Source organism: Pagrus pagrus, assembly GCF_965226575.1.
Source record: "Pagrus pagrus genome assembly, chromosome: 20".
Taxonomy (NCBI): domain Eukaryota; kingdom Metazoa; phylum Chordata; class Actinopteri; order Spariformes; family Sparidae; genus Pagrus; species Pagrus pagrus.
Genome location: NC_140207.1, coordinates 23,307,250 through 23,451,428, shown reverse-complemented (window position 1 = coordinate 23,451,428; position 144,179 = coordinate 23,307,250). Strand labels below are relative to the sequence as shown.

At 43.5% G+C, this 144,179-nt stretch overlaps 2 protein-coding genes across 3 annotated transcripts; one reads left to right on the top strand and one right to left on the bottom strand.

The window, feature by feature from the left end:
- Positions 1-2,282: 2,282 nt before the first annotated feature.
- Positions 2,283-54,348, bottom strand: znf438 (zinc finger protein 438). 2 transcript variants are annotated; one of them, XM_084340508.1, is made up of 4 exons: positions 54,040-54,348; positions 21,654-21,750; positions 5,537-7,318; positions 2,283-5,341 (listed from the first exon to the last, which is right to left on the bottom strand). In XM_084340508.1, exons 3-4 carry the CDS (start codon positions 7,288-7,290, stop codon positions 4,744-4,746), a joined length of 2,352 nt encoding a protein of 783 aa, XP_084196634.1. In that variant the 5' UTR covers positions 7,291-7,318; positions 21,654-21,750; positions 54,040-54,348; the 3' UTR covers positions 2,283-4,743. The 2 variants fall into 2 exon arrangements, with proteins under 2 accessions (XP_084196634.1, XP_084196635.1); XM_084340509.1 differs by having other exon boundaries at positions 54,105-54,348.
- A 19,076-nt stretch (positions 54,349-73,424) lies between these two features.
- On the top strand, positions 73,425-127,861 carry zeb1b (zinc finger E-box binding homeobox 1b). The gene is made up of 8 exons (XM_084340837.1): positions 73,425-73,530; positions 107,657-107,812; positions 114,214-114,372; positions 116,157-116,359; positions 118,456-118,561; positions 119,000-120,705; positions 123,153-123,327; positions 124,033-127,861. The coding sequence occupies exons 1-8, from the start codon at positions 73,473-73,475 to the stop codon at positions 124,713-124,715; spliced, it is 3,246 nt and encodes a 1,081-aa protein (XP_084196963.1). The 5' UTR covers positions 73,425-73,472; the 3' UTR covers positions 124,716-127,861.
- The last annotated feature ends 16,318 nt before the right edge of the window (positions 127,862-144,179 follow it).

Here is a 144,179-nt window from a genome sequence, read left to right as displayed (position 1 = left end):
TGTAAATTTGAAAAGAGTAGTTAAGCGCTTCTTTTTACTTTAAATGCATCTTGCAAAGCAGAAAAAGACACGCACAGGGCAAAAATGGAGTTCAGTACATCTCCATTCATTAAATATGAAGCCATCACAAAGCATACAGCTATTGGTTTTATGCTCTTCTCAGAACATACAAACCTTACCTTTCTCTGAACTTCCACTCTTCTCCGTCTTTCAAATATTCAAAAAGTCTCCCACTATCATGTTACATTTTCAAGCTAGTTTTTGTTACGTGGATCATGTGTGGTCTTTTTAGTGAAAGACACAATGATTTGCATGAAAACCAAAAGGTAGAAACATTTCTACACATATCTGTAGGTTTGATTATGCTAAAGCAGACAGATGGAAGGTCTGTTTGGTGGGGGGAGCGCAGAGGTAAAGCATATGTAGGCTCTTAAAAGCCCTTTGGCTAACCCACTTTGCTTGACCCTTACATATGACACACATGTACAGACTGAAATATCAATTAATCCCATTCTCTGAATCTCATCTGATGAATACACAGTGACCCTGACCTCTGTCGTTTGTGCTTCAGGAGATGAAAAGTTCACATCTGCAGGGTATTAAGTGTGAATGGGAATGGCTAGAATGTTTTTTGTGTGTGTTTTTTTCCCCTCAAGCTGAAAAGGTTTAAAAGCAGTTTTTTGTTTATCAAGCCAACATGTTTTGGTTCCAGCTTCTAAAAGTGAGGATTTGCTTCTTCAAGATTAATTATTGTTGTCATTATGCAATACACGGTTGTATGATGACATTTTTGTTTGCAATTTACTAAGCTACATGCACACACCCCTCCTCAAACTATACAGACTAATAAAGAAAGAATAATAAAGCCATGAACATAATTTATTCATGGTGGAGTGTTGAGGCTCAGTTCAGGAGTCTCACAGTCTGTGGAATGAAGCTGCTCTGTAGTCTGGTGGTATGGCAGGGGATACTTCTATATCTTATGTCCGATAGCAGCAGGGTGAACAGACTGTGGCTGGGGTGGCTTGTCTTTTAGTATCCTTTGGCCTCTGTCACTTGATTCCAAAACAAATGCACCGCCGGCATGTGCTATCGAAGATTTTTACAACAGCAGGTGCTGGTGTCGTACTGCTTTTGTCAAAAGGGGCTGCTAGAATCAACAAAAACTGAAAATTCCTCGTAGTCACTTTAATAATGACATCAACGTCAGCCTCAGCCGTACTGTGAACTGCTAATTAGCAGATGTTGGCATGCTAACGCTTTCAGCTAAGATGGTGATCATGATAATACTCACTTCCATCAAGCAAAAGCATTGGTGCATCTAATGCTGTGTTCCAGCAACTCCAAACTCATAAATTTCTGACCCCTACTCAAAAAAGTACAATGGGAGGCCACTTTAAGTCAGAATTCCAGAAATCCAGGAAAATCCATCAACCCCACCTTCAAGAGGAGCAGTTGTCTGGTGTTACACAATGGCAGCACCCATGGAGCGGGGTAGGGTGTTTTTATAGACTACAGTATTAGTATAAAGGCTACTGAGATAGCTTTTCAAGTATAAAAGTGCCATAAAATAAAATGTATAATAGTGTCTGTTACCTCATGTGTTGTTTTTCCTCCTCCATTTTGTTTATACATGCAAGAAGGCTGATCTGCTGAGGTTTAAACTGTTCTTAAAAAATCACCATTTTCTTATGCTCAGCCAAGATTTTCGTTGAGTTTTGGCAGGTCAGAAGTTGGAAATTCGCACTTTGTTTGGAACACAGCTTAAGTAAAGCTCCACAGCACCACTCACAGGGTGGCAAACTTGTAGTCTGTTCATCATTGTAAACTGTTCATCTTTAGGTTTTGAAGAAGCAATTTAAAGACGTGTTAATGGGTTTTGGAAAATAATGACAGGCAATATCCCCTTTTTATGACATTTTATTGACCAAACAAGTAATGAAAAAAAAAATTGACAATTAATCAGAAAAATATTACAAGTAATTGTAAGGGTTATTCTCCCTAATTTCCATTTTAAGGTGTTTTTCGATTTCTGAGGCCCACATACAGGTGGACTATGATCATACTATGGTATGATCCAGACCAGGAAAAAAGTTTAAATACAACCATGTCAACAATCAGAGCAGCATGGCAAAACTTAATGACACCAAAAAAGTCCATTTAGAAAATGTATCACAGATCTGATCTCAATTATCCACCTGTCCTTGACCCATAACCTGGAAAAATATAGTAAAGACTTCTAAGAAGTATATCTGTTTTAAGAAAGCACAACAGTCACAGAGTCCTCAACAAAGCATATCTTTATTGTCATGAACATCAGGTTCTTCAGGTACACAAACAGTAACAAGCACGAACACTTTCAGTCTTTTTTTTGGACACAGTCAACATATTAAGTGAGCCAAACACATTATATCACCAAATGTGTGATTTTTCACTTTCCGACTTGTGCTGACAGTCATGTATGTTTGTCACCTAACTGAGGAAAGAAGAGTCTGACCCATAATTCTGTCACTTCCTGGTTTGTGTTGAGGGCTTGAAAACAAAGGACAGCTCACTGATGAACACCCCAACATGGCATTCAATGAACAGTAATACTGTTAACCCTAGTTTACCTCTCGATATGCAAGTGCGATATGTAAACATCAGTGCTTTGCCCTTCATTCAAAGTCCTACGTTTTGTGTCAGAAACATAAGGACAGCTCGACATGGCTTTTGTTTTTTTGTGTTGCCAGTTTTGGCAATGATATATATTCATCTCTTGTTTCCCTCCTCCACTATGACAGAACAAAGCAGCTGATTCACTAGTTACTCTATGTAAATATATATTTTTTTTCTCAATATATCTATATATTCTATCTATAGAATTAGTCTATATAGCATACATATACTTTTGGTAGGGTTTTTAAAACATTCAGGTACATTCACTTGACCCTGTGATGTTTTTTTTTCTTCATGTGAAAGATAACCACAGACAAATGTTAGCAGAGCTACTTGCCATGTACAGTAGTAATGGCCTCTCAATCAATAAACAAGACATTAAGCATCCCCCAAATTAGAAGAAGCATACATAACAAATGTCCCAGTGCTGGTTCTTCAAGGACCAACAACAAGCATAAATATACTAAAAGACCTCTGTATTAATCTAGAGTATAAAATAGCATATTTTCTGGACTTGACAACAGTTTACATTAACTCTAATAATAGAGTCTGGGTGCACACAATTCCACAGGTGCGTACATGAGCTGGCAACCACAGGTAGGCAATTCAATGGTTTCCTTTGCGTATTTACTAAGTCAACAAAAGGTATTCTGTCAGTGGTTAAAACGCTTAAATGCTAAACTCACTTTTACAATCACTAGTGTGAAAAGACCCTTGGCATATCACAGAATACACATATAGGCATTTATCAACAAGTCAAGGAGATAGAACTTGGCCTAGAGGACCATACTGACAATAAGCCACATTACACATGAACACTGATTTTTTTTTTTTTTTTTTTCAAAAGGCCACAAGGATGTCACTTGGGTGCTGGTTAAAGTGTTCCTTCATGGGTCCAGCTTGGCAAAGGACCCTAATGCTGCCCTTATCAGACTGTGAAAGTTCAAGTCATGACTGAAAATATCGATTTTCCGTTACAGGAGCAATATCAAATCACAGGATTGTGTACACATACTGATTACTTTTATCCTGTAAGAATCCAAGGCCAATGGATCAATTGACAGCCAGTGTGATAGTAGACAGTGTGCCCTTTTAGGAGATTTACATTTCTCAGTATTTGGAAGGGTCAATACCCCCCCTCAAAAAAAAAATAAATACATTTTTTCACTTTCCCATAGTGGTATCTAGCTATGCAGATTTGATAGTTTTAGACCAGATGTCATCTTCAAGAGTTCTGCCTTCACCCCTAGAAGATGGAGATGACAGGATATTTTCTGGGGCCCTCAAAATATTTAAAAGGTGTAATTTGTAAAAAATCTACAAACGATACCTGCTGCTCACTTTATTCTTTAGCTATTATGTTTGGCTGTAGCGACTAGCTGCCGTTAGCAAGTAGCTCAGTTGTGGAGCTAAGTTGCCCTATAAGCTGACGAGAGTCTTCCTGGACTGCAGCCTTGGATCACCACGGCTTTCTTGCAACTTGTCCTTTAGATGATCCTCAGTGTAACACGGGTACTATTTGAATTTTTAAGATGTAATTTTCTATTGTGGGGAAGGCAGAAATCTCAGCATAGATATCTCAAAAACTGAGCACATAAAACCAAATAATCTGCATGGCTAGATATTCACAAGAGGTGTTTGGGTGAAATGACCTTTTAACAGTTTTATTGTGTCAGCTAGGTTATAAATGACCCTTTTAATAACATTTAAATAAGCAGTACAAAAAAATAATTCAACAGGATATTAAATACATACCTCCAAACAAAATGAAGTCCAAAAACAGAACAGTGCAATCAAAATAACATGAAAATAATATTGTCTATAAAATTGGATTCTCTGACCTAGAGAGAATATCCCATATGAGTTCTAACACGATTTTTCATTTCCATTTTCACCATTAACTTGATATTCTTTTTCTGTTCTTTTTTGTTTCTTGTTTGGACCATGACAAATGCCTCAACTGGTGAAAGATGAAACTAGTGTTAAAAGACATAAGAGAAACCCTCTATCCCTGCGCTGCTGATTGTTAGGACTGAGTGTGTATGATGTGGAGCCACAGTGAAGAGCTCCATGCCCATCTAAGGGCTAGGCTGGATAGTGTGGGCTTGGAGCAGGAGTGTCCAGATCCCCATCCACCTCACCCTCTTCCTGGCCAGAGTATGAGCTCAGGGCATCCCACAGCAGGTTGGGCTGCTCACAGTGGTGGCGACTCCTCCAGTGCTCCATAACTCCCTCTTTAGTGTCCAAGACCTCGCTGCAAAGCACACAGTTAAAGGCTGCACCTGCTGCAAGAACCCCAAGACCACTGCCAGCATCTGGTGATGAGAGGGTCCCGCTGTCCTCCCCTTCCCCTACGCGGTGATGGGACATGATGTGCCTCTTAAGCTTGGAGAAGGAGAAGAACTCTTCATCACAGCTGCCACACTTCACTAGGTTACGCTTCTCGTTGAGCTGCCGCCAGTAGTGGGCAGCATGTTTTACAAGCTCCATCTCAGCCTCACGGCCACTTCGCTGGTGTTGGCCATCGTGAGGTCGGACTTGGACCTCCTCCCCATGCACATACAGCAAATGCATCTTCATGTCGGCAAAGGTAGGAGTGATGGCCTGGCAGCGGCCGCATTTAATCTGCAGCTCCACTGGGTCTTCACGATCCTGCTCATCTGATGGCTCTGGGGAGTTGGCCCTGGTGAGGAAAAGAAATACTAAAGCTTATTTCTAACTTTTTAAAATTTTTATAAATGTTTTAAAAGTTGTCTAGTAAGGCAATTGATATCTTAAGCCACTTAATCTATATGTTGACATCTTTGCATAAAACCTGCTACAGGGTTATGGCCACAATGAAGTAGGTGCACAATTGATAATGACTAAAATTTCTCACCCCTCCACAGACACATCATCCTCATGATGGGTGATGGACGGCTCCACGGTCAGCACCACTTTGTGGACCTCTCTCAGATGACTGAAGTAAACCCCCACATATCCAAAGGCCTTCTCGCAGAACTCACAGCCTAGGGACCGACGTGGACGTACCTCAGAGTGGTGAAGCTTCATGTGGGTGCTCAGGCTGCCAGAGTGAGCATATGCTTTGCGGCAAACTGGGCAGACGTAGGGCCGACTATTGGTGTGACTGTTCATATGGCTCTGGAGGTGATGCTTGAACTGGAAACAGCGGCTGCAGGTTGGGCAACGGTGGAGTGGACGGCTGCCTATGAACACTCTTGGATGGGAGGCACCTCTCAGGTGGAGGGTTACTGGGGCTGATTGAGGGGGACAGTCCAGGGCTTTGGATGTGGTAGTGGTAGGAAGCTGATGACCAAGTACAAGCTCCTGTTCTTGACCATCTGGGGTAATGGCAGGCAAACTAACCAGTTGAGGAACTGTCTCCATGACCAACATGGGTTTGGGTCGGATGCTGCGGTACTTCTTTGAAATATCAACTTCCTTTTGTTTAGAGCCTGGAATGACAGCTGGTGGTTTTTCTGGGACCCTTCTACGGAAGAAAGACAAGGACCTCTTCTTTTTGGCCTCAAATGCCAAGATGTCTTCCACTGTCTTTCTCTTCCTCCCTCTCTTCTTGCCAGGTGGTTTCTGGAGCGTTCCCAACCCAGGCATGAGTGTGGTCTTGGCCTGGGACTGTAGAGTGGAGTTTGGCACCTGGTTGTGACCCAAGGCTTCAGCTGTCTCAAGGGTCTTGGATGTAGGATCTAATGGGCTGGTGAGTCCTGTTTGGCGAGAGAAACCCTTCTTCTCTGGGGACAAATGGCCGAGCTTGGTGGCTGGGATGAGGGTGCTCTTCATTTTAGAGTACGGCAGGATGGGCAGTTTACCCTTAGGTGGGGATGGGATAATCTGGACTGCTTTGCTGAAGATGGCTGGGGACAGGACAGTGATACTGCCCTGGGGCTGGGCTGCAGCGGGCTTAGATTGGCACAGCCTTACTGTAGTCTTACTTTCCTCTGGGGGTTTGCCTGAGGAGCTATTTCCAGCAGCAGGGGCGTACTGGAGGTTCTGAATAAGGCTAGCAGGTCGTTCAGATCCGTCTGGTGCTCGCTCTAACTGAGAACCCGGGTACTGGACAGCATTGTCGGGTAGTAAAGCAGTAACAGAGATGTCAGAGGAGGCTGGGTCAATCAGAATTACCTGCTCTGAAGACTCCTCTTTGGGCACTAGAGTTTTCTTTGTGTGCTTGGATTCATGTTTTTTCTTCAACCCTGTTGATGCCCCACTCACCACTGACTTGGTCTGTGCTGTCACATCAATCTTGGAGGCTGTTTTCACCCTAGCTAGTGGTGGAGATTTTACCTTATCTGTCATCCCCTTGCTTCTCACTGGCTGGTATCTGGGAATGGGCAGCTTGAGATTCTTTTGAATGGACTGGGTTTGTGGCTGTTGTTGCTGTGGTGTCTGAGAGGAGACAGAAGGGGGCAGTGCCACCAGAGAGAAAGTGCCATCCTGACCAGCTATTTGCATCAATGCATAGTTTTGGGTGGGCACAATAATGGACTTGGGGCTGGAGGCAGTGGAAGCCTCAGGGAGGGCAGAGGGAGGCTGGCAGGACAGGACCGCAGGGGAGGGGGAAGGCACCACGGCTGGGGCCTTAGGGGCGATGCTCCGGAACTGAAGACTCTTCATCTGAAGGGCTGGACTCAGTGGCTACCAACTGAAAGAGAAAGAGGAAACAGTTTTATTAGTTATTGCACTGAGACTTGAACCTTTCCAGACTTTACTTACCATTTTAGCCCTAACCCTCTGACCTGAAGTTTCCATATCAACAGTGAGTATATGATTGCTTAAATCTGTTTGATCTAACATACTTAATAGGAATATTTTAGATGGACACACAACTTTTGGCCTGGTCAATGGCCTCAATTTTTTATGGTGTCATTACTGTGCAACCCAAGCAAACATACACTGTCAAAAATACAGGCATCTGCACAAGTGTGACGAGCTGTCCTATAACCCATGTCTCTCTGGTCACACACAGAAGACTACATCTCCCCCAGGCTAAGGACAGACTGCCCCCTTTGATTTGGGATCAGCATGCAGCCATGGTAGATGCTAGGGCTCTGCGGGGGGTGTAGGGGGTGGTGGTCCTTATACCCCCCTACTTCCTGGAAGGATCAGCCGGTGGAGCGTGAAAGCTGCCCAACGGCAGGATCTTTACCAGATGAAGAGGGGCTCCTCTCTCATCTCCCCCTCCACTGACCAGCACTGCAAACTGGCCGAGGGCAATGAGGATGCCCCTGAAAAAAGCACTGGATTTACTTTATCATCCCTTGTTCACAAACAACGTTTCATGGTTATCCAGCAGGGATAAGGCTGTTCCACTCAGTGGATCGGCATTCTGACTGTGTTGATACAAAATACAGCTGAAGTCTAGGGGGAAACTATAACCTCAGAGTGAGGTTTTAAACAACTCTATATTATCTAAATCTACCATAGAGTTTCCATCCATCAATCAAAAGCCACAGGTATGGCTTCAAAAACAAAGGCAAATTCCCTTCATTTATATCAATACTGTATCTTTATATCAAAAGGAGGGAGAGATTACAGTGGAATGCTTCAAAGGGCCTAATTGTAAACAGACTCAGAGGTTTGAATTTCACATTATGACCTGACTTTCAATAGCAGCATTTGATACCGGCAGAGTTCCAACTCTACTCTGTATTACTAATCAGCTTAAAGTGCAACAATCTGGTGTCACAAAAGGCAAATATTCAAAAACAGCTTCTCACAAAAAACCCTCAGTATTCATTTTCAAAGCAATCTGGGCACGAAGCTTTATACAGTCAAAAAGAAAGGAGAAAAGAAAAGCTGCAAAAGGGCATATTGTTTAACAGCTGGAAGTGTTTCTGCGCAGAGAGATTATTTATACAGTACCCCTACCGCATTACGACTCCATAAAACTGGAGATATTCCTTCTCTGTGTGGATAGTTGACTCCAGTTTGACTGTGACTTTGGCTGAACACCGAGTGAAATAAAACCGTGGGATGCGTGTTCCTCTGGGCATTTTATGTGGCTATAGAAAGTGGGAGAATAGGATGGAGGCAACGCTTGGCGATTAAGTCTACCATGTGAAAGTTCACAGCTGGACATGAGGAAGAAAAAAGTGGTGTGTATCAACAGCTGGAGAAGCAGCCAGTAGGCCTGTAATCCTTTTGTCACAGATGACTCAGCAGACATCACCTGACACCAAGTAACTCCGCACAAGAACAAATTCAGCTTTGCCATATTTGTGTGTCTCCTTCCACCTGTAAAAGTAGGAATAAAACTAGAGCAGGATGGTCATTGTATGGGATCCCCCATACAATGACCATCCTGCTCTAGTTTTATTTTATACCTTGTTTGATCTTAATTTTTAATTTAAATTTTTTTTAGACTCAACTTTAAAGAAAAGAAACTCAACAGAAGAAGATTGCACTTACCAAACACAAAGCCTGTCCCAACAATTGTGCTGATTCATATGCAAATTTGTTGAGTGTGATGTTACAAACATGTAATGTTCTTGAGTTGCAGTGCATATTGCAGGAGGAATTGGGGACAGGAAGAAACCAGAGGAACTACACAGACAATATCAAAATAATTTCTCTGTAACTGATCGTAACAAACTCTTTAATGAATGTATCCTTAGGCACATGCAACTACACACAAATTACAAGGTTTGAGTTTGAGTAATCTACACACTTATTATCATAATTCACATCTGCAAAGACATCTTTTCTTAGTAATCCATTTTGTTGCAATAAAACATGTTTACTGTCCACTTTTGGTCTGATCACTCAGGATTCATACCAGGTCTGAACAGTCTCTGTGAGGCTGTACTTAGTGGGGAAATCGGTCTGAATGCAACCTTTGGCAAAACAGTGCTTGAAGGTAAATGCTATCGTCAGCGTGCTAATGTGCTCACAAAAACAATGTAGACATGCTGATCTTTCGCAGGTAACGATTGCCATATTCATCATCTTACTTTGGCATGTAAGCATGCTAACATTCACTAAACAGCACTAAATATAAAGTATCAGTGAGGCTGATTTGTCATTAGTTTTGTAGGTATTTAGTCATTAATGTAAGTGTTGGACAGTCAATAACATTTTGACCTGATGATGATGCTAGATAGAAAGTTGAATCAAATTTCAATAGTCAAATAGTGTCCAAGAACCATGAGTGTATATCAGATTTCGTGACTTTACATGTTGTAGATGTTGAGATACTACAGATAGGTGAAATATTTTATCTGCTGGTGGCACTGGAGGAAAAGTCACGGGATCAGGGCAATTTCATGGCAATCCATACGATAGTTGCTGCTGTATTTAATCTGGACAAAAGTGGTGGACCAAGTGATCTTGCCATTCCTTAAGCCACTCCACTAATGTGGTTAAAAATAATGAGAGAAGATACTGACTAATCCTCAAACTAGTACATCAACACGACAGTCCAAAACAGGCCTAGAGTGCCTTATAATGAAGAATTCAAACCTTTTCAAAACCATGGCAATGACATTCAGTGCATTTACTACAAAACAGTGTTTTCATTGTCAGGCTAGATTTTCTAATTTGTATGGGAGAGAGTTGGACAGCGGTAAGTAGGAGCTTACCAATTGTATGTATAACTGCTCTGAGAACAGCTGGTATTTTTGCAGTGCACTGATGTCTAGAGGCCCTGAAGCTACTGGTTTAACACACACTCACACTCTCTGAGCTCTACTACAGAAGTACACTAATACAACAGGTGAGTGTCTGTGATGATGATACAGCCTCAGGCCACATCTAGTTATTCAATAGACAGAATGGAGCAGTCTCTTTTAAAGATGTAGGCCGACCAATTTTACCATGTGAAATGGGCTGAAGGCTGCCCATTTCCACCCTCTCGCTCTATTTTTCCTCTCTACAGCATGTGAGCCCTCTACTTTCACACTTTGCTTTACATTTTGGGATTCTCCTCTCAGTGTGTGCTTCCATCAGCATAATCGGCATGTTAACAACTCTGCCTGCAGTTCAGCCATGTGGGAGAGGGTAGAGGACAACGGATGAGAAGAGGAGGAAGGCTTTATTCACTTGTTGATGTATCAGGGACAGTCAACTTGCCCTGTCATCATTAGTCTCTTCAACCACTCTTCTCTTCTTTAACCTGGACCACTTTAATAGTGTTTCAAAAATGCTACAAGATTTGTTATTGAAGGCTTTGTAGATCTCGTGGATCTAAGTATTTTGGTCATTAAAGTTATTTTTAATCAGACGAGGGAATCCTTTTCCTCTTGCTGTCAGAGTCCTTTAAATGCAAAACTCGATGCATGTTGTACAGGACTGCTGAAACACTGTCCTAGAGGTGAGAGTTGTTCTTCACCTTTGTGATTACGCTTTCTTCTCTGGAACTTCTTGGTAGTTTCACACTTATGTGCTCTAAGGAACATTGAAAGCTTACCCATGCCAATGTTGGTAAATGTTTCAACACAATTTGATGGCAGAGGTCTATGGAGAGTTCATAAGACTTCATGGCTTGGATTTTGGTCCAAAGCACTGTGAATTGTGGGCCACAGTTGTGTGCCTTAGGAAGTCATGTCCCATCAACTGAATTTGCCTCTAATGAAGATCTAGGCAGGGTATCTAGGGCAGGGTTGCCTGCCATAACGTTTAATTTGATCCATCAGATGTTTTCAGTGAATGAAAAATACAAAAAATGAATTACACAAACCGATCTGTGCAGTTTTATTTTTTGGAAGATAAACATGTTCTTTAAATCCTGTAGGTCCTAATGGATATTTGGTCTTAAGTGGTCTTAAAGGATACGTTTAGCCAAAAATAGTTATCTCCTTCCCCCTATGCTGATGGAAAGTCAGGTGACATTTCGTAGACCACAAAACATTTCTGGAGCGGAGGAGATGATGACTGAATTTTTCATTTTTGGTTGAACTTTTCCTTTAATACTTTTAAAAGCCACAGCAACCCACCTAATATTGGCCCACAGTGCTCAGCTGAATTTGCCCATTAACCAAGGTACTGTCTCAGGGCTTGAAAATGCCCTCACCTGCAAACCTGTGTCCAATTGTTAGTGAGATCTGACTGGCTTTGTCTCAGGTGGTGTCACACGGCTGCACAGATGGAGAAATGTACAGGGGGCTCACAGATGCTACTCAAATCTGCTGCTGGATTTGAAACAGCAACCACTCTAATCTGACTGAGGTCAGAGGTCGCGGCTAGTTGATGCAAAAACCTGGTTTCTGGAGAGAATGTGAGAGAGTGAGGGGGAAAAAGAAGAAAAAAAGGGTGGGGGGTTATCCACAGAGACAGATTATCAGGTAAAGCCAGCGGGGTGAGAGGTGAGGATCTGCTGTTTATGCTGGAAGCAGGTCAGGGTTGAGCAGGAGGGCAGTGTGGGGACGGGCCAGGCATCCACCTGGAATGGAATGAAATGGTATGATGTGGACTGCACAAGCTACACACGCAACTCACACTCTCGAGCCCGGACCTGGGTCACATGTAGAGGTGGTCCAGCCAAGGCCGATTGACTAACCAGCCAAAACAACCTGCTTATTGTTCGCCCGTAATGCAATTTAGTGCGAGGTGAAAGCACTGCTCTGTGAAATGTCAAAACAGGCAGAGTGCTGTGTTTTGGTAGCATCCCTGATGCATTCTCTGATTCCATTTTGTCTCGCTTTTGGCCAACTACTGTTCAAACTGCAGAGTCCAGCATTTTGCTCTCAGTCCAGTCTGCAGACCTTGGCCAGGGTCCAAACACAAGACAACCTCCCCTGTTTACAAGAAAAAGGTAAGCTTTTAAAAAACCTTCACATATGAAAATGACAGTCTGTGGATGGTGTTTGTTGACAGAATAGAAAGCGGAATGGGAGGTAGATTCTTTTTCTCTTTTGGTGAGTTCTAAAAAAAAAAATCATATCTGAGGTGTTTTGAGGGGAGCAGAGCAGGGAGCAGAGGAGTGTGAGCTCTGTTATCTCCCTTGTAGGTGAGAGCAATGCTCATCTGGGACACAAAGATAGAGCCCGGAGATGGAGGGGGTCTGGAATGAAGTGTGTGTGTGCATGTGTGAGTGTGCGTGTGGGAGGGAGGGATAAAAACCCAGCAGAGGCCAAGCTCCCCCAGGTTTTAGCCCAGATGAAAGGCCAGGATCTGGGCTAGATAAGAGGACAGATCACGGGGGGTCGGGGCCAGCCGGCTGTGAGAAGCCATGTCCAGCGGCCATCTTTCTCCAACCTCCTCCCTCTCTCTCTCACATATACACACATACAAACACATGTACACAGCATGTGGGATTAGTGACCCTGAGAGAGTTAGACAGGTCCAATAAAGGACCATTCTGTGACTCATCCAGTCCAAGAGGAAATCAGATCATTCCATTTGTTTTTTACTCCTGAGTGAACTTAAGCTTTATCTGTGCTCGATTGCTTCTTCCTGCATGCATGCTAACTGCTCATCTTTGCTCTCAAGGCTAAGGTGTACATGTGTGTATGTGTGTGTGTGGGGGGGAGCTAGGGTCTGGAGCGAAGGCGGTCATGTGGAAAATGAAATCAGTGTTTGCAGTGCTCCTTGTTTCATCTCAGAGCTCCTCTGAACGAGAGAGCCAAGGAGTGGGAGGAGAAGGTGCATGTGTGCGCACACACACACACACACACACACACACACACACACACACACACACACACACACACACACACACACACACACACACACACACACGGTAACATCCAGCTGCTCCTTTTACCTTTTCACCGGACAAAAAACAGTTAAAGGTGTTGCAAGTGAGAACATTACGGCACCATATGGTATTCATGGCAAGCGCACAAACACACAACCGTATGTCATCCACTGTCACCTGAGCAAATCAATGCAAGGGAGAAATCCATTCCAATTAGGATCCCGCTGCTCTGCCCTGCATGTGGATATAGATGAATCGATACAGAAATCCCACTGCTAACCTGTCGTTCCTCTTAGAGAATACGCTGAACTGAGACTCGTTCATTTACTTACTCTTACAAACGAGAAAACTCACTTATCACTTTCATTTGCAGCTGTTTCTAAGTATAAATATTCCAAGGAAAGGCCCTAATTGGTTTAAGGAATTCCAGTTTGGTGCTCACTATAGACAAGCTGGAACCTCAATAAAAAATGAGGCAGTACTCTTTGAAGGCAGGATGCTGTAAACCTCTGACAACCAATGACCTTTGACCCGATGTCCTACAAGGCCATGTGTCATCTCTGAGAAGCCGTAACATCTTCAATCATCCATGCTCACAGATGAAGCAAATGAGCATATGACTGCACGCACAAACACACAGTCACATGCTCATGGACAACATGGCTGCTGGCTCAGAGCTGAGTGGCACTGACGTGAACTGGAGGTGACAGCAGTGTGCCCCAGCGTGTGTGTGTGTTCAAGGTCTCAAGTGTTAGGCAGCCAGCGCTGTGTTAGCCATCCAGACTTTGCTCGACACTAAACCTTTACCTGACCTTTCCCTCTGCCGTGACATTTGGACCCTTGTGAATAGGTCAAACAGCACTAAAGAGTGGTGGAAAAATGGAAGAGAGATGGAGGAGCAAAAGACTCTGAGAGGGGGGTGAGGGCTGTCAAAGCAGGGAGGTGACAACAGATGTGTGTTTGAGAATGTGTCAGAAACAAATGTCAATTGAAAGTTGCAATATTCCTCAAATTCCCATCATCAGAACTGTTGCAGACCAAATTCAGTGATGAGTTAGTTCTTTGGTTTGTAAACAGCAGAAGGCCATCACTCGGTGTGACAGCACATAAGGATGAGCAATTTTAAATGCCACTCTGCTAAATTCAAGTCTGTGAAAAAGCACTGGCAGTGTCAGATATTTTGTTTCAGAAATGTGCAGGGTCACTGAAGTCAGGATGTTGCTGCAAGTAGATTTTGCTGGGTGACCAACAGGAACAAGACGGGGATGACAACATGCTGGTAAAATAGTTACAGAAGTAGATAACACACATGAAAAAAGGGATACTGGTGGATGAATGACATAATAGGACATACAATGTATCCCTGTCTACCAGTGAGGAAGCATTTAAACTCTCATCGCCAAGTTGTAAACCACAGACACTTCTCCAAATTACCAAATAGTGAGGCTTCGGGTAATTAGGTTAGGCTAGCTACCAACCCAAAGCATCAGTATCTGACCTGGGAAAGACACTCAACAATCAGCTATCTTCAGAACTGCACCTCAACCAGCAGACTTCCAGAGTGTGAGGGGCCCAGACACACCACACCATCATCAAAGAACCAGCGGCAACTGTTGCGTTGTCTCACATCGCCTGTGTTTTGGCCAAAAAGCTGCACTTGAACATATCGAACAGACTACAGCTGACAGCCAACTGACTCGTCTGCCTACTATTTTCACAGCACTCTCACAAATAGAGCCACTTCTAATCAAGGCAAAAAACAAATAAACTGCACTACATGGGTGAAATCATGGATACAGTGTTGTCTAAAAAGCAGATGACAAGGGACGACTAGTGCCTACAAACACACCACAACAACTAGGGCCACAGACGTTCACCAACATTTGCCAAAGGCCTACCTTCAGCCAGGTGTGTCGGGGCCCCGGCAGGCATAACCCTAATATCAAGACCATGTTCCCATTACAGCTGGACAAGAAATGCAGAATACAAATTCTGCGTGGCCACCAGCTGATTATATCTGTCAATCATCAACAAGGAGCCACAAGCATGGAGCTTGGTTAGACCGTGGACCACAGTGCTTGAAATGTCGAAGGGCACGTAAAGATCTGTGGCACCTAACAATAAAAAAAGAAACAAGAAAAGAACGTGTAAACTAGCACAAAAGCCGTCCGAATGACCTAAAGGCCTCGGTATGCTTTGAACAGATTATGTTCCATTTGGAAAGTGACATAACAAGTCTTGTGACTTTCCATTACAGACAATCCATCAATAATGAGGAGGTATGAAAGTAGACATTAGGAGATATTTGTATCAGGGATCATGGCCACGACATAACAGGCTGAACATTGCATACAGGATTTGTACATTCAGACATACATTACTTTTTTTAATCAGGTAATCTCTGAGGAACACAAAGATGCTGAAACCTGCTCAGCCTGCAGAGGCAAACAACAGGTCCGTTTTAAACCAGCTCTGTCCTCCTGCCCTCTCTCCATCCCTACTGACAGATGTGCAGTGCACGCTGTAATGCACTGATACACAAATACAAGTAGAAAACCTGTTCAGACACACAAACACTCCCACAGATAAGCATTGCAAAGAACTTGGCCCTTCCTAGGAAAAGTGATGCCACTGCAACCTCGACTGGGACACTAAGAAAACACCTGCGTTCCTAGTCCCACCTTAATGATCACTCGTCGCAATGGGAGAACTTTAATGGGGGCCCTGGAAGGAAGGAAGCTGCCAGCTTGCTAATTTTAGGCACTCGGCATCTCAGATGAAACGCAGGAAAAGGCAGAGAGGAGGCGTGGAGAGGCGGGAAAGTTCTCTGTCTCTCACTTTCTTGACTTTTCTGCATCATGTCTTTTTCTAACTATCATTACCCCCTGCATCCGCTACCAGAGAGTCTCATAGCTCTTTGATTCTCTGAATCACTTCTCCCTCTCTTCCTGTTCCCAGCCCTCCCTCTCTCTCTTCCTCTTCCCAGCTTTCTCTGTCTCTTTCTCACTTTTTCAGACTCTCTCTTTCATTCTCACCTCCCTCCCCTTCTGTCGGTACCTGAGTAAATAAACAGTGTTGTGTGGGATGCTAATTAGAGCAGGTTCAGGGACGTGACGAGCCCAGAGACAGATAAACAGCAAGGTGGGGAGGAGAAGAGATGAGATAGAGGGGGTGGGGGTGGAGGTAACCCACCCCAAGGGCAACACAACACAGACACAAACATGTCAGCTTAGCGGTGAAGGACAGACAAGAGTGGTTTTGGCTTTCAACCCAACTAAGGGCGTCTTTGAAGCGAAGGGCGCTAGCAGGGTAGAGGACTTTGAAGGAGCTGCCATGGAGTGAAGGGCAATAGCAAAGAAGGGGGCACGTGGTGGAGTTTCAGCCATGATGAGAAGAAGAAGTTACGTCGTGCAAACTTCCTTAATGACGTGCTACTAGAGACCCGGTGCAAGATCAAAAGAATATGCAGATGATTCCAACAGTTCTCCTGTTGAGGTGAGCCTGGGCTTCTGAAAGCAGGTCAGAGTGGGACGGCTTGTTCTTATTTAACATAAGATGGCCTGTCTGGGGGGAATAACCTGCTCGAAATGCAGGTCAAAAGGTAATGTTACAAAGGAGAGGTGAACACAAACAAGTACGCTTACACTGTCCAAGCAAAAATATGATGTCATCAGACAGCAGGCTGACTTGAAACTTATTGTATTATCTTTTAAATCACTTATCACTTAAGCTCAATTTAATGTGACGTGGCAACAGAACAGCAGTCATAAATATTAGGACTTAAAACTTATTGTCCTTTTCCACTACAAGAACTTAACAATCTGCACTTCTAATTTAAACTGGAAAAAAGTTTTTTTTTGCTTATTATCGTAACTAAGTAAATATTGATGTTACAGTGTAATGGCTATAGAAAAATGACACCATCCACATTTAGATTGGTTCCCTATAACCCTCCCTTTTACTATGATATAATAATATGATTTTTATGCAAAAATGAAGGTCGATTACAGCACGAAGCAAGTGCGTCTGCCACTGGGCAAACAAAACCGGAAGAGGCATTGTTTCCCCGGTCACTAACCCCAGGTAATGGTGGAACAAGTGAAATAACTGTGGAAACTGGATAAAGAACCCCCACTGATCGAGGAGGCAAAGAAGATGGAGAGGGACAGTGATAGAATATGAGGCAAAGCAAGAGTGAGCGGACGGGCACAAAAACAGCTTTTCTTTTATTTATTTAGAAAGAGTACACTGTTTGCAGCCCAGGGTAGGGCTGGGGTATTTTAGACTATATCACGATACACAATATATATCTGGATATTTTGAATGCTTAATACCTCGATATCAATGCTTCCAAAATATTGTAGGGATGACTATTGGTACTTTCTGAAAATATTAACACCATGACATTTTTGATGACAATGCATCATCAAAGGCATCACTTTACTGTAATGCACTCTTTATAACCAGGAAAAAGCAACACATGCCATATCAAAATATAACCCTATCCAAAAGCTAAGGCCATATCTCATATCACACTAATTGTATAATATTGATACTGTATATCACCCAGCCCTAGTATAGAGACATTGTTTTGATCCCTAACCTTTTTTTTGACACTGAGCATTCTACAGTGTGGAGAGTCCTTGTGGAAGAGAAAGTATCTATCTTTCAGACTCAGCACCTCAGACAGAAAAGATGTGCGTGTGACGTTTTGGATACTCTACGCTTTTGTGGGAAAAACAACAAAGGAAGAATTGGCGCCGACATTGTTACTGCAAACATTACATACAAGTTAATACTGTATGCTGATGGAGAACCCGGGCCACTGCTGGGGCTAGAACAAGCTGCTCAAACAGTGCGTCAAACCAATTTAATGATATGGAATAATTTTTCAGTGTGCTGCATTGCATGCAATGTGATCCATTATTAATTTGACAATGAATGAGGCATTCATTTTACCAACCACAATCTGCAAATCTGCTGGCACCCCCAAAGTACCTGGCATTTAGAATCACCTACTGAGTAAAGCTAAAATATGGTTCCTTTAAGCCTATTACTGGGTCTCAGCTGTGTACCAAAACATAACAGTAGTAATACAGATTTGAAAGGAAAATGTTAAATACTGTGACATTTACATGTGTCAGGTAACAATGAGAGCTGAAATAGAATCCAGGAATGCCATATAATACTGACAGACAGGATTTTACGGATCGGAAAATTTTCAAAGCTTTAACTATTTTACATTTCGTCATGACAATCATGAAGTAAAGTAGAACTAAAGCATTCACATCTAAAAGTAATGTACGTGGAATGTACACTTGCATGTATCATACTGGCCAATGCAGCGCTTTACCACATAATGTTGTGCTGCGGTGCGGCAGAGGTTCAGGCTGATTCAACTTTTTTGCTGCAGTTTAGCAGTACAGTACTGGTCCATTCACATGGACATGTTGGGCTATATTTCTTTATGCAGGACCGAAGACAATCTGAACACAACTTGCCTCTAAATTAATTTGAGTGAGTGAATTATGAATACAGTAATTTTATCACACTATCAGATGATCCTGAATCCGTGTATCATTTGTTTTTTAAATATTCAATTGGGAATCCAAAATTGGTTTGTTTTTTCTTTTATGCTCAGATCAAAAAAAGGGAAATGAAAAACCGGGCCACGGGCCGAACTTGATTTTGATATTTAGTTTGTCTGATTTGTGTGACCACCAACAGTTCAAGTCAATGAATCTACACTATGGCCGCACTGGAACCATACACTAATATAATAGAAGACTTGGCAAGACGCAGCAGAGATTTCCACCAGACTGCAACAGATGAAGTTAACCCCCGATTCACAGCTTCTTATTGGAATTTTCCAGTCTACCTTAAAAGTGACATACCGCCTAAAGATGGCATTGTTCAGTCATTTTCAAGCCAGTTCATGGACTGAAAAACGTAACAAATATGGGGAAGATGAAATGACAATGAATTACAGGTTCAGGGGCGTGACAATGACACAGTCTGTAATTGGTTTACAATCCTTTTTTTTTTTTTTTACAAAAATGCTAGAATCATTTTGAGTCTAGCATTTTTTTCTTATTGTCCTCGCTCATGGTAAACTGATTTTCAGTCCTACCTATTTGCTTTGGTTCTACCTGCTCAGTATTAAAAAGTCTCAAGAAACCAATACTCCAATATGACAGGGGACATCACAGGGTTTGAATCCTGACTTTTATTTATTTTTACTGTAGCATTCATCTCCTGTTGACCTAAAAGCCTTTATTATCTATCTTATTCTCATTACTATCTGAATATTTTACATTCATAACCGTGGGCTACTTAACTTTCTCAAAAGAATACAAGTGCAACAGATTGATCTAACAACACACCTTATCATTTACCGAAGTCATATCCCTGTCTCTGCTCTGCTCTATGTCTGTAAAACACACAGACAAGAAGCAGAGGGGAGGGAGAGGGGTTAGAAAACGCAATCGCAAAACGCAGTAAAGACTCTCAAACTGAGCTGAAATGCAACAAGGGCACATAAATCAGGTAAATAACAGAAACGGTCCTGTTGGACAAGCAGGCTACATGTGTGAATTTGACCAAAAAAGAACTGGATATATCTAACACTGATTGGCCGATTATCAGATCATACTGAAAACCATCTGCTTTCTGATGTCTGGCCAATCGACCGGCGCATCTCTACTTTTTTATTCTGTTCTCTAGATTACAAAGATTCTGTGAAAAATAAATTAAGTTTCTTGGTATTTCATGCCCCCCAAAATCACATTCAATACACTCCTCCAGCCGTCTGATTACTGTGATTGCATATTGCATACTTTGAAAACTGTGAAACATAATCATTAGAATTTTTATTATAATTTCTGCCGGTCATCAGTACCCTGAGCTGCTCCAGTGGAGTGGCTCAGCAGCCAACAGTGCAGCGCCTGTATAAACAGCTCCCAGGGGTGACTATGTGTATTACTGTGAATGTAAAACAGTGCTTTACTGAATAAAAACCACCATGAGCTCAGTCACATTTTTCTGCCTAATTAAAGTCTTAAGAAATTAGTTTTTTTTCTCATTCCTAAAGATTTGGTGGATCCTTCCCTCCTGTCTGTCTGTCTGTCTTTGTCTTTGTCCATAAATTCAACATCTGCTAAGGTGTCTTTGTTGGGTTATTAAAACTGTAGGAAACACTGTCTGGCAGGATCAAAGCCAGCCTTGGACCGTAATGATCACTGATGCTGTTGTTAAATTAAACAGACGTGAGTGCTGTTCAGTCTAATGGGGGGATTTCGCTCCACTAGCAGAAGAGGTGAAGAGAGGCAGTGGACCAGGTACAAGACAGGAGAGAACAATGGTGGAACAACCGCCACAGCATGCAAACACCGTCTTTAATGTTACTCAGAGACGTTTCATGATTAAAAGACATCTTATGATCCCAGATTACGGGCAGATTGGTAATGACAGGTGCAGGGGAAACCTTGGCATTACAAGGACTTGCGTAAGCTTTTAATCTCACGTTAAGTCCAGCACAACACTGATGAGGAGCCAGAGAGGGGAAAGTGGAAGGTGGAGAGGACCACGGTATATCGAAGAGATTGCGGAGGAGAGGGGAAATGGAGGGAAGTGTAATGGCTGGATAGATGAGCTATTTTTATAATGAGGTCACTGTGAGCTGTGGGATTTCATTCTCCTGGGAGACACACACACTCACACACACAAACACAAGGGAACTGTGGCGATGTATCGTTCCTGCTGAGTGGGGCTGCCTCTGTCCACAGCAAGGAGAAGATGAACAAGAGGAGGAGGAGGAGGCAGACAAACCCAGATGTCAGAGAGAGGATCTGGAGGTTTTTGGTTATAACCCGATTGGTCGGAGCAGTCGTTTTTCCCCTCTCTAGCACTAGAGCACGAGGACTGATGCTTAATTATTGAAAAGGAGTGACATTCACTCATCTTGCCTTTGTTTCAGGACAAACAAACACATTCCTCCACTCTCATGACTGCTGCTGTCTCTAATCCAGTAAATCTTGTGAACATAATGACAGAAAACACTGCTACCAAAGAACTTGACCCACTTCCAAATTCATCCATCAAAGAGCAACTTTTGAAACAAGTACAATTTTAAAAAATATATGTTTGCATATTTAGTACATTTTTTTCATTTTGCTCATGCTTCACTTGAATATAGCTGGTGTTCATTATGCATGTATGACTCCTAGTTTTTTTTAGGTATCTGTTCTTGTAGTTCTGCTGCTGGGACACTTTAATTTACCAGCGTAGGATCCATTAGTGTATCTCATCTTAAAAGTAACTGATGTCCAACCAAAGAAGTGTTTACCGATTGGATGATCCTTCCTCCTCAGCTGCTCCCTCGCTCCTCCTTCTTCTGGATGGTGCCCGGGATGTGGTCCTGTCCCCGCCTCTCCACACAACCCCTGTAAAGACATCAAACAACAAACCTTAAAATACAATTGTTAAAAAAATAGAGAAAAACAACAATCTCAAGGCAAACTGTATAACTGATTAGCTATGCAAATGATATGGAGTCCTAAAGTGTCAAAATACCTAAAAGACAAAAAGATAAACAAGACATCATTAGTAATCATATGAATAATCAGAATAAAGTTAATTAATATTTAAACATACATATAACTTTATTAATGATTCAAAACTCAAATCATTATTACAAAAGCTAAAGACATTATAAAATCAGCTAGCTGGCTGGGAGGATAAGAACAGATATGATTAGCTGAAATGTGGAAAGTGGACGGTCCCTGGTGACAACTCCACTGTCATGACACTTGATATTATGACGTAATATCATTGTGAAAAAAGCAATTATGAAATAAAAATACACTAGAAAAAAAGGCATTTTAAAAATAAAGGACCATTGTCATTGTGTACTATTTGAATTATTGTATAATAATAATAATAATAATAATTATTATTATTATTATCATTATTAATAATAATACTATATTGACACACTTAATAATAACCATCATTAATAAATGGTACATTTATAGTTAAACAGTTAACTGTTAAATTATAATGAAATGCTTTATACACATTTATTAAACAACGGTTTCTAAACATCAGCTGCAACTTTATGATGGCCATTCAAAGAAATGATAAAGTATTATAAACAATAAACAACTGCTTATTAAATGGTTTATAAAGCATTTCATTGCTTGTTAAGAGTGAAATAACCATAAACTAATGTTAAATTGACATTTATTTTACCCTTTATTAATCACGGTTGTCATTGAGTGCTACCTTTATTTCTTAATGCCTTATTTATTTAACAGTGACACATTTGGGGCTCCATAAATGTCCATAGTATTTTTTCCACGCGTTCGTCAGAGTGTGTGCTGTTCTATAAATTCCTGGAAGCATCATGTGAAGGGTCTCAAATGATCTGTCTGCATCAAGGTAAAAAATGTAACATGGTGTGACGACAAAGTACATTTAGCCGCGGCTCTGCATGGCCCGTTTCAGAAGCATACATATACACACTAGCTACAAACTCTCTCTTATGCACCCCCTTGCTCGCTCTAAATGCCTGTCGCTTTGGACCTCCATTAAGCGAAGCGAGCTCGTTTAGCCAGTGTTTCGGCAGTTGGGGACGCAGGCTGCCCACTCAGTCAGATCCAGCCGTATTAAATAAATAAGGAGCGCTCTTCTGTGTAAATTATTCATTTAACACGCCTTATCCTCTTCCAACAACCTTGTTAGAGCAACTCAGGAGTGGAGAGGGGGCGAGCGCGGGGGCCAAGGGGGGGAAGCAGAGGGGAAGAGGCAGACACCGCAGCTCATGTGCGACTCAGCAGAACCTGTGGTGCATCTCTAAGCTCTCTGGGCGTTCAGTCGTAGGGGGGCTAATTCGCCCTGACACCTCCTTTGTTTCAGGGGGGAAAACTGACGCGTACACACAGCATTTGCTCACATGCACACACACTTGAGCACACACCAACATGCACAAACTTAGAGAGAAAGAGCACAAGAGAGGAAATTTTAGTGCATATTCATAGAATAATCATTCTAGTTGTCTGGATAAATTATTGAGAAATAGGAGTCCAAGACACGCGATGCTGGAATGCGGGAGCTGTTTTTGGTGCTGCCTGAACTCCAGTCAGACAACACAGCAAGTCATCCACCCTTAACAAGCTGATTCTGATAAGCCGAGATGGGGACGGAGAGGAAGATGCTTTGTGAAGGAAGAAAACAACTGTTCTATATATGCATATACAGTGGGGTCCAACATTTCTAGACCACTAGTCAAGATACTTGCACTTTGATCAGGGTTAGAGTTTTCTTTCATCACTAATGATATTTGCTTAAAAATTTGAGTGAAAGTTGAATCTTTGAAAAATGTCCATGAATTTCAGAATATCTATTTTTGGTTCATCCCCCTTTTGCTTTAATGACAGCATGCACTCGAGCTGCATGGACTCCACAAGTTAGTGTAAAACCTGCTGACTCATGTAATCGCAGCTTGATCTGACAGTGCTCCACAAAGCTTCTTGTGATGTCACAGAGGATGTTTGGCTTTCTCAGTCGTCCCAGTGTCCCCATAAATATTGAATGGGGTTGAGGTCGGGTGACTGTGGAGGAAAGTCCATGACAGTCATGACTCCCTGGTCTTCTTTGGTCTTCAGTGGTTGTGTCAAAGCTTTGAGGTGTTTGGGCTCATTGTCCTGCTGCAGTATGAAGATCGAAGATCAAACCAGAGGGAGGAGCACGTCTCTGATGAATGGAGTGGTGCTTCTCCTCGGTCAGGGTGGAGTCAGTTCTGTGCAGGAGTCTGAAAACAGCCCCAGACATGAATCTTGATGCTTCACTGTGGCTTTGAAACACTGAGGTATCATTCTCTCTCCTGTCCGCCTCCTTACATACACCCTTCTGTTACTGACATACATCTATAACTTCGATTCCTTTGGTCTTGTGTCCCCTCCTGAAAAGTGGTTTAAAAACTGCTCCTTGTCTACTGAGACACTACAAGACAGCCTTCTTTTGACATAACGACTGCTGATCTGAGTCTTGTGTTGTTTATTCAATAAATGATGTATCTGTGATGAAGTTGCTTTTCTATCTTTTAGTGAACTGAGCTTGAGTGTTTTGGAGTTCCATGCACTGCCCCCTGAGAAACCTTGAGTCTACCCATGATTTGATGCTGAGAGAAGAAAAGAAAAGAAAAGAAATGCCCTCTTGGTTTAGAATAACAATTTGACTTCTGACACTTTCACTTACTTTCTGAATCTTCAAACTTTCTGATTATTCCCAGGGTTATGCGACAATATTAGAGATTTTCAATGTGGTCTCTCTCAATATGACCCTTTATTTCTAACTCTGCAAAGTTATGAGTCAGAGACCAGACTCCATTCAAACTAGACTTAATCCCTAACACTTGAAAACTCCAGTGATGCTTAAGTTTTAAGCCCCAGTGTTAATTCATTCCAGGTATGAGGGGAATTAAACGCAGTCACTGTAAGTTAACATGATTTACCTGGAGCTCCAACCTCTCCTGCGACCACAAATCACAGCGATGGCAGTTTGAAGAAAAGGGCATTTAAATGTATTTAAAGAAACGGAGATACTTTTTCTCTAATACCATACAAATATAAGGCTATTGGCTCAAACACAGCTAAAACTGACAGGGAATTTGAATGGTTAATTTGCAGACAGTCCCAGGATCACGGCAGCACAGACAGAACCTGCTCTCTCTCTCTCTCTGTCTCTCTGTGTCCGACTCCAGTGTTCAGCCCCAGAGCGGGAGGTTGTTATGTCAACTCTGACAGTGCTCATTACCAGCCTCTACGCTCTGAATTGGAGTTAACAGGCTTTGGCCCAGGCAGAGGCCAGCGAGACCCGACTGCTACAATGGGATCAGTGTGTGTGTGTGTATGTGTGTGTGCATGTGCTGAGAGTTAATCACAAAACGCTCTTTCATTTCTAAATCACACCCCGAGGCCACTGTACATTACAGAGGCACTGATACACAATGTACCATGACATCTACTGCTTATTTTCATTTTCCTCTGATCGCAGCGTCGTGCTACCAAAACGCTTCAGCTGGAGTTTGTACATGAACCAATGGGCAATGGGCATCAGTTAATCGATTAATTGTCAACTATTTACATAATTGGGTACATTTTTAAGACAAAATAAGTAAAAGTTCTCTGACTCCAGCTTCTTTAAATATGTATATGTTCTGGTTTCTTTCCTCCTCTGTGACAGTAAACTGAGTATCTTTGGGTTGTGGACAAAACAAGGCATTCGAGGACGTCATCTTGGGCTTTGGGAAACACCAATCAACAGCCCAAACAATTAATCGATTAATCAAGAAAAATGATAAACAACTTAATCGACATTGAAAATAATCATGAGTTGCAGCGCTAATTGAGATTATCTCTGAGATCACACAGTAGACTCTTCTATGGTTAAATCGATAGAACAAAAATACTTTTACTACCAGTAAGATGTTCTTCATGGTAATGAGCATCTTTTTTCTATAATGGAATATGATTTTGCACATTTGTGTAGAAATAATGTGTTGTTTTATAATGGGAAGTATCTTATGGAACTGGCATGTAACTTTTTTGCAAAACTTACAAACTCACATATTTACATTTACAGGTTGCAGATTCACCACAAGGGTTTTACTTAAAGCCACCTGTGGGAAAGGAAAGTCAGTAGTCCAGACCTGTAAAATTAGACATGATGACATTCATGTGTGAATCACACCAAAACCAGCACTGCATTAAAGGATCAATGTGAAGGATTTAGTGGCATCTAGCAGTGAGGTTGACATTCTAACCAAATGTACACATCTCGTCTCACCAAGCGTGGCTGGCTGCTAAAAACGCGAAAGGCCCAATCTAGAGTCAGGGTTTGGTTCGTCTGCTCTGGGCTACTGTAGAAACATGGCAGTGCAACATGCAGCAGACTGTGGAAGAGGACCTGCTATAAAAGATTGTCATATCACAAACTTAACACTGGTCAAGTAAAGGAGTTATCTACTACTTAAGCTACAGAAGTACTCTACAGTTCAATCCACATCACCTTTGACCTCCGTTATGACATCACTGTTCTCAAAACATTTCCTGTCCAAGCTGTCCAGCACAGCTCCCGACCAGGTCTTCACCAGATTTACTGACATCACAAGTAGCCAAAAAATGTTTTTTTCAAGTAGACTGAGTGATGGAACTCCACTCTACGTTTGCACTGTTTTATAATTTGTACTGACACTGTTGCACAACAACGTCCCAGGGGATGAATCAAGTTCTAGCTACTCTTAATGAGAAGTATACAAGAAGAAAACAACATTGTTTTTACTTACTGACTCAATTACTTCATTTATTCTGCTGTCATAGCTCATTATGTCTACAGTGAAACCAGAAAACTCACATTAAATGTTGCTGCCTTGATCAAACATTAAATAAAACATTATTAAGTAAGCAACATACAGATATTTGTGTGTAATATGACTGCCTGTGCAGATTGATGTTTGTGAAGCACATCTCCTGGAGTTGGTGTGAATTGTTCATTCTTTTTTTTTTTTTAAAAAGGCAGCAAGGACTTTTGCTTATGGAGTCTTGCGCTGTTATTTAAGAATTTCTGTATCAGTGATGAAATCACTTTTGGATTTGTCACAATCCTTTGTCTCCTGCTGCCATCAGGTGTCTCTCAAGCCCTTGATGGCATCGCTGGGCCGTTTCTGCCGCTCCTCTCTCAGGCCAGAAACCACCAAGCAATGTCAATGATTACTCTTGCGATTAAAAGCTTTCCACTTCAAATGGGCCTCATGTTTATACAGGCTCTGATATGGCGGATGGGATAAAGAGCAGGTAGAGCTCTGTGTTTGTGTTGGTGTGTATGTGTGTGTGCCTGGATTGTAGGATGAATGTCATTACGCCCCGGCTCTGTGGACATACAATCATAATGACACGCCGAATGCCATTCTGCATATTGCAGCTGCTTCTTCCTCATGCTCTTCCTCCTCCACCACCTACGTAGGCCTATAGAAACCACACTCGTATGTTGCTTTAGATTCAGAGTGAGTGCAGTTTTTATGCAGGAGGTGGTGGGAGGAGTGATTTATTTCTCCAAGGCTTACCTAAGAACTTTGGTGGTTTTGAACAGGGACTGGAACAAAAATATTACCAAAACCTTTATAAAGGTCCAATTTCCATGTCAGTGTTTTGCTGGGAAAAATTGCCAAGTCTTCAAATGTCTCACCAACAGTTTATTGACTTATCCTTCAGTCTGTCTGTTCTACTGCATGTCTAAGTCTGGGCATGACCAAGTCCTTTACATTAGCTTATAAACAAGTTGCTTTTCCCATATTTTTTTTTTATCTCTAGGCAGAATGAGAAGGACAAAAGTGTGAGGTGTCCCACAGCTGCAGCACTGCAACCTAAATTAGTCCAGACCACATGAAAAGCTGTCGTCTCTATTCCAGGCCGGGGCGGGAAAATTACAGCCCTGCTCTCTCTACTCTAGCATTAAACCTCAATTAGTGCACAACTACACCGATGATGTCATCACCGAGAGACCCAAGAGCCCTGAAAATAAGGGGTGCGTTGCTTTACAGAGACAGAGGCTCACAAACCACCTCAAACTTTCAGGTCCTCACTGAGCACCTCAGCGGCTCAGAGATGTTGTTTTTTCTATCTAACTGGCGAGAAATGAGGTGATGTTCTTTAGATACGGCCTGAAAAAACAAAAGCACAAGAACCTGTGGCCCGCTTCGGCTAAATTTACCAGGAATTTTAATCCAGAGTCGTGACTGGAGCTTTCAAGAGGTCAAGAAGGTAGGACAAGAAAAACTCCTGTTTGACCTCCAGTGACCTGGCAGGAGAGAGAGGAGGAAGATGAGGAGGAGGAGGGTGATGGGGCCTGGCTCCAGTCCAACACTGTTTCTCTACTGGCCATTTATCAGAAAAGCAGTGATATTACACAACAAACTCACATAAACAAATGCTGGAGAAATTTCATTTTCTGCTGCACACATTGCGCTGAGCCTGAATATTCCTGTTTGATTAAAGGGAGGGTACTGTTATTCTTGAGTACTATTAAGGATCAAAAAAGGTGTTTCATACTAAAATTAAGTAGGTGGTGTCTACACTCGCGTAGGAATGCTGAGTGGGGACCAATTCTAAATGAGTAAAAATCTGTTTCTGAGGTAATTTATCTGTACTGAGGAATCCAACGAGTGACATAAGCATTACAATGAATGTGGTTTGGTGTCATCTTTGCTCTTCCGCTCCACACACAGAGGGCAGTAGTCATGGCAGACTGAAAAGGGAAACGGTTTGAAATGTGGTTATATTTTTTGTAACATAAATCTGCTAATATCAGACGTCTTCCACGGCTCTACCCACAGAGAGTCCTAAGTCCTAGTCCCAGTTCATCTTAAACTGGTAAAATGACTACATGAAGCTTGTTAGGTTAAGAGCATATTGTTATAACCAAGCTGAAAACACAAGTTTAACTATTTGTTAGGGAAGCACAAATTCAACTTTTCCTATGGAGATATTGATTCCATTACCTCAAACTAGGGCTGTGCGACATGGCCTTAGAATAAAATTGCAATATTTTTAGGCTACATCACGATACACAATATATATCTTGATATTTTTTACATCTTTTCAAAGCACTTCATAATTGCTTGATATGGGAGAAAAAAATCAAATGTCACAATATTTCTGACCAAATCCCTCCATATCGATGTTGGGACAATAATGTAGTAATGACGATTGGTAATTCACAAACAAACAAGTAGAACTCACTCACTTTACTGTAATGCTGCTTTTAGAACCAGGAAAAGACAACACTTGTGTCATATCACTATATAATGATAACAAAATCTAAGAGTATATATAGTCTCATATAACACTATATACTATAATGATATAGCATTGATATACTGCCCAGCTCTACCTCAACTCAGGGTATCTGCTGATGTAGATCAAAGATATAATAATTGTGTGCTCTTTACAGCTAATTTATTAATGACAAATTACAAGCTCTGTGGAGTACAATGTCATCATAACCGATTGGAATGATACCCTTAAAATAAGAAGTAACATAAAACCCTGGACACAGTACTCTAATGTAGTCTAATGTAGTCCCTCTTGCTGCGGGGTCACTGTTCCTTTATGTCGTACAAAGGAGGGAGCACCTTCAACACAGCTCAGCATGGGAACGCTCCCAGGCACCACCTCGTACCTTTCTCCTCTTTGTAACACAGAGAGCCGTTCCCCACACTGTGTGAATTATGCATCGACCCTCCCAGCAACTTCTCACCGGTTGTTCAAGTGTGCTGCCCGAGGACCACAAGTCCTCTTCGGTGTACCTCCACCTGAAGACACGGACTGCTCTCACATCTTCAAAGAGAAGTCAATCACGCCATAGATTGTTAGTACCACCCAGTGGGTTTACAAAACTTACACTCCCTCTCTCACAGGTGCAGAGAAAGGGGATGGGGCCCACATTTCTCAGAAAGTGGAACAGATTTTTTTTTTTAGAGCCAAGCTCCAACAAAAACTTCGAGCATGGGTGGGTGGGGGTGGTGAGGGGGGTGGTTGAGATCAAAAGCCTGCAAGTTCCTGGCGAGCGGACCCAATCAGCCAAGAGGGCCAAGGAGAGGAGGAGAGACAAGCGCTTCCTTTTTAAATTGATCCCACTGAGACCCTCAAGGTTCCCCTCACAGGACTCACAGAAAAGCGATAAAAATCTGGCCCTGTGGATCTGACGAGGAACTGGGAGGGTAGAAGGCGAAGAAGAAAGGTGGTTTCGGGGGAGAGAAACAGAAAGAACAGAGGGGAAGTGTGGGGGTAGAGGAGCCAGTTGAGGCAGATCAAGGGGAGACAAGGGAGACAAGAAGGGTGGGCTCATTCTCCGAAGGTGCATCAAGGCATCGTTGTGTGCCAGTAAAGAGCCAGAGTAGGCAGGACTGTGCTATCAGCTATCAAACCTGTGTTATACGTCTGATGATGTGCTCAACCAATTAACCACGGGTGTATCTTTATCCTGCCCAGGTCCTGGCAGCTGAACTGTTGGATTATTTCGTGCTGGCCTGAGATCAGACCCTGGACGGGGCTGGTGTCGTTATCCTCAGCATGTTGGGGCCTCAAAGGAACAAGCGCTATCAGAGCAACCCAGAGACGCAGCAGCCTGCCAGACACACCGCAGACCTGCCCAGTCGACTCCAGGAGCACACTAACACACAGCAAGGTGGTGTGTGTCCTCTCCAATTCCATGGATGTATTTTACAGTACGATGTGAAGCCATTATCACAGGGCTTCACGACAAAAGCCAGATACAAAATAAAAAGATCTGTCAATTATATTTATTCAGGCTTTCTAAAATGCATCTCTTTTCAATTTTTTCTCTTTTACAGTAGGGATCCTACTGCAGCCTTAGTAGTTCAGATTCCATTAATTCTCTCTCACGTTTCAAAACAGGGATGAACAACTTCCACAGCTTACAAATGTGACTTCCTTCTGGTTTGTTAATGTTTCTCTGTCTTCTCAGAAAATACTAAAAAGGTGTAGGAAAATAGCTGAAAAAACACAATCTCAATTCATGTGCAGAACATTTTGTAGGTACGTTCTTATATTTCTTCAAAGGGAACTCACACTATAATATGAATTCCTGATATTAATAGCATGTAGTCATTTTTGCCAACTGGAATACACTTTCAAAATGACATTACATTTCATAAATTCAATTACAAAACGGAACAGATTTTAAACGTCTGGCAGAAAATGATCTAGCATTTACAGTTTTCACAGGGAGAGCTTACAGGTCCAATGCCACATTTTGCACTCATGCTAGACCTCGACACGTAATGTACAGTATGTCACTGCATGGCCTTGCTGATAAAAACATGCATGGTCTCTTAATAGATTGGGGCAGTATATCTTATCAAGTTTCATCTCTTCATTTCTCACTGAAAAGCTTCTGGGGGTCTGAACCACACAAACTGTTTTCTTAGATCTGGAGAACAACATTTGTAGGCCAGGACATATCTGCAGGACTACAATACGTCATTATAATGAGTTTGATGGATTATTGGGTGCCAAAATACATTTGTTAATAATGCAACAAGACAGGATTACAGCTCTGAATAATTATATTCGGAGCTCCCCCAAGTGTCAGCCGAGTGCCTGATCTAGGCTCTCCTCCTCTGTCCACCCCCTTGGGTGCCTGGGTAGGTCCGCTGTTCAACCCGAGGGGGAGGGAGTTGTGGGCCATGATGACACCTCAAAAAAGAAAAGCGTGCTATTTCCTATCAGTATGTTCAGTGGTTGTCGGGTGTTAATGTAATCTGCACTCGTTAGGTAAAGCGTTCCCTCGCAAAACATGTTGCAAGGGAACACAAAGTATTGCGAGGTAACGCAAAACTAATTGTGAGGGAAAACACAGTATTGAAAGGAAAAACAAAGTATTGCGAGGGAAAACAAAAATTACTTTTATGAGGGAATATAACAATTATTGTGAGGTAACGCAAAAGAAATCCTAAAGAAAGTCTTCCCATGTCCTTAAAGAATGAGCTCACCTGGACAACAAAATTCAGTCTTTCAGTCAGCTGAAGTAGATGGGGAGTTGTTTTAAAAGTTTAAAGAAAAAGAAACACACAAACAAAAATGGCTATGTATGATCAATTTGAGATCTTGGGGCTTCCAGAGACTTGGATTACACTGGACAAGCTTTTCAGTGGTTTGTTTTACATTTTAAAAAAAATGTCCTTAAGCTAAGTGTATACTGAAAAATAAATATTTCCCACGATTTGTCTTCCGACTACATCAGAAGGCCCAAGAGTTTATAGCTAAACTGAATAGCAACACTGGAAGGTGAGCCTACTGTCACACAGAGGCAAGATGTGATACTTATTTACATTTCTACGAGTATCTGAATGTATCAGAATCATTCACGTACCCCATGTATATACCCATGCAGGGCTTGACGCTAACTTTTTCCCCAAGGAGCACATGTCCTCCTAAATTGAAAAAAATTAAGAGCACGTAAAAGATTTCAGGGCACAATGGAAATGTATCACATGTTTTGGGTTGTTCCCTATTAAGGGAATACAGAGACATATTTACATGCAAAACAATATTGTTGTTTTGAATACAAAAAGTGCACTAGTGTTTGTTAATGTTCAAATTGTAATCAGTAACTATGCAATTATTTATACTTTAAACTCAGGGTTCCTACACATTTTCTAAAGTAAATTCAAGCACTTTTCAAGCACTTTCAAAGCACATTTACCCTGTTGATTTCAATACGGACTGTCGGAGCCCTTTTGGTATGATCAGTGCAACATTTTCATGATGTTCTGCACTCTGAGACTGAGGAGATAGAAGGACCGGTAATGTGGAACACTTTTTGGCACACTGGGTCTCCTGCCGAGAAGCCAGCCAGTGATTGTAACTAGCGCTGTGGAGAGAGAGATAACTATGGTACCAGCATGAGAAGACATGCTGCGTAGTAGTCAGCGTAGTAAATTCAGGTTATCATTTGATAAACAAAAGTCTGTATGACTTCAGCAGAGGAGGGAGCAAGAGGCAGCCTTCATCCACATCTCAGATACTGAGGACAAGTAAGAAGCAATGTAAGTGAAGAAAGACTCACTTGGTCAAAAAGGAGGACTGGCAGACATCAGCATTATAACCCTGCATTCTGATCTGAATGAAGAGTAGAGGACGAAAATAATCTTATCAGATTATCAGACAGTCTGGTAGCAGTACTACTTAATACAATAAACCAACCTAGCTGTGATGGATAGCCACTGCTGAGCATGAATAACTTACAGCCTCATAAATAAGCAGATCTCTACTAACGTCATTAAAGTAGCCTTGGGCTGACACACCCCCTTATCCCAGTGCAACACCTTCACCAAACCCTCTCCTCAAATGCTTTGAAATCATGTAACTATTCAGTGTCAATATTTTGACATTTCATTCAGCTAACTCTCCAGACGAAGCCATTTATTTAACTAGCAGAATAAAAATTGGCAGGAGATGCAAAGTTACGTGACCGGGGCTCAGTTGCCACAGGTAACCTTTTTGGAGGGACTTAGTGTGGCAAATTGATTGCTGAGAGCGCAGACTCATCATGAGTGCTAATTTTCAGCAGCAGCGCACAGCGGAGGGGGAAATAAGAGGCTCTATTTATAACAGAGGAAAACAGCAGAGGGGGATTAGCTTGTCATTAGAATAAAGAGTGCAGAAGAAGAATCAATTTCAGGGTTTAAAAAGCTGACAAACACAGTTCACTTATTCTTTCTCTCACTCCCCCTCTGCCTCTGGCTCTCAGGTCACCTTTTGACTTGACAGCCTACTATCAACAGGATATGATGGAGGTGAGTTTTTTGAGGAGGCAAGCTCAGATTTCACTTTCACGACAGCTCTTTATGTCTAGTCTAATGAGGATCTATTCAACAACACAGCTGCCTGAAAATAATAGTGGTTGTCTTCATACCACCAAGGCTGGTAACAGTTGTAGCTGTAGTTTGAGTTTGGCTAACCTAAAGTATCATACTACTCATTTGTGATTAAAGACAATACTCCTTAATACATTCACTTTCTGTGAATTAGTCGTGCTAGTAACCAAAAGTGGTTATTCATTGAAACAGACTGTAAATTGTATCTGTGTACATTTGTCATGCATGGTTTCTGCAGTCAATAGCCTGACAAACAAAAAAGAAAATCACATACATCTACATAATCCTAGCAAACCCGTCATCACCACATCTAAATCTCTGTGACATGATCCACATTGTTTCCAAACATGAGGGACTCAATGCTGCACTCCACACAGTCAGGGCGGACTCATGTAGATAAGATGGAGACCTTAATCTGTCAGGAAAGAGACACTTTAAAATGCTAAAAATAGCTATGCCGACTGGCTTTAAGGACAGCTCACACAGGTGGGGACAGCAGCAACTACTCCTGAAACAAAGTCTTGACATTTAATAAAAAGAGAAAACTAGAAATGAAGAGTAAATTGTGTTTCAATTATGGATTTCCTCAGAAAGATATGAGAGGCTTGTTGATGAAGGATCTCAGTCATCCAGGCCATTGTAATTCCAAGTGCAATATCGTAGGCAACTGGACTTTGAGTTTCTTGAAGACGTTTCACCTCATCCAAGAGGCTTCTTCAGTTCTACCTAACTGAAGGGGAGTTGTCCGGGAGTGTCCTTACAGAGTCGTTAAGGACGCATGGCAACTCTGAGTTTCAGAGTCTTTAGGGCCACTTGTGAGTCGTTGACCCAACCGGCCTGGACTTGAAACAAGCCCTGTTGCCTATGATATAGCACTTGGTATTATGAGAGTCTTGTAAGTCACCCACCAATAAAAAGTGCATTTGTGCATCTACTCTATGACTTTATAAGTCATGTTTTTGGTCAATGTCAATGTCTCAAAAGATCAAGCCAAAGGCAATTTTCCTCCTCGTGGACAATAACCTTACTAGCTTACTTCCCTGTGGGTGTTGCTAGGATGGGTGAACCAACATTTCTTTCAGGAAATTTTGCACTGAGGTCAGGCTCTTCAGCCTAATTTCCACCAAGCAGTCCGGTTCAGTTTGGTTCAGTTCACCACACTGATCCAATACTAAAAGGTGGAGTCAAAACACTGCAGAACACTGAATGTTCATCTTGTCTGCGCTCTGACGTAGGATTTCCCGAACCCCCGTTTTTTTTAATCAGCAGGTTTTTGTCTTGCTGCCTACAGCAATAGGTTAATGTACAGTATAGATCACAGTGTCTTTAAACCAGTGTCATGTGTGGTTGCCCAACTGCTGGAAAAGTGACAGAGATTACCCATAAAGCACGGCCATTACAAACCTCGCCTACATTGAAGAGTGGATTTAGGTACAGTTACCACAGGTTCAAAGGGTACTAATCTGAAACTACTTTGATGGAAATTATGCCCATCAGTATGCTGGGAATGTGCTCCTTTACAGGAAAAGCCTGTTAAAAGTGTTTGATATCATCATTTTCATGATTGGCAGTCCACCTGGTCTCACTTCAGGTGTGCATAATGGAAAAGGCCTTGGAAAAATCAGTTTTCCCAGCATGCCTTCGGGAGCTAGACCAGGAAGGAAGCTTTGGGCTGATTATCAGGCAGATCCAGTCCAAACTGATCATCCTACTACCCCTCACCACAGATCCCTCAGCCCCTGACCTGGGCCATCGTGTGCCCGCTGTTTAACCTGGACAAGTCGTGGGGACAGGAACCACACAGGAAACAGCGTAACTCGACACGAACAGGAAATCATGCAGGGGGATGGTGAAAACAAAAGTAAACTTTTCCACCAACGCCATATTACAGCCGAAGCGACTTTAGCTGGGCGGAGGCACTGGTACATTTCTCTTCTCAGCCCAGGTTAGGCCCACATACAGCAGCTAAGCTGGCTGTAGGAGGCAGCATTGGAGGGATTTATCATTCAAAAGGGATTGCTTAAGAAGGCACCAAAAGGGGGGATGAACTGAAGACAACCTCCCAATGTCTCCTGTAGAGGATGCTGCCAAGACTCTTCACATTACTGATACAGTAGCAGGAAAACATATTCAATTAATACACTACAGCAGACAGCAATACTGGACTCTCCAATCCAATCGGCTTATGGAGCATCTAATAGCATACGAGGAGGAAGGATATTGTGCTAATTTGTCTTGTCTGTGGAGCGCTCTGACAGCCCCATTGATGCTGACATCTCTTTAACATGAGGTTAGTGGGTGTTTGGCCTCCCTTCCAGCCGTTTGTGAGCTGCAGAGCCTGGAAATGATTAGGCCTGGGAGGGCAATTAGCCTGAGCATCGCTGGGCTAAATATAGTCCGGCTTGGCCCAGCTCTGCTCCTGGGTCATATCCACATCACAGCCTCCACGCAGGCATGTTAGTTCAATCTGGATCCCGTTTGTTTTATGACTGATGCGAAGGCTCCGCTGACTCAGACGAGATAACATAACTCAGCCGTCGATCAGGTGTCTCGGGAGGGAAGGAAGTGAGTGGGAAGGAGTCGTGGAAGAAAAACTGAAGGTATGACGTTTGAAAGGGAAGCACATGTTAACCTCAATAGTCGGAGCAGCATGTTCCTAAAGTTGACTGACTCATATTTATTTATTCCATCACACTTTAAATGTGTCTACAAGCAGTGCCCTGCTTTCTTAGAATCAAACCTAACAGCCTTCTTTCACAAGAAACACTGTCTCAAAAAAAACATGGTTGGGAAAACATGCTTTTCCCACAGCCTTACACCAACTAAACGGAATGCAAAGAAAGAATGCGTTCCCATCGCACAGCTCCCTACCCCTCCAGTCCCCGTATTTCCCACCCCCTGTGAGAGATTTTATCCTTAAAAAACAGGAGGTTCGCCCACTCGTTCACCTGGGACGGCTCTTGGACGGTGGAGGCAAGCTAGAAGGTTATAGGAGCCTGGGAATGTTTAACATCAAGAAAGCAATCAGAACATAGCTGGAGCTCTGGGATTTAGACAGGAAACATGGAGAGTAACCCCTTCCTGCCTGAGAGGAAAGAGAAGAGGAAGTGATATGGGTTATGTGACGAATTTCGACTGTGACCTGAAAGGGAGCCTGTTGGCATTTATAGGAATACTATAATTCTAAGTGCTAAATTTAGCCAATTCACATTAAGACATATAAGGAACCTGAAAAGTTTCACTTCTCTTGCAAGTAACACTTTTTGGCTGATTTCAACCTACATCAGTGTTCAGAAAGGTGAACGACATATACACAGGAGTAACACTAAACAAGAAAAACAGACTACAGGCACACTATCGGCCAGGTCATACTTAGTCTCAGTCTAGGAAACCAGACTGTAAGAATAGATTAAAGTTGAGGTCCAAAGTTTGAGCAGTTGTTGCCGTTTACATGCACATAGGTAACCAGGTCACTCTCTTCTTTCTCCAAGAAGCCGATTTCTTAATCTTCATGCAAAAAAAAAAAAACAGGTTTCTGTGATCTTGACAGAGTAACTAGGATTTCTCCTGAAAAAGCACAAATTTGTCGGCTACGTAGAAAACAATGTGGTATGAGCAGGAGAGATAATTACAAATAATAATGGATCATATATTAAAACCAATTCCATTAAAATTGAAGCTCCTACAGAGTAACCTGTATAGGTTTAAATGAATGTGTTTCAGGTAGGGTTACAGCAATGACCACCTCAGAAATTAAGACTCCTCTCAGTATCGTAGTATATGGCATTACACTATTATCATTACTTGTATTATTGTTATCATTTTCACAATGTCACAATGACCCTTAATGGAATAAAAACAGAGCTTTAACTTGGTAGACAAACGCTTCCTTATTATTTCACAGAATATTATGAAAATCAACCGTTACCATACATTTGCTTATCTAAAGTATTGAATTCTAACATATTTGTGTTACAACATATATACATATATATATATATATACACACACACACATATATATATACATATATATATACAGACTGATATAGACTGTCTTCTCAAATGTCTGAGGAAATTATTACATTTCTATGAAATGTGACAATAGTTTAATTACAAGCTATATCACACGGCACATGCTGCATATTTACCAAGTGAGGCAACTGCTTAAATTATAATCTATTTACAACATTAATAACAAGATTAGATAAAGATCAGGATCTTTCAGCTCAGCAGGTGATTGCACAATCGATCATACCATACATATTCCTCTCTATAACTAATCAAATCAGCATTTTCAACTTTCAAAAATTAACTTTTGAGTTTTTACAGTTTCCACCTTCACAAACCAATTTCCTGTAATGTGTGTGTAAAGCAAGTCAAACTTTATATCACCACGGTTAGAATAGATTGTGTGGCGTCCACAAATATCTGTAACAAATATCATGGCAATCATGTTTTATCATATTGTTCATTCAATAATAGATGATCAACATGCTTTACTCAGTTAGTGAAACATTTGACCTGCTGGTGGCGTTAGAGGAACGGTCATAGGGTTGATATGCTTAATCTTCAGGGAACCATCAATGTCTGTGAAAATTTCATGGTAATCCATCCAACCATCCCATTGGCTAAACAGAAATATGCTAACTGTAGCGTACTGTAACTGAAATATGCCCCTTTTATAAGCGGTTCATTTCCGTGTACTGTGGTGTCTACTTGGAAATCAACCTCTGACTGAGACATTAACTGTTTACATGACATGAGAGAGGACTCCCATAAAGAATTATACTCAAGAAGCAGTTCAGAGAAGAGATGTAGGATTTAAAAAGTCAACACAGTAGGCGACAGCACCACCTAAATACTGCCTACCAGAAAAGGCCTGCTGGCCTTAATCCCAGCCATAAATCACATCCACTGTGCACCCACTATATGAAATTCCCTGTAAGCCCTAACATTATGGCCATACCCATAGATATCATTGCAGCTTGTAGCAGCAGAATAAAAGTGGAAAATACATCCATCATAAAGAGAGGTTATTTTGGCGGTGTGCAGTGATGATAAAACTGTGGGCATGCTCAGTGCCCTGTTTATAAACTGTTTGTTAATCTATCATTCGCCACAAGAGGAATGAGATAACAATATGGTGTGGTTTACAGTCAGCGCGCCCACTGTGGAAAGATCGAAGTGTGTCCTTGGACTGACATTATTTATTGAAATATATTCACTCAAGCTGAAATATGTATAGCGAATGCATTATGAACAGTGCTTCTGATGGAGCAGAGAGCGCTTTAACTCACCGTAACATTGGCTTGCTCTTTTCAACAGATGTCCCTTGTGTGACACACGGCGGGGATAATAGAGAGGAAAGGGTCTGAACGCTTTAATTTACCCCTTTCATGAATGGAAGGGATTTCCTTTTGATGGCCTATTTGAATGTATAGACAATTTAGAGTCCTTCTCCGAGCAGCGATTCTGATCTTAATTACTTCGTTAATTAGCTGTGATTCACAGGGAGAAGCCTTGCCCTATCCAGAGTCCCTCTGCATTGCTGAGGGGGCTTCTCAAAAGCCCTCACATCCTCGCCCCTATTTTAGAGCACCAATCCTGCACTTGTGACACTGATTTGCAAGTCTGCCTTTGCTGAAGGTGGGCTTTTTTTCCTCAAATGTCAGCAAACCCCATAGAGCTCCGGCTCTCTCATTCTACTGCCTGAGGAAAGCGGACCAGATCAGACCCAGCCCCCCCCTCCCTGGTCTGCTTTAGACTTATATCACACGGCCGCATTCCACAGATTTATGTTTATCGTTTTCCAATGAAAGAGGGACAGCCGGTGCAACATCCTGCATGCTCCCCTCACTGTGATAAATATGGCTCCCTCGCTCTGGGTGCCGCAACTTCGCAGATCGATGGAGCATTTAGCTAATCACAAAAGAAAGCAATAGCAGGAAGAATAAAAAGGGTTGTCATAAGTAGGAGGCGTTGAGTGAACACAGCAGACGAACAATGATGCTTATCATTTGCTTGTGAGGTTTACTTACAAAACTGCCCCACAGGAGTTATCACTCATCAAGGTGGATCAAGCTTTTTCTTGTACAACAGTTAGTGCAGAACATGCAGTGCAAAATTAGGTGTTTTGGCATGCAGGCTAGCTTGAGAGAACAGCCGGCCAACTGAAAGAAAAGGTAAGGTCCAGCTGAGGCAGCTGCTTGCTATTACCCCCCACCCCCCGGCAGGAAATAAGCAATCATTTAGTACTGACAGGTACACGCTGAAGCAATGCTATCTCTGCACTCAAACCAACCAAATCATGGATTACACAAGTTTAGAATTAACCTTAAGCCTCTCAAGTATTTCTGCCAAGGTTAGTCAGTTTTATACCTTGCAGAGTGTGAGCGTATATTTTCGTAAGTAGGATAAAACATGCGGACACACGTGAGCATATGTGAGAGAGATTTTACTTTGAACAGCAAAGAGAGTATCAGCTCACACGAGCAAAGATATCAGATGTACAAACCATTTCTGTGTGTGTGTGTACTTTCCTCTGGAGACAGAAAAAAATCATAACGGCAAACAAAGAAAAAGCTCTCCTCAAATCCTCCTCAAACATGTGAGGTGCTTTTCTGCTCGTGAAAAGCAGCAATTTAGAGGTCTCTGGTGAGCTGTAGAGGGCTTAGCGTGTCCAACTGGATCTGGAGTGTAGCTGCAGACCTGCCTTAATGCACTGCCAGGTCACCGTAACTGTGTGAAAATGGCAACACAAGGCCAGTATGGCTGCTTGTAGCTTGGGGCACATAAACAAGGTGGCAGTACAAGCGAAAAGCTAAGAAAGTCCAGTATATACCAAGTGCCGCTACCCTTAGTGTTTTTGCCACACAGGCATGGTGTTCAGCTAGGATAACCAGAGTCTCTTCAAACCCGACACCAAAAAAGACTTCTACAAACTTAGAGAAAAAACAATTACTTGATAGCGGTTAAGGTGTAAGTTCTAAGAAATGGACAGAATTTGATGGAGGTTCCAAATCTACAGGGTCAGTATAACTACTATCTGCTGCCCATTATAGTCTTTGCGGTAGCTATCTTTAGATGTAGCGACAAACTGCAGTTAGCAAGTAGCTCAGTTAGCCATGGAGCTAAATGGCTGACAGGAGTCTGCCTGCACCACTACTTTGGATGAGTCACCACTGACAACAAGGCTCACTTCGGTTGGGCTCAGCAACCTACCAGTGAACAGAGCTTTACACTAGACTGGGACTGAACACAGCCTCCGAGAACATTAGGTGCACTGATGAGTTTTATTTTTTTTATGTTATTTGTATGAAGTGTATTTTAGATGAGTTAAAAGGCATTAAAAGCTCCATTCACACCACCTTTTCAAGGCAGGAATATTGCTCTATTATTCCGCCTCGCCGTCTGTGTGAAAGTCACAGAGGTGGAATGGGGGGAAGTTTTGTCCCGCCTCTGATTCGCAGCAGAAAAAAGCCGCAACAGAGCTGAGTCGATCTGTGTGAAAGTGTAAGCCGGCAGCGCGGGACAGGGGTTTGACATTTTGATGCCGTTTGTCTGAAAACAAAACAGATCCTTCACTGGATAGTTCTCACAATAAAAGACCTTAAAAATAATTGAAACGTCCCCCACTTTAATCCACTAAGCAATGTTACAAGAACAAACAGCAGTAATGTGGTCACAGGTAGTGTCTCTGGCATCTTATATGAGGAAAAAAACACCAAATTTATATGTGGAAAAGTCATTGCCAGGCACCTCCAGTTGTTGACTGGCGGTGATTATGTGACACGCTTTTAAGCAAAAATTCTGACATGTCTTGTCACCCTCCAATACTGTGTAATGGTTCTGTCTTTGGCAACTTATATATAAAAAAACTAAACAAACAAATTTAATGAGGAAAAGTCATCGCGACCCAGTCAGCCCTCCACTCACTGAAGACTCAGTAGTCTTCAGTGAACTTCCCCCCAGAAAACAGCATCCCTTTCTGCGAGTGAGAGCCAGACAGGGTCCACTATTTACTGATGGTGATTATGGGATGCTGTTTTTTCTGTTTAGTAGACGCCAATTAAGTCTAAATAGCAGTTAATCCAATCCATTGTGAAAATCCAAATGTGTAGTGATGATAATATTAACAGCCTACAGTCTCAGTAACTTGCAGCGACCTGCCTGCCATGAGCCTGATACTAGTGCATTCTCCTCCTCTGGGTAAAGATATGATGTCCTCACTTACCTTTAAATAGCCTTACCCTTGTCCTAAATAACCCCAAATTATTATTCTTTCCAATGAAATAAATCTAATCCAACATTAGCATGGCAAATGAGACTGTGCCAAGGCAGTGTAAGGGCCAACTAAAATGCCCACGTACATGCAGTCAGCTCTGTTTTGTCTGTGACAGCCCTAAAGGCCCTGAGGCTCAGTAGCATTTTCTCCATCTACAAACAGCTCTGTTCTCCAGCCCCAGATGTCTCATTACTGTAAAACAAGCAGAGAGATGAGCGACATACAAGCCACTGGCCCACAACGCTGACTCCCTTTCAATTAGAAAGGATTAGCCTAGCCTGAACGGGCCTTCCTGTGCGATATGTTACCTTGCATTGCACAGGACAGCCATATGTCAGACCTAAATAAATTACTGAGGAGCTGAAAGCTTGGCGATATCTGAAAGGGAGTTATGGCTCCACTAGAGTGCACAACAGGCTTAACAGGAGGAGGATGCTGTTGCCTCTATAAAACTTTACACTCTATGAGAGGGCATGGGCGGAGACACAGGTATACACCTTCCCTCACTCACTCTCGTAAATTAGACCTATAGGATGCCACAATTCCTCAGTAGATTTAGTAGTTTTACTCAGCATGCATTAATCAAGTGATAAAGCCAAGCCAGTGAAATTTCTGCAGTGTCAAGCTTTGGCTAAGCCAACTGGACAGATCTCATACTGTCCCATGGCACATACTGGAGGAAGAGAGACCAAACTTAACGGGATAGTGAGGCCCTCATACCGCTGCCTGCATCACTCACTTTTATGAGAATAGGGCGGCGTGGGGTTTAACAAGAGGTTTTACTCGTCAAGGGAACCGACATTACATAACCATAAAACGATGAGGTCCACAAATCACCAGTTGACTTGTGACGCATGGTAGGGCTGGGCTTGTGCAGCTCACAACCCTGCTGCTAAACTCTTGTGATGGTTGCTGTAAGAGTAAGAAAAACAAAAAGAGTTTTAATGAAAGCTGTTTTTTCTACAGTTTAATGGAAGCAGGGTTTCTGCTGGCGTTTGCTTCCCCCCACATGAAACTGAAAATACAGCTTTGATACTCCAGCTAACCCTGCACCCCGCCACTCGCTCGTCTGCAGAATTTTCCAGCGAGTCCGTGCCATAGCTGGAGTGACTCCACTGACCAGGGGCGTCTGTGGTTGAACCGTGCTAGTCCGCAGGTCCGGAGAGGCAGGCAGCGAGCAGGCAGTCAGGCTCCGCTATGCCTGACATGGAGCACCCTCACAGGGGGAACGACTGAGTAATGGCAGGGTAACTTGATCCAGGGCTGGGAGGGAGTGGGAGCAACCCTGACGCCTAAATCATAGCTGTGGGATGGAGAGAGGGAGACACACAAATGTGTTTGCAAGAAAGATACGCAGAGGGATGAGAGGCTGAGGAGACAGTGGGTGGGACGAGCAGAGAAATGAGCAGTGGTGAGACAGGATACTTGGGAAGCAGCCAAACGACAGGGGATGAAAGTGAACGCCTCTCTGCTGCCTTTCATGCACGTGCCATCGTGAGGTGGGAGGGACCACAGAGGAATGACAAGGCGTGGGCTTGGGTTTCAAATTCATCAGTCTGTCTAAAACAGAATAAACATGCGTAGGCCCAAAATGACTTCTATTTTCCCTAGTGTCTGACACTAATTGAGAAATTTGGGCTTGTAGACATAAATAAATGTATACCTCTTCGTATAGGCCAAAGTATTTAACCAGGAATTAACCTGTCCCACAGCTCTGTGGGCTCATGGAGAATCACTTAATTAGATCTGGAGCAAGGATGCAATACATTTCAACATAGTGAACTTATTGAGGACTTCAACCATAAACTGTGATGCTCCCAGAACTCTAGGGACCCTACAAGCTTGAGGCTTGCTGCATGATAAATCCAGCCACTCAATAACAATATTACTGACATGATAAGGGCCCTAAGTTGGGCCCGCCTTTACTAAATTATGAATAATCAATTAATGTAAAAGAAGGGCTAATGATTTCACAATAAATTAATTAATTAAAAATCTGGTCAAAAAATGTAATTAGTTGTGAAAAATGCCAATCAGAAGCCAATCTTCAATGTTGCTTATTTTGTCCTACAATCACAAACCCAAAAACATTAAATTTACTATCATGTAATTTGAAGAAAAGCAGCAGAGAAAGAACAGCTTAAGCTCTAACTTTATCAACCCTGAAGAAATTCTCGTGCCAGAGATTGCTCCAGATACAGCATACATACACTGTATACAAGTATGTTTTAAAATTAAGTTTCTCTTGACTGACTAATTGTTTCAGCTCTAGAAAAAACAGGAAATTATAGACAAATCATTTATACTGATATTGAATTGAAAACATTAATAAAATAAAAAAAAGGCCTACCTTAACCCCTGACCCTTTAAGAAAACACCCTTCCAAAAAGGCAAAGAAAAACAACAAACCATACAAAAATAGAAAATAGGGGGAAAAAAACTGATTACAGTAACTCTCATAGCACAGCTAAACTGCTAAGACACTATTTCAGGACTGTGGCAAAACACAACTTCCTATTTTTTAGGTTTTATTCACTTAACATGAATGGTGTTTACAGGAACACCCTGCTCCACACTGACCCTGTTCAGACCTGCTACCAATAACAGTTTTAATCGGACAGCTCTAAGTACAGGTACGAACACTGCCTACATGCTTTGAGGATGCATTTGAGATCTGATCACTCAGACCACATTTGTGGTGGTCTGGGCCACATGTGAACACGTTCTTAAGCAGTGTGCATGCACATGTTTCCTGCGCCACACTGAAGGACTGCCTACTCAACTGATGTGCTCTGTGAAACAACAAGAAGAAGCCACACCACCAGGCAGAATGGTCTGATTTTCCTGTGGTTCACTGTAATGTAGATCACATGTTTGGGCTCTCTTAACCTGCCAATGTTAGCAGCAGATGTTTGTGAACAGAGCTGTCCACTTGTGATTGGATCATTCAGGATGATTGTTGATATCAGGTCTGAATTTCTTCTTTGATTTCTTGTCTGTACAACCACAGTCTCATCTGTTGTTAGCTGCTGGAACAGGTTGGGGTTAGGGGCCTCACTTAAAGTCCACTGAGCGGGGTTGGGAGGGAGGGGCAGATTAACTCGGAAAAGCCAGCCTGTACTCAACTCCATTTTAAAAACTGTCTGACTTCACTTTTTCAGTAGCGACTTGTGATGTATCATAAATATATCATTACACTAAGCGAAACGACAGATCTGTCCCAGCCGTTGCCATGCCAATGACCATACAGGTCTGATGCTGCAGTCTCCTCTCATCAACCTCTTATGATGTTACCACACGACGACAAATTTTTACCACGCACACAGCATACAAAATGGTTTGCTAGAAGTGGAACACAGCCAGGAACTATGCTAATGCTCAAAGGAGCAGCCTAATATAATAGTATGCCTTAGCTGCCTGCAGCCTACAAATCCTGTAAAAGTCAGTCATTAAGCTTCACATGTAATTTTCATTAACTTTTCTTGGAAACAAGAGTCTAGCAAGACCAACAATTTAGCAGAAAAAGAAATGTTCACCAGACCATTACTGAACCACATCCTCCCTTTTCCATCCACAATATGGTCTCCATTCATTATTCAGACTAGAGATGCACTTTCCTTGTTCTTCAACTCTCCACTCATGACATCTTTGGGCAGCACTTAACAGATGGGATACATATCAGCTGCTTATAATTCAGGTATAAACTAAAAAAAGACAACTTCACCAGTTTTATTCAATTAGGCTAAAACAGGCTGATGGACTTCTTCCAAAACCCACACAAAAGGATTCCGTCTTTGAATGCACGACTGAATTAGCTGTGTATAAATGTTTTTAGGGGAGACCTGCATTTTAATTTAGTCTTGTAGCGCCTACATTACGGCCATAATGTAGATATGCCATAATTGGAATAAGTAGGCCAAGCCTTGAAGCAAACTCTAACTTGGAAAAACAATCAGTCGCAGCTACAGTGTCCATCCTGCAAGCCACTTCATGCAGAATAACTGAATCAAGACGTCTCTGCATTATCATACTCCTCGTGCAAAGTGTCAACAAGATTTAGGAACAATCTACACGTTTTTGTTGATACCTTCTAGTTAGACCGTTACTTTAAAGTCTGGCTCGATTGGCGCCTGAGTGAAAAAAAAACAACCTTGTGTGTGTTATGGTAACATGATCTTGGTTATGATTGAGCGGAAATGTTAGACAAGCATCTAAGTTTCCTCTGCCTGCTTCCTCCCTCCTCATCTAGCCACATGTGAAACCACACTGGAACTGCTCGCCAGCCAAAGTAAACTCTCCAGTCATCCACTTGGCATGTGTTTACACTGGATGCCAGCTTTACATGCCAATCCCTTACTCATATTCTGGTGATTAATGATATCACACAGTGGAACTCTTCTACATAATCATTGTATGCCATGAGTGTGATACATTTCCCACAGTGAGATACATGTAATGGATGCAGTCAAACTCTGTGTGTGTGTGTGTGTGTGTGTGTGTGTGTGTGTGTGTGTGTGTGTGTGTGTGTGTGTGTGGGAAGGGAAGGTGTTCCTCACACTGACTCATCTATAAAAGGTACAGAGCTGCTCTGAGTCTGCAAAAATGGTCACCAAAAAAATGTGTAGGCTAACCAATTTTCTAAGTGAGCAGCGAGCTGCTCTGAGTTGAACAATGAATGGAAATGTAATGTAATTTAGCAGATGAACTAGAGCCAGAGTTAAAGCTGATTTATGTGCGTATGATTAGCTTTAGAGCTGGATACATCACATGCTCCAGCAAATACCTTAAATGAACTGTATGGCCTGTTTACAGTCTTCTGCTTAACCAAAGTGACCCGCGCTTACATAACATGGAATGTACAGAGTTCTCACGAGGCAAACAGAAAACAGCCAGTAAAGGCAGAGTTGGGCATTTTATAAAGTTGAGAGCATGAAAGGGTCAGTTCACTCACAATAAAAAAAGTGCAATATGTAAGATTTAAGTTGAAAACATACAAAAAATAACTACAATTATCAGCAGAATGTGAAGAAATAAAAGTTTTGACATTACAATGTTTATGTACTGTGTTGCAGAGATATCTACATAAGTTAGCATGCTAAGCTAGCCCCATCTGTCCTTGTCCAAAGCTCCTGTGTTAGTGGTGTAAACATCAACATTATATATATATATATATATATATATATATATATATTATCCATTATGTACGTTTTTACAACCTAAACAATTTTTACTGATTCATTTTGTTTTATTTTCTTTTTACTATTAGTATTTTAGTTCACTAAAACTTCATCTTAGTATGATCTGGACCTGTAAGAACTTTTTAATTTGCCATTTTTTAATTTCCACTATCCTAAGTTGGATAATGTGTGATATGTGCCTCTATGTTTTTCCCATATGTGTGTATGAGGACTCTACTGCAAACAAAATCTACCTCTGGGTACTAATAAAGTAACTTGAAATTACCCCAGTGCTCAGAGAACCGTTTCAGGACCGTTAGCTGCATGGCTAACTGAGCTAACTAGCTAAGTACAGCTACATATAGCAACAATTAGAAGTTACACTACCAATATGCTGCCCCATATAAGTATGAAATTGACAGGTGGCCAATTCTTACAAATTGCACCTTTAAGAAAAAAATATATTTTGCCTCTTAGTTCTTGTGGTGTATATACACTGATCAGGCAGAACATTATGACCACCTGCCTAATACTGTGAAGGTTCCCCTTGTGCAGCTAAGACAGCTCCGACCTGTCAAGACATGGACTTAAGACCTCTGAGGGTGTCCTGTGGTGTCTGGCACCAGGGCGTTTTATAGTGGATCCTCTGGGTGCTGTATGTTGGGGGGTGGGGCCTCCATGGATCAGACCTGCTCCAGCACATCTTACAGATGCTCGATCAGACTGGGATCTGGGGAATTTGGAGGCCCGGTCAACACCTTAGGCCCTTTATTGTGTTCCTCGAGCTGTTCCTGAGCAGTGTTTGCGGTGTGTCAGGGCACATTGTCCTGCTGGGGGGCCACTGCCATCAGGTAGTGTTCTTGTGATGAGGGGGGGGCTTGACTGTGAGGATATGGATAAACACGTTCTCCGCAACATGCTTCCGGTGAAGCCCGTGGTGGCGGCTCATCTCCACCTGAAAATATCCCTGGTGTCACCAGGGTCTGCTCTTCATTCCAAGGCGGATCGTCAGGCCGAGCTGGAGGAGGAAATGACGGCTTCACCCGACCCGGCATTGTGGGAGGATGTGTGCATCATTACTGATCATTGCCTTCACCTGCACAAGGTGGCCATCCAGTTGTACGGAAGAGCCATAGGGTTGTTGGTCCTGCAGGAGAGAGCCTGCTGGCTGAATCTCACTACTTTGTCAACCAGAGAGAAGGACGACCTCCTCGACACCCTGATGACATCCCAGGGCCTGCATCGACGGCGGTCACGTCGATGCAGAAAAAGGAGGATGTCTGCCAAGAAGGGCAACCTCAGCCACCCCTCCGGCACATCGCCAATCCTTTGCCCAGGCGGCGAAACGGCCTCCTCCCACTTTCAGAATCCCCAGGCTGCCCAGGCCTCAGTCAGCGCCCCAGGCTCCACCCAGGGCATCGGCTCAGAAGGGTCCATGGCAGAGAAAAGCTCATCTACCTCAGGAAGGGACCTGGTCTGACCAACCACCTCCAACTTTCTCTCAGGTGGTAAGGAGGAAGAAGCAGCTGGCCTGAAAATGCGAAAATGCGTTTTGAGCACCTCAAATACAAATTCAGGATGTTAACACACGCATCTCTGCTGCGTTTTCTGCACCCAGGCGATTGGGGACAGATGCTGTTTTTCAAGCAGAAATGCGACCAAGAGTCGGTAGGACAGACAAGAGGACAGACAGGATGACAAACACTTCTCAACGTATAACTGCAGTATTTTTTTCCGCGTACAAAGTTACCAAAGACACTACCAGTTAATACGTTACTGATGTTTGTTCATGTAACGTTGCTTTGGGGGACATTTCTCTTTATTTTGCTGAGTGAAGGATCTGTTTAGTTATCAGACTGTGAACACCATCAGATCGACACGACCCGCGCCGGCTTATCCATTCACACAGACGCCGGTTCACCTCTGTTGCGCCTCTGATACCACCTCCGGAGCATCAGAGCCACAGCAAAATTTCACCCCTCGCCACATCTGAAACTTTCACACAGAGGAAGATGCAGAGAAATGGCGCAGGATCTCCGCACTCAAAGGGCAGTGTGAATGGAGCTAGTGTCTCACCAGACCACCTTCCTTGCTCTTTCGTAGCGAGGAAGAGGTGAACGTTTTTGAATGACGAAGAGGTTTTTGAATGACTGGCAGTGCAGTGTCAAGCCCTTTTCATAGGGGGAGGGTCTCCACCCTCCATGACACTGACGTGCCTCGCTCTAGCCAATCCTGGCTGGCAGAATGTAATAGGAGCTTCCGATGAGGTCATACTGAAGGCGTTCCCAATGTGAGACACTCACTCATGCTACTCAGAGACACAAACTCTTTCTCCTACTCTGAGGATTACCTGGGCAATGGGTGACAAGTCCTGACCGATGTAATATATGATTGGTTGCCTGAAAAAAGAGCAAGGGTGATGCAACCAGTGGCTTTCTGAAATGTTGAAAGGTTTTCAAGAAGCGCTCAGAGCGGATGACCACAAAAGGCAGTGCTTTTTCTCTAGACGGCCATATGCTGCCACAGACGCTCACTCCTAATTAGACACAACTGAAAAAAGACACTGACACTCCGGAAAAGACATTATGTGAAAAAAAAGTGACAGTTTCAGAAGTCAAACTGTTATTCTAAGCAAATAGGGTTTTCCTCAGGATCAAATCATGTCTTGACTAAAGGTTTCTAAGACGGCAGGGCGGGAACTCTAAAACATTTTACAAAAACTGGATCAGTTGTATCCAAAGAACGACCAGGCATAGCCAAAGTGAGAACAGAAGATCAATACATGAAGCTTAGTTCCTTGAGAGTTGAAAGGGCTACTCCATCACAGATACAGAATTTGCTACATAAACAACACAAGACTCCAATCAGTAGTCCATGTAGTGACTCAGAGGACGATGGGCAGTTCCTAAACTACTTCTCAGGAGGGAAACAAGGACAAACACAGAGGGTGTATGTAAGGAAACAGACAGGAGAGAAAGATACCTCAGTGTTTCAAAGCCACAGTGAAGATTCAAGTCTGGGGCTGTTTTCAGACTCCTGCACAGAACTGACTCCACCCTGACCGAGGAGAAGCACCACTCAATTCTTCAGAGACATGCTCCACCCTCTGGTTTGATCTTTGTGGAGAAGGATTCATACTGCAGCAGGATAATGTGCCCAAACACCTCAAAGCTTTAACACAACTACTGAAGACCTAAGAAGACCAAGGAGTCCTGACTGTCATGGACTTTCCTCCACAGTCATCGGGACTCAACCCCATTCAACATTTATTGGGGCACTGGATGACTGAGATAGCCAAAAATTCAGGGACATCACAAGAAGCTTTGTTTGAATACTGTCAGACCATGCTGGGATAACATGAGTCAGCGTGTTTTACACTAACTTGTGGAGTCCATGCAGCTCAAGAGCACGCTGTCATTAAAGCAAAAGGGGGACAAACCAAATAAAGATATTCTGAAAATGTTCAACTTCTCACTTAAACTTTTAAAATGAGATTATTTAGACTTTTGTGCCCCACTGTATGTAACAAATGTTTCAATAACATGTTAGCAAATTAACATATTTAATCATTTCCATGGCATTTTATTTATGCCATGCATCACTTTTAATTATTGTAATAATTTAATTAGGACAGTATCATTCACTTCAGGACAGTTTAAATTTCATTTCAATTTTTTTGGTGGTGAAAAAAGTTGGAGCCCTGCTACTGCAATCAAACTGCAGAGTGTGGTGGTCGGAAAGTAAGTGCTAGCCTATTTGTTAACTTTAGTGAAATATTCTAATCAAGAGCTAGCATGGAGCATGTGTTGGCTGTGTCGTAGGAGGTTCTGTTACGAGTGTGAAGTTGTACCAAATTAGAAAAAAGTGTTTGCTGATTTGTGTGGTGCCCACTTTTCCATCATCAGCAGAAAAATATTGCTGAGACAGCTATTTTCTACAAAAAAGTTAAGCTTTCACTGTTAAAAGTAACAGTGAAAGCTTTTTTCTCTACAGGTCCTAATAATATTTCCTGAACATTAGTCAGGCCTTTGTTGAACAGATCTGAGTCTGACACAGAGTTACATCAGATTGACCCCTGGAGCAAGGCATTGAAGCCCCAAATGCTCAAAAAAATATAAAAATTGTGTTTTTACTGGGAGCCTCCCAGTTCAGAATTAGTGTTAACTTTAGAAGTGAAAGCTGCTGCTGAAAAGAAAACACAGTTTTCTGTCAACGTTCCCAGCCTAAAATGTGTGGGGTTTACTGACCTTTACAACATCTTTTATGTGACAAAAACTGGGCTTCTGCAGATAGTGAAATAATAAACTGTTGTACCTGGAAAGGAAAACCATGAACACTCACTGGAACATACTGAATACCACAGTTTACACATTTCCAGTTCCTAAAAGATGGATCAGACTTGAGGGGAATTTTCTTCATCTACACTTCACCACACAGCAGATCATATTCCTCATTTTACCGCCTTAGAGGCGTTTAATCTAAATCTTCAGGTCAAACACCTCAGGGACCAGAAATTGTCTCTAATTGACTAGGTCAGTACTTCATTCAAGGCCGTATGAAATCATGGTCTCAGCGCTTTTTACAGTATGAAACAGAAGGCCTTAAAGCTCACGCTGACCTTTGACCTTCCCCAGAGGAGAGGTGCAAGAAAAATTTTAGGGAACACAGAAACAAAGAATTTTCCAACATGTACCACAAACTGTATCCTTTATCAGCCGAAGCACTCAGTATGAGTGGAACGCACTTGTTTAACTTCTCTCTAGATTCCTTTTCTGATAAACTCAGCTGTTACTGAGTACTGATCTGAAACCATTGGTTTATTTTGAGTTTTCAGTTTACGATCTATATTTAACAGAATAACTGGAATTATTTTTTAGGTTTGTAAAACTGCAACCTTACAATTGTAGATTAACAACCAGTAAGAAAAAGTACAGTATGTAGCAGTATAGCAAAAAAAATAAATAAAAATAAAGATAAAGATTACTCTGATAAAGAGTACTCTGAATAAGGTCATTACCAGGGCGATATCACACTGGTGCATCACTAATGATTCAGTTCATCTATGATTACGTCCAAAGTAGAAGCATAAGCACCTGCATGACAGGGCTACAACTGCCTTAGATAACACATTTTGTTATTAAAAAAAAACTTCACAGCTTTACATTATATGACAAATAACAACACATCAAAAATTATGACAAGCACAGAGAACACAACTCCAAGCACAGTTATTAAAGATTAGAGCCCATTAGTGGGTGCTATGAATTATCACAGTATGTCATTTTATATAATCATAAAAAATATTCTGCATTCTCAGTTTAGAAGCCATTTACATCATTTTCAACAAACCAAGTGAATTCAATACGCTTTAATGCCTTGACTGTTAAAGATCAAGGCACTTCATCACATCCAGTCATGCTGAATAGAGACTAGGGGAAGATGACTATCGGCCCTGATTACCAGGGCTGATATTCAGCACTTTTTTTTTCTGGTATCTGTGATTTTTCTGTGAGATTGCTAATTAAAAAAAACTAATTTAAAATTAATATCAATATCCTAACTCTCACACAATGACCCGCCCACAACACTATCTGATTGGTAACACGTCACAATTAATAGCCCATAAACACTGAATATTCTGAATCTGCAAAGTAACTAATGACTAAATGCAAATATATGTAGTGGAGAGGAAGTAAAAAGTAGCAGAAGATGGAAATACTCCAGTAAAATTACTTAACATTGCACTAGAGAACAGTTCTTGAGTTAATTGTAGTTATGATGATGATTATCAGTCCAAAATATTGGTTTTCAGTCTACGTTGATTTCTAATAATCTGTTTCAGCCCTGAAAAAGCCATATCAGTCAATCCATAATAAAACATTTCTTGCAGTGGTCTACACATCTACTGACATCATCTCTCACAGCTGGCACATTTCTTTCATCTCACAGTATATGTAAGCAAACTGCCCAAACCTTGGGCCGTCTACATCAACTCAGTTGTGAACTGAATTATGTGCGTTATGTTAATATTGAAGTGTAACAAGATAAGAGTCAGTCAATACTAACTGGAATTTGTATTGTGTCATCCCGAAATCTTCTGCTCTAACTGGGAAACAGGTTCTTCACTGTATTCAGTGTTTATTATTATATCCACAGCAGTTAAATGAGTTCATTTCACCTGATTAACACTAAATATGACTCTGTTCAAGGTGAAAGCAGGGGATACATCCAAGTACACCTAGTTCACTCCTCTGCACAGTGCTTTTAGAAAAAACAAAAATCCACCCAACTTGACAAACTCCCTCCTCCTGGCTTCACATCCATCGTGGACTCCTGCACAGGTGCGCATCCAGCACTGCTCACACAGAGCAGCTGAGCTGAGGACAGAAGTGAGGCTGTTCACGGGACAGTAACAGTGCGTCCACTGTCTGTTTGCGCATCTTGTCTGTGTTCACATTTAACTGCAGGGAATTCTAGCCTGATGACGTATGTCTGCGATGCACAGCTGCAGGGTTAGCCACAGGCCTGCTCTGCATTAGCTACACACACTCTGACACCTACGACACCTTTATCTGTCCGCTGTTTGTTGCATGTGCACTTTCACGCAAAACCTACACTTTGTGAAGACTGCTATTTGAGTTTGACTCTGCTGTTCATACTGTAAATACAGAGCAAAGCCAGAGCTCCTCACTGCTGCATGTAGAGGCTACCGTGATAACACTGCAAACGAGCCCGGTTTGGCTTCATTTGCTCTCGCGGAAAGCAGCTGGCTGGGTGAAAATGTCGGAATGACTGTAAACATGTCTCACCTGGATCCCCAGTTATGTGGAGGACGCGCCTTCAATCTACAGACAGTCTCATTTTTTGTAAATACCTGGCAAAACCGTCGATCTTCATAACTGTTCCTCTCCAGCCATTTTGAGCCAACCCGTCAGCTCGGTCCGGCGGGGTGAAACAAATATGACCGAGTTGTAGATAAACCACATTTCTCTGCTTATGCGTAAGAAGACAATCAAAACAATCAAGGTCGAGTGAGATTAGTGTTTCGGTGAACAGTGTTTGTTTCAGACGGGTGAGGATGCGACATCCTACAGTCATCAATTTCCTGTATGAACCCCTGTGTAGGCACAAATGGTACGGCTCGTAACATTCCGGAGACCTACTTCGCTGTGCTCGGTGGGAGCAGCCAATGAGCGGCTGAGTAGTAACCTGAGCGGGACAACACAGCGCGTCACTGAAACAGCTGAGCGCGTGCCACAGAGATCAGAGCGTCCTGCGGAACGTTACTGTAACGACAATGTAACGATGACGTGTACACGCGCGCACGCGCGCACACACACACACACACACACTCATAGCGAGAAGTGTCATACACATCAACGATTTTACATATATAACGAATAAGCGATGGTGGAAGAAGTACTCACTTTCTTTACCCAGCAGCAGCAATACCACTGTGTCAAAATACTAAATTAAAGGTAAAAGTCCTGCATTTGATTTTTAAATTAAAGGGGAACTTTCTTTTAGTGCAATGCTAAAGTACCCTTTTAAGAAAGTAGGCCTACAGAATTTAAGTACCAGTCTATAATAACTATTATAAATAACTGTAATTGTATAGTACATTAAACTTCAGTTAATAATTATTTCACTGTTAACTAACAGTGAAATGCTTTATAAACTATTTATTAAGCAGTTGTAAAGGTTTATATAGTGGCGTAGTTCATTGTCTTGAAACCCAGAAATCAGTTAGCATTTTTGCACATCTGGGTACCTCGTCTCAAAGTCTGTACGTTTTTTAAATTTGTTTTCAGTTAAATGTCTGAAGTAAGGCGTGTGGCTACCACAGGCAGAAGATATTGACCTGTTTTGTTCTGTGACATAAAATACATCATTAAATTTCCCACAATTTAATTATAAATTGCTTACATGTCTTAAAAACAGACATTTCTAATAAGAGTCTAAATAAGACTACAGAGGTTGTCAGGGTCATTAAACTCTAACTTTTCAACTTGTACATTGGTTTGTACATTAGTTTCCTCCCCAAATGGATTACTGCAGAAAATAAACTCTGTGGCAAACATTAGTGTATGATACTTTTAAACTACATTTACATTTTTACGTTTACATTAAAATTTACCTTTTGAAGGGTAAATGTAATCACCAGAAGAAAAAAAGCTAACGTTAGACTATAAACAAACTACACAACTGTCACATGACACTAAGATTCCCACTACACTATACTATACACACTTTAATGTAAACTGCTCAATGTACAATTGTAAAGTCTGAGTTAGAATAGTTTGTGGGCCTGTAAAGACGGACTAGTGAGTAGATGACTCTCCGTGTTCGCTGTGATGACTTTTAATTTCCCCAACAACATCTGTAGTCTCATTTCGACAATTGTTAGCAACTGCCATTTAAAGACAGGTAAAGGTTTCACAGCTCACAAGTGGGGTATTTGCTGACAAATATCATATTGCAGAGCAAAACTTTAAAATCTCTAAAGCTTGTGTTTACCACAGACCTTATTTCAGGTATTAAACGAAAAAAACATTCAAAAACCCATTGACTTTGAGACGAGGGAACCAAATGTGCAAAAATGTTAACTGATTTCCTGTCAGTTGTCCTGTCATTTCCTTCTTATTGTGTTTTCTGTATTTGCTCCTCCTGTTGTGTTCCTGTGTTCTTCCCCAGCCTGCTTTCCCTCCACACCTGCCCTGCATCTGCTTTGTTAGCCCAGCCCTGTTCCTAGTGTTCTTCCCAGCTCAGCAGGTCTTCACGTCATTCTCCTCACCTGTGTTTCTCCACCTCTCTTCACCTGCACCTCATTGCCTCGTTAGTTTAGTTTGTATTGAAGTCCAGTCCATATGCTGCATTCCATTGCACTCAGAAAAAACAACCTCTGACACGGAAAAGTGCAATTGAACGGTCATCCAAATGAGATTCCATGTCAGTGAAGCCAGGCTCGGACAACCCTGAGCCTGGCTTCACTGACATAAACACACAACATCACAGCAACATGCTCACATTGTGAACAATTACCTTTTATCTTTTCATCACTTTTACTTTATATAATGTTTGTGAGCATAAGGATGGAGCCTACTGCTCATGTCTCTTTTTAAGTCTAAGGCTGTATATGCTTTCAAGGGAAAGCTGTTCTTTAGGCCCTGGTTAGGCTCCGGGCACCGCGGATCTCATTTCAGAGGTGGAGGAGCTCGAAAGGGTTTTATTGGAGAACCTGAACAGCAGCGACTGTTAGCTGCCAGTGCTCCAGCCCAAGCCCTTGCCTCAGCCCCAGCCCGGCTACCAGCCCAAGCCCCTGCCTCAGCCCCAGCCCAGATACCGGCCCCAGCCCATGCCTCAGCCCAAGCCCATACCTAAGCCCCAGCCCGGCTACCAGCCCAAGCCCATGCCTCAGCCCCAGCCCTTGACAAGTCCGAAGTGGACCCATTTTTGGGAACCCGCCTGGCCTACAAGGTGCCCGGTGTCGGTCCGGCCGACTCCTGCCAGTGGTTCTCCGTCGGCGGTCCGGCCAACACCTGGCAGTGGTTCTCTGTCGCCGGCTCGGCCGACTCCTGTTCCTGCCCCACAGTCAGAGGTCCGACCGAGTCCTGTTCCTGTCCCGAGTCCTGATCCTGTCCCTCAGTCGGCGGTCTGGCCGAGTCCTGATCCTGCCAGTGGTTTTCCAGCCAGTGTTCCTCTGTTGGCGACTCGGCTGACCAGCCCCAGACTGTCTCCGTCGACGTCTTGGCTGACCAACCTGTGTTTCTCCGTCGGCTATCCGGCTGACAACCACTGGTGTTTCCCCACCTCCTGCTCATCCTCCGGAGGGTCCCAGCCTTGGCCCTCAACCCCCAGAGGGTCCCAGCCTTGGTCGGCGTCCCCCAGAGGGTCCCAGCCTTGGCAGCCATCCCCCAGGGGGTCCCAGCCTACGCCTTGGCTGCCATCCCCCAGAGGATCCCAGCCTATGCCTTGGCCGACGTCCCCTAGAGGGTCCGTCCCAACCTATGCCTTGGCCGCTGGCCTCCAGTGGGTCCCAGCCTACACCTTCGCCACCGGCCTCCAGTAGGTCCCAGTCTACACCTTTGCCACTGCCTTCCTGGTTCCAGGTTCCAGCCTTCGCCGCAGGCCCCCAAAGGGCTTCCACCTTCGCCGCAGGCCCCCGGAGGGTGTCCGCCTTTGCTGCAGGCCTCCTGATCAGCCACCTCCTGGTCCCCTCCCCTCGATCTGACTTTGACCCTCCACCAGACCCCCCTCCACCCTCCTGGCTTCATTTGGACTTTTGTTGGTTGCTTTGGTCTTTTGGGACATCTGGTGGATGTCCCTTGAGGGGACAGTTTATGTTCTCTGTTTCCTGTTTTATTTTGACATTGTTACCCTCATGTGTCGTGTCTAGCTTATCAGTTCCTCCTTCCAGTGTTTTTCCTCGTCCTGTCATTAATGTGTCTGTATATAGTCTTTGTTCTCCCTCATGTCTTCGTCACTTCGTTTCATTTCCCTTCCGTGATGTCCCGTTTCCGTGGCCTTCCATGTTCCGACTTTGCCCGTGTCTGTTTTGGCCAGTCTGCCTTCCCCCTGTTGCCACCCTGCTCTCTTCTCCGGTGTCTCCTCGTGTTTTCCGTTTGGTATGGTCCTGGTTTTGGTTTCTTGTTTCTCTTTTGATTTGTACTTTGCTCTTGTGTGCACTTTGTGTTAGCTTTTTGTCCTCGTGACTCATTTTGATTTATCTGTATTCCTCATTTTTTGTATCATTCAGCTTTATTTAATTAAAGCTCGCCTTTTGTTTCCCCCAATCCTGCCTCACCTGTGTGTCTGCTATCAGGTACTATCGGGTACAGTATCTCAGTATTTGCAGCACATGAGCACAGTACTTCCACAGATAACTTCCCTACAGTACAAACAAGTTAAAACATGAAGCTAAAACTCTGGTCAGTATGTATGAAACAAATCAGAGCCTCTTTCAGGTTATAATGGCAACAGTTATTACTGTTACTACCGCCAACATTTCACGCTATGATTGTATTCAATTTTCCCACAAACATTTTAATCTTACTGCAGTATAATTATATAAAGAATAATTTAATTTACAGTCCTGATAACAGTTTTTTTGTGTCTTGTTTTAGTTTGTGCTTCAGTCAGCTTTTATAATCCTAATTGAGTCCATTTTAGTTATAGAAATACATGGGGTGAATCTGTTATGACACAAATGCATACTCATAAACACACACATTTAGACATACATGTGAATTGACACACACATACACACACGCCCTTTCTACTGGTATTTCACACCACGTTCTTGGTGCAATGAAGCATGGTGTTGTTAGTTTTGCAATTTGAGTCACCTGGGGCTACACATGTCCTGTTCTGTTAACCACTGTCACAGGCCGCTGTGTATAGTCTGTGGCAGGTGGCGATGCTGTGTGTGTGTGTGTGTGTGTGTGTGTGTGTGTGTGTGTGTGTGTGTGTGTGTGTGTGGATGAGAGACAGACAGACAGAAACAGAAAAAGACACATACAGTTTCAAGCTACTCAGGATTTCTGTGTCTTTTTCTGTCTCTTCTCTTCGTCTCTTTCTCTCTCACACACACACACACACACACACACACACACACACACACACACACACACACACACACAGAGAGAGAGAGAGAGAGAGAGAGAGAGAGAGAGCGAGAGAGAAAGAGGCAGTGACAGAAGCTTTGAGAACAAAGACATGTAATCAGGAACTTCAGTACAGGTGTTATGACTGCTGCTTTTCTCAAAGCCTCTGTTTCATGCTGATAGTGCTCGGCGAGTAATATCAATATTTCTCATCTCCCAAAACAGGATATGAAAGACAGTCGCCTTTTTCTGTAACCCTCGATGAAACTCTGAGCTACCACTCACTAGCATGAGTGTCTTATGACTGTAAACTTGAATACATTCTCAGGTATGACTCTGAAACGTGTTTAAAGATTCAAAATGATCTTCTATTTTTTCAGTGGGATGTCTCTCCAGAAGAAATGTACATTTTCGCACACCATGGATAAGTTAAAATTTTGTATTTTTTTTAAGTTGCAACTTTCTTTAGGTTAAATTATTAATGTTAACTTATGACAGTGCTGCCTCCATCCCCTCCACTTCCAATATGGAACTTGATGACTGGTGTCAGTATGTTTAGTTGACTATGTACAGTGGCCCTGAGGATAAAAACATAACAACATTTCCGATCACCGAAAAGGTGGGACTTGGTTCTATACAATCACAAACAAGAACTGCTGTCTCACCTTTGATCTGTTGCTGCGTGATCTGAAAAACCAGCACGTTTTCTGAAATGTTGTTGTGTTTAAGAAACTGGTGTTGTGTTTTTCTGAATTGTTCTTCTGTTTGCTGAAATGTTGTTGCGTATCTCAAATGTCGCTGTGATTTGACCCTCAGGGCCACTGTACATACGTATCAATGGTCTGCAGAAACTTTCACTGCCAACATTTTATCCTGGCAACTGGGCTGGGCATGTGTTGTGGACTATATGAGCTAAGTGCTTTTTTTTAACAACACATAGAGGTCTTAACTGTAGAAAAAAGCAGTTGTGGCATCCTGACTTTGTGATCAATACAAGGATCTTTAGCTCAGGGCCAAATAGAATTAAGAATTGCTTTAGGATAATGACAGTATCGACCAGCGCTCAGTAAAGCGTTTCAAGCTGTGGCAGGTTAATTCCCATCTATGAAGGTGTACAGGGAGCCAGTCTGAGTCAGGTTTGACGGTCAAAGTAATTCTCTGCTGAAGCACTATGCACAGCACCTATTTCCCCCCTGTATCACACAGCCATTTTAAGTTACTGCAATACAATTTACAGCCTGTTCTTTGGAAACATTTGAGAGCCTTCGTGCCATCACAGAAATGGAGAAGATTTTGCTAAAGCTACACTTACATAGACCACACCAGTAAAATTTAACAGCTGCAAGGTTATGGAATAATTCATCCTCTCCATTGGCACGTGCATACATATCTGTAAACCCAAAAGTCCTCGGGCGACTCATGGACGGCACGTCATGAATTACAGGTCAGTATGAGTTATTGCCAGATCAGGCTACAAAGCATTAAGGCTGACACTGTAATATAACATAATAAGACAATTACAGCTCTGAGAAGGGCTCAGGCAAACAATCATAGGAAAGAATTAGCTCTTTTTGCATGTTAAAACAACTGGTTCCTCCAAGGACACAAAGAATTCTGGCAAAAAGCAAAAATGACTGCTGTAAGTTCTCCCTCTTCTTTTCAAGCTGATATATTTTTTAAGCAAGGTCCGCTGAGTGAGCGCTCCTTGTTGCGTATTCCCTCTGTGAATAAAAGTAATTTACCTTGCTCATTATGTGAGACATTGAGGTGTTTTGATGTTTGGAGATGAAAATGCTTCGAGATGAAATATTCATTTTTTTAGTTGGCTTAATTATGTATGTGTCCACTGTCAAGTTGAAAACTGCTGCTCCTGTGAGGGATGTTTCAAGCGTACCTTTTTGCCATTGGCGCAGAATACATTACCTCCTTATTACAGGGATTGCCTGGCATACACTCATATGCAACCTTATGGAAATATTAAATGAAGAGGCTGCACACCTCAGTGGACACACTGAATAAGCATGAGCGTCTCTTGTACGTGACTCATAATGTGAAGGTTGGGATGATTGTATTTGACTCATTTACTGAGTCATCCATTGTTTTATTTAAGACTTTGTTCTTGTCATATAGATAAAGAATACCTGTACGCTTTGTCCTGTTATTTAAAATATCCTCATCCCAACAGTTATGTAATGAGTTAGTGCTCTGGATTATGAGCAGATGGTAGGTGAGCCTTAGGTGTAATTTGTCTGACATCATGAGAGTCATATCCTTGTGTGTGAGACTTTATGGTCATGTGAGAAATCAGCATGTCAAGCTGGGGTATTTTCACAGGGGCCATGTCATATGAATAGGTCAACATTTTGGGAAATACAAAAAATGAGAGTGAGATGAGAAGACTGATCGCACACTAATGTGTGTAGGCTACAGTAAATATGAAGATACAGATAGCAGCCAGTTAGCTTTAGTTGGCATTTAGACTGAAAACCAGATCCTGCTGTTTTTACATTCCAGTTTTTGTACAGATGAAGCAAACTGGATATAAAATTAGCTTGTATGCCAATTTTATTACTGTCGGATAGTGTCAGGATAACTGCTGACTAGAGCTGCGCTGATTAGTCAATTAATCGATTAGTTGATCAAAAAGAAAATTAATTCCCAACTTCTTTGATAACAGATAAACAATTTCAGTAATTCTAACATCTGCTGGTACCAACTTCTTAATTGAAGGACCTGCTGCACTTCTGTGTCATTTATGACAGTAAATGAAATGTTTTTGTGTTTAGGACCGTTGGTCAAACAAAAGAAGCAAAGTAAGAAAATTGTGATGAGCATTTCCCACATTTCCTGGACTTTTTATAGACTAAATAATTAATCAATCAATTGTGAAAATAATCTATAAATTAATTGATAATGAAAATATTCATTAGTCGCAGTTTTAAGTCTTATGTTAAGCTAGGCTATCCATCCGCTGGCTCAAGCTACACATTGAACAGACATATATGAAAATGGTATCGATCTTTTCTTCTAGTTCTTGGTGAAAACAAAACAAATAAGCATGATTCCAAAAAAGTACTCAACTATTCCTTTAAGTAAATCTGGAGTCAGCAAATTCTTAGCCTTGATTCACATAAAACTTAGAAGCAGAATCGAAAGTGAAAAAAGTGCTCACAACCCTACAAAAGCTCACTAGCATGTTGTTTCTAATTTGTGTTATCAATACACAATAAGAAATGTAAAAACAGGAAGTGGTTTGGAGGGAGTTACATGCAGGAGATATTTGTCGCTCACACAACAGCTTGGGTCAGTGACAGTGCACAGAATCCCAGAGGGTTGTCATCCATAGTTAGCAGACTTGAGACCTGCCACCTTACCAACTGAATCATGCTTAAATCATGCAAGCTATAGCCGCTGCACAGAAGTGCACATAATGAAACTGTTGGTCGTCATGATATACTGTAGCTGTAACATACAATTCCCGCTAATAGAATGTGTTAATTAGTGATCTTTGGAGGTGCTGACAGGCTAACTGCGTTCTCCATATCTCCAGTATTTATGATAAACTAGACTAAGCGTATCCTGACTCCAGCTCCATACCTAGAGCTATAGCTTTGCATTCTCAAAATAAAATCAAATCTGTCAACTCTAAAGCTCACTGATTATCACATAATATCTGGTTTATTTAATCCGTACAAAAATTGAAGCGTAAAAATAACACCTGACACTATTTCTTGGCTGGGCGCAGTGATTTACAGGAGTCCCTGCTGGTTGCCTGGCAACCGTACAGTGATGACAATAGCCCACATAAACTCAAGACCAGATTTAGTCCGGCACATAACCTCCCTTAAAACTGAGTCAACCATCTCCTGGCTGTTGCTTAATATTTACAGTTCAGACATGATTATTTTATCAATTTTCTCATCAAACTATTGGCAAGTAAGAGAATAAGCATATTTCCCAACATGTCAAACCATTCATTAAATGCTCAAATATGAGATTCATACAAACCTTCTCTACTCAGTCTCAGAAAGAAAAATGACTCCTTTAGGCACTTCATTTCAGGGCACATGGGGCAAAGAGAAATGTGGAAAAAGAGAGTCAGATGAAATATCTGCAAAATGAAGGAAGGCACATATTATATTTCATATTCTTTTTCCTTGTTGGATTATCCGGCTGTGTTCTATGAGTGTGTCATCGGGCTTGTGGTTGTATAGTTATGTGTAAGGGTTCCAACTGCCACGCTTTCCTGCTCCTTGGACCTCTTCTCCTTTCCAAGCCATGAAGTCAAGGCCCTCTTGCTCTTTCCAAGGTTGTAAAACATGAAAATGAAACACTAGTCTATCTCACTTTCACTTTTGTCCAGATGTCACATTGATGTGTGATGCTCTCCACATGTTACTAATCCGGACTTTTGCTGCATGCTTGGCTTACACCTTTGGGGTGAATACTCAAGATGAGGGTGATCAGGGTTGAACTGTATATATGTATGGACACCATGTGTGGACAACAAAATGCCCCCACATATGTACCTATTATACCTGATAAGTTAGACTATACATAAAGGTTAAGTCAATCTGATGCTCTACGCTAAAATTAGAGCGTGACTGTTTAAAGTAGTGTTTTCTGTATGAATTAACCAATGAGACAACTGTCAGAACATCGATGAAATTATCATTTTTCCTATCGATATCATACAAAATGTAAGGCCTCTTGTGCAAGAGCTTCTCAACAGTGTGTAGGATGACAATATAAGATATGAGCAGACGCACTACTGTAACAGAATGCCTTTGAAAATGAGCTAAAGAGCAGCCACCTAGCTAGGAGGTAGCTAAAGTTACACACAAACAGCTCACTCTTCTCTGCTTATTTGTTTTGAATTATTTCTGGTAATCCACAGTTGCTACATGTAGATAGGACTGCCATTTCAACTGTTGTTGAAACACACTCTGCTCATGGCGCACTGCCACTGAGTGTGGTGCTCTGAATAAGCAAGCCTGTCCTCATCAGAAAAAAAAAACATATAGGTTGAAAATGAAAGTAGATTATTATGACCCATATTAACATTTGTTGTTAAGCAGTGACCTGTGGTCACTGTAGTAATTATAGCAGCAAAGGAAGAGGCGAGGAGAAATAGTATAATGTGGGAAAGGTCCATTTAGAGAGGAAGTAGGGGATCAGTTATTAATTTATGAGGATGTGTTGGAATAAGCAAATGGTCCAGTTTGTGTCAGCGTGTGCTCTGCGCTAATTAGGAAATACACCCTTAGTGATTTAATAATGAAAGTGAGTTTGGCTCTTCGTGAACATCTCTCTTATCATCTGCATGTCATTTTCTTACACACTGGAGCAGTTTCATAGTCCCACAGAATGAGCTTCACGTCATATTACTCACATTACGCTGTCCTTTTAAAAACAGCCAGGAAAAGCTTTAGAAAAAATCAGCGTGTGAACCAAATCTTGCAATGCGTCACTGATAATTTCCATAAGATAAATGTAAGAATCCCACTCGATTTCTTTAAACCTCTCTACATCAGATCTCTGAACACACCCACTGCTGGGTAAGTTTCCCCTTCCTGAACACTTCATTAGAAACACTAAATGAGGACTATCTCTGTACATGTTTATTTCCAAAGCCTTACTGGCTGTTATGTTATTATTGCAGTCATTTCCTGTGCTGGAATTTCATTTTGGGGCTCCCTTTTCGCTCCTAAAACTTACTAGCAGCCTGTCACCCTTTCAGCACCTCTCGGCTGGCTCTTGTAAAGGTGTGGGTGGCCATGGTTGGACCCTGAAGTGGCCGCACGGACGCTGAGCTGTGAAATTACATTAAGCCGCCAGCCTAAGGCCCATGGCAATCCTCCCTTAATGAAAACAGTTTCACAGCACAGGCTGCTCGCAGCACCGGAGACAATCTGTTTGACAACCAGGGCTTAATATGGAGAGGTTGAGTAAAGGGACACCATAGTAATTGGCTGGCATTTTGGATGTTCATTTATAGTGCACCGCCGCTATTCATGTGCGTAGAAAAAATGTTCTGATGATGAGTGTGTGTGGGAAAAGAGTAGGTGTGTGGTATTCACATTCATCCAGTGAAAACAGCAGTAGCCTATCACAGATCGAAACATGAGCACACACACAAACATAAACCACCCACACACTATTCACTCATAGAGCTTCATCATTGTACCTATATAACCACACGGTCTCAGATGTGTTACCACGTAATGGAAATGTGATGTTCACACAAATACACTCACATGGGGGGAATGCAGCAAATTAGTGTGCATTAAAAGGTCCCGTCATCAATGAAAAGTGAGCTCCATCGTTTTCTGTGAGCTGCTATGTGTCTCTTTTTTTTAAAGCAGTGAAGAAGAACAAGTCAAGATACAAACATCTCTTCTATTAGCTTTGCATTTTAAAATTCCCCACGTGGTTTCTAGCCGTGCAGATATTTTTGGTTTGATTTGCTGAGTGTTTGAGATGCATACGCTTTAATACAACAGAGGTGAATGGACAGCTCAGTCGCCAGGATAAAAAGTTGGCAGTTAACATTTCTGCAAACCACTGATATGGTCACATTTGTACATGTCATAGGCCGATATACCATACTGACATTTCTACAATCAAGTCATATCAGATTCACATTACATGTTTATGACCTGACTGTCACAACAGGAGTCGACCAAAAAGGCTGCCAAGCAGTGACTGCAATCTCCAATCATATATTTGACTAGGGACAATGGCGTGTACATATGTAAGCATGACACTACTGGGTATAAGGAGGCCTTAGGACAATTTCCAGCGATGGTTGTGGCAAGAAAAACTTGATATTTTTGCCGGTAAGTCAGAACATCTCCAGCCGTGTTTGTGGTGACCAAAACAGATATTTTACGCCAATATATGATCTTTTCCTAACCCTGACCAAGTGTTTGTGTGCCTAAGCCTAACCACGAGCACGAGCTACGAGCACAGCAAAAAATGGAAAACTGCGACAAATCAGTGGTTTTGCAAAAACGTTTGCCAACATTTATTCTGGCAATTGGGTTGATTGAAGGTCTCAGCAGGGAGCTGAAGTTAAGATTAAGTTAACCCGCTGTACACTAACACCTAACTCGATTTCGGCAATTACCTGATGGACATGGTGGAATATGGAGCAAATAAAGGGAAAGACGTCTCCCTCAGGAGTTGGTAGAGACCAAAATCAGAGCTAAAAGGAGCATGGACATGACAGAACACCACTCCAAATGGAAACTAATGTTGCTCTTTGTCTTATCATAAATATGCAATTGCACTGAGCACTGCACATTAAGCATTACAGCTTCAGAGATAATATGTCAGTGAGGTGTTTTCACCGTGTTCTGCTTCCTTCATGTGGCTTAAATCGGTATCTCCATTATAACCGGCAGTGTATGCTCTCTAATGGAGCACAGTTTCACATAGTTTGAAATGTCAGAGACGGATATTTCAAAGCCAGCAGAAACTTCCTGCATGGTTGAAAATGTGCATTTTGGGCGCCACAACCCTTTAACAGTGCAGACTTCAGAAAGATTCATGTCCCATTTAAATCGGGTAGGAACTGGGCAAACCTTTTCATGATAGAAGCAGAAGAGTCTGAAGCTGCATCACCAGATTAAGAACATCATCTTGCCACTGCAGTAAACTTCAGTTCACACATATTATTTCACCACACACTGGTTTCAACTGAGAGAAGATGGCTCCAAAAATAACGCCTTGATAGACAGAGTTTGACGTCTTTGCAGAGCGCACAAATGCTGTTCCAGCCGCAAGGACAAATGAACAGTAAAATGCAACAGGCGCTCCAATAAATACAGTATAAATTTACTCTGGGCTTTCCAGAGGATGGCTGTCTCCTTTTGACAGTCACAAGAGGAGAGAGAAGACTGGGGCAAGCCTGTCTGGAGCCCTGAGGCTGTGTGTGTGTGTGTGTGTGTGTGTGTGTGTGTGTGTGTGTTCATGTGTATGTGCATGCATGTGTTCGCAGAACTTCACACACACGTCTAGCTAGCCAAAACAAGTATATATCTTGGCCTGCCGTGGAGACAGGCAGCGTTACGTTCACCCACAGGTCAGGAGCTCTCAGTCCCGTGGCCACCCACCCCTGTGGAATTATGGGAGTGGGGGAGTTCATGTTTGTTTGTGTAACACTGAGTGTCAGAGGGGGTGTCTTCACCCCCAATCCTCCCTGACAGTTATCTAATCTTCATTTTTGAATCATAAGGTGAAGAAAGAAATTGAGAAAGGAAATAAAATAACACATTTTTGTTCCCTCTAGTTTTGCCTGAGATTAAAGGTGAACTTCACCAATTTTACAAATCAAAATCACTTTATTTGTCATGGGAGTCTAACTTAGCCTGTGACAACAGTTCTATAATGCCTTCTGTGGCTCTGGAGTAGCTTTGTACACTGGGAAAAAAATGCCACTTCAGAAATAAGTTTAAAAAATGATCTTGGTGGTCATACAAACATAATTTAGCCAAAAGCCTTACAGCATTGCATAGAAAATGTTGCTTAAAGGAACAGTTCACCCAAAAGTGAAATTCAATCATCATCTGCTCACCTCAATGTCAGTTTAAGTTTTGAAGTTTTGAAGTCCGCAAAAAAACAAAACAAGCTGGAGCTTCACAGCAAAACAGCATTGCAGCATTCTGCTGAACAACTCAAGCTGGGGACTTGTTTTAAAATGTAACAAATAACTGAAGAAGACAAACAAAATAAATAAAATGGCTCCATACAGCTTGTGCGGCATAATCCAAGTCTCCAGAAGCCCAGAGATCATAGACTGGTTTGAAAAGACATTATTTACATCCTCTATAAAGGTAATCTTCACCATAGCTGATAAGCTAAAAGCGTTAGCATGCAGTGGGTGTACAAGCTCTACTGTGCATTGAGGGTGTAACGTCTTTTCAAATCAGCTTGGGATCTCGGGGGTCCTGGATAAACTGTACGGAGCCATTTTATGTTTTTTTGGTTTATTACACATGTTTTGCTGTGAAGCTCCAGAGATGTTTTGTGGACTAGGAAATGTAACCTGACCTACAATGTGCAGTAGGGTGAGTAGATGGTGGCAGAATTTTCACTTTTGGCTAAACTGTTTTGTAAAGGGACACTTCAACCCAAAATCAAAAATACCATTTTTTTCACTCACCTATAGTGCTATTTATTCATCTACATTGTTTTGGTGTGAGTTGCTGAGTTTTGGAGATATCAGCCGTAAAGTATCCCTTTTCTCTAATACAATGGAAGTAGAAGGCACTTTGGGAAATCCTGACCCAGTTACGCCAGTTAATCCACAGACCTTGTTGTGAGCAGATTCATGTAGGAACTATTTTCTTTCTATCAGACTACACCCACCAACTGTGTCACACCATCTACAGCTTGAAAATAAATGCAGTAGAGTAAAAGTTAAAACATTTCTCTCTGAATTATAGTGGAATATACACATAAAGTGTACCTTAAACTATACCTCAAAAATACTGTAACTGAGTAAATGGATTAATTACACAACACAACCACATTCCTCCGTCTCCTCCATCTGTGAAGCAGTCTCTAAATCCAAGCCTGATAACAATAATGGGGTATTTTAATATCAGGAGAGACCAGAAATACAGTCTGAAGTGCTCTGGAGCACGCTCAGTGACTCCGATGAATACGCACATGACATGGAAACGTTAGTCCTTATAAACTTTGTTGCTCCAGTACACTTTGGACTATATTTCTGAGGAAGTAATGTAACTGTGTGTGGAGTAGTAGAGGAGTATTATACATCCATTAGGATGTCTGAGTGAGTGTTTTGGTGCTGTCCTATTCACCTTTCCCCCTGACTAAGATGTTTGGGGTGTGTCTCACTCCAACAAGTGTGTCAGCTACTTCCTGTCCTGAGAAAAATCCATAGAAGAAGACGGAAGTGAGTTGCGAATACTCCGGCTTGGTGGAGGAAAACCAAGAGATTGACATCTAGTCCTCCAAACATTGCATTGTTGGCTTTCAGACTCTGACAGCATCTATTCAACTACTGTTGAATACTCAAGCTGATATTTGTTTCACCAGTTTCCCCAGGGGGGCCGACTTGACCTCTCGAGAGAGACATGAGAAAATTCTCAGGCTTGCAATAAGATCTGTTTATTTGCCGTGAGCCAGATAGTTAAAAGCAGCAGAATTTATAAATCAAAAAGCTGTTTCCCTTCGAACTCTGTTTCCATTCTCACAGCTCTTTTTGTGCAGTGTGACGCTTCACTTCAAGGCTGAAATTGATCTTTCTCTTCTCCACAGTATCAGTTGCAATGAAGGCTCCAGTTGAGCACTTTTAATGTGTGTGTGGAGGTGTGTGTGTGTGTATCCTTTCGCTGGATATCTGCCTTGACTGCAGCTGAGCGGAGTGCCATGGTGGTGATAGTGCTGTGTGGGGGTTGCTGGTCTGTGGAACGGGGAGGAGGAGGAGGACCTCACATTTAGCTGCCGTCTCTTGGGAGAGATTAAGCAGTTTAGTCTTTGCTGTGTCTCTCTCTATCACTGCCACTGCCTCCTGCTTCTCCTCTCTATTTGGAGCAGGGCAGGCTGTACCTTTTCTGTCATCCTCCTTTTGCACTTTCTGTTCCTCTCCTCTACTCTCGTTTCCTCTGTTTCTCCACTCGCTCGCTTTCTTTCCATCCATCCAGCCTGCCTCTGACACTCTGAGCCCCAGACTGTTTCTATTTTACACTCTCTCACCTTCCCCCTTTTTTCTTACCCACCCCTCTGACCCCCAAACATCCAGCTGATTCTCCTAGCTGACGGCCCAGATGGCACAGAGAAATGCGGGTTGTGGGTGGATATACAAACCTGCCCCCCCACCCCCACCCCAGCCCCTCCGTCCCCACTCTCCGATAGGCTGCTCTGGCTCGGCCGTCCCACTGAGCTGATCCCCTGGTCCCGCGTGGAGCACCGTGGAGCTCAACCACTACTCACATTAATCTCCTAAACGATCCTGGACCTAAGAGGATCAATACTCATTTTCAGGGAGCAGCATGATCCCTTAATGTAGTGGAGGATGGCTGCTTATCCCTCACTCTCTCCCCCCTCCTCGCCTCAGTTTCAACTCCCCATAGGAAGAGCAGGAGTCAGCCTTTGGTTGTATTTCATGGCCCATTTTAGTTAAGACGTAATCTAAATTGCTGATGTCATTATTCAGGTGAGCAACACCTGTATGTCCTCTTTGGGGGTGGCGTACATGATTAAAAAAGCCGTCTGTCTTTATTAGCTCAGGTATTAGTTTTAGTGTGAGGTGGCTGTTTTCGTGAAATTAGATCAATGTCTTATAATTGACTAATCTGACCCTGCTTTCATCCAACTCATACAGGGGCCATCAGGAAGCCTGCTTGGATCTAACAACACAAGCAGCAGCTCTCGGTGTATTTCTCATTTGCTGATGTATGAATTTTCTTCAGCACAAAATACACAGAGATTTGCCAGAGAAAATAAATCACCCTGTTTTACTCCAGTTCCTCTGAAACACATCAGAGATGTCTTCAGGCTATTTCATATTAGTAGTGGTCGTATAATTGTTATTCTTTGTTTTCCACAGACGCTGAAAAATGACTTCATGCTAATAGCGCCGTGATCCAAGGAAAATGGGAAAGATCGGACTTTCCATTGGATAACGAGCATCCTATTTTTCCAGGCTGGCTGTGCAGGGAACACCACTAGGACTGCACAGTTAACGTAGTGTCTCATCAATGATCTCTGCTGATATCGACTGTTTCTGGGGCCTTTTTCATCAAGGATGGCAGAGAGAGAGCTTCTGGGCACCCTCCCCTCACCAATCCCTCTCAGGCAGGCTGTCTATTGGTGGAAGAGGCCACCTGGAGCAAGTTTGGAGGTGTTGTTTATGCTAAAGTTATTACTCTCTGTCTGGGCAGCCTGCCCCGAGAGCTGGACTGCTGTGCTGCTACTGAATTATTCAGCCCAGAGATCTGCCATCCTCTGTATACAAGCTGTCACATGAAGCTGAATGATACACTGATTGTCAAGCCATGAGGAGATTGTTACCTCCGCCAAGGAGGTTATGTTTTCGCCTGTGCCCGTTTGTGGGATGGTTGGTTGGTTTGTCAGCAGGATTACACAAGAACTACAGAACGGATTTTCACAAAACTTGGATGGAGGATGGGTCTCGGCCCAGAATAGTTTGCATTAAGTCAGGGCGTGGATAAATTCCGCATGAAATGGAAAGCCAACAGTGTTAGCCCTGAATATAAATCACGCCCCCCTGCCATGCAGCTACATGGTGGCCGACTCTGTCTGACCAGGTCGCCAGGAGCTCCGAGTGAACATGGCCAATGAAGTGATTTGGTGGCCGGCCCAAGTGGCTGGAGTGGAACCTTACACAGCATCCGAGACAGAATGCTGTCAGTTTGAAGGCGGGGGAACAGCACCAAGATGGTTTTCTTGCCTCACAATAGTCAGGACCGCTAACGTTAGTTGCATGACTAAATGAGCAAGCTTTAAATGTGTAACAGCAGCTAAACTCTGTACACCACCTCAGTACTGGACTCCCTGTGGTCAAACAGACTGCAGTTGGTCTTGGAGTTTTTGTTTGGACCTGACGTGTTCACTTGGTACAGTTAGCCACTGCTAGCGGTTACTTTAGCAAAAAGTGTTCAAAATGTACTTTCATCATAAAACTCACTGGTAAATCACAGAGGGTTCAGGCAGAGCAGCTGGAGGACCAAAACCAGAAAACACCACAACATATGATCCAGTTTCACCCAAATCAGTGAATGAAGTTATAAATGTGTGTTTTTGTAGAGTAAACAGTGAAACACACTGCTCCAGCAGCACATCTGGGCTCTGCCACTCTCTCTCAAGTTAAAGAGTGACTGACAGGTGGCTGACATGGTAGAACTGGTTGAGCTTACCTAAGTACACATGACATTTTGTGTGATGGGACAAAGACATGAATGGATATTGATACAAAAATACAAAGGAATACATTATTTGTAATTCTTTGAAATATAGCTGTTAAATACATGCACAATGTGAACATGGATGTGATCTTAAATGATTAAAAAGCCTTTAACAGTGTTCCTCTTTTTTATTATCTGTTATTCTTCCACAAAACAATGGAGATTATGATTCCTGCTGCAGTGTTTTGTTGTCCTGTGGTTGGCTGTTACTGATCTGCTGAGCTTAAATTATGGTTAAGCAGTTACGGTTGGTTTAACATTTAGATTTTGATATTGGGCTTGATTGAATTGAAAGGGACTGTTGGGCCTGGGCTGAGCTATGCACTCTACTGAGTGCCATTCTAGTTACCTAAATACTCGATATGTAGTTATATCAATGTGACATAATACCTGGATATATGATGAAATGTAGTGGCCTCATTGAACAGCCTGTCTTGACAATACAGGACACCCAACTTGAGGCAGAACTGGGTCACACAGTCTAGCTGCCACAATAGACTGAATGATGACAACATCTCACATACCAGAGGTCCAGGCACCAGAAACCTTACTGCTTCAAGAATAGCAGCAACCGCCGCTCCTCTGACCTATAATTGCATGTCCTGGGACCTCAAGCATCAGTTCATTCTGTGTCGGGTTTATAAACTTCATCTTTCCTGTCCTGAAGAATTCACCTCAAACATGTGATCCTGGATTTTCCTTTTCTATTTACACAGAGCCCAGTGTGTGTGTGTGTGTGTGTGTGTGTGTGTGTGTGTGTGTGTTGTGTTTGTACATAGAGGTCTGTCCGTGTCCTCTTCATCACCGCTGCAGTGAGCTGGGATCAGGAGAACAGCAGGGTCTTTCTTTAGGTGGAGGATTGAATCAGTGATGACAGTCTCATGACCTCTTCCTCTCAAACACACACACACACACACACACACACACACACACACACACACACACACACACACACACCCTCTGTCTGGTGTGTTGCTATCCTACTGTGCAACACACACAAAGGTGCACATGGACACAAGCATGACACGTAGGTCAGTGGGTCAACATTGGGTGGCAAAATGTCATATTTGAAGGTGCTTGAATAAATGAATGAATAAATGAATGAATGATTGATTGTCAATCACTGATTATATGTCATGAAATAATTAATCTTCAACTAATTACTTATAAACTGTATGTGTGTGTAGGAGACAGAAAGTGATAAATATGCCCATCTTTAAAGTATTTTATTTTTTAGACAACCAGCCCTAAAAATATCCCTGAATAAAAATATATTCATTACATTTCCAGCCTGCATTGTGCTCAGGTAACACAGACTAACTGACAGGGACTAAAGTGTAGTTCATCATGTGATGAACAGTATATGAACACAACCCTTTAACCACCATCACCTCTACCTTTCACTTACTCATGACAGGAAGAAATAGCTGCATTATACATGAGCGCACAGTTCTCAGAGGCTGGCCAGGTACCGTATGCAGTCATCCCTCTCACTTCCAGGACTGACTGAACGGTTCTGGCAGCGTGGGTCGGGGAGGTGCGGGAAGGTGATGTCGTAAAGCTGAGTGTCGTAAACCAGGTGCGGAGAAGGGGAGGTGAAAGGGAGGGAGGAGGAGGAGGGGGAGAGGGGGTGAGAGAGGAGGTGACTCTCCAGCAGCATTTAGACACAACGAAAGGATCATGGCGGATGGCCCCAGGTGTAAGCGCAGAAAGCAGGCGAACCCGAGGAGGAACAACGGTGAGTAAAAGTACTTCCGATGCGGAGCTTTTCTTTCAGGGAGACGGTGTAGAGGCTGTTCTGTCCCCCGGTAATTTCACCGGAAAGTTTGGCGGCCCAAAAGTCCGGTTTTTAGTAACAGAAAGTGCTGGGAAGTAGCAAGTGAGCGCTGTATCACAGCCCTGTGTGGTGTACCGTTATACCTGGGTCGCGTCTCTCCCACCGCCTAGCGGTCCGCTGCACCGGAGACCGTTATACGCACCTCACCCTGTAATGAGCGGAGCAGCTTTTGTCTTCACTTTATACCTCTTTAATCATTTAAATGTACTTTGACCCTCTCTACACACTCTACATTCATTGATTTACTTTTATTCTGTCGAGTTTTTGAGCCCACCACCAAACTCGGACCTGTTTCTGTGGGAGGCAGGCTACCTGACTGTTATTGCGACAGGTTTGTTTTAAAGAAAGAATAAAAATGAGAAGCATTAGATATGACTGTTCCTCTGCCGTCCTTTGTGTTTCTGGGACAGAGGGAACACAACTGTTTGGTTTGTTCTTTCTCTCTTTGGCTCACTCGGAGCAGGTAGCGATAGGACACTGTTGCTGCACTACACGGCTGACAGAACACGTTCTGTCGGATTGAATCCCGCCTGCTCCGGGCTTCAGCTTATCTTTATATTATCAGAGACACCATTACAGTGTTTAACGGCAGAAAAGAGAAGAAACGCGTGTTGTTGTGTTAAAGCCCGTTTTGAGCCGCTCTGTCATCTTTACATTTCAACTTATCACAGTGTGTCGGTCCTGCCGCTCACACCGCTCACCTTAAATGTTTGACCAGGCTCTCTGACAGTAAAGTCCGGGCAGAGGCTCCACAGAAACATGGATGGGGTAACAAGAGGTTCCGGAGAACGAGGGACATCTCACGCGCTGTTTGTGTGAGCAGCCCATATAAGGACAGCGGATCCTCTCCAGCCGCGCGCTGGGAATCCTGATTCTTGTAGACCGAGCGAACCTCTGACCACACTCAGTGTTTCCAGCCTGCTCTCCTGGAGCCTGTTATTGCGTATTTTAACAGCCTGTGTGATATTTATCGATACGTACACACACTGCGTTTCGGTATGCGGAGCTCAGCGGCTTTTCGGCCACCTCGCTGTGGTGTGGAAATAGTGTTTGTATCGTTGCAAAGTAGAATAAAAGTGTCCGTGGAAGGACACGGTGTTATTCGATGTATCTCCTGTTTTTTTTTTTTTTTAGTTTGCGTAACTTCAAGGCGAATTAAGGACTTAGTTGAGTTGTTCACGTCTGTTGTCTGATCTTTTCATGTAGGATATTTACGTCGTGGGTCGTTGTGGATCAGTTAAGCGACATTTTTGAAACCACGGCCGCGACTATTTATAATTATTTTACTGTCAGAGGAAGCCTTTTTTTGTCGCGGCTCTGACAACATGTGTTGTCTATCAACTAGTCATGCTCATGTGTTGTGCCACCCAGTGTAGCTGAGAGGAACTGGGGTAATGCTGGAAATTCAGTGTTATTCTGTCAAAACAAACCCGTGTCATTAGCTTCTTCCTGTTGTGCTAAAAGCAGTAATTCGTGGGAGAAAAGACAACGGTGTTTTCTTCTGTGGATACCCGGTGACTGATGGCAAGAGTGCCACATTTTACATGGCTGTTGTCCGTGTTTTCATCTGCCATTTCGGTTCGGATGTTGTGCGTTCAGTTATTCATCTCGTCCCTGGGGCACGTGTGCAGTAAAATATGTGGACACACCTCAGATAACGGTCCGCTGTCAAGGTGTGGATATGTCCCTGCCTCCTGAGAGAAAGGTAGTCTTATTCACCCTGGAGAGACTTCAGGACCTCTACCTGTCATTTTTGCTTTAACTTAACAAGGTTTTATTAAATGTTTCTCTACAATGACACAGCCCTATTGATATTTAAAGTCACATCCTTAACCCAAACAGATGTGATCCCTGTTACTTTGCCTCATTTGCATTTGCTTCAAAGAGTCATCAAGGTCTGCTTTTAAGTCCTCACTTCCTGCCACAAGGCTGCTGATGTGTCATGTAAATCACCTTCTCTGCATTTTGAAGGGAATTCTTCAGTAAAAGTTAGATGAAGGCTGGTGTCACAGCCTTGTTTTTATGACATTTTTCCGGTTAAAGTTAAAGGTGCACTATGTGGTTTTGGAAAAGAAATTCAGAAACTCAAAAAAGGTCATCTTTACAATATTGATAAGGTATTAATACAAACTCAAACTCAGAAATATTTGTTCAGAAATAAGGTCCCCAGAACACTGTTTGAAGCTAGAAAGGTGGCAGGGTCCGCCACATAAAAACAAAGAGAAAACAGAATGAAATTGTGTTGTCCTTTAAGATCAGTTTGTTTATTCAGTTTAGTCCGCATTTAGTTTGTTTAGGCATGAAACATATCAATGAAGATTTCTCCTCTGATGAACATTTCTCCCAAGAAACTATATCGTGCTCCTTTAATACAGGCTGCCGTCTTTGCAGGAACCGACTCCACCCCATTGGCTTCTTTTAGTGTTGTTAAAAGTTTCAATAACTATTTCTCAGGCTGTTGTAATTAAGCAAGCCCTTAAGTTGTGCCCAGCTTGTTATGGTCAGTGGCTTCTGCCAGGTCCCTGGCAAGCAGGAGCAGCTGAGATCAAGGTGAGCACCATTCCCTGCTGTAAACAGAGAGGTGTTAACAGCCCGCAGGACGACAGGTGTTTGCAATCGGCGGGATACTACAGCTTCCTTTGTCGCTTCTCGCCAGTCAGCTCCTCTCAGGAATAGCAGCCGATCCCTGCGACCGTAATTTAACACAGCAATTTGGGAATAGAAGAACGCGCCCAGTGTTAACATTCTTTGCAAAAATAAACATGGCTGTGCTTTGACAGCTTTGTACCCACGCTCAAGAGCTAGAGCTGATGTGTTCAGAACAGTGTTTCAGAGACACCTTGAAATAAGTGGACATACAGGTAGCTGGGATTTCTGTTTATTTGTTAATATAATAAGGATCATTTGTCTCATCCCCTAATCTGTTCCTCTCTGTCTCTTTCTGAGGCATGCTCTCACACACACTCACACCTTGATGAATCATCCGTCAAATAAAGAAAATGAGGTTGTGGGCTTGGCACTTGGCAACAACTCATGTAATGCTGAAGAGCATGTTTATTGGCCTGGTAAAACTATACTTAAACTATACTTAGTGCCCTGGACTCGCTCACCCTGTCTAGAAGCGATTGAATGCAACCACATGCTGTAAGCTTGTGGGAGAACAATACATTTTTTAGCTATAGCTACAGTTTGTTTGGTGAAACAATGTTTGGGGATACATATGGAGGCTGTGGAGGAGGTGGGGAGTGGCTCCGGAGCTCCACATGCCACTCCAGTGTTTTAAAAGACATCTGTTTACATTTTAAAGAGGTCCACCCCTGTTGTGTGAAGAGTTTAGCAGAGGATGACATTTTTCATTTATCTCGCTGCTTTTCACCAACTTCCTCAGCAGCTTCATTTGAAAGTGCCAAGTAAGAAGAAAATCCCCCCCCGCCTCCGCTCTCTCTGCCTCCGTCTCTTCCCTCTCACTCCTCCTTCCAGAGCTTGTCCTTTATTTGGGGGTTAAGACACAGTAGCCGGGGTGCTGTTGATTGCCCCCTGACCTAGGCACCCATGCGTGCGCAGAGTATGACTTCACTTTCCCCCCCTGTGCCATTGTGTGGCTTCCAGCATGTCCAATTGTGTTTGTGTTTAAGTCTGTTCAATAAAAGGGGGAGAGAAGGGGGGGTGGGGGGCAGTGTTGGAGCTGCAGCTTTTTCTCTGCTCCATCTATTCCTCCCTGACCCCTTTAACTGTGGGCTCCGTGTTCCTGTGGAGTGGAAGGGGGGGTGGAGAGACTCTGTGAGAAGTGGCTGAGGTGACTGAAGAATTTTACAACAGGTGACAACTGAGGGGCTGGCAGATAAAAAGCGCGGCACACATGGCAGCTATCTTCCAGACCTGTGTATGTGGGTGCCATACTGTGAGCATATTGTACATTATCATAACAAAATATATTTAAGACCACGTACAGGTGCGGATCACAACCATTCACTTGTTTTTTTATTAATCGCCTGCGAAAAAAGTTTGGTTTCTTCCTAAGCTTCATCCGTCAACGTGTCCATCAGGGTGGGAAAAGGCCTGTCCTCATCTGACCATTCAGCGGAATTAAAATGATGTGATGTACGACCACACTCCCACCTCTGTTAAGGCAGCTTAATGATTAGCTGCTCCCATGGAGGCTGAGAGCATTAGCCTATAAAAAGGTGCTCTCCCTCCGTAAAGAAGGAGTTTTAAACCCAGAGTCAGTTTCAGTAACCCCCTTAACTGCGCTTGGATGTGCTTTATTGGGGTTTGTGTGGCTGAATGCTTAAATGAACCATTGTGTGTTCAGGCTTTAGTGAGAAAGCCTGAGGAGAAAGAGCCTAGTTACCTTTGCAGTTTGCCTGCTCTACCTCATACACTTTCAGTGGCAGAAGAAAAGGCCCATTCAGCGGGCCCGGCATGGGGAGGGAGAGCCCTTTTCACACTCAGCTTGTGGGAAACTTCTCCTCCATACTGTGCATGCCATTTGCATATGACCCATTCTTTTCCCAAAGGTCCCCGTGAGGGAGGAATCCGTGGAACGTTCACAGAATTCATCAAATCCCTCTCTCACGCAGCCCTCGGGCCCTCAAGGGCCTGCTTTGCAGCTCTCTGTTTGACATTTTTGTCTCGGAAATGTAGCTTACGTCTGCGTCATGCTCGCTCTCCTTAACGTTACCGCCGACGCATCCCCGTGGCATTTCTGTCCCGTGTATTTTAAAGTGACGATGTGCACTACCCAGCATGCTGTTTTTAATGTCAAGGTGAAGGCTTAATTTGGCACAGTTGGCAGGAGTTTCCCCAAATCCTCAGTATGGGCCATGAGGTGTCCATCTGCATGACAGGACAATGTGATGGCGGGCGTGTGCGCCTCGGAGGCTCCCTAACTGACGGTGACGCAGCCATCACTTACACTCTCCCTGAGAGGAAACAAATATTGTACATAGGGGGTTGTATGAGGATGAGGCAGTGGGAGCTTGTAGCGACGCGTCAGCTCAGTGAACTGAACAAAAACACTCCGGAGCAAAATGTGGCCCCCCGTCAACAGCAGCCTGGATTTATTTTAGGTACTGTTGTAACCAGATGATGTGACAACATGTGGAACAGCGTCCACACTGGCATAATTGTCGTTGAGTCAGTTGTGTTGGTCTGCAGCAGCTCCGGCCCTAAACACTGATAGTGACACAGATAGAGGTGCACGTACTTGTTGCAGTGCATGTAGGGAGGAGAGCTCACTTAAGTGTATCATGGAAGCTAACTGAGCAGAAAAGCCTCCTCTGCCCTCCTCTTCTCTCCTGACTCCAGAGCACGGTGAGTCATGGGCAGACAGGTGTGTGTGAGGATGACCTCAAACTCTCCAACCATGTTTTTCTTTTTTCCATCTTTTCTTTTCTTTTCTTTTCTTTTCTTTTCTTTTCTTTTCTTGTCTCTGAACTGTCCCTTGCTCCCTCCTGGGTCTTCTCCCTCCATGCCAGCCCCTCCCTACAAGTGTGGGGGTGAGAGATAATATTCTTTGGTATTGTGTGTATATGTATATGTATTTAGGGAGAGATTACCTCTAAATTGCCATCCCAGTGGAGGTAAATATTGTGTACGGTGTGCCCATCGCTGCCTGTTGATGTGTGCTTTTAATCATGCATTTGGTGGCTGCTCTTCAGGTCCCTTTGGGTCTGTCTGCAGACCCCTCCTTGTCCCCCATCATCACCACCACCTCCTTCCCTTCCCGCCCATCCATCCCCTCCCCTCCTTGTGGTCCTCAGTGGAGCGGTTAATGAAAAAGACTGGACCGACACAATAGGCAGAAGGCGGGCCCGGTGAGGGGCTCTTAGGCCAGCTTGTGTTTGTGCCAAAAACTCATCAGGGCAAACCTCTGCTGTAACTTCACTTCAGACCACCTGACTGTCACTTTGTGTGTCTTTCTTAGCTTATTTTGTGACATAGATGTTGGATGTCTCATCCCTTTTAAACGTGCTTGACCTTATTACAGTCCCACAGTGTCTCTGTCTACAGGGATGAAATGAGATGACATCAGATGAGGAGTAATCCGCTGCCATGTATTGTGCTTTGAACACAGTGTAGTGGCTGGCGTTTTGCCAGGCCGTTATGATGACCATATTGATTTTCCTCTCCGCAGCACACAGAACTGATAATGACCCTCCTGAGGGGGTACGCATCCATATTCACATACTGATTTCAGTTGCACAGCCTGGCTGTGATGTGACTAACAAATTGAGTGTCCCTCTATCCCTCAAGCCTGCATGTGCATTGAGCTACGCTAGGCTAGCCCTGTGACAACTCCGGCAAAAAGAAAAAAAACCTGAGTCACCCTGTTTGTTAGTCAGAGAGAAGGCAGGCTGCTATGTTGAATGTCAACATGGATAAACATCCACACAGGATTAATGAGAGGAGAATGGGCAGCCTGAAAATGGTGGGGGGGGGGCCTCACGGAGCATCCGCATCGCCCCATTTAACTCGTGAGTGTTTTGTTGAGCTCCCCATGACCCCGCTAGTGTGACCTGACCAAAGGGGGCAGCCAAGCCTAGACACACTCATAGACTGTTATAAGAAAGGAGCTACAGTATGTCTCTGTGGATGACAAACACAAAACAGTGCCTGAACAAAAAGGCTAAGGGCATCAGAACAACAGCATCTGATGTTCAGTGTCTTCAGAACAACTTTAACCAACTCCAGACATTTACTGTATTTCCAGACAGTTGTGTCTTTCTTGGAGTTTCTCCTTGCAGAGACTCAACAGGGCTGGCCCCTGTTAGAGAATTACCTGCACATTATTTCTGTGTTACATCACTCCACATGTTTCCCACTCCCACCACCTGAGTGTCAGTGTTCCTCCTCCAAAGTATTGCTTAAATACATACATAGTTAGATTCATTAACAGGTGCACTCCTCTTCTGTTTGTTCAAAGTTGTACATAGAGCCCATATATCTAAAATGAGACAATCTAAAATACATCCAGAGCAAGTTTGCCCTTCTGATTTTCTTGTGTGTCAGAGAATGTCGATTGTTCACATTCACATTAAAGGAAAGAGCCAGATGTTGGTGGGTGTTGGGGTTTTTTTGTCCACTGAAGGATTAAAGAAGTGGGCTGCCCTACCCACAAACTCTCTGGCTCTCTCTCTAAAATTAGAGAATATTTGATACTCAGTTGGTGGATCAGAGGAGAAGTTGAACAGGGTTTGAGGATTGCTTCTTGCATATTTCCAGAGGCCTGATGTAGCTTAGCATTACCAAGCAGTCTCCTTTAACGTACTACTTCATATTACTATTGCTATACTACTGCTAAGTTAGGAGACCACCTTACTCTATTTAAGATTCTGTACAGTATTTGTTCTAAAAGCAAAAGAAATCATTTCAAAGGAAACACAGTGTCACAGTCAACCACTCAGGCCTGATGTTGTCTGCACAGCAGGGTTATGTCTGGGATCTTGCTCTTGTTGACCAGCCTGTAAACTTCGGCTGTCCACCCCCACAAGCACCTGTCACACACAATCTACAGCTTTCCAGAGCAAAGTACATGGTGCAGTTTTTTACACTGGGAACTGGAATTAAGCCAGTGACCTTTGACCCGTCTCAGCCCACCTGTCCTGGCTCAGCTCACCGCTGCCAGTGTTCAGGTGTTTACTGTCTAAACACACTGGGGCCTCCCCGAGCACGTTCCATAAATACATGTGTGGGTGTACAGTGATGTGTGCGCAGTGAATGAAGAGGGAGCAGATCCCCTCGGATCTCCACAGCCAGGCGATGGTACATCTGTCTTCCTCCTCGTGCTGACAGGGCCCTCCCCTCTCCTGTTTCACTGCCGCCGGCACTTTTGCTTGCAAGTCAATGAAGCATGGCCTTTAATTGATCACGTTTGGAGTTGTAAGACACTATTAATTAGTGTTTGCTCATCACTTGTTTGTTTTGTCCTACTGTTCTCGTCAGAACACTCATCATTCGTTGTATGATGTGTCAGCTGCATGCCACTGCGCTTACAACATCTACAAAGCCACATGCTACAGCCTCCACCTTCTGCGATCCTCTGGTTCTCTGTTTCTCACAAAGTGTCGCACTCTGGCTCCTCTTTGTATTCTTTTCTTTCTGCTGTCTCTCTTCCTCCTATTCGTCTCTCTGGCAGCTGCCTTGGCTCTGATTCTCCAACACCAGCAGGTGCTGTAGGCATGCAGCAACTCAGCTATACAGCGCTCATAAATAACACCTGACAAAAGTATGAGAGAGCCAGAGCTACAGCCGGAGTGAGGGAGGGAGGCAGAGATTGAAAGTTTCCTCTGGCAGGAGAACAGGGTGTGGCTCACGGTCAAACGCTGGCCTTCTCAAGAAGGACATGTTCAGAATAGAGAGAGAAAATGTGAGCACGGCAGAGAAAAGAGGAGGAATGTGAGCTTTTATTGCCATGAATGTGTGAATGTGTTTCCTGTTCTTCTAAACTTTGCGTGTCTCCTCAATGCAAACTTTTCAATAAACCCCTTTCATGCAAATTTCTAGTAAATGGGTCTTTTTAAACACAAGGCCAGCACTAAGTGACTGGTTAAGAAGGAACTTGAATTTGAAGGAAAGGTGCGTTATCTTTTCTGTAATTAGGATGTAAGAGCGTGGAACAATGTTAATTGTGCTCTAAAAGCAAATGAAGAGGTCAGGAAAGAAATTATACGCACACTTTTATAATCATCATCGGTAATGAAGCAGCACTCGGAATAAATGAACCCATAAATCAGCCTCTGATCAAGGACAATTAATGAACACTGCTCAAAATCAAATCTGGCCTGTCTCTTTGTCATTTTATGCTCTTCAAACCCACCAACGCCAGACACACATCCTGTCTCATCAGAAGCTATCGATCAGCCTCTCGGGGCGAAGGTTAGTTTGTCATTTTCTCTTGCCTCACCGCGAACAAAACCAGGAAGTGTGTGAGAGATTACGGCCCAGGATGCAACCTGAAAGCCCTTTATCTCTGTGAAAACAAGAGGCTTCCTGCGGCCCTGCTCCCATCCAGGCCACCTCCCCCTCCTTCACCTCCCCGGCCCCCAGCACCTGTGGCAGCCTATTTAAGGCTCCTCATCAGGGGCTGCGGAGACCACAAACCGGGGCAGAAAAAACATGAAAGCCTGGAGAAAGAATCAGCGCTATTGCTGAGCTGTAGAGCTGTCTGATTCACAGCACACAGAGGGCAAAGAAAAACAGCATCTCTTTTCAGACACATTTTAAAGGTTTGGCTTTGTAAATTGAAGGGTGAGCCCAGAACCAAAGGTCTTTTTTTTTTATCGGTAGAGCACCTTGCTATCCTGTCGAGACTTGGAAACTCTCCGACTTTGTCAACCCAATGACTCCCAGTGCTTCCAGTCACTTCTGACCTGCCCATAAAGAGCAGAGAGTGCCTGGACACAGTATGACACACAGGCCTGAAGAGAAAATGGTCTGCTCTGTTCGCCTGTCATGTCAGAGTCATTCTTTTGAGGAAGTTCACGACTTGAATTAGCCACATTTGTTCAGCTTTAGTGAAACAGTTTTTCGGAAAGATTCTACCTCTCATCTGGAAGTTTTGATGAGTAAGCAGTGGCGCATCAAATCTTGCCGGTCACCTAATGTTGTGTTGTTAACCCAAAAGCCTCAGCCATAGAAACGCTCCCTCGCTCCTTTGAGTTGCTGCCACAGCTGGCAGGGCCGGTTTGCCTTGACAGTAGCCTGCGTAGAATTTCAATGACCCCCGTCCTCCCCCTGGTCTTATTATGCCATCGCTGCTAACTGGCTCCTATTCACTGCAGTGTCCTGACTTCCCAGAGGGGCCTAGATAAACAAGGGCTATTCAGTGACTGAAAAGCCCACCCCCTGCCAGCCTCGGTCCCTCCTTGTTTCAGTGCCAGGCTGCAGCGCGTCTCGCTCGCCACCGACGCCAGCAGCAGCAGGCAACGTGCCATCGATTCTTCTGCATCACACAGCACACTTTTAGAGGGATTAAACTTCGACTCAACTGTGATGACTGATAAATGGCTGCCGCTAATGTAATGTATGAATGATGAGGACGGCTGGAGCGGTGCGAGGAAGGGGCATCTGTGTGGCTTTCTGCATGGGTGTGAATGCTGGAGTGTTAATATGCGCTGCGTGTGAAAGAGTTATCTGTAGGTGTGGTGTGGTGTGATGTTGCAGGCCAAGCTGACTTCCTGTTGTTCTCGTCCATCAGGGAGATCAGGGGTGGGGGATGCTCCCATGAGACTACCCCGTGAGAGTCACATGGTCCGCCTGCAATGCATTTAAAGGCCATGGTTTGTGTGTGTGTGTGTGTGTGTGTGTGTGTGTGTGTGTGTGTGTGTGTGTGTGTGTGTGTGTGGCTCAGTGTGTTAAGCGTGGTTTGTGAGTGCATTCCTGACCTCCACCTGAATTCTGACCCGAGTATGAACTGTCTCCGAGGTTCTTCCTCTCTTTTTTTGTTTCATTTTCTGCGCTTCCCTCCATCCTTCCTCCCAATCAACAGATCTCAGAGGAATGGCTCACACCTCCCCAGGGTGCTCCTCTCGCTCTCCCTCTATCTCTCCTAACCAGATGTTTAAAGGCTGTTTGTTTGTTTACCCAGTAGAAGTCACTTTGATTGATGGCGACCATAAAACTGTGCCACATACCTCTGTACTAAAGAGAATATCATAGGAATAGGACATCTAATCGCATCAGCAGTTGTTAGTGGAAATGATTGGCGACGTCATTGTGATGGCTGGCGACTGTAGACCATTGGTAAGCAGGAGGGACAGCGTCCCTTAGGCTGTAATGGCCCTCCTGTCCAGCCCACCTCCATCATTCCCCAGCTAATTTAAAGCAGTGCCCTTCTAATCGAATGGCTGTCTGATAAATCTATTGAATCAGGACAGATGTCCGGCGGGGTGTGGCAGTGACACAGCGTCTAGACAGGCTGAGAGGTAAGCAGACAACTCCAACGTGATTCAGATCCAAAGGAATCTCAGCCCGGTGCTCTCCTTGACTCCGCCGGTCATGTCTGCTGACGTGCGCAGAAGCAGTTAAACCAAATCTGTTCCACCTGAGTATCTGATGGTCAAGTCCTCAGGAGGACACTGAGACATTTTCAGGCCAGTGTGGATTATTACGGACAGACGTAATGATTGTACAGCACACGCTCAGAAATGACATTAGAGCTGATTGAAGTATGCATTATGGTAACAAGGTAGCAGGCTTATATTTGGGTCAGCCTCTTCTTAGGAAGGGGGCAGAGGCCTCGGGCTGAATTCCACCTAATAATTGTATTGCCCTGTGACAGATAACATTGATGTAAAGCTGTTTATTGTTGATGATGAGTCTATTGAACCCAGGCATGCTCTTTCCCTCGTCCTTGGGGAGCTTATCCCTCAGGCAGGCCTGGCTGTGTGTTTTTATTAAAACCCAGGTTTAAATGGAGCAGGTCCGCTGATCGACAAGCAGATTAACCAACTAATAAAACATACATCACAATATATAGAGAGGCCCCCTCTGAGACTCTGGCTATTAATATACAAATATAGAGGATTACTGTCTGCCTGTCTCCATGGCCGTGGAGAGGGGATTAGGGTCCTGGTCCAGACAGATTGGATTTAATGTGTGTGTAAGACTAAACGATTGCTGTTGTACAAAGCCCTCCTGTATGTACTGACTGATCTCTGCTCTCTGGCTGACACGTCACTACATCCAGTAGTGGATCAGTTACATCCAGTACATTTGTGGGTCAGAAACATCTTATTTTTATTGTATCCTCTATTTTGATGCACCATACCTCCCCGTTCTAAATGTTCCTGCCTCACAGCCCAGCACTAACCATATTTTCAGTCATATAACACTTGTTTGCTTGACCAAATATGCAGGTATGCAAGAAACACAATCACCAGAATAAATGTTGGCAGTGTATGTTTCAGCAAAGTAGTGGTATGTAAAACACTTTTACATTTCTTTATGTTGCAACTGTACAAAAAACATGTACATAATGTACATCACTTTGGGTGCTCATTATCAACTTGTGAGGAAAAGGTTTACAGGAAAAAAAAACAGTAGAAGAATACAGAATACACCATGAAGGCTGGACTTGGCTCCCCGCCTAATTATTTGAATAATTAATTGATTAATTGTTTGTCTATAAGATGTAAAAAAAAAAAAAATGTGAAAACGGATCATGACATCAGACCCAGAGGCCAAAGTGATGTCTTCAAATAGATTCTGTTGGCCAACCAGCAGTCCAAAGACTTTTAATTACTATCATAAATGACAAAGAAGAAGCAGTCATCCTCACATTTAAACATCAGGAACCAGCAGATGTTTGACATTTTTCACTGCATGGTTAATCAATTAAAATAACTGGTAATTCATTTTCTTTTGATTGACTAATCGTTGCAGCTCTAATCAAACTCACAATTTGCCTGAACCCGTCCATAGCTTTACTGCTGTGGCAGCCATCTACTCTGAAGTAGTTTATGGATCTCAGTGACATTAAGTCTTAAACAGAAAATGTGGGCCCAGACAAAACAGGAGAATGCAGGCAAAGCTGCACACAAACACACACACAAAGCACAGGCTCGCAAATACAAAACCATACTACCCTTAACTTAAAATCAACAATTTCATAGTCTACAGCATGTGTGACACTGGGAAATGAGTCCCAGTCTGGCATACGTGTTGTTCACTCTAGCAACTAATGTGACTGCATCTCAGCCTGACGCACTGTTGGCTTGACAAATGACTAGATAAAGCACACAAGTACAGACCTTGATTAAAACATGAATTACTTTTATACAGAATATTTATATTTATACATCTATTAGAACAGTATAAGTCCTTTCTTTAAGACGTTCAGCTCCTAACGCAAGACGCTCCCAGTTACTGTATGAGGGGAGTCACCGTCCTCACAAGAGAATTGTTTAAGTCTCACTTCCTCTCTGTGATGCCCTGGTCCATCTGGGAATCCTCATAAAGGCAAAGGTAGATCTTTTAAGGAAGATGGATTAATGCACAGACAGAGGTAAAGACTCAGCAGCATACAAGTGATTCGGCTGACTGTGGCTATAATGACCGAAAAGTGAAAACATGTGTAGGATCCTATCCCACAGATGTCCTCAAGATAGCATCGGGTGTGTGTCCTTTACCTGTTTTAACATGCGGCCCACACAGAAACACACACACACATGCGTGCGTGCGCACACACACACACACACATGCACACCCCCTAGGCTGTTTATCCCCAAGGGCGCCCAGCTAAAGGAGAGAGAGCCCCTTAATCATGTCCCTGTCCCACATCCTCGTTATCAGCCACAATTAATGAGCTCTCCATTAATGAATAAAAAAAAAAAAAACAGGAGGTGCCCACCCCTCCTGTAGGAAAGAGAGGCAGGGGGGAGCATGTGTGTGTGTGTGTATGTTTGTGTGTGTGTGTGAGGGGGGCTGATAGTAAACGCTCCCCAGGTGCAATGACATCACCCTCCAAGGTAGCTGTCACAGCTCGCTTTCTTTAGGGATGACAGGTCGTGTGTGTGTGTGTGTGTGTGTGTGTGTGTGTTAAATTGTATTTGCGTGTGTGTGTGTATGTGTGTATGTGTGTGTGTAAATGTGTACATGTGGCCTCACACTCTATACAGTGTTTTGATTGATCAAACCCAACCTCTGGGGTCTAATCCGTTTTTCCTTTGTATATCTGTCTTCCCCTTTTGTCTATGGTGGCTATATGGCGTCAGGAGGGCGGGAGGGAGGGAGGCGAGGGATAAGGAGCGTTTGATGAGGCAGTGGAAGAGGACGAGGAGGAGGAGGAGGAGAGGGCGGCAGGTGCAACGGACACCCGGCGCAATCACCGGCGCTCGGCAAAAGCGGCGACAGGAAATCAAGGTTGTCTTGGCAACCTGGCACTATCGATTAAGCGCCGCTGTCTCCGAGCTCACATCAGAGTCCCGATGGAAATGTTGCTGCGTTGGGTTTCAGGAGAGGACTTCAGTGAGGAGGAGGAGGAGGAGGAGGAGGGGCAGGAGTTGATGATGGAGGAGAAGGAGTAGCAGGTGAGGAGAGGAGGGATGGACAGCGATGACTTCAGGTGATTGCATCTTGCTCAGAAGTGTCTCACCAACACTTTGGTCGTCCACCTCAGCTCCATGTTTCTCTAAATCTTCTAGATTCATGGATGCAGAATATTTCTCATCACTAGGATATTTCCATGGTTGAGGCCTTCTCAGAACCCTGCTAACATTTAGCATGCCTGTGTCCCTGCGTCTCCTCCTGCCTCCCTTGTACTGCATCTGTCTCTATATACGGGTGTATGCGAGCACAGTTCTCGCAGTTTTTCCAGGCCATTAGTTCACATTGTGCCGTCTGATTTAAGGACACATGAGAGTTTGCTTTCCTGTCTCTACAGGGCAAAGCAGGTTGCTGTGCAAACCCCTGCCTGCACACACTGATTTCACCATAATTGTACACTGAGGTGGTGATGTTGCATAAGCCCTGCGCAGAAGTAATCAATACACAGTATTGACTTGTTAGGAGGAGTATTTTTGGCTGATACTGCGCTCAGTCGGTGTATCTAAGACAGGCCATGTCTCTTTCACACTCGCTCCCCCTCTCTTTCTCTGTCTTTCTCTCTCCTGACAGAAGGTGAAATCGCCCTGTCCCAAATCTCCAGCAGATGTCTTCTCTCTCTCTCTCTCTCTTTCTTTCTCTCTCTCTCTCTCTCTCTCTCTCTCTCTCTCTCTCTCTCTCTCTGTCATGCACACATTGACAATATGAACACTGAGTCAAATTAAAACAATCTTCGTTTGTTATCAAATTGCAGTGTAGTGTCAGATGAACAGTTCATACTGTCACCTCCTTCATGAAGTGCAGTGAACACTTGTTAAATTGGAAGCTGTGCTGCTTGAGGAGGTTTACTGCTCTCCGCTGATTGGACGGACAACAGAACAAAACTGTCCCTGTCTCCGTGCCCCTCTCTCACTCGCTTCCTCCTACCCCCCATGGTCAGTGGAACACAGAGCAGTCCTCTGTCCTGCCATCATGTGGGTTTTACAGCCTGGTTAACCCATAGCTATCTGCTGAGCCAGGCTCTATATTGTCTCACACTGTGTTTCATTTAGTGAACTCAGTCACATACTCTAGCACTTAAAGGAATAGTTAGGTATTTTGAGAAACATTCTCATTTGCTATTTTGCTAAGCGTAGATGAGAAGATCAAGACCACTGTCACGTTTGGAAGCTAAATATGAAGCTACAGCTGCAATTTACTGCAGCTGATTTTGAGACAAGGTAAACAGTTTTCTTGTCAACACATTTCTCATTTCACATCTCTGAATAATTGCAGAAATAATTGAAAAATTAGTGCATTAGTTTTTCACCAGGTCTTAAACACATAAACACAGCGCTCAGGAGAGAAAACAATTTTAAAAAATGGAACTCCAGAATTTTCCATCTCAGTTGCCTCTCTGGGCTTCTATTGGTACCATTTTGCATCATAACGTGACAGGTTAAGATCATTTTTTTTGCTTTTGCCTCGTGGTCCTCCATTATATTTCAGTTTTGGCGCTCTGAGGGAAAAGTTTGGACACCCCTGACATTCATGTACAAGAAATAATTAGACATCATTAATACAACGTGTTGACAATTTGCTTTTAAAAACTTCTAGAGATGACAGTGGGTCCTTCCATATTTGTATGCCACTGTATCTGAGGGAGAACAATTCTACACAGGCAGCACTTATTTTGACAGTGACTGAGTTTATACTAAAATGAATTAAATAGTGCAGAATAGATGCAATCACACTTGAATTAAGCACATGAAAAGGTGAGAATAGAGGAGACCTGAACTGAACACAACAATATGCTATGTGGCCTGGAGTAATGTCTTACAAGACTGTGGGGGCGCCTAACATCTCCACTCCCCTCTCATCTCTCTTTATTTGGGGCTATTCTGGGCCGGACTAATGTGGCGGCGCTGCTGCGTGCTGAGTGAGTCAGCGGTCATTAGGGCGTGCAGACAGCACTTTGCCGGAGGCCACAGGAGCCAGTCAGTCTAATGATGAGGCCAGTGAAGTGCCAGGGACCTGGGAGCTCAGGACGTCCTATAGCTCCATCCAATTAGGCTCCCCGGGCCCCGCCCATTGTCACCGTTACTTTAACCACACAGGACAGCTGAGAGACGGACAGCCCATTTAGGTTTGAAAAAGATGTCTGAGAGACACATTTTACGATTGATGTGCTGTTGATTTCAGCTCCTCATTTCCATAAAATCTAATTATTATTTCATTTTACACATGAAATGCAGTCAGTTACTGATCGGATTAGAAAAACATTTTCAATGCAAATAAAAGACATTTTCAACATTTACACGTGGTCAAATGAAATTAATTTACAAAAACAGTACTGGCACAAACTGGTGCTGTGTGTATTAAATAATATGTGCAACTCTGTTTCCAAAAAATTTAAAAATCCATATTTTAAAGACATAATCCAAAATGTTATTCACTTTAATCTAATTATCCATTTTTTCAAATGTAATCTGGATTTATTATAGTTAATTATTATTTGTAATCTGGTTCCATAATCCAAATTTTCCTTTGTTAGCCAGAGCAAAACACCAGCATGTCTTGACTGTATCCTTGAATGTGTATGCCACTGCTGTCTGCTGTAACTATCATGTAACTGACTTGAGCCATGAGAGAGAGGCTCAGCCACAGAGCTCAGATCCAGTCATCCTCCCCTGGGAGAGGCTGACTGAACAGGAATGTAAACACGGCAGCTAAATAAACTGCTGTGTGGGCCACGCAGAAACAGAGAGACATAGAAGAAGGCAGAGAGGTCGGGATCAGTCAGAGAAAAGGACAGAATATTACAGGGGAGATGTTTTAGTGGATGTAATCAAAGAATTTAAGGGGAGATGACATCCACTGTGCATCGAGGCTTACAAGGACAGCTCAGCATTCCTCTCCTTTTAACACCTTATCTCAAGCTCTCACTCTAAAATAAGATGCACTCACACCATGTCACATGGCAGCAGCCATCACCCACAGCTCCTCAAATACTCCCCGCACTCTGAGAGCTTGAGAGTGCAGGAGGCTGTGTTCAGAAGTTTTTTTTGTGGAAAAAGTGGTGCACAGTTGGGGTAGCTTTTAATAACAGCAAACAGTACTTAACACTTTAGTGTGCCATAAAGTACATATTAACATTTCTACAATAAGTGTCATATCATGTTCACATTACATGTTTATGAGTTTACTGTCACTGGGAGAATTTCTAGCTGTGTCTGTGGCTACCCAAACATGATCTTTTACTAACCCTAACCAAGTGGTTTTTGTGCCTAAACCTAATGACACCATGAGCACAGTGTTGTCAAAACATTACATAAAAAATTTAACCTAACGAAATGAGAAGTTTCAACGTAGCTGTCGCTCGCAGGAATGTACATTGCTAATATCAGTTCTGGCTATTGGGTAGTGAGAAGTGTCTTGAAGAGTGTCTCTCCGTCTGCAGCGTCTTCAGGCGCCCTTTGTCTCCACCCCCAGCAGCAGTCTAATCCTGCAGGCTTGTTTTGATGTGGTGACCTGACTGTTGAGCACAGGTGCTGCCGGCTGCTGCCATGAGGCCGCTCTGCTTGCTGTAACCCAGGGCAGGTGGCAGCCATTATGACTCTGTCTGAGGTAGCAGACTGGCAGTTTAGCAGTCACCATCCCACAGCCTGTTCTGCTCTCTCAGCCCACCGGTGGATGACTGTTGACATAGCTGATTAAGCTGTCATGTGCCATGGCACAGTGTCCCACTACCACCTGTCCATTCTCACCTTCTCCCCAAAACCACCAGCATTTTCTTGAAGGCACCGGTTTAGAGGCCTGTTCTTCTCTGTCTTTCTTTTTTTCCTCCCTCAATGCCTTTCATTTTCTCCCGAGGTGGATCAAAGAGAAGAGGTCTGTGGAGGCGTATGGAACCAGACTCAGTGTCAACAAGAAGCTTTCTCTGCTTCTTACTCAGTGAGACTTTACTGTGGAAAAAATCCCACTACAACTTCTGAATGCTGTATGTTTAGTGACAGTAGCCACAGAAAACTGGTGCCAACATGTCCTCTTCTAACACAGTGTTACACTCAAGCCAATGTTATATATCTCTCTCATTCACCAGGTCACGAGTGCTTCCTGATATTCTACCTGATGTGCTCCTCTCATCCCTCTCTGTCCTCTCCTTCCCTCCATCCCTGCCTCTAACACTGGGCGCTGGGCCAGAGGTGCTAAACAGCGTCTTAACCTGGTGTCTGAGCCTCGACTCATCCTTTATTCATTCCCATTAAAGGAGCATGAGAGTTGTTCTGCCTGTAGTTGCTGCTGTTCGCCCCTCCATTAGAAAGACAAACGGCCGTAGTGCCGGTGTACCTACCTAGTCTTCCATACATAACTAATAGGTGGGTGTGAATGAAATATGCATGCTGGGTTTCTCCTGATAGCAACGATTCAGGTTTGTGACAAGACAGGCCATATGGTGACGCTGTAGTAAGACACAAAGTAGGGATGCATTAATAAGAGTCTTTTTCTGATGTCTTCACGTTTTAATTGATTTTTTGATCTCTTAAAATGTTTCTTGGTAGACCGGCGAGAATTCGACCCTCTCTCATTTCAGTTCAGATCTATGCTCCGATAGGTCTAGAGTTGTAATTGTTGTCTTGTTTATTAAATTTGGTCTCATGCTCCTTTCAGAGTGGCATAAAATGGTGGTAAAAACCATGAAATCTTCATTTGAGGAAGCTTGCAATCATCTTGAAATATTTATACTGTACAACAGAGGCACAAAGGCACAAAAACAATAGACTCATGCACACAAGTGCCTCCACCAGTGCCATTCAGCTGGCAGTATGCCAAAATCTTCCCAAGGATATAAGCCCCTAGGCTCTCTTATATACTACTGCATGTAGAGTGCACACTCACACACACACACACACACACACACACACACACACACACATAGGCCAAACAATATCAGCATCTTCCACCTTTACAACCTTGTTTCCCTGTGAGGAGCCTGTTTGAAGAGAAAGGGGGAGATAAAGAGAGGAGGACAGGAGACGATGGGAGGAGAGGAGTGAGATAAAGGTTAAGAATGGCGATGAAAACGGTGAAAAGTGCTACGCCAGCGACTCCGGCAGGGAGACAGACAGGAGTGAGCATTTCTGCCCCGCTGGTGGAATTTTGAGTGTGGAGGGAGTGGTGTGGGGGTGTGTGTGTGTTCAAGGTAGGTAAATTGAATATCAGCATATCCTGTGGACTGTCATCCTCACCCACTCTCTCTTTCTCCCTTAACCCTCACTGGACTGTACTCACTGCATCATAATCAATGAACGTAAATGGTACAGTTGGTTGGAGACCTGAGGGAACAAAGATCATTGATGGCTTAAAGAAATTAAGAGATTCTTCTGTGTGCAGCTTTGCATGTGTATGCATTTCTGCTATGAGGTTCTGTTTCATGGGCGGAGGATGGGGAGTGCACCTGAGCACTAATCCAGCCAGTTAGTTTTTGGAGAAGCCATTTAAAATGAGCGGAGGCATTAGAGAGAGGTGGATGAGGAGGTCAGGATTTTCCTTTAATCCTCACACCGCTGCTGCCAGAGGAGAGTGACGGGGGCAGACAGGCAGCGAACTGCACCACTGTGACAGCATGTTCGGGAGGGTTGAGGTTGGCACTGTGCCACTGTAACACTGTATGTTCAAAAAAAGACACTGAGCACTAATCACAGTCAGTTAACATGCCAGTGGGGTTACACAAATATAAACACACGCATACAGAAAAGCACAAGCCAGATGTATTTTAATGTATATAAAGGTCCTGATCATCACACACACACACACGCGCACACACACATTTCCTGCCTCGTGGCTGAGGGGCATTACAGTAAAGTAGCAGGTGCCTGTCCGTGGCAGCAATGCACGGGTTGATTTGATGGTAATCTATAATCTGTAAGGCTTTGATGCCACCGCCGGTCTTATCAGCCAGGTTTGTTTGGCCAGGCTCACAGTGCTGGTTTTAACAGGATGACAACATTGCTCGATTAACCTCTGGTGGGGTTTTCAGCGCTACCCTTTCTATCGTTGGAGCTGTTTTTATTCATGCATGAATGGATTGATGCTTTTCATGGGGTGTGTGTCTGTGCACAGGCATTTAAGTGGGTGAGTTGTGGGGTTTTTTGTGCTAAAAGGGAATATGTTGTATTGTAGTGACTCATTTAGGTTGGACTCAAGGACTAAAATCATGGCTTCATTTGTTTGCTTTGTATTGAGTACCCAGTCTGTGCTGGTAATTCAGTGTTAAACACTGTGGCAGGCTGCCTCCTATACATTATACATGAGAATCCATTGTTGATTTCATTTGTCTTTCAGGTATTCTTCCATCCCCCATCCCTCTTTATTGCTCACTGTAATCCAGTTTGAGCTGGAGGTTGCTGTACTCACTGTAGTGGTGTTATTAATCCAAATTTGTTGGTGGATCCACCTTGTTACGATGTGCAGGCTGGAAATGCAGCAGACAGCGGAGCTGTTAGTGGTGACATGTGCAGCTCACATGGCGCCAACTGCTTTTATTGGACAATAATGGGAGGCTGCCATGGATGACTTAGAGGGACACAGCCGAAACCTTCCACATGGAGGGATTTTATTGGAACGCAACACACTCGGTGCTGTAATGCATGTAAACCACTGTATGATGTATTTTCTGGACTCAGAGGCTTCACACAGCAACACCTAAAACTGTGAGTGGGTGTGCCTGTTGGGTGTATGATTGATTGTGTTTGTGCCTCATAGTGAAAGATTTTTAAAACATGCATCATAGGTGAAGCACTGTGGAACATTAGTGGTAATACGTCTGCTGGTTACTTTGTATGCTTTCATGTACGTGTGTTTGTGAGTGCCTTTATACTTGTGATGCTTTAAATGTCCAGGTTCTTGCATAACTTGGACATGTAGATCTCATGTTACGACAACAACTGATATTAGATAGATGTCAGTTCCACCATATCAGACAGGCCTTCAGGTTATTGTGGTGTCCTGGATGTTGAATTCAGGACTCATCATGTCATTTCATGGTCTGGGGATAAGGTGAGCCGGCTAATGAGTTAACAGTGTTAGGTTATCAGATTAACCTAACACGCACCTCCATGGGATTACTGCACTGTGGAATTAACAACATTAAAGGTCCTATATTGTAGAAAGTGAGATTTTTTTTATTATTAAAACAGTTCTAGGTTCTATATAAATACTAAGAATTAAAACACTCAATCTATGGAGAAAGGCACATAGTCTGCATTAAGAGACTGTGCCTTTAAACAAGTCATCAGGCATTCCGTATGGTTGTGATGTCACAAGTATACAGTCAACACTCAGCCATGCACCCAGCATGGCTGGTGCAGCAATGAACTCTGGCTCTGCACCTGACTCTCTTCTCCAGAGCTACAGCTTGTGACTACTTGTAATGTACTGTATGTACAATTATACATCAACAACTTGTAACGCATTTATTCACTTGTTTTTGCTAAATAATTGTAATACGATTAAATGGCCATAATATGTAGACCAGGTTACCACATAGACCAGACGTTGGTATTATTCTATGGTAATTGACCTCACCTGTATGTCATTGTGTTGTTTAGCGCGAGTCACATGCCGTCTGGCATAATTCACAGTCAGACTAGCTTCCTCTGAAAGTAGTCACCATCCTGTCTCCTCTGTCAGGTACTGGAAGTGTTGTGTCAGCTCTGTGGTAGCTCCTTCAACTTCCTTCTACTCCTAAGATAAAACTTCCCCTTGTCTAAAGGGCCTCACTAGGAGATGATCTGTGGAAACACTCTGCAATCCGTCTGCAAAACAGGGTTTATATTAGAATATGGTTAAGGTTGGTTCTGCTATGATGCATGGAAATTCTGGCTAATTATAAAGAAGACAAACACCAGTACCTCTACCTCATGAGTATTCCTTGTTCTCCGAGGAGCCCGCCTCTCTCTGTTCTCTCCGTCCCTCTCTCTGTTGATGTCCAGCTCGAGCACCTGGGAGGAAGCAGCTGTAGGTGGTGATTACAGTTCAGAGACTCCAAAATAACCTCTCCTCCTCCCTGCCTGCGCTCTCCTTACATTCTCTCCTTCTCGGCCGCCCTCTCCCAGCCTTCTTTTCTCTGAATCACCCATCACCCAAAAAAATAATGCAGTCAGAATATAAGAAATTAAACAAGAAGAAAGACTTAGGCAGAAGTTCTAAATCGCCTCCGTTCTCTGCTCTTTATGTGTGTTCGTGTGTGTGTGTAGTCATGTTAATAAACTGACTGATACACACTGCCTGGCTCATCAATATGGGGGACGGTAGGCTCAAACAGATGAACACAGGATGAATAATGTTAGCTGAGAATTGCTGCATATGACCACCCCTCTCTCCACCCACCTCTGGTGTATGTGCGCAATTGTGTGTGTGCATGTGTTTACTGTGCTAAAGCTCCCATCAATCACACGCCCAGAACCTTTCACCAAACACACACACACACACACGCACACTCACACTAAGACACTAACACATACACACTCCTGCTGAGTTTATTAAAAGCCAAAGTGTTATCACTGATCTCTCTGACAACAGCTGCACACCGGTGCACACAAACACATACACATGCAAATATCTACACTCAGCTCTAACACAACCATCAACACAGGTCACAATCATGGTGGTGTTGTGACAAGAGGAGCTAGTCCTTGGACAGAACTGTCTTTCTTTCCTCTTCCTCTGGGCTACAGAGCACATCACCAGTTGAACAGGAAGGCAAGTGTTCAGGGTCACACACTGCCCAGTGGAATTCCCCCTGAACCACAGGGAGCACACACAGCTCTGTTTGACCCACTTCAGCCACCGTAGTGTCAGAGAAACAAAGAGCAAGTATGCAATGGATGCAGGTCAGGGAGTAAGCCAAGAACTAATAACAACAGTACTGTGACTGCTTGTATCTGCACTGATGTTTTCTAGGGATCGGCAATCTGGCCAAATAATAATATCACAGTCTATTTAATCAGAATTTCAATCAATGATCTAAATTATGATCCTTTTTGTCAATTTTCAAAACAGCCTGTAGACTCAGCCAGACATTTAAAAGCAATGAATTTCTCCATTTGCACCATTAAAATACAATCTAGCATTCAAGATATTTTGTGGAACAAGCTCCTCATCCTGCATGTTGCTAGCTTTACATCACGTTACTTTGTTTGAGCTCGTTGCTTACAATACGTCACTGAAAAACGAGCCCTGTGAAGTAATTTGTCCAGTTTGCCATCTAGTTGGCTACATTGCTCTTTGTTCACGTAGCACAGATCAGCTAGTCCATGTGGTTTTGTTTGTTTGGGAACAGAATTAAGAGGGCATTAACTACTGTGATCTCTACTACTCTCTCTAAGTGTTGACACCTTCAAGATCAATCACAATCCAACATCATCGGATCAACCTTAATGTTTGCTGCCTTAAATACAGGTTTGGGGTACAGTGTGTCTTCGGGAAGCCATTTCACAACAGAGTAGTAGAATAGAAAGGGAGAGGTTGGTCTGATCAAATGTTTCGCTGTCCCCACAGTTGCCAACTGTAGAGATATCTTCATAAATGCTCCAAGGACTAAACTGTTACCAGATAGGCATCTTAAGTGTTCCTACTTGGAGATACTTGACATGAAATAGAAAGGAGGATCTATCCCAGAAAACATCTGGCTGTTCCCTGCTGAATGACTTCACATTATGGGTGACATCACATGGGATAGTCCCGAGCGTTCTATCCAATGATTGCAGTGCGCTTGGGTAATCGTGGTCCCACCCTGTTGGCTGTCGCACACTAGAAACCCTGCTCTGGCCTCCATCTTTCAGCCTCAGGGAGCTGCAACCAGCATCTGACCAGAGCAGAAAAAGAAAACATGACTAAGCTGAATGAAGGACAAGACAGCTGTATGTAACTTACAGTCAAGGATGTAACATCATTATTTGGTTTGCAGTTGTATTAGTCTAACTATATTCCCATAATCAATCAATTCAGCATTGGAACCTGGCTGACTCACTTGTGTTCCTCTTCCATACTCAAAAGCAACAGTTAATTTTGCCCCTGCCTGTTTACAATGCTGGAATACACTAAGCGAGGTGATATAACACCACAGTCCCACAGCAGCAGTGTGTGACTCACTGTAGACCCATTACCAAAGATGGCAGAGGGGAGTGAGAGATCTGCGCCTATCGATCGCCCCAGCTGGACTGTCGATACTCCCCTTCGAATTCTGACACAGCAAACTAATGGTCTCCCCGGCTGGTGGCAACCAGACTCACGCCCACGCACCATCCCAGCACCTCTGGGTGTAATGGACAAAAGAAACCCATCAATATGTCAATACATGACGCGCAGCGCTTACCTGCTGCCTCAGCCATTTCACCAATCAGCACCACATCAAGAGGGTACATTAACAACGCCGCTGCGAGCTCAGCCTGTGATTTTTCATCTGTCCGCCCATGTTTTTCAAATCATAGCTTATGAGTTAGTCATAACAAGTACAATCATAGTGAAAGGGAAGGGTGTTGAACTGGAAGAGGGGCACAGTGGACTAATTTGACCCCCTTGCACACACTTTAGGTGAGGTCTTGCAACATGTATACACACACGTACCCGCTCTTTGTCACCTGGTTTAACAAGACAGATTTTTGTGGCTGTCCATCTGCCTGTAGTCCACCATCATGGTCATTTAGCAGCAGGGTAATGGTGTGAGCACTGCTGGTTGACTGCTCTTCAGCCTTAGTTGCCCTCGAGGCTTGTGTTGTGGGGAGAGGGGGCTAACCCTTCCTGATCACACGGGGCAAAGCCACTTTGCCTGGGGAGAAAGGAAAGGATGTAAGGAGGGGGGTTGTTGGTGGAGGACTGAGGTGACAAAAGAGCTTATGTGGATGTAAGTTTACGGCGTTAACCCCTTTCTCTCCCTGCCTCACATGAATAACAAGAAACTACTGTGACAACTGAACGATAGCCCCGGGCTGGGTGTTTGATTGTGTGTGGAGTGTGTGTGCGTGTGTGCGTGTGTGTCAGGGGTTGTCCAGGACGTTTGGCCTCGGGTGTCTTGTGACAGAGTCGACATTCTGGAGAAATGAGAGAGTGGTCAGCTGTTGTCAAAATGCCACAAAGAGGAGGATTTTCTACAAAAAAGAAAGAGCTCTCGCAGCACTTTTGTGCGTTACTGTCAGAATTAGTGAAGCCACAGTAGGTTGTCAACATGGATCTCGGCCTTGGCTTCACTGAGGTGTGCCAACCTGCTGATTGCTGTAAATGTGGAACTTGCGATGGTTGTAAAATTAGATGTAACAAATAAACAAAAAGGCTCTCTTGGGTTATTTCTGCACTTCCACCCGTCTCTGAATGTGTGTACGAGCGTGTACAAATGCGTGTGCGTGTGCTGCCTGTTGCCCTCTGGCCTGTCCCCTCACTGAGACATCTGTCAGGCAGAGCCACGGCGTCAGCGACTGACCTTTACTGAGGCACAGCCACAGCCTAAACGCTGTCCATTGCCCTCACTCTTTTACTTTCTGTCTCTCTTTCCTCCTGTCACTTCCTTGTTGTCTCGTACCTCCATTTTATTATTCACTTGATTTTCCTCCTTCAACATCCACCCTCGTTTCAACCTTTTATGTCTTCCTTTCCCCAGCCCCCGTCTCTCCTGTGTTCTCTCCATCTTTCTTTCTCTCTGACAGTTTGTGACACTCCCTCCCTGGGGCAGCCATCAGTTCAGATGAGCATTGTATGTGACAGGCCAGCTTTGTCTTTTTAAGCCATTAGCAGTTCCTCTCCTCCCACCTTGCCATCATTTCCCCTCCGTTTACCTTTTCTGCCCTCTTTTGTGTTTGTGCGTGCTACATCTCTCGCTGCCGACTGGCAATCTTTGCATTAATCTACATAACAAACACAGTCTCGACTTGAGTGAAGAATTGACAAGTGTAAATATGCGACAGTGCTGATTTAAAACGAGCTGAGGTTTTAGGTGGAATTCACTGATGCCAGTGATAAATCTGTACAGTAAGGTATACTTACAGGTAAGCATGCTTTAAAGAGGTTTTCCAGTTGGAGAATTGTTTGGCTGTGAAACTTCCTCCCTCCCTCTTCATAGGCTGGTGTAATTCTCCCAACTCTGTACTCCCCCACAGTAAACTGTCAAGCCTAATACAGGCAGGAATGTCCAGTCACCTGCTCCTAAAATGCAACAGCCCTGTGCTACACTAACCTAATATAGACCTGCATGACACAAGCAGGTTGGATAGCACCGTTGTTGCTCATTGCATATATTTAAACACACACCTCAGCGTGCCACAGCTCAGCTGCTAGGCCACAGTCCTATGTTGTGGAAGCTAAAATCGCGCTATGCAATTATGTCATTTTTGAAAATATGTCAATATGACAAAAGATGGCGGATTAGAGTTGTGCCAGTGGTTGTTAATAAAGAAAGTACAAATATTTGCATGACCTGATGTTGCCGTGATGGTGTTGCTCCAGGACCATCATTGAAACTAACCAATTATGTGTTTGTGATGTCAGAGCTCAGCGACTCTCATAAAAAGACCAGAAAAATACGCACAAGGGAGAAGTTACCCTCTCAAACACGTGTTTAACGTTGTGAAAGGGTCTATTTTAACCCAAACCATGTTTTCCTAAACCTGACCAAACAGAGACAGAGAACTGAAAAAAAACAAAACAAAACAATAAAAAGAAAGTAATAAGTGAACAGTATAACAATATGTTCCGAATGGGATAAAGACCCCAGTCTACTGACTGAGAGTCCTGTAAGTAACCAACTCACCCACAGTGGCTTGGTCAAGGTTTGGTTTTTGCTGTGTCTCATAAGTTGAAATGATGGTGCTGGAAAAACAGTAACTATGATGTTCCAGCAACAACCATCACAGTGGAATCAGATACGCCTCAGTGTTTGTGATCCTTAAATGTGATTTTAAATAAAAACATGACGCTGTCCAGTAAAGCCCTGTGCAGTGCTACCGAGCATGAAGAAAGACTGGTAGTATGTTTAGCATGGTAGCCCTGAAGCTCTCAGCGTGTCTGTAGCAGAGCTTGGATCAAGATGTGAAATCGGACTCTGTCGTCTGACAACACAGAGAACAGGCCCAACAGTTTGGCCCGTCACTTGTTGATGACAAATGATTATCACACCTCTGGATCCATTTGCTCATTGTTCAGCCTTAATGCACGACCGGCTGATTTTCACACATGTGGGCTAAAATGGTAACTGCTGACCCAGTCCTTTTGCTCTCATTAGTGCTGAAGAGGTTGGAGAAAAAAGGAAACAAGCTATGTAATGAAGCTCGATGCTACTGATGCAACTGACTACATTTAAACAGGCTGAATACCTTCAGGCAGTCGCTCTAATAATATCCTCACAGAGACTCCACTCAAAATGTCAAGCCTAGACACAAACTGGCAAAATCAAAGGGGAAGAAGACCATTATACCACTGCGCAGCTTTCAAATCCTATCAGTGTGTAACTGAAGCCTGAATGGAGGCTGACAGCAGAGGTGACAGGGACGTTTCATTTTGCAGGCGACACTCCAATGAGGTTTGACGGAGGCAAACGCAACATTAGCCAGATTTGTGTTTGGTTGCCTGCCTGGTGTTACAGAGGCTCTGCACTTAACTTTAAATGGCCGCTAACAGAGAAGAGACAACTGTTTACCCAGATGTGTGCGTGTTTCATGCAAAGACTAAATATTTGTGATGCTGTTTTGGTGTTGCTCTGTGTTTGAGGTGATTTCCACTGAAGTCCTCTGTGACTAAAATCCAGCTATGGTAGAGCTCAGATAACATGGCGTGTTATTACTTGGTATATAGAGGGCTGATAAGTGACTGAGACAAAGGGGAAACACAGTGACAGACCAAGCGTATGAAGCATAACGAAGGAGCAGGGAGGTTAAAGCGAGAACAGAAGTGAGGTGGTTGTCGGAAGCGTGACTGCAGGTTTTTGTCCTTACCAGAAACTCCAACAGATGTTTCCTCTCTTCACCTCACTTTCTTCCTCCCCCTGCTCACCCACCTCTTGCCCACCTCCTACATCACTGCTCTCTCAGTCACCTGCCTGTGGAGCTGGACTGGTTGACTAGGTGGGCATTCTCTCACCACAGACCTGCTGAGTGTTGGAGAACTGGAGCAGGCCTCTTTACTGATGGATGAAGGGAGGGAGGTACGGTACAGAGATACTCTGGAGTAGGTAGCAAAGGCTTTAGTTGCTGCGTTTGTAGGAGTTTTGTAGGGTGGTATCAGTTTTTAGTGTTAGGTGAATTTCTAATGGTTCATCATGGTTTTCTTTAAAGGGTACGCAGCCATGATCATGTGACCACCTACAATGATAGAAAGGCCGCTACATGCCAAGCATGCCTCTTAACAGCTTAACATTCAGAGCACACACACACACACTCCTCACTCTCACTTAGGTGTACCACTGTTATTACCTTGGATGGGGCTGTCTCACCTCCAATATAAACATAGGTTGGGAGACAAGTGTAAACTTAGTGGCCATGGTATTGTGGTGGACTGTGTGTGTGAGTGTGTATGTGGTGCGATCACACCCTCCGGCCCCTATCAGCCCACCTGGCCTTATTTAGAAGAGCTGAGAGGAGCCAGGAGCAGCAACACTCTGAGGACACCCGGTGTAACAGAATGTGTGGCTCATCAGTGCGCTCATTAGCCCCGCAGAGACATACCACAGCCTGCGACTTCCCCTCAGTAGAAATACAGTCTATTATCTGGGTGTCATTTAGGTACAGCAGCACTATTAGGACTAACCCTGAGTAATAAAGGCACGTGGCAGGCAAAGCGCAAAATAGACAAGGTTTAGTAATTTAATGTTTGAAAAGCATTCCACAATCTCGGAGGCGCAGTTAAGTCTTTTTTTGCTATTCCTAACACTCATTAACACCCACTGACTTCCTTTACACTTCCAAGTGCCATCATGCAGATTAAGAGAACAATAGCCACCATTAGCATTAGTGTTATCATGGAAAGTGCTCATCAGATGGGAGATGAGTGACCCGCGGAGCCCCATTAGCTCACATGCTAAAACCTTGATCAGCATCATTAGGAAGTCAAGAGACCATTGTCTTCTGAAATGATTCCGATGCTCCACAGGTTGTTGAAGTGCTTTGACTCTGATGAAATACTCTAAACCAATTGTCTGTGTCAGCCAGGTATTGTTATTTGGCTAGCTGAGTTTACTATTCAATGGACCATTTGATATATTGTAGTTGTAGGAAATACAGAACTACATCAAAAGTGACTGATTCTCAGGCCTATTTTTAACTCAAGTCCATACTAGTGGTTCTGCTTTTCACCCTCCCAGCCTATATTAGAACATGAGTAAGAGTCATTTGATGTTGTTTGGGGAGTTTTTGGACCTGATTGTTGTGCCTTGTATCCATGGAGACACTGTCCAGGATATGACTGGTCCTAGATGTGACTGGCCTCCTCTGGTATGGTTGGCAGACACTTGTGGTGGAGAGGCTTGGCATTCTCTGCTAGGCAAGGCCAAACTTGCTTGCAAAACAGTCTCTTGGGACCCCTAGTGCCCTCTACAGCTAACTGACTGTGTGAAGGGATACTGTTGTGTCCACAGTTATATCTCCTAAAAACTACTGGAACAAAACAGTCTGCCTGACCCGAATGGCCTCGCAGGTTTGAGGCAGCCTGCGAACAAGCAAACCATGAAAAAATCCCCAATTCTTTTGTTTTGTTATCGGCACTTGAGTTGACCTTCCTGACTCTGTGGGAGGAAGGCTGTTGTTTTAACAAAACCAACAGCGTTTACCTCAGCGCTGAATGAGGCGCCTCACCTTGAGACGGCATACTTGAGGTTTTGAATGGCACGGCTTTGTTTTACTTTGGTTGAAGCGAGGTTTTTTTGTAGTGGTTTGCTTCCCTGAGAAAATGGCATTGCAGAGCCGCAAGGGCAGACTGTGTGACGGCAGGGTCTGCACTCTTTGAGGATGCCTGTGGTAGTTCCACTGCTGCCTGCCTGGCCCTGAGCTCCAAATGAGATAAGTGGCGTACCTCAATGAGGGAGCCTGTACCAAGGCTAAATATAGAGACAAGAGAGAGGTAGAAGGCCAGACAAATAGTTGCTGCTGTTCATGATGAGTCAATCTGTCTAATCACAAGCAGAACAACCTCAGAATATGTGTTGGTCAGTTGACTGAATTAGTAGCAGGGAGAGAGCACACCCTTTGATCTGTCTCTTTAAGAGCCAAACTCAGGGAAAAGTGTTTTGGTTGGACATTCCAGACATACCTCCTACACCTTCTGGTATGGGGTTGTCGGCCTGCGCATAAGACGTATGGGTTTAGGGTTCCTTACAGATGTCCTTATAGGTAATGAATCAAGATAAAAGCTAACTTCAGATGGTAATGTGTTTGTTCACAGGCTGTATATGTTTCTCTGTGTTCTCATCTGAAGCTCAGCTATTAAGCCAGTCACTCACACCTTGAGGGCCTCAGAGTACAGAGATAGCTCACTCCTATAGAGGTGGAGCCATGTTGCCATTCCACTCTGGCACTCCTCACTGTATGAGATGACAACTCGAGTGATCAACTGTTGTACAACTACATCTGTACTTCAAGCATATTAACTCTATCAGTACTGTCATACAATTAGCTAACATTACATTTATAAGCTATCTCTAAATACCCCATGTTAGCATTAACTGCTGTGTACTTATCAGTCTAGAAGAAACATGCACAGTTCAGCACCAAACTTCTTCATCCTCTCATGGTATACTGAGGGGAGACTGGATGCTACAGGGACTCACTGTCACCTCTTGAGGTACAGTGTGGTATTATGAGACAGGACAGCTGGGACTGGTTGGTTAGCATGCTAACTTGAGTAGACATCTTTGAAACACTATACATAGATGACTTTGGCACGATGTTATAACTTATTTTTTCACATTCTTTTGATAATTTTAGTTAAGTTTTGAATTAATATGAATTCCACTAAAGTTCTTACATATAGCTCCTTTAAAACAATTAGAGGACATAATCTGATAAATGAGCCTGTGTCAAGGGGCACATGGCACTGATGATATGTGCCAAGGTGATCTCCTCCGATGGGGTTACGTTAGGCCTGTTTGGGGAGTGACCCACCCAGTCACCCATTCCTGGTAATTGATAGAGCCTGGCAGGTGTCATAACAACACTGCCCTCTCTCTCTCCAGCAGGCATATTTAAGTGTGGCTGGCGTGGACTGTCTGGCATTGTCCTTCAGTAGACTCTGGGAGTGTGAAGAGTGATGGTGAGGGTAGAGAAATACTGGATATTTGTAACATGTGTTGGTGTTGAAAATGATATTGTATATTGATATTTTAAGCTAGGTATCAAAATAATTCCAGTACCATGACGACACTACAGGCTTTTCATGTGATGTAGATGATGTGATGAGCTGTAATCAAGACGTGTTGCGCTGAGGCTGTTGAGCTTGCATTGTGTCCTATTAGCCAGACCCTGGGAGTGTTTCTGTGTGGGAGGATGGGGGAAAGGTGTGATCTATGGCCAGGGGTTACACACTAACTTAAAGCCAAAGCCATGGTTACAGGCCATTATTTTCTCAGGTGTTGAACACACTGCAACCTATAGAGGAGAGCAAACTTTTTTTCGAAGTTACCTCTTCACCTCCTCCACCTACCAATGCTTTCCCTCTCAGCTGCGTAGGAGTCTTCCTCCTGTTGTGTGCTAGCATGCTAGCGCTAATGAGGCCAGCTGTCCAAATGCTCAGCCGGTCAGCCAGAAGGGACTGTAGCCTTTGTTGACGCTAGGTGTTACATCTCCTGTTGGAGCACACATTTTTGTCTCAACACCGCCAACCATTTGGCACAGGAAGGCCATGCCTGCTCCCCCCCACACCACCGACACCACCAATCCTTTACTCTCTCTCTCTCACCAACCTTTGCTGTACTTCGCAGCTCCTGCTTTTATTGTCCTGCTGGCCGTTGCCACCTCCCGTCTGCACACAGCAGCACATTGATTTTCTCTCTACAGCTTTATATTTGATCATTTTCTCTTGACACTGCCGGCTGAGAGTGTTGCCTTTGTAATCGCTGACCTCAGCTCCACACCTGAGTGGCTGTGGCCCTAAACAGCCTCTCAGATTCGTTCTAAAGCACCTTCTGTTTCAGAATGAAGTGTTGCGCCCTGTTTGGGCTGCTGAATGGACAATACATCACCTGGCAGAGTCTCTCTGACAGAGAGGAGAGGTAGGGATGAGGAGAGAGAGGTGGAGGCAGGCAAGGGAGAGTGGAACAAGGACGGACATGTTTATACAGTCTATATAAATCCAATTAATTATCAGTTTATTTGAATGGGATCCCAGCTTTGTGGCTCCCAGCTCTTCCATTGTTGGGTTTGCTTGTTAAGAACTGTAAATAGACTATAACGCATAGCTTGGATGGCAATCCAGGTACAAAGGATGTGCGTCACCCCTGACTTAACTGATTGTAACTCTTGAAAAGTACAATATGGAAGCGTTCACATCATGATAAAGAAAAAAAGATAATATTGTGTAGTGAGGAATAGTATGAAGAGAGGAGTGAGGTTGAGAATGAAATAGCTCTCCTGATGAACCCTGATAGGATTCTGCAGCTGCAGCACAGCAGTGTTGACCCCACGAACGACTCGCCAAATAACAGCGCTTCTCCCTCCTCCTCCACCACCTTTCATCCATCCGCCCCCACACCTCCTTCCTCCCCCTCAGCCTGAACCCTGCACGTCTACCGAATTTGTGTGAATACCAAGCGGTTGTAATGACCTGCACAATGCAGAGAGAAAGGGAGAGACCTCACTGAAACAATTCTCATTGATTGAAACGGAGGATCATGATTCTCCCAGATACGCCTCCTCCCGACAAAAAACATCAGCAGCCACTTCAGAAAGAGGTGGGCGAGTGGAGTTGGGGTGAGTGAAGATAGAGAGAAAAAAAAATGTTCAGGTGCTTTGTACATGCAGCGCATATTCAGAGAGTGAATGCAGGTGGTGTGTATGTGCGAGCGCTGTGTGTACGATGTGAGATAAAGTAGCTGGAGAGGTAGTTTCAGTGCTGCAGCCCAGGCCCTCTGCTGACTGGGCTGCTCTCACTGGAGAATTGATTTGGCCTCCGAGAGGATCTGTAGCTCTCTCAGTGGAGCAGAGGGATGGAGGGGGGTGGGGGGAGAAATGGGAGGAGAGTGGGTGGAAGTAACACAGGTGGAATTGAGAGATGGAGGAACTGGTTGGAAATGAAAAGAAGACACAGGAGCCCACACTCACACTAACGTGAAGCAGGCGACAGTCGGTCAGGAAAATTTACTCCCTGTAATAACCCTCTCTGTAGGCTGGCTGTTTCTGTGTCTCCTGGCTCCTTCAGCCCATAACACAACCGACCAGGTCACACCGACTCCCACACAGCACACACACCACTACTGCCTGCAATCTGATGATCTCACACACTGGTACTGTGTGTGTGTGTGTGTGCAAGTGTCTTTAGTACGAATTGTCTCTGTGAGTCTGTTGTTCCACAGTTTGTTTTCACCATGGATTCATATCTGTCTCATATAGTCATACTTTTACTACACTGACGCATCAGACTCATCAGATGCAGTGTTTTTAATCGCCCTCCATTTACTCTGCTGTTACTGATCCGCAGTTTTATTCTCTACTGCTCAAGCCACCTCTCTGTAGGGATCATTTCAAGTTTAATCTCATTTACTAAAGTTAGGCCATCGTCTATTTAATAGGTGTTTTTAGCTCCCTCCTCCTTTTAATAGTTTTGACATTTAAATGACATGATACAAATATTTAACCTCTCCCACCCGTGGCCTTTCACATTGAGTGCTCATAATCAAGAAGCACATATTATCTTATCAAGGATAAAAAAAGAAAAAACGTAACGTGTGAAAGCTGTAATAAGCTTTTAAAGACTTAATAAAAAATGTGACCAACCGGTCTAACCTCTGCCCCTCGTGTGCCCCTTTGTGCAGTGACTAACTACAACAATGTGGTGGAGGCCGGATCAGACTCAGATGACGAGGACAAGCTGCACATCGTGGAGGAGGAAGGCAGCCTGGCAGACGGGGCCGACTGCGACAGCACCCTGCCAGACGACGAGCACCCCAGGGGGCCTTGCTGGGACGGAGGTGAGACCAGGCGCTCACTCATTGGACGCATTAATATCAATCACACATCGGCTCTGAGTCACGCGAACAAACATCTCATCTTCCAACCCACCATTTCCACGCTGTTCTGTGACTTCTTCTACTGCATTGCGGAAAAGTTCACTATAGGTTCTCATGTAATCTTATTTTCTGCTTTAAATTTTCCAAAAGTGATGCCAGTGGATGATTACAGTACTTGATTCATTATTTGCCAGAATTGTCTTTAGACAAGTGCCAGTTTATATATTTCACATCGAATTCCCAAATTACACTGGCAAATGTTTCACTTCATTTGTAGTATCAGAATAAATAACTTCATAAGATGTAAAATAGGGTGCAAAGGTCTGAGACCACGAGACAAAACACTATTTTTTCATTAAAAATGATAATATCAGCTTAAGTTTGTGTGAAAAGTTGAATCTTGGACAATATCCATGAAATTCAGAATATCTGAGTTTTTGGTATTTCCCTCTTTTGCTTTATTGACAGCATGCACTCGACATGGACTCCCCAAGTTTGTATCAGTGATGATGTTTCTTTTCTATCACTCAGGAAAGGAAGTAAGCTTCATATATTGATATTCTGATGGTGTGGTCACACTTTCGATAACTGATCCAGTTTCTGCAAAGTCTTTTAGAGTTCTGTGCACAGCCCCTTAGAAACCTTTAGTCCTGGGCACCGAGGTAGCTCAGTTGGTCCTCACCGCAGTAGCCCACAGGGTTCAAATCCGACCTGTGGCCCTCTGCTGCATGTCATTCTCCCTCTCTCTCTCATCCTGTTTACTGTCACTCTGAAGCTATCCTGACCAATAGAACCACGAAAAGGCCAGAAACATAATTTCAGACAAAAAAAAAAACTTTATACATGATTTGGCTTGACTTCATACTGCAGCAGGATAATGAGCCCAAACACACCTCAAAGCTTTGACAGAACTACTGGAAGACCAAAGAAGACCAAGGAGTCCTGACCTCAACCACACTGAACATTTATGGGGGCACTTGAAGACTGAGAAAGACAAGCATCCTGTGACATCACAAGGAGTTTGTGGAGTGCGCTCACATAATGCTGGGATAACATGAGTCAGCAGGTTTAACACTAACTTGTTGAGTGCATGCTGTCATTAAAGCAAAAGGGGACAAAACAAATACTGAGATATTCTGAAAAGATTCAACTTTTCACACACTGTTCAGCTGATATTATCGTCTGTAATGAAAAAGACTATTACCTTTAAAACAATGGCAAATAAAAGAGCATTGCTCACAAATGGCTCCAGCACATAAACATTCTTTATGTTTTGTTACATCAATTGTTTGACTGCTGCTTTATCATTTTGACCTCACTGACGTGATGCAGGCTAAGTTAAGACATTTCTCTCTGACATCTGTGTGCAGTTAAGTACCAGGCTTTGTCTCATTGTGGAACATGGAGTGTAAGGAAACAGGTACTACACGCTGTGGGTTTCCAACTAAGGCAGGAAGCACGATATTAAACAAAGACAATGCCAGCAGAGGGAGAGACCTTCACGCACAGAAAATAGCCTCAGAGCCAGTGGAGAGCTTTATGGCACTGGTGGGCATTGGAGGGGCCGCCGTGAACTCCTTTTTACCTCAAACCGCATGGAAGTGACATCAGAGGCAGCCCGCTGCCACAGGAAGGGCTGACGTCACAACCCCCCCACTCCCAAAACAACAATTGCAGGTGCTGAGGGATGTTGGTGTTTCAACCTGGGCCCAAGGCCTCTGTGTTGCTCTCCTGACCTCATGCTGCATGTGCATATAAATCCTCTGACGCTGTTTTCAGGCCTGTGCCAAATACAGTGTGTACAACAGTATGTGTGACAAGACCATATGAAATGTAATTAGATATTAAGGGTGTTGCTCCGAGCAGATTTTGGCTGGACCTTTTCACTGCTGAGAGATGTGTGAGATTGAGGGGGGCTTTGATTTTGCAAGAGGTCGAGTTAGCACATGCAAAAATGTCCAGCGACCTCTCGCTTTCAGTTTAGGGAGGGATTTTTAGAAATTCCTCTCCAGTGAGTTGACCTGAGTTTCAGCTCAGTCAGTTTCAGTTGTGAGGTTTCGGTTTGCACGTGCACACATACATTTACACGGTTAAACCACAGACCTGCACAGCGTAGACACCTATTCCCCAGACTATGCTGTCATGTTCATCAGCGCTCTCCAGCTGTACCTCCTTGCATAAAGGGAAAGTTGGAGGAAGAATAATGTCATTGGTTTTGGCTGGGGCTCGTGAACATTAAACACTTCAAAAGCATGAGTTACACTGAAACAGCTCAGAGAGCTGGCTGCGCTCCACAGTTATGCCTGATCAGGCATATTTTCTTTTGCCTTCACTCATGTGCACACACACACACACACACACACACACACACACACACACACACACACACACACACACACACACACCTCTCCTTCTTGCTCTCTCTGTCTCCAGCCCTCATCTCATACATCACACGCACTTTGCTGTCACTCTGGATCGGACTGATGAAACATGGAGAAAGCCACAGTCCTTTAAACAAACACACTTCTCTCGTCTCTCATCCCGTCATCCCTCCCTCCGTTGGTTTCACTCCTGAGAACAGAGAAGTCTCTGGTGCAGCCTTGAAAGTGACCACCACCCACTAATCTTCTCCTCAGTGTAGCCCAGCTCGCTTCAAATTAAAACCTTGACACCCCTTCTCCAGAGACTGCCGCGCTCCAAAACCAGAAGGTGGTTTTTCAGGGCTTTGCCATCTCTCCTCTCCTCTCCTCTCCTGTTCCTCCCCTTCGCTTCTTTTTTTATGCTCTTGTTCTCTCTCACTGTTTCTCTTGTTCTGAATCATTCCTCTTGATTACATGGTATCATGGGCCCCCTGCTCGCTGTCATTACTCATTCACTCCTAAATGATTATGTAGTGGTGGAACAGCCCAGTGTTGGTGCAGTAAACTCCAGCCTGCTCTCCTCTAAGAACAGGCTGACTAACCCCAGGGGAGGAAAAGGCAGAGAGAGCGTTGACCTGGGAGGGCTTCTCCTTTATATGTGATGAGTTGGAGAGCATGATTACATCTCAGAAAATGGGCAGGGTGGAGTTGGAGAGCTTTGATATGGGGAGGCTGCATGGCACTTAATGAGAGTGAAAGGTTGGGTTTAACTGCATGGAAATATAGCTTAAAGCCACTAGAAGATGAGCTGGTTGTTTGTTGAGTGTGTTTGATGGGCACTTGTGCTGTACTGCATTATTCCAACCAGCAGTGAGGTTGCAAGGCTCTCACGCAGAAGGACACTTGACTGTTTCTTCACTCTTGGCCTGACATGCAATGCTGATATTTGATGTTTCTTAGAATTGGTCTCAAATCCGTTTGGATCATTTTGTCAGCAGGGACTGTGTGGACACACAGGAACACCTACATTCCTGCGTGCCTTATGTCACAATGTGATTTTAAAACCGAGCCACCCTTCTGCACAGGAAAGGAAGACTCTCTAGAGAGCCGGGAAGATTGTCCAGTGGAGACACAGCACAAATGCTTGATAGCACCAAGCCAAGGATAAGCAAATCATCCTAGATTTGGAAATAGCTCACATCTTCCCCCTGTTGCCTGTTGCCTCCTGTTGATGAGAGATAAAGGCTAACATCTTTGCTAATGATTGTGGAATATTTCAGCTGTTTGTACAAATCCTTATCGCCGATACGTCTCACACATCCAAGATAGAATCTAAAAACGGGTCTGGAAGCACGACCACAGGAAGTGGTGGGGGCAAAGGTCGACCAGGGCAGGAAATGCATCATGGGATACTGTTGTATCACGTTGCAGAGATGTAGGCAGAGAAGGATGAGAAAGGAACGAGGGAGAGAGAAGAGCAGGGAGTGGGTGGTCTGCTGATTTTGTTGGAAGACGCACCATAGGTTACACTGTAGAATAAATAAAGAACAAACTATTTTTTAGATCAGAACTGCAACAAAATGTCCTGCCACAACCTCACGGGGCCCTTGTTCTGGGGCTTTTGAACTGATTTTTTTCACTTGTGCAGTGGTGCATTCACATCCCTGCGTCAGCACATAAATGGCCTGTGTGATGTTTCATGTCAGGGGAGCAGCCTGATAACACAGGGCCGCCTCAGCAAGGCTGTGAACCCTTCTGGCCTCGCTCTGTACTTAACAAAGAGCCGAGAGAGACAAACAGACACACACACACACACACACACACACACACACACACACACACACACATTCACAAGGAGTGAATACAACAGCTTGTCATACCTTTGCACCACAGACCCCCAACTGGGACTCCCACTTCACACACATGCTCAACATTTAGTAGCCTAGAGGTGTGTCTGAGTGTTTGGATGCTGCCTTTGAGCACAGGATGGGAGCTAAACACAGCCGGATCAGCACTTTCCCTGCATTCAGCATGTTTTATGATGTATTGTCAACAGTCGAAAGTACAGTTGAAAACAACTGAAAGACAATTCATTTAAAGGAATGGTTTGACAAGTGGAAAATGTACTTGATGCTGTCTTCTTCAATACCACTCTCATATCTGTCTGGTAGATATAAGGCTGCTGCCAGAAGCCTGTTTGTTTAAAGCCCCACTCGAGCCAGTCTTACTGTTTTAACAGTCATCATTCTTCTTCAGTCAGAGAATGGGGGCGTGGTTAATAATTGGACGTAACACATTACCATCGCCACCAGACTGCTGTTCTAGCAAGATACACAGTTACTGCCTCACTGCTGGCTCAGAGGTTCTGTCCTCATACGTTCTACACAGTGATGACGGTGCGATATTCCTGCTACAAACAGGGAGAGGGGCTTTAGATTTTTCAAGACTGGAAACATGAAAAATTAGCTTCATATCTAACACTCAGGCATTAATGGTGTAGATTTATTCAACTCACTCTTAAAGAGAAAGTGAATGAGCACATTCCCCATAATGTCAAACTGTTTCTTTAAGATGATGAACAATATGGCAAACTTATCTAAGGGATGTTGCTGATGCTGCTGAGGTCATGGGAGCGATGCTGTGTAATATGTGGGGGCAAGCAGCCCCTGATGTGTTCCTGAGCCTCCACTGTATGATGAGAATTCCTGAATTCAACTTTCTCAGCACCTGCTGTTGGCTTCTGCTTTACACACACATGTTCACCAGCACATAGCTTCTTTCTCTGTATTATCTCTCACGGGTGTTTCAGAGCGCGGGAGGTTTCTTCGAACGGTCTCCAATAACCATAGCAACAAATGAGTGTGCTCATATTGTTTCATGGCTTTGTCAAAGTGCACTAGAGGAAGCCAGAGCAGGGCTGTATCTAAGAGTACTGGTATTCACTGTGCGTCGGTGAGTCATGAAGTGCTACACCTGTTCCTGTCTCCACAGAGGACACAGCTGGCCCCGTCTTTCAACGCACACACAATTCACAAAACACAATTCTCAGATCTCCTCTAAGCAGGGGGAGTGCTTAAAGCAATTCATGAAACATCTGCCCGGTAAACACAGCCACAGTAGCCTAACTTTGCTTTTAGCCCATAGCTCACCCTTGTACTTATTCTGTGTATTGATACACACAGGCAAACTAACACATCCATTGAGGAATAACGCTCGGTTTAATCGCTGACACACTATACTTAGTTCCGGTATCCACTTCAGGAAGCTCTGGGAGAGCAGAGACGGAAACAGGGAAGGAAGCTTTGGTTTATCCTAAACTCCATCCTCAGGTTACACTTCCTATAAGCTGCAGCTCAGTAATTAGTGCTCGTTAGACTAGCTAGCCGGGCTCATGTGATGTGGAGGAAAATCACGCTCGGCTCCCACATGCAGGTTCTCATTTGCTGGGATATTAAGCACAGTCTGAAGGCCAAGCCTCTCCAGAGAGCACAGCAGCGTGTGTGTGTGTGTGTGTGTGTGTGTGTGTGTGTGTGTGTGTGTGTGTGTGTGAGTTCCTGCGTGATATCTATCCACCACAATACACCGGGACAAGATTCATCACCTAATTATCAGTCGTGGTCTCAACAAGTACCTTACCTAACATTGTGAATAGAGGCTTGCCATTCAGTTCTTACAAAGAGGCTGATGCTCATACAGTAGCCTGTGGCCTTTGATGCTAATTAGTTTTCTCACCCTATTGTGAACAACAGCATCCAGGATGTTTGTCTTTTTCTCCAAATGCTGCACACCTCACTCCAGGCTGGTGAACTTGTCATGATCAAGGGCTTGGACTGCAAGATCCCGTTCAGCTCTGATGACACTCTGTGACATTATTGGTTTATCACATTTCATATACAAGGTTTCATATGTGCAGCCTGCGTCGATAGAAAAAACACGATGATTTTCTGCCTGTAATCGATTGTTTCTCTTCACTCTAATCAGTGTGTGTTTGTCCCTTCACAGTGAAGGAGGATTGCGGGTCAGACGGTGAGGATGACGTGAGAGACGCCCTCATGGAGGAGATGCTCCAGCAGGGAGACACGGCCGTCATCTACCCAGAGGCCCCGGAGGACGAGCCTCGACGTCAGGGCACCCCTGATGCCAGCATCCATGACGAGAACGGTACAGGACATCATCACACAGCCATCACATCCCAAAAACTGTAAAAATGTGCACCGGGAGCTCAGTTGGTAGCGCTTGTGTCACATGTACAGAAGGGTTTGAATCCAACCTGTGGCGCTTCGCTGCAGTCTTCAAGCTATACTATCAAATAAAGGCATGAAAAGATGATTTAAAAAAAAAAATAATAATAATGATCAAGAGGGTAATTTCATGTCAACTCACCAAGAATTAATAACTTTTCCCAGTTCATGTTTCGGACTTTCTTTAAAGATTCATATAAAAAACATTTTAAGCAGGACCACATAACTTGTAGATGTGATATAACTATATTAATACTACACTGAGTCAACATTTAATTGTTACAAAGTGAAAACTAGTGGGTATATTAATTTTTGAAAATGAATGATTCCTAGTTTGGGAAAAAAATATTTATTGTTATTAATTTGATTACTACAGATATTCTGCAACAACTATTTAAATGAACACTAAGCATCCCTAGGGTCTCTTGGATGTTCAGGACACATTTCAACCCAATCCAGTGAAAAATGCAGTTGGTGAGGTTAGAATACACATACAGAGGATCATCAAAATGATGTATTGTATGAAGTATTTGGAGTACAGCTGTAGCATTTTGCAGGATCCCATGAATTTGATAGAAATCTTTACATATTTTTTCAAGAATATCCACGACATGAACTGGGAAGACCCAGGTGAGTTTGTATGGAATGACCCAAAACACTCTCATAGCCCTTTCCAGAAAGAACTATTATGTGCTTTGTGCCATTCGTATCGTTATTAGTAGCACACACAAGCAAGGTGCAGTGTCCTTAAATCACACACACACTGAAACACACACCACCATTTCCACCCAGGAGCTCACAGTCACTGAGCTCTCACACTATTACTGCACCTACCCAGTAATTACTCGCCCCCCGGGGCTGGCTCTACCTGCTCTCTGTCTCACCTCAGGTGTTAACTCCACCCCATTAACGCCACTCTCCGACATCATTACACACACCGCTATTTGTTGAGTGCAGCACACTGGGGTCTTTATTGCTCCCGGGCTTTTGGCTTTTACCTGTTAACACAGCAGGGGAAAAAAGAGAGGGGGGGGAGGCAGAGGCAGAGGGGAGGAAGAGAAACAGCAACACCTGAGCAAATTTGTCACGGACGTGCGAGCTCTGACTCACAGCTACCTGGGCAGTAATGTGTGTGCATTCCCATCCCGAGGCCCTCACCTGTCCCGCAGGGGAACTTAATACATCACCTGTTAACAAAGTAATGCTTTACCTGTGTGGGAGCCATGCCACCGAGACCCTCTGTTCACCAGCTTGGATGTAAGCAGGCGGCTGCTGTTTACCAAGCTCACTTTTCCTTCCATGCGTGGGTGTTTTTTGAAAGGCCTCTAACGCACAATAGGCAATCACATGATGGAATTTCAGGCGTGTGAAAGCTGTAATCGCTGGGCTTTATGTCAGCGAGAAGTACAAAAGCAAAAAAAACAAAATCCAGCCCTGAACTGGCTATTTTTATCATGACAGGAAAGCGTTGCTATGGATCACTAATCAGCTTTTATCCATTTGATTACCTGGGTGCTGTTTACCTGTGGGGGAGGACCTCTCAGAGATTGGTGAAATAGCAGAGGAGTGTGACTGTGGCAGGCCTTGTGTAACATCAAAGAACCCTCCCTATTGACCATGTGTTTTTAACCCCCTCTTCTCCTCCCCCTTCACTCCAACATATGTCATTACAACACTCTCCTCTTGTGTTTTTTTTTCATCCAGGAACTCCTGACTCCTTCTCTCAGCTGCTCACCTGCCCGTACTGCGCACGTGGCTACAAGCGTTACAGCTCCCTGAAGGAGCACATCAAGTACCGGCACGAGAAGACCGAAGAGAGCTTCAGCTGCCCCGAGTGCAGCTACAGCTTCGCATACCGCGCTCAACTGGAGAGGCATATGACGGTCCACAAGGGCGGACGGGATCAGGTAAAAACTGACTGACCAACTGGTCACGACCGGATTCTGATAAAACACTTTCAGCTGAGGCAGGAAAAATATCCTGTTCTGGGATCTTTTGTTAGAAGCATTTCACATTACGTTAACTTAACAAGGATTAAGTTTTAAACCTGGTTAAATCATGGTTTAAGTTTACATTTCTGTTGCACCACACTTTCAAACCAGCTTAACATTTGGAAAGAATAAGTGTGAACCTCTCTTTAAACCTCGGTTTATGTTTTTCTCTTAAACTAGATTAAATTTAGTTCTGTTGCACCAAAACTCTAAACTCCTATTCAAACCGTCATCCGGGATTAACTTTAGACTAACACTTGAGGAGGTTTAACTTTCAACACGGCTGTCTTTGAGAAATGAACTGAGCAAAAGGATCAAGTTAGTGGATAACAATAAAGGGACAGACTCAAACCACATGTGTTTTATGATGCTGCTGAACTTCTATCAAGATACCAGTTCAGTCAGTTCTGGAAGACTGGACTGACGGGGAAAGAGATCCAGCCAGTTAACTTCAGGGCATTTCCACATGTGCTCCCTCGGTGGTAAAATGCACATTTTGTTCCCAATGAATTCTTCACAAAAACATTCCTGTCATTTTGTCATTTGAAAGCTTTTATTATGAAGGAGCAAAACCATGTTGTGTTTTCACCAGCAGTAACTGAACACGGCTCCTGAAACAGCTGAAAGTGAGCATGATGTAACAGTTAAGCTATCTTGTTAGCTGACTAGTAAACAACATGACATGTCATTCAGAAATACAGAGCAGCCAACAGTCTGTCCCCTCTTTTATACTAACAAGGTCCTGACAGCACCTAAATTGATTTTATTTGTATATTTATTTGAATTTGAGTAGCATCTCCACATGAACTAAACTCTGTTTAACTTTAGTTTACATAAACAAACTTTGCTCTGCTTAAATCTGGATTTACTCATTTAAAACTTAGTTTAACTAAACTCTGATTAGAGCTAATCTTAGATGAAGTGAATCCTTGTTGGTGCAACCTAGTCTTAGTTGTTAGTAGAAATGCAGTTTTTAGCACATATCCTTTTATTGGATTACAATTCTTAATGCAGAATCCTCCTTTAAGAGCATACTGCTGCCCTGGTACTATGATAATGAAGTTATTCAGTAACATTTTTTAATAACAATCATTTGATAAATGGTCATTTTATAGTTCGTTAAATATTAGTTAATATTTATTATGCTGTTAATAAAAACTGAAATGCTTTATAAACTATTTATTAAGCATTAATAACAATAGCATTTTTATAAAGTTGCAACTGGTGTTTATAATACTAAATGTTAATAAGCACTTTGTAGTTCATCCATAAACACTGACTGGATGGCCATGTTGTCCCAGCACGACCTGACAGTGCTCCACAAAGCTTCTTGTGATGTCACTGAATGTTCGGCTTCCTCAGTCGTCCAGTGTTGAATGGGTCTGAGCTCAGGTGACTGTGGAGGAGGGTCCATGACAGTCAGGACTCCCTGGTCTTCTTTGGTCTTCAAGTAGTCCTTGCAAAGCTCTAAGTTGTGTGGAACACTGTCAAATCATGCTGGGACAACATGAGTCAGCAGGTTTTGTACAAACTTGTGGAGTCCATGCAGCTCAGGTGCATGCTGTCATTAAAGCAAAAGGGGGACAAACTAAATACTAAGATATTCTGAAATGTATGGACATTTTTCAAAGATTCAACTTTTCACTCAAACTTTTTTTTATGAAACTCCATTCTAAACAAATACAAGTGTTTTCACGGGCGGTCTCAGACTGTTGGACCCTACTGTATGCATCAGCCTACATCACATTTTCTGTTTGAACCACTCAGTGCAGCTGGATTAGTTGTGACACACTACACTACCACACTACTCCTGACAAAGTGATTCTTAATTATGCAAACAAACATAGAAGCTCAGTCCTGCTTCTTTAGCAGTTTGCTTCCGAACATGACAAATAAACATGAGCTTTTGCCCCCGATTGATTAATGACATTGTGACATGAATTAGTAGCAGTTCAAAGGTTGTGTTTTCATTGTGTGTCTCACTGAATGTCCCCTCTCCCCTCATCCGACAGAGACACATCACACAGTCGGGAGGCAATCGTAAATTCAAGTGCACTGAATGTGGCAAAGCATTTAAATACAAGCATCATCTGAAGGAGCACCTACGCATCCACAGCGGTGAGTGGACAAGCCCTGTCACCATGGCAGCATTCAGTGTGTGTGCATGCACGTGAGGAGGTCTTGTGTGTATGTCTTTGCTGTGTGCTGGTCACAGATGTTTCAGTGTCCATTGAATCAATATATATATTATTTATGTTTGAGACAATTCCCTTTATTTAGAAATCCTTCATGGTGTTTCAGGCCATTGTGTGCTCTTCCTTAATGTTACGTAATTGTGTTTCTTTTGGCATTATGGGACAGCAATTAGAGGAGGGCATTTCCCAGTGGTGCCATTACATCAGCGTTTAAGCATCATTGAAATGCATTAGAGCTTTTTCCTGCCATACTGCTCATAGCCTAGCCTGCTCATTTAGCTTCATTCACTAATGGAAATCTGTTTCTGCCCCCACCCTCTCCCTATCTCCCCTCTGTCATACACACTGTGGTTTTACTCAGGAGAGAAACCCTATGAGTGCTCCAACTGCAAGAAGCGCTTCTCCCACTCAGGCTCGTACAGCTCCCACATCAGCAGTAAGAAGTGCATCAGTGTCATCTCAGTTAACGGCAGACCACGCTTAGGGAACGCCAAAACCCAGACCCAGGGTCCATCACCAGTGCTGCCCACACCGCCCTCAGTCCTCCGCACCCAGATTAGAGAGAAGCTGGAGCACAGCAAGCCCCTGCAGGAGCAGCTGCCCCTCAACCAGATCAAGACCGAGCCTGTGGACTACGAGTACAAGCCAACGGTGCTAACATCCCAAACTGTGAGCGCCATGAATGGGATTTTTAATGGAGGTGCTGCAGCTCCTCTGCAGGGTACAGTCCAGGCCGTGGTCCTGCCCACTGTGGGGCTGGTGTCCCCCATCAGCATCAACCTGGCAGACCTGCAGAATGCTCTCAAAGTGGCAGTGGATGGTAACGTTATTCGGCAGGTGCTGGAAAGCAATGCCAAAAGCCAGGGACAGGTGAACTCAGGGTTAACCACTGGAACTCTCCATGCCCCGCAACAGCAACTCATCTCAGCCATCAGTCTGCCTATTGTGGGTCAGGATGGAAATGCAAAAATCATTATAAACTACAGTTTGGACCCCAACCAGGGCCAGCTCACAGCCCAAAACCTGAAGAAAGAGCCTGAGCCGAACTTACCAGCTCAGACCACCACTGACACCTTCAAGTCCCAGAAACTCCCAGAAGATCTCACCATCAGTGGCACCAGGCCCAATGAGACTAAAGACAAAGAGGAAAAGACCACTAAAACTTGTCTCCTGTGTGATAACTGTCCCGGTGGGCTGGAAGCACTCCATGCCCTCAAGCACTGCAAGACAGATGGTCTCAGGCTGAATGGAGCAGGCCTGGATAAGTCTGAGTCTGCTGTTGCCGCCCTGCTGTCAGAGGGAGGACTCTGCAACCAGCCTAAAAACCTCTTGTCCCTGCTCAAGGCGTACTTTGCTTTAAACGCAGAGCCCACTAAGGATGAGCTGGCCAAGATCTCTGACTCGGTCAGCCTGCCAATCCATGTGGTTAAGAAGTGGTTTGATAAAATGCAAGAGGGTCAGATATCACTGGGCGCCCCGACACCTCCCTCAGAGGAAGAGGATACCTGTGAAGCAAACAGTGTGGTGTCTCTGGTCCCAGGGAAGGATACAGCCAATACGAGCCCTTCTGTGACCCAGGATAGCCCTACAGAAGCCACCCCAGCAGAGGTCAATGGCACCCACAGCTCACCGGCCTCACCCTCACCACTAAACCTGACAGCTGGCGGTCCCATCCCAGCCCAGCCACCCCAGAGCACTGAGGGACCCCTCGACCTGTCGCTGCCAAAGCCAGCCAGAGAAGAAGCAGAGAGAGTGGTGGCTAAAGCCCGCGTATACCCCTCCCCTTCTTCTGGCTCGACCAATGTGGATGAACCCCTAAACTTAACTTGCACAAAGAAAGAGGCATCGCCACTCTCAGCCATGGGCACCAGCCCCATTGCACTGTACGCCAGCCAGCCAAGTGCCAAACCCCTCGACATTGTGACCACAATGCAATGCCTCAGGGCACTAGCCGCTAACAACAAACAGACTATCCTGATCCCCCAGCTGGCGTACACCTATACCACTACAGCAAACAGCCCCGCGGGGACCGAGACACACGAGACCATCCACCTCAATGGAATCAAGGTGTGTAACCATATAGGAACAACTTTCCTGTCTAGAGTCTTTGTTAAAATTATAGTTTGACATTTTGGTTGATACAGTTATTTGCTTTATTGTGAGTTGGATGAGAAGATCAATTTTACTCTCATATCTGTATGCTAAGCCTCTAAACGTCACTATTTCAGGTGCCCTGTTTAACTTGTTTGGTTAAAGGAACAGTTCACCCAAAAATGAAAATTCAGTCAGAGCCTACCCCCATGCTGATAGGTCAGGTGTTTTGTTCTCCACAAAACATTTCTGGAGCTTCACAGCAAAACGCAGCAAAAAAGTAGCTGGGAACTTGTTTTAAAACGTATAAAAACAAATGAAAGCAAACATGAAATGGCTCCATACAGCTCGTCTGGTGTAATCAAAGTCTCTGGAAGCTCCATGCTACCAAACTGATTTGAAAACAGGTTATTTACACCCTCAACACACAGTTGAGCTCATGCACCCACTGCAGACAGGCGGGCACTAATGCTTATAGCTAAGCAGCTACAGTGAAGCTTTCGGCTTAAAATGAAAATAACGTCTTTTCAAATTAATTTGGGATCTCATAAAATCTCATTTCATGTTTCCTTTCACCTGTTTTTAAACGTTTTAAAACAAGTCCCCATCTACTGCAGTTGTTTAGGAGAATGCTGCGACGCTGTTCTGCTGTGAAGCTCCAGAAATCTTTTGTGGACTACGAAACTTTACCTGACTTTCTATCTGCATTGGGATAATCGATTTTTCATTTTTGTGTGAACTGCTCCTTTAATCCATACAAAAAGTTTTAAAGCAACATGCTGCAGCTTTATGGAAGGGTCGCAGGACTCTTTGTCATTGTTTGGTCACTGTGATAGTTTTTTCATGGAGCTTACCAGGCAACAAGGATACTCCGAATGAGTGATAATATGTTAAATATAGGATGGAGCGTGTACTCGGTATCTGATGCAGATAATTGACTTTTTACGAGTATCATCTGAGTAGTGTGTCAATTCTGATTTGTGATGAAGGAAAATCCTCATTTGGTAGCTGACAGAAGTTTATTCCCTTAAATTCAGAAAAAAAAAAAAAACTTAAACTGTAATTTGTTCACATACTCTTGTGATCAAAAACATTGATCTGAAACTCAGTTCTGAGGCTGTTCTGTAAATAGTTTTCTAATTAATAATAATGATAGCAACTTCTGATCAACCCATGGATACAGATCATTTAGTTTGTTGTACAGATACAGGTAACAGTGTAGATTGTTACTAAATAACTCCAACCAAGAACATTTATTAGCATATTTGCGTGTCAAACTCTGACTTTATGAATCCTGTCTGTACAGTTACTGTGTGGCCTGCTGTATACAAGGGAAGAAGTTATTTTTACACTTTCACAGCTTTATTTGCTTTCTCAGCGTTTCAGACTCCTCTGGTCTTTTCAGAGGTCAGCCACAGCACACAGGTCATACTCTAAAACTGTTATTTTGTAAGCCAGGTGATTAACAGGACTATTATCCTGTAGCCAGTTTGAGACGAAGTGAGTTGGAATCAAGTTGGCTTTTCTCTTTTAGGAGCCATCAGTCAAACCCTTCAGTCCACATCATTACTTCTCATTGTTCAAAAGCACAAGGACATGATAGATAGTCTGAAACCATCCAAAATCTAATCAATAAGTCATATATAGAAATGTCAGGATTCAGTGCTTTGTAAAAATGATAGCCCTTAATAGTTCTTCATTGTGCAGACACCTAATGGGCCCGTAATGATGGATGTAGATCTCTCAGGGTGTGTGAGTGATCTTCCTGGGCTGTCACCAGGAGGACATGAGGCTGCACTTTACTGCAGAGCCCCTATTGATCTGTGGGAATCTGTTTAAACGGCACACCTCTGCCTGCCTCATTGATTTATTGTTGTTGTATTATACTCTCGTGTTAAGTGGATTGGCATAGATCTGCCTTGTAAAAAAGAGCCCTGTGTATATATCTTCTCTTTAATATAGCCTCACATCCTCTCTCACTGCATCACTGGAGGACTTTTACCAGCCCAGGGACAGGAGGAAACTGTAGGTGTGCTCATAAGTAATCAGCGGGGTCATGTTGTTGGTCAAGGGGAATATTAGTTAAAGGAACAGTTCACCCAAAACTTAAAATTCAGTCATTATCTCCTCCCCCCATGTTGATGGGAAGTCAGGTGAGGTTTCATAGACCACAAAACATTTTTCCGGAGCTTCACAGCAAAACAGCGCCGCAGTGTCTGAAGTGAACGCCCGAGCTCGACCACGTGTCGAAGTTTTAAATAATGTTCAAATCAGTTTGGGATCCCGTGGCTTCTAGAGGAGACAGAGACAGCTATGAGTAGGATAGGATACAGCGTCATTTGCTGCGATGCTCACACACACACTTCTTCTCTTGTACTGACTCATTCACTCAAACAATACATGTGATGTCTTATATTCTCCAGGAGGAGAAGCAGGACTCAGAGGGCGTGTCCACTGTGGAGGAGCAGAACGACTCCGACTCTGGCCCTCAGAGGAAGAAGATGAAGAAGACGGACAGCGGCATGTACGCCTGTGACCTGTGTGATAAGATCTTCCAGAAGAGCAGCTCGCTGCTGAGACACAAATACGAACACACAGGTAAATACATGTGCTTCCCAGGCCTACACACGAACTCAGCCAAAACTCACAGATGGAACCGGAACTTGTCTCACCATCACTCACTGTTGGGTCCCGGGAAAGATGAGTCAGAGTGCGAGCGAAAGGGGATTTTGAGCTAGAGCGTAAAGAAGGGTGGACACCTCCATTCCAGCAGGTATTACTCAACATGCACAGAAGAGGTCTGAGAATTTCTTTCCGCCAACTCCCCACCTCTGCACTGCCAGCTTCTCATGTGAAGCACCAAATGTTGCAAGAGGCGAGCTCTGGTAGTGATTTGGATCGCTCCGAGATGATGATTCCGTGGCCAAGTGCAGGTCAACGCTCTCAGAGGCGTTTTATTTTTTTTCTTTATTGCTCTGATACCTGGCGTGCAACCATAGTTTTCAGCTCCAAATGACCTCATCCAAGGTGAAACTAGCTGTTCCCTGCCTGGATAAAGTTTCCTTGAAGGTTCTCGAGCACAGTTGTTGTGATTTTGTTGTATTGTTTTGAAGTTTTCCTTGGATACATTGATGATGGATGCTGTTATGGGTCTCTCAACCTTCCACGCGATAATGTAGCAGATTCACTGCCATCACGCCAGAGTTTATTGTTTCCCTCCCATTCCTGTGCTGTTTTACTCAACAGCATTCTCATTTTTCTTGAACAGAGACATTGACATATTTATTTCCTCTGTCTCTGCAGGGAAGCGACCTCACGAGTGCGGCATCTGCAGCAAGGCTTTCAAACACAAACACCACTTGATCGAACACATGCGGCTCCACTCCGGGGAGAAGCCGTACCAGTGCGACAAGTGTGGCAAGCGTTTCTCCCACTCGGGCTCCTACTCGCAGCACATGAACCACCGCTACTCCTACTGCAAGAAGGAGACGCAGAGCCAAGCTGGAGGCCAGGAGAGCCCCGAGGAGGACGGCGAGGTACAGGCCGAGGTGGAGGCCCTGAGCCGGGTGCAGAGGCGGCTCCTGGCCCCCTCTCAGCTGGACTCGGACGAGCGAGGGAGCAGCACCAGAGAGGATGAGGAGAGCGAGGAGGAGTTGGAGGAGGAAGAGGAAGGTGCGGTGGACATGGATGATATCCAGGTAGTGCAGATAGGTGATGAAGGAGGGGATGAGGAGGAGGAGGAAGACAGGAATGAGGAGGAGATAGAGAGAGTATTGGTGGAGGGAGGAGGAGAGGAGGAGAATGAGGTGAGAGAGGAAGAAGAGGAGGCTGACACAAGGCAAGAGGAGGTGCTCGGGAGCATTCAGGAAGAGGAGGAAGTCAAGATGGATACAGAAGAAGGGTTGACTGAAGAAGGGGAAGCGGAGGGGAAGGTCACTGAGGAGAGTGGAGGCGAAACAAACAGGAGCACGGTTCCTGAAGACTAGAAGCAGACGGCGCAGGAGAAAGGAGATACTGACTAAAAGAGGAATCAGACTCCTCCATGAGACACAATCAGATTCCTCCTCTCCCCGTGCAGAGGAGGAACGCAGGAGATGATGTCTGGTCACCCTGACAGATCGTTTCAGTTCACTACTGTGTAGAAATCCAGGTGTGCCTGAAAAAATACTAGTGACTTTTTCACAGGAGAACGATTTCTCACTGTTCAAAAGATCCATTTGTAAAGAAAGTGATGAAGACGAACACAAATTTTAACAAACGGAGGAAATGCATTATACAGACTTTGGAAGCTAGAGCCGACACGTTTTAGATAATGTTTTATTACTAAAACACCTTGGGTCATTTCTTTTTATCAGTGTTACTAATTTTATCACTCATATTTTAACCTTTAAAAGCTGTACAGTTGGGAGATATTTCTATACCTTTTTATTGCCAATGAACAAAAAAGTCAGTATTTTATTAAGTTGGAAGGAAATTAAGAAAAATCCTGTGCACTACAAGTGGCTTGGTTTACCTATGGATTGAGCAGTTGAGTTGTGTTGTCTACCCTTCAGTATTACCGCACTAGATGTACCACGCCATCACGCTAGCAGATGTTAGCATAACATGTCTTTTTGATGTTCTTTTGATTGAATTGTGAGCCTTAAGAAGAAAAACAATGGAAAGCGAACTGGTCTTCTTTCAGTCTTTTAGTTCCTTTTAGACACACTGTTGTCAACGTTTCCTTACAAATCAGTGTTTCATTGGAGTAGTTTGACATTTTGGGAAATATGCTTATTTGTGTTTTGGTGAGAGTTAAAGGAGAAGGTCTGTGCCACTCTCATATGTAAGGGATACTGCCTGACGAGGTGTTCATCACCAGGAATGAATGGACGACGATGGACACCTTGAAAGGCATCATCCCGCTAATACCATAGTCACACAAGTTTACCATTCATTTACATTTTCATGTTTTGCAATCAAAAGTTTTTCACAAACTCTGTTTCCCTGGCAACACGTGAGGGTTTGACTAACAGCTGGAACATTCATTACCATCCCAGAAGGTCATGCAGTGGTAATGAACAAGACTCCAGTGAACAGGACGCACTTTAGATGCCACTTGACAGCGTGAGACAAACTAGTCCACTCAGCTCATAGAACCCTCACTCAGCTGTTAGCCAGACAGCTAATGTCATGCTAGCAATAGTCAAAGTCAGTAAGATTGCATACGAACTTACTGTTGACAGTTTGACGGTATGTTTAGCATGAAGAGTAGCTAGCTAACCAGTCATTGTCCCCAAATCAATGTCCAGATTTTCAAGAACAAATGACAGTCCATGTGTACTGTCAGCCGCAGCCTGAAGCAGAGAGTCGAAGGGCGAATGGGATGTGAGAGGATGGCCTGTGTTCAGGGGGCAGCTGGTGTGTCACAGCGGCCATCCTGTGGTGTTCAGAGGAAGATGCACTGAAGGACTACACTCAGTAAGATTAGATACAGGCTGTAATATGTTCATTTAGAACAGTGAACAGACAGTTTCACTGGAACATAGTAGTCCATAGGTTTATCAGGACACCCTGCAGCCAATCAGAATCGAGAATTCACCCAGACCAAGGTAAAGCTATCCGTCAAATATGCAGCCAGCAGCCGCTTAGCTTAGCATAGCATGCAGACCGGAACAAAGGAAAACAGCTGCTAATTCTAAACCTGCTAAAGCTAACAGAAATGGTGTCTGGAGGGGGGTGGTAATGAACAGCGGGCTAGCATTTTCCCCTGTAGTATTTATGCTAAATTAAGCTAACCATCTGCTGCTTCATATTTACCAGACAGATACGAGAGTGGTATTGATCTTCTCATCACCTCCCCGCAACAAAGTCAATTTGAGTGTTTTCTCAGAGTGTTGAACTATTGCTTTACATGTTCAGAGCGAGCAGAAAGGGGATGTAGAAAACTGTCTGACCCTCCCTGTACCTACCCCTGCCCCACTCCGAGCCATATGCAAAAAATCTAAAACAAGACAAACATGCATATCAGAAGTGCCATTGAATATTGCTGTTGAAGCTACGATCAGGTATTGCCGGGTCCCAGATCAACCAATACGCCGGAATACTGTTGACTTTGGCTCACCACCACACCTGAGAGAGTAGAGTTTAGCTGACCACCTATTCATGTATCATAGATTTTAGATAAGTTGCTTTTATTTCTAATCTGAGCGGCTAAAAGACTTATAATGCACATGTTTTCTAATGGGTGAGGATGAGGTATGATTTCTAATTATTAACTGTGTCCTGCCTTTCAAAGCTTATTCAGTGCACTTGTTTAACACACCATGAAACGCTCAGATGTCTCTTCAGGTAACAAAATGTAGGCAAATCTGAATCCCAGGAGTTTAATTCAACAATGTTTTTACCTGTCAGTATTATTTTTGTCTCTTATGTTGTATGTTCTGTTTCAGTGTGTGTACTGTATGTTTTCAGCAATGGCAGTATTATCCCCACCCCCAAGGAGATGGGTATGTCTGTTTAGTCATAGAGAACTTTTATATTTATGTGTCTTATTTTTTTATATTTCTTTATGGTTATTTATTACACTATGTAGTGTACAATACTGTAGTTTGTATTAATACGATAATATATTTTAGTATGGAAAAAACAATTCAAAGGCAAATAACTACAAGCCTCGAAAAATAAGACTCCAGTGTACTGAAGTATGTTTTTCGAAACAAACAAAATTATGTTTTTCCTTGGAAAAAAAGAAACCTGCACCCTGCAAGCCTGAAAATTGGAACCTGTGACCTTTCTGCATCCATTCTCATGTTATTTTAGTTTTCTTTCCCCTCTCTAATATGAAGCTACTGAACTCTTGAAAACTAATAGTATGTCTAATAGCATGAGTGTGTGCTGTTTTTATTGAAGGATTATCCTTAACCACACCAACTGTCCTTTTTGCCAAGCCAAAATAATATTGATGTATGTTCTTATGTTTTTATTTGTGCCAATTTGTTACTTTCTATGTCAGTGTCAAGACCACGCCCGTTTTTATATGCCCCTCCCCCTTTAACACGTCATCTTTTTTATAGTGATTGTTTTTTGTTTGTTTTCTTTTTTGTTCATTTTTTATGACTCCCCATCTCACAATAAAATACATCAATTACAAGCTGCTGCGTTTGTTATGTTGTTATTGAGTATTTAATATTACACAATATTAAGTTGTTGCTTGCACAACAGAGCGACTCTTGTAGAGTAGAGCGTGGGTACCCGACCCGCACTGGGACCCGACTGGCTGGGCGAAGTGTTGATGAAAACTTTTGGGTTGGGTTCAGTCAGGTCAATTTGCATGGTGCTTTCAAGTTCTTTTAGTAGTATAGTGTAAAAACAAATAAATATAGTGTGATATCAGCGTGCCGGCAAGCTGTAACCATAGTAACAACTGTGTGACAGTTGACACAAACTCAGTGCTACAGTTACACTAACTGCGTCAGGCTGGAGCGTGTTTGGACATAAAAAACAGCCCACCTGTCGACTTCGGGTCGGGCTGCACAGAAGAATGCAGCTGGAGCTGCACTCTATCCACAAGGGAACACTTGAAGAAAAAAAAGATTTAGCACAATTTAAATTAAATACATGTTTCCTAATTTCAAGAGTACTGCTGATGAACATGATTTTGAAACAATGACATGTTAGATGTGTGCTACAGAAAATGCCACATTGCTTCTGTTTGGTATCTGACAGACCAGCTGCACAACATGGGTAAATAATGGATGCTTCTATGGACAGGTGATGTTATGGCTATGACTGACAAAAATTTAAGTAATGTCTCTATGCATGATAAAATATGGTAGATGTCTTTGTGAATAATTTTTTGATAAACTAAAAAATACATATGTGAGCATGCCTACCTTTTAACATGATATATTTGGTGTAATAACTGGTTTAGGCAAATTTCTGCATAAATCTCACCAAATCTACCACTTCAATAATGTGCTATATTTGGTTTGATAATAAGCAAAGCGTAAACAGTTTCTGTGGGGTCTGTGAGGCCCAAGTAGAGAAGGCAAAAAATAGTTTCACGTTTTTAAAAAAAAAAAAAAAGGCTTTTTAGCTATGGGATCAATAATATGCTAAATATGACGCCACAGCCAGCAGGTGTTTAGCTTAGCTTAGTTTAGCTTAGCTTAGTTGAGTTTAGCTTATCCTAGCATATAGACTGTAGAAAGGGGGAGTGATTGCACCTGGCTCAGATATAGTCTGGCACGTAACCCCCCCTTAATGTTCTTTTTTATTTCTGGCCAGAGCCAGGCTAACTGTTTCCAGCAGCTGGTTAGCTAAGAGTGTTTAAGCTAAGGGTTTTCTGTAGGCTAAGCGTACCAGCTGCTGGCTGTAGCTTCTTATTTGGCATACAAACACGAGAGGTGAATCAATGTTTCAGATTGAGTTCAAAGTCTTCAGACTTTTTTTCTCAGAATTCTGAGATTAAAGTCAGAATTGTAACCTTTCTCTCAGAATCTTTTAAGCAAAAGCCTAATCGTACTCTGTAAAAGCTCCACTATTTGAATATATAATTAAAGGAGCTGCACATACCCCTCAGAGATCAGTCAGAACCCCCCTCTCAGTCCAGTCTGACTGTTAGCAGCCCAGCCCAAGGTCAACTCTATTGATCCAGATCAGGTTTCCAGGAGGGTCCCCCCCCCCCCCAGCATGAATTAGTAATGGCATGGACTAAAAATCTATAGTCTGTTGAGGAGCTGAAAATGATACAATAGCTGGTGAACATATTTGATAGTTCTCTCTCTCTCTCTGATGTGCTTTGTCTTCCCAGAAGCACTGACTCATTCTGCTTCCAATGGAGGGTCTCTTCTGGAGAGTCCTTAAGTCTTAAGAAGGTGCCTCTGATTTGTCTTTGTTTTAAGGGAAAGCAGGTGTGAGTGGGATGGGATTCAGCCTGCCACAGCCTCTCTTTGTCCATGGATAGAGTGGGAGAAGTCCATGCTATTGTACAGCTGTAACTACCTGAGCCTGCAGGAGAGTGTGTTTGTATGTATGTGTTGGGGGAGTGTGTGACAGAGAAGGTTTGACCCTGCCATCATGCTGAATGGGCCCCCAGAGACACTTGGAAGAGGGGGTTGGTGGTGGAATAATGCTTTATAGGATAGCTTAAGCCATAACATCACTGTGTCAAACTCTTCCTACAGCATCTTGTAATTGTGCCTATTATAGATGTCTTTAACAGTGGTCACAGCCACGCTCAGGCACCGCTGGAACTCCACAAAGGTCAGAGAGTGTGTAGCCTGTGGCTGCATGTTCAGGATGTTGCGGGACCGTTTTACAGGCTTTCAGTTCAATCCGAGACTTAAAGCCAAGATATTGCCATATGTTCTGCTGGGCTCAGCATTTCAAAGGAAAATTGAAAAGCTATAACTGCTAAGAGGATATGGAGTGCTCTTGCCAATAATGGTGCAAAAGCCTGATGAAGTATCATGGCTGCCGGGACTCTGACACCGAGCCAAACCCAGGGGGCTGAAACTCCCCGGGGAAATTTAGAGAAAAGCCGGGAGGAGGAGGAGGAAAGAAAAGCCTGCGCTCAGGAAATAGCAGTCACTTAAATATCATGTTCATTTACTCAACCACTAAATAGCAGAACGTACACAGAGACATTGTGTGTGTGTGTGTGTGTGTGTGTGTGTGTGTGTGTGTGTGTGTGTGTGTGTGTGTGTGTGTAACTGAGTGTATATGTGTAAAGGGCAGGTTAATATGCCATTTCATGTGACAAATGGTTGTTTCAGAGCTCCATTTTTAACACAGTGGTCAGCATTAACTCACAAGTAACTGAAAATCAATGTATTTACCTATACAGTACAACCTGTGAGACGTACTGTACAAGGAAACATTCTGACTATACTGCTGGTCTTACAGACCAATAGACCCTCCACATTCAAGTCACTATCAAAACGTGACTTCCAGACACATTTTATCACTTAGTTCTCAATGGCAAAATACTAATATTAATTATTAATATTAATGGTAATATTCTATTTACACTACATTTGGGTAAACGACATCAGATCACAGATTGGTCACAAACTTAGAGTAATGACACTCACTCTATAGCACAGCACATGCACTGGTTACTATATAACACAAACACAATACATAACATCACATAACATCCACCACAACAATAAAGAAAAAACACACAACATAGTGTTTTATATTTTATGTTATCAATGCTTTTTTGTATATTATGCAACAAAGCATAACTTAAAAAACATAACATAACATATAAAAGCATGACATGACATGTTTTATTATTATTATTATTATTATTATTATTATTATTATTATTAATGTTATGAAACAAAGTAACCAAACAGTTAAAACTTAGGGTAACAGGGTACATTAATTTACATTAGTTAATGCAGTAATAAACATTAACTAATGGTTAATTACCAATTAACTAATGTGTCTAGTAATCATTTACCAATAGTGTTCATGTTGAATTAGCTGTTAATTATACATTATTTAATATTTCATAAAGATTCTACTAACACTAATCAAAACAATAATACAAATTAACCAATAGAAACGAATGCCACAATAAACATAACTGTTAACACATGTCTCTTGTTAACATTTATTATGGTTTAGACATTAATAGAATCTTTCTAAACTATACATTCATGTATAATTCATACTTTAGGTAAGATAACATGATGAGTGAACTAGACACATCAATTGACCCTAACCCTTAGAGTAAAGGTACATTTATTAACATCAGTTAAGCATAAAGGAGTGTAATTAAGCATCGTGCATTAAAGCTGCAGCCAGTATTACCTGTACAGACTCTTTAGCTTGTGTTACTTTTGAAAGCTGACTTCCTTTTGTCATCTGAGTCCAAGTGCAGCGGTCAGAGAACTCCAGGGTCAACAACTGAGGAGGTCAGTGGGAACATCCTTGAGTGTGTGTGTGTGTGTGAGTGTGTGTGAGTGTGTGCAGCAAAGGGTTGATTGGATTGTCATTGCGCTGTATTTAGCTCATACCTTAAACATCTCCCTGGAGAATTACCCTTCAGCTCCAGTAATATGAAACCAGTCATTAACCATGTAGAGATCCACCAAGGTTTCAGGTGTCCTTGTTTTGCTTGGAGTCATTATCGTGAATCCTGGTCACCTTTAACCAATCATTTCAATCACCAATAAAGCTTCACTTCTCCCCAGCACACACACACACACACACACAATAACACACCGCTGCACTCACATCGTTCTTCTCTTGCCTTCCAGCTGAATCCTATTACAGTGTTTCTCAGAGATAAGCCCTGGTGAAATCTATCTATAAATGAAATTTATGCATCATCGTTTAAGCTTGTAATTGCTTAGAGACTCTATTCATTTTATTAGACAGCATATCTTCTCCTTTGCTGAAGCCACTGTGTTAGTAACCGTGTTATTTTGTCCTCTTTGTGCAGTTTGGGTTGCTTTGTAATAAGGACAAAGAGTTGATAGCTTCGCATGCAGACATTCTCTCACTTTGATTCTTACTGTCTGTCACACACACACACACACACACACACACACACACACACACACACACACACACACACACACACACACACACACATTTAGTATTAATGCTCTAGCAGTTTCATGCTTTCTTTTCAGGGTGAGGTTCAGGGCTGACTTTCACCACTTCCCCTCCTCGTTACCACATCGGGACTCGAGTTGCACTAGAAAAACACCAGCTCAACCACAATCACCTCACAACTCCTGCCTCTACACACACACACACACACACACACTGCAAACCAGCCAGTGTTTGCAGGTATGGTTGGCCCTCCCACACTGCTGGGACAACATGGAGCAGTTCTCAGTCATGACTAGAATAACAAGGAGCTGCACAGAATTCAATTAAATGGTCTGCTCTTTGAAAAGCTACCACCCACCTGCCTGCACACAAACATACGCACACTGCACTATGTTGTAAGTAACACACCTTCACCCAACTACCCACTCTTGTATGCTTTGGTCCTCCCACACACACAGGAGAGCATGCATGAACACACACACGCAAATATCAATTTCTCCTCTCTCCCGTGTCTCCGCTGTGTGTGTGTGCTGTGTAATCCCATTGTCCCGTCCTCCTCAGAGGAGCCTGGACCTTCAAGTGTTGTCTCGAAAGCTGCCACCTGATTGGCTGCTGGAGGTCAGTGGATAAGCCCATAAAAAGGCGTGACATCTCTTTACGCTCCCTTAAATGTTCACCTTTTTGTCCTTACAGCGCCCGTGTGCTACAAGACTGTATCACTGCCTGTGTGTCATTCACTAAGTGATGTCTGTCAATGAAAGCAAATACACAACTCTTTCCATGAAGCCCTGTCTAAACTGCATTATTACACATTATGAACATATTAATCAGGTACATAATGCTTTATGACAGTAATCATAGCTCATTATTTCACAGTTCACCTCATAAGTCATTATAAAATGTTTTATAATGTGCTATGACTGTTGTTTTAAAGCATTCTGCGTATGTATGATTGTTTATGACTACAGGCACACTATAACACATTATAAGTAAGTTTATACTAAAGGGTGCTCCGATTAATTGGGCATCGATCATTATCAGCCGATATGGAAGATAAAAAGTTTGCTCTGCGGTCTGTATGAAGCCCGATCAGCAGAGCCCATCAGATAAACACACGAGACAGTTTGTCTGAGCGCCGCTAACATGGCACAGCCACACACACCACAGGACTCTGCTGCTGCTAACAGCTAACTGACTCTTCTTCTGTCAATAGCAATATGGATGTTCAGCTTAAATATTGGTTAAACCAGCGCAGCATATTTGCAAAGTCCTGGCAGCCAGCCCTTTATGACTGAGGGGATAGATGGACCGGCCCCTGGAAAAAGGCTTGTAACGTGTTCTTGTGCTGAGTGGCCAGCCTGTGATTATAGCTAGTGCTGTCCCAGCGCTGTGCAGAGAGACAACTGTTGTGACACACTCAGTTGTTGTACTTAGAAGTGGTCAGTTCAATTTATCATTCAGGATTGTGTGTTCGTGATAAGTAAATTTTCTGCTATCCCCGAGTGGGAGGACAAAGTGATGCTGTTTGTTTCAAATAACAGGTAACAATGCTAAAAGCTGACAGAGCTAACAGCTAACGGCTAAGCATCATGAAGTGCTTGTGTTTGTTTTAAATGTATTTCTTTAAACTAATATAATAATAAAATAATTATTTATTTCCTCAACATTTTAATGATGATTTTACTATGTCACTAATAACTCACTATAAAGTGAAGTGACCAGTGATCAGTGATCAGTGTCTGCCCCAAAAATCCTGATGGAAGCACCCTTATTTAAAATGCATCGTAGAGATTGGCATCATTAGGAGTTACACATATTTATGAGTGCTTATAATCATAATTAGACAGTGCTTCGGACACATTATAATACATTGTATGTATGTCCCTGATGCATTATAATGCATTAGGCCATGGGCTTCATTGAACATGTTACCCAAAATGCTCTCTTTCTCAAATTCCTGCTCATCACAAAGTTGATGATGCTACTTCTGGTAAGACATCTGTGACTTCCTCATGAGTTTCTGATAAAAATCACACGAAAACAGCTTCACTTCTTCTTTTCACTGTCACCATTCTACTCATGGGATGTACCCCTGCTCCTCCTCCTCAGCTGTTCGCTCAGAGCTATCACACTACAAAAGGTCAGTGGGCAAAATCTGAGTACTTCCTCAATTTCTCAAAGTTTTAGAGAAATATGAGATGAAAACACCTTTTCTGAATAAGTTCTGATGTAGCAAGAATTTTATGAAGAAGAAGAAGACATTTTCTCCTGGAACTGATTCTTTACTTAAATTTGCTCAGTTTGATAAAGAACAAACAAGCAATGAGCTTTCAGAACAATGTGGAACTTTTCCCTGAAACTTCTGACTGAATATGTTTCTATTTGTGTTTGGGTACTTCAGATTTTTTTAGAAGGCTGTATATTGGTCACAAAGGGCTGTCCCATTCCTATTATACCATTTTGTCCCCATGTAGCCTCTCTCCCTTAAACTTAGGGGGGACATTGGGATTGGCCTGAAGAAGAAGAAGAAGAAGAAGAAGAAGAAGAAGAAAGTTGTCTTCTCTGTTGGCGGACCACTTTCCTAGACCTCTGCTGTTTTTTCTACATTTTCCTCTCGTAGATGGCTGACGTGACTGGTTTTGTTTTGTTTTCTCCTTTGAGGTTTATTGGTTTTGTTTCCAGTTGGCAAACCTCTGCTAATGTTGTTAACTATTATTATCTATTATACTACCATAGCCATGATGTGTAATGTAAGAAATGAAAGATATTAAATGAATTATGATGTTAGATACATAAATTCAACCATCAGAATGTATTCCTAGAGTGGAAGATACTCAGAATCAGCTTTTAGAGTATGAGTTATAGAAACATGTAACTGTTATTAAATGATTAAAACAAATACAGTGGAACCGTTGAGTGAATTAAAGACTACTGATCTCTTTAAAATGATCTGCTTCGACTCCTCTCACCATTGCTACAGCCCTGCCTCTGAGGACAGAAGTGCTCTGTTGACCAGAAGGGGGTGAGAAAAGTTATAAAGCAAGCCTCCAGATGTGGAAGGGGCTGTGAGTCACTCAGCACCCAACAGCTGAGCTCAGATAAACCAGCTCTCAGCCTTCTCACATTCAGGTCGCCTCACCACTGAGACGTTTTCTTTTTGCTCGTCTCTTTTATGCAGCCCACCTCGTCATCCATCGCTCTTATTAGGAATGTGTCCACTACCTCTGTCCCACCGTGCTCAACCTTTGGTTCCTCCCCAGGTGTACACTCCCCGCTAGAGATGACCTTTAACCTTGGCCTTTGTCTGACTCCGCAGGGAGATGTTGGTGTGTGCATGTTTCATGTGAACAGAGGTTAAAATGAATGTTCCATGTTTTAGCAATCACTGCACCAGCCCTCCTTTCCACCATTAGCTGAGCTGCTGTCCTCCATTTACCTCTCTGCACTTACACACCCAGCTCCCTCCCTCACAGTGTCTGTCCATTCACTCCCCTCCTCCTCCTCCTCACACACATTTCACCCTCAAATATGTGCTTTCCCTGCTTCTCCTCCAGATAATCAGGCTGAGAGGCTTGGACGGCACCTGTTGTTTCAAATCCAGTGATTATCAACAGTTGTGGTCTTCCTCCCGTCTGCTAAAAGCACGGACTCAGAGTTCAGGCTGAGCTGCTGATGTGTCTAAATCACCAGCTCCAGAGGCTCCAGGGCTTCTGACAGAACAGTGTAAATAATGAAAGGAGTTTCTTATGCTAATTAGACATGGAAACTAATAAATTAGTTTGTGATCATTTCATATCATCACCTCGCAACAAAGAAAAAGTCAGACACTAAAAGCCACAGTGGGATTTTGGTTTGACGATAATGTATTTGTAAGTAGCTTTTGAACATGTTTTCTTCGTCCTGCTGAAAGATGGTAGAATGTATTCAAATATAGATGAACCACATAGAGAAAAGTGCTGATTATACTTTAATATATATAGCATAAAATATATACAGCTGTACCACAGTCATGGTAACCAGCTGTAGCGGCGTTATTTTGGATCACACTACCTTGCTCAGCATGACCCGCCCTACTCTGCCTCTGATTGGCTACATCCTGTGCATTAAGTAATGCACATGTGCAATTCTCACCAAAGATTGAACAGAGACATGTCACTCTGTAGCTAAAACGGAGCATTCAAGACACAGTGTGAAAAGGGATGCTGCAGCAATACACCATATGAGAAAAATAATGTGTTTTTTGAAAATTAAAGTATGTAAACCTATTCTACCTGGACCCCCAAAATAAAAGTATGAACCTGAAAATGTGCATAATATGTCCTCTGTAAAGTAAGTTGTTAGCATGAATTTTGCACTGAATTGCTGGATGTTTCCTGATATTTTTTAGAAAAAATGGACTGGCAGAGTATATTACTTTCAACACTTCCAATGGGACACAGGCCTGATTTAAAACAGTCAACATTTTAAGTTTACATTCTACAAATACTGATGAGGTAGAGGATGAGGTAACTCTCAGTTGGAGGCACCCAGCATCTAACTATAAAGCAAGGAATCTCTGTCAGTCTGTTATTCGCATATCTCTAGAACTGTTCACCTGATTTACTTCACACTCGACAGGTATGTTGCTTTTGACCCAAGGAAGTACAGTGTCAAATATGTATATGCAACATGTTCAATATGAATACATTTTGAATAAAGACTAAGGCTTGGCACACTGCGGGACTTTTAAAATCTTAACTGATTTTGAAATCTGGCACAATGAAATCGCACAATTAGGGAGAAACTTCACATATTTTATTCTCTCCAATGTTAAACATGAACACACTGCAGGATTTTAAAATAATGGCACATCACTCACTACAGACAGGGGTATCATACCATAAGGAGCAATGCACCACCTCACATGATCCCTCTCATGTGATCTCATGAGGAAGCAGACAGAAACAGAATGAAGATTAGCGTGGTGCAACAACTTGCAGGTCTGGATGAGTAGGGAGATGCAGCAACACAGGTTTTCTATTATTCAGCAAGAACTGGAGGTGAGATGTTAAGTGTCTGTCAACAGCAGTATGTTAGCTAATGTTAGCCTCAAGGGCTACAATGTTTATCATTGCTTGGCACCATTGTCAGCTATTCCAGAATAACTCACTGGTTGTTATGTTCCAGCTTGGAACGTGCAGATGTAATTTGCTGTTGTAATGTTATTATTAATTCTTGGGGGGCAGGTCAGGAGGGCAGATTAGCTACCTGACTGGAACCTGGTTCAAATTAAAAATAGAAATTACTTTGTGAAAATATTTATTTGCTTGACTGTGAGACTTCTTATGAGTTTTTTCAGTTTACTTCTTAGACTATGTAGTAAACACACTGCTTTTACACCTTGCAGCTGAAGCTGCAGGGCTACCAGAAGATCACTTCTTGAGGTACAAAGATGTATTAGGAGACAGGGCGGCTGGTGCTAGCTGGTTAGCATGCTAACTCCAGTAGATATCTCTGCAGCACAGTACGTAGACGTCTTTGACATAAAGTCAACACTGTTGATTTAAAATTCACCTTTTAAGAACAACCAACTTTAGCAAAGAGAGCAGCAGCTCCTTTGGCAGGAGGTGTGTTAGGGAGCTTTGTCAAAATGAAATAGTTGAACCGTGTGTTTCCAGTGTGCATCAGGCTAAGACGTTTCTAACATTTCAGTGCCTGGTGTGAAGTTGAATGTAAGTCGGTGCTTTCAAAGCAATTTCTGCTGCAGCCACACTTCCCCCACGTCTTGGGCAACTTGAGCAAGTTTTATTTTTAAAAGTGTTTATTTTAGAATTAATCTGAAGATTTTCAGTGATGCACCACATCCTGAAATATATGTACAAATCTGACTTGGAGACATCATCACCTTGCCCCGGGGCTGCCAAGGTGGCTCATCTCAGCCCCTGTACCTTCAAATGAAGCGAAAAGTGCCAACATTTGAACGATGAGGTTTTCACATATCAGAGGAGATAGTTCTCTGTCAATGAGAGCAGCTTTCAGAGATTCCGACAGTGATTTTGTGTTTCAAATACCCTAAAATGACAAGAATGAAAGCTAATTCCCATCATTACTCAAAGTATCGATCATACAGACACACTCATTTGCTTTTCTTATCATAACCTTTAAAACGACCCGAGAAATGAGGCTCCCAGTCAGAGGAAGGGTGATAGAAGGAAATTAAGGGAAAAAGGGGGGTTGGTGGTGAAGCGGGATGATGAGGTGGGATCCTAATCATTGCAGGCAGCATCTATTCTCTCCTTCTGTCTCTGTCTGTCCCCATTTCCTCAAGCCATTTTCATTAAGACACCGGAGGCTTCATTTCTGCTCCGGCGTCCATCAGCACCCCTGACCTTTTGATCCCCGCCCGGGCCCCTGCGTGAGGGTTAGGAGATGTGTGTGTTTCCTTTTTGGCTGGCTGGGGGCCCACCCCTCTGGTCTCTGTCATGCCTTCTGTCCCCATCATCATTCAGCGGGTGTGTGACGGGGGCATTGTGGGCCACCAGTCTGCTGGATTAGTGTGGATGATCTAGAATAAGAAGCAGACAAAGATGCTCTTCGACAAAGGTGCGTGAGTGAAAAAACATGGGATATCATTAAATCCCAACGATGTGTGTGTGCATCATGTGTGTAATCCAACCCATCTCTCCTGATGCCCCCACCTCCCACCTCAGGAAGGAGAACAGGTTGGAGCCCCATCTTTCTGTGCCAGATGGCTCCACATTGACAAATCAATTAGGCTCCACCTCATCACCGGGGGGACCGGGGCTACAAACCTGCCCGCCTCCACCCCCACCACCCGGGGGTCCTTGGTCGACCACTCCTCCGTCTCTCCTCGCCTTAATCACCCCCCTGATCCCCAGAAAGCTTTGCCTGGGTAAAGAGGGCGAGGAGGCAAGGAAAAAAAAGATAAAACAAAGAGGCTGGCAGCACATGAATCACCTAGCATCAATATGGATGACTTCCATGCTAATGCAGAGGGGGCCGGAGAGGAACAGTGGCAAAAGCTTGATTTTGTGAGTGTGTGTGTGTGTGTGTGTGCGTGTGTGTGTCTGTTTACAAGCTCAGTCAGAGCAGATTTGCCATGTGCTGAAGAGCCAAGTGTCTCTAGTTGTTTTTCCTTCCCTGTGTGGAGGAAGATGAGGAGGAGGAGGAGGGTGGACGTTTGGGGAAGTTAATCCAAGGAGAATAAACAGCGCAGCCTGGAGCAGGTATGCATCTGGGTCGCGGAGGAGAGGGTGAATCCATGTTCTTCACTACACCCTAGTGGGGGAGGAGAGACACAGCAGGGAGAGAGGCGGCCCTGAAAACACTCGCAGTGTTAAAGCAGAAACTCTGATGGATTTCATCGCCGTTGGGACGTTTGATTGAAGTTGTGAAAAATGAAAATGTCAAAGATTCATACAAGTGCAAACAGAACAAAGAGTCCCAAAAGCCAAAGACCGTCCTTGAATGGAGACAGAGGTAACATTTCTCCCTACACCCCCACACTCCTGCACCAGAGTCAGGCCTGTTCACTGGTGAAGACCATGAGATCGTGTTCAAAGTTAAGTAATAATAACAGTCAGTGATGGAATGTAACTAAGCACATTTTCTCCAGTACTTCATTACAGTTTGGAAGTATTTGTACTTTACTTGATTATTTTCATGTTTTGCTACTTCATATTTCCACTCACTACATTTTGTAGGCAAACATTGTATTTTTTACTCCACCACATATATTTAATAACTTGAGTCACTAGTTGCTTCGGGTAACATGCTGCATCAGAGCAAAGGTAGCTGGTATTTTTGAATTAATATATTTCATCTGCATTAGGATGAAAAGAGACTGATTGTGACAGTCACAAAAGTGCTGAATATCAGATCTGACAATCAATGAGCCTAATAATCAGTCCCCCATAGATAACAGTATAGACATATATGTACATATATATATATAATTGACTTGCACTTACACTTTATTTAATAACAGATACTTTGTATGGGTGACTCTGGCGTGTAGCAAAGTAAAATTTTAACACAACATATATACTTAACATAACTAAGTATGACAAAGTAAAGTACTTCAAATTGTAAGTTAGTACTTGAATAAATGTACTTTGTGACCATCGGCCTGTGCTGTTTGGTGCTGACAGGTAGGCTTGATGAGAACCAAAACATTAAAGTTGCTCCCTATTCATTGTCTACTGTATGTAAGCAGCCGTCCAGTGCATTCTGGTACCAGAATGCATTGTGTTTTGACAGATCGGGTGTACTGTTGCCTGCTCCTCATTTGCATAAGGTTGAGGTCTAGGCTACTTAATGCAAATCAGGGGCGTCCAGCACGACACTCCGCCTAAACTATAAAACATTTCTGTCAACTTTTCTCATAATATGAGAGAAAGTTTCCAAACAAGCTGCCATGTTTGGTCCGGTTTGGAACCACGAGGCAGACAGTCCACAAGTGGCGTTCATCCAGTCAGGTGCAGCGAGGAAGTGTTTACGAGGGTGTGGCCTGTGTTGGTCGAGCGTCCCATGCTGGGAAGCCTCCAAAGCAGCCGCTGTGGACACACACCATCACTCTCTGTGGTCATATCAGTAACAAGCAAGCCAGTTCATTGTTTAAAGAAGAATAGTGTAACGTGTTGATCAGTGCAGCTTTTAAGAGAGGTGTAAAAGCAACAAGAAAGAGATCTTATTCCGGCGAATAAAAGTTGGGGCCCTGAGCTGGCTGATGAAGGAGTGAGGGGAAGGTGGGAGGCAGGTTTGCATGTTGGGAGGAGCAGCGGGGTGATGAAGAGGTGTGTGGGTGCCCTCCTGGCTCGCCTCAGTTTACTCATCTGATCTGGGGGCAGCGACGAGAAAGAAAGAGAGAGCTGACGCTGAGACCCCTGGGGAGAGATTAGCGCTGACAGCACAACAAAGAAGAATTATGCCAGAGGCCCGCAGCTCTTCGACAAATTCAAATGTAATGTATGGCTTTAACTGCGCCAAGGAGGATCAACATAATATATGATCGACCCACTTTGCGGTGCGCTCTGTTGGCAGTGATGTAAAAGCGATTTATGCCCGTAAAAATGTGCAGGCTAATTAAGTAAGACGTTGGCACAGGAGCAAATCCAATGAGCTTATGAGAGAGCTGGCAAACTAGTGCGGCCCTCCCTCTGAAGGTCTACCTGCAGAGGGAGAGGGGAAACTTCTACTTCACATCACAACTGCTCGTGATGGAGAAGTGTCTGATCAGATGTGGGCGTCCACGTGTGAGGCTGTTGATCCTTTAATTAAATTCTTGTTTGTGATTTGTTTAGGGTCCCCCCGGCAGCGGCGGGGACCCAGGGCCTCTGTAATTACGCGGGGCCTTTTCTCCAATCAGACAGCTGCGTTGAAAAGGCCGTGGATGAAATGTCCTAATTACAGCCTCGGTGGAGAAGGCTGCACTGGGGGAATACACGCGCTGTTAGCTAACACGTTCTGGAGCCAACAGTGTTAATGAGACAGGGAGAAAAAAACCAGACCACCACCCCCTTTTTCACATTAATCAGAGCACCTAGTTCTTCCTGTCTCACTGTCAGTTCTTATCATGACCAACCTCAGCCTCACATCTCCATCCTGGCTGGAAGAGCATTTCACTGCTGCTCTTATTTCCCAAACAGGAAACCTCCCTTTTTGCAGTCCCATTCATCAGTGTTAATCAAAAGAAATACACGGAGCACTTTCCGACTGTAATCATCACCTAACGGCCCCGAAGACAAGAACACGCCACCAACACACAATCCAGGGTCTCTGGGGGAAGAGTGTGTTGGTGCAGAGGAGGGAGGGGCAGCCAGCCAGCTCAGCCCATCTCTCTAATGAGCTGCTGAATAGGCCGTGTCACAGACCTACAGAGGCTAGCTGCCTCCTCAGGCCCAGGGTATTCCACTTCATGGAGGAGGCAGACAGTATATTTGATGTTAATATTCCAGCCTGGAGGAAGATGTTAGAACCACCGGTTGACAAAGCTGAAGAAGAAAAAGTGTTTTTCTCTCTCAGCAGCAGTAGGAGTGCTGCTGGGATGATTGAAGTCCCCCTCCACCTCTGCATACATACAGCATGGCACTATTGTCTTTGTGTTCTCACTCTCTATCTGCAGTTAATTTCCCCAGACCCCCATAGCAGCCGCTGCAGGTAGACCTCAGAGAGGTGTAACATGGGGCCTCATCTCAATTCTCCTGCACGCCTTCCTTTTCTAACAGCCAGCCTGCTTCCATCCTCAATTACAGCAGGAGAGAATACCATATAGACTGAGGCTGTCAAATGTTTAGCAGGTGAGGAGAAGACTAGCTAACTCAGACTATAGAGGGGTGTGTCTGCTGGAACAGCAGCTGTAACTGTCCAAGGGTAAATAAATAGATATTCTGTAGAGGGGCCATTATCTGTCATACAGTCTTGCCTTGTATTTATTGCGTACTTAATGGACTTGATTGTATTACTGAAGGTAAGGAGGGGAAAAAAATCCATTGCCAGCAAGAAGGTGCTTTCAGCATCCTGCAATTACCTTATGTAAATCCTGGCCTGGAATGTTGATCCACTGCTATTTAAAATGCATTGAATTTCCATGGAAAATGATCCACTCCTGCCGTCTGCAGCTCATTAATAACAACGATGAGCCGGCCTGACATTTGGAATACTTACACGCTTACTTAGCATTGCCATGCATGTGAGAACACGGCCGAGTCTGCCATGCGCTGCAGCTATGACAGCACATTTGGAAAACGGATGGCTTTGAATTAAAGCGCGCCAGCAAATGAGTTATTTCTGCAACTGGAACCAGTTCTTCTTCTCTCGCATGATGTTTTGCTGTAAGTGCTCATGCAATCTTTGATCATGCAGAGAGGAAGTGTGCAGGCTGCTGAAACAGCCTCGTTCCCCTGATTTTTACCATTATATTAACATGAACACAGTACACTGTACTGTGTAGTGTAGTGCTCAGTGTTTATCAAGCATTTAAAGGGCCACTCCGACATTTTTTGCAGGGCTATCTCAGATTAGGGTTTGGAGTTCTAATCTTTAACAGAGAATGAAACATGCTATAGATGTATTATGGGAATTGTAGGACTCTTTTTTAAAATATAACTACAAATCTGGGTATCTCGGCCACTACTTCACCCATTTTGACTCATTTTGTAATCTGGCTCTTATGATTCCGTAATTTCCACCACTAGGTCTCTTATCTGACCAAAACACCTTTGCCTTGTGTTGTGTTATGTGGCTGGAGCCGGGCAGAGCTGATGCCCTCTGGAGGAATAAACACTCGGAGTCACAACAGATTCTGCTGCTGCTGGATGAACTGACCCTTTCTTAGATCGCTGAAATGCTTTGGTGGCTCTTAAAATCCAGTATGTGATGGATCATAAGACTCACACATACAGACACACAGTGAGTCACAACAGCTCTGCTGAGCCGCAAGGGTCTTCTGTAAATACGGCTCCCGCATCGGCTGCCCAAAGGTTGATGGAACATCAGTCCTGATAAGTGAATGGGGAGCCGAGTTGGGGCCCAGTTGCCATAGCAGACCACAAACAGAAGGTCAGTCTGCTGCCACAACATCGCTCTAGGAGCGGAGTAGCAAAAGGCCTGATAGTAGTGAGATGGATGGAGCCAGTGGAGCACTGGTCCTGTCAGACTGGAGGTACAGACAGATGCTGAAGCAGTTAATGTGTCAAATAAAATATCACACGTAGCCCCTCCCACACACATACACTTTATTAGCATCTCAGACAAATGCCATGTTTTTTTTAGGAGAGAGAGAATATCAGGTTTACCTGCCGTCACTGCCAGGTTTCTTAAAGGAACAATTCACCCAAAAATAAAAAATTCAGTCATTATCTTCTCAGCCCCATGCTAATAGAGTTTCATTGTCC

What these genes read in the sequence shown, in the direction of transcription:
- zeb1b (XM_084340837.1), top strand. Translation starts at nt 73,473, where the DNA reads ATGGCGGATGGCCCCAGGTGTAAGCGCAGAAAGCAGGCGAACCCGAGG. An exon ending in GAACCCGAGGAGGAACAACG is followed by an intron (nt 73,531 to 107,656) that starts GTGAGTAAAAGT and finishes CCCTTTGTGCAG; the next exon opens with TGACTAACTACAACAATGTG. An exon ending in ACACAAATACGAACACACAG is followed by an intron (nt 123,328 to 124,032) that starts GTAAATACATGT and finishes CTGTCTCTGCAG; the next exon opens with GGAAGCGACCTCACGAGTGC.
- znf438 (XM_084340508.1), bottom strand. Translation starts at nt 7,290, where the DNA reads ATGAAGAGTCTTCAGTTCCGGAGCATCGCCCCTAAGGCCCCAGCCGTG. An exon ending in GATGATGTGTCTGTGGAGGG is followed by an intron (nt 5,342 to 5,536) that starts GTGAGAAATTTT and finishes TTTCCTCACCAG; the next exon opens with GGCCAACTCCCCAGAGCCAT.